This window comes from Dryas octopetala, chromosome 8, assembly GCF_963921425.1.
Source record: "Dryas octopetala chromosome 8, drDryOcto1.1, whole genome shotgun sequence".
NCBI lineage: Eukaryota > Viridiplantae > Streptophyta > Magnoliopsida > Rosales > Rosaceae > Dryas > Dryas octopetala.
The window spans coordinates 3,293,422-3,406,045 of NC_141373.1; the positions used below are offsets into that span (position 1 = coordinate 3,293,422).

Consider the following 112,624-nt stretch of genomic DNA (forward strand, 5'->3'; position numbering starts at 1 on the left):
GCGGGGGTGGGGGAATTGGGGAACTGGAAATGCTACCTATATATTTCAGTCCATTAGAAGCTCCGAGGTCCGCTAGATCTATGGACAAATAGCAATATAATTGATTTAGAACTTTCCTATCTCATTATCTCTTGAAAATCTCCACATCACAAGTATCTGGTTGGATTCAGCCTCTATTTAGCAAAAAGGGGTTCTGGTGTGAAAGAGATTACTAGATAAGCTAGCTACCAGTACATTTTTCCTGTACATTTTGGTGAAAAAGATGTATGTTTCGAATGAAATGAAGTTGTTGCCTTGGTCACCAACTCACCAAGTTGTTAGTGATGCTTTTTTGCCTGTGCATTTGTGCTACAATTCATGGGCGGTCATCGCGACTGTTTATTGAATATATTATAGTTTTAGAAAGAAAGTGAGTGGAATATGATAAATTTCTCTGAATATATCTACTCAATGGTTTGCCTCACCATATTCTATATATGTCATAAAATATTAAGTCTAAACTGGCTTGTGGTTTATCACTTAAATGTTCATGAAGAAATGGTGGGAACATGAATGTGAGAAAATGACTGGCACATAATGACATTACTTTTCAGAAGATCACAAAAGCAAAAGTTTATTTCAGAAGATAATCTTTGTGCCCTACCATCTTTACACCGTAATCTTTTTTTGGTTAAGAAACTTCTTATTAGACGCTAATCAATTCATTGTGTCCACACCTTTTTATAAAGCAAGGTTTCCCACTTTGAGCCTTTTACCTTTTAACTCGCCTAATTATGAGGAGGAACATTATTGAGAAAACTTAGGTAATCATGGCCAAATTAGGGCCTCTGTGCACTAATTTGGAACAACTCAATCCCTTAGTGACAGCCATGCAATTGTTGGCTTGAGTTCTAGATCTCTAGCAAATTGGGGTATGTAGAGGCTTTTCATTTGAATTCAAGAGACCATATGGCTTCAAGAACTGTGTATCCCTCCTTTTGAGAAAAACCGATAAAACTTGTGTACGTACACCCAGTCAACTATGTTGGGCTCTCACACATGAAGTGTGAGATCCAATACCATCTCTTGTGAAAACACAACATAGTATGCAAAAAAACGTACACAAGTTTTTCCCCTCTTTTCCCCATTTTGTTTCTCTTGCTCATAAAATTGCAGTGTCTTATGGGTTTCTCTAGGTGTATCATATGACTGTTCCAATTCACTCAAAATTATGCAGCACAAGCACACATGTTATATATCTAATCTGCCCACCAATGCTAGATAGCATTATTGATTGGGAAGCCCAAGTTGAACAAGATAGCCAGAGAATGCAACAAAGGAGGAGAAAAAGGCATTGATTAAAGGGTCGAGGAAGCATCACTATCCAAGCAAAACAGTAAGAAATTAAAAAACCTTATTATTATTATTTTTTCTTTTATGTTAATGAACGGATAGATATCACTTAACCATACAATAGGGCAAAAAACCTTTTATTAGCTATGATTGGACAATTATAAAGAAAAGGTTGGATATATATTATTGTATTATCTGTGGACCACACTGGTTTTTGGCTACTTTCTTACCTTTAATGCGTGGTTGCCTGGTGAAAAGAACCATACATGAGACCAGTCGGGCAATATGGAACTGTATCGATTTGATGTTGATTATGAATCTTGATATGCAAGTTTGATCTGATTAAAAGAAGAGGAGGAAAAATTCTCAATAATTATGTTCATTTTCTACTGCCATTTATCATGATCATATATATTAGCATTATTCTGAAATATAGGGTAATTGTAATAATTCTATTAGCAATAGCATTCATCATTTAGCTTATTGTATTCTAAATTGAATATTTTAGTCTTTGTATACTCACTTTATGAGTGTCGGAATTTAAAATGAAGTGTCAATAATGATGCTCTAAAACATTATTTATACTCATTTATAGGAGCACCAAATAACACTGTCCTTACTTATTTGCGCTCTTACATAAAAATATGAAAGTGCAAGAGGAGAGCGGGAATATCACTCCCCTAATTTTAGCCATCTGATTTTTGACATAATAAAATACCCAAGAAGTAGAATTAAAGTATGATTTAATACTATAGCTCACTTTTTCATTGTTATTTATTTAATTGTTTGTTTACTTGATAAATTACTTCCCCACTATAAGTTGGAATTTTCCAAGAAAAAGAGGGATTTTTCAAATACCTTTCAGCCTTTTGAATTAAAAATAAAGATTACCCATCAACAAAATAAATATGTATTATATACTGTATGTTTAAGGCTTAGTTTGGGATTGCTGTGAGAAAAAACGGTTGTGAAGTAAAGCAGCTGTGAAGTAAAGTCAGTTGTGAAGTATAACAGTTGAGTGTTTGGTAAATTATATTTTCAAAAGTGTTGTGAGTATAAAAAACAGTATGAAGGTGTTTGGTAAATTGTAATGTAAAACTGCTGTGGCTATTTATAATTACTAAATTGAGGATATTATGGGTAAAACAAAATTTTCATTGTTGTTGTGATTCACTGCAGCTTTCAAAAGCAGCTACAAACTTGCTTTCTATTTTTGCTGTGGGGAGTTGAGAATTGTAGGACAAAGCACTTTTTTATTTTTTTTTATCAAACACCAAAACTGTTGTAGGTAATTGAGAATTGTCATCCACAGCAGCTTTTGAGTCGTCCACAACAATCCCAAACGGGACCTAAACTATATGCATGGGATGGAGACGTCCATTAATTGCAAGGACTGCCCATACAAGTAATGGCCATCATATCATATGTCCTTGTTCTCCTCCCATATTTGACCAATCTTGCTTATAAAACAATACCCAAAGAGATTTGACTATAATTGTTTGACTGTGTGATCCAAAAGTTAAAGGCATTATATATGTAATACGGCTGGAAGGAAGGTGAAGCAAAAGGTAGCAATAGCCACTCAGCAAAGAAAAATACAAAGTAATATATATTTTTATTTATAATCTAATACCCAATATATTATTGATAACTTTTTTTTTTGGCCAAGATATTATTGATAAAATTAAAGATAGAATAAGGGTAGCCCCATACCTAGAGTTGTCCACCGCATCTATTAATTCTGTGAAGGGAAATGTTTGGGAAGCAGGAAGTGTTAATTATTAGTTTCTGCCTTTAAAGATGAATTGACCAAACACTGTTTGGTTTTGAGTAACATATATAGCTGATGGCACCAAATTTAAAATACTTGAAAAATCACCAAACACTAACATGCCAAAATAGCACATTTTTGGCATTTATGCAAGTCATGGACCATTCACCATTAATGGATTAAGCTAAGCTTCTCAAATGTGTTATTCAAATGAACAGTTCATACTATAGACTATTTAAGAGAATTATACTACACACTTAATTTGTCAACTTGGATACACCCGGTCAAGTGGCCCAAACGTACTGAACAAACAAAAAACTGATCAAAAGCTTGAAACATATATGGTGGGTAGGGTTCTGTTCTGACATTAGACACGACCCATTACTAATTAATCTGACTGAATAGATGACCTTACAACTGGTTTTGTATAGTGGGGTACAGCTGATTAAATAAAGTAACAGGCTAGGCTAAATGTACTTATCCATGCTCTGATTAATTATAAGTTTATGATCGACCATAATTACCTACTGCTAGAAATAATGTGACAAGATAGCTTGGACAACAGATATAAGAAACTTAGATATAATTATATATAACTGATGCAGATATATGAGTATATGATTGTAAAATAACAACAAAGAAAGGAAAAATGGGGAACAAAAATTGCATTTTCCTTTGATCCCCTTCATTATTTGAATTTAATATATTTAATAACTAGATAATATTCTCTTAGTGCAATACTTTAACCACCTGTGTTTTTTTTTTTATCTGATTCTACATAATGGAGGGCCTAATTATTATTTATTTTTTGGTATGTTCTCTTTTTTATTGTAAAAGTTGAATTTTGTAACTCTTCCATTAGACTAATAGATTCTTGGAATGCAATTGCATGATTTCAACGATAAGAGGTACTCTTATTCAATGATCGATCAGTTGCCTCTTTAACTGGTTTGTTTGTTGGAGAACCTTCAAGCTCCTATATATAAGTGTTGAGTCAGTGAGTAATATTTTCACATTGTCCACATTATATATAAGTGGGAAAAGAATAAGAAGAAATATAAGATGGTGGAAACCAATTATATATATGCTTTTACAAGTGATTCCTTACGCCAAGGAGCTAGTGGTTACTTTGGACATTCCCTTCCCACCTGAAAATGGGAATTTATTTGACTATTTAGTAGAGGCAAAGAAAAGAGGAACTTAATTAAAGTATCAGATACATATATAAAGGTTGAGCAAGTACTAGAATCATTCAGATTACTGACTACATACATATTCTTGCTTTAGCATGTGATTTCTTGGGTCACATCCATGAAATGTATCACCCCTACTACCTCTATTTAGATGCCATGCATTAGCCTCTCTCTCTATCTCTCTCTCTCTCTCTCTCTCTCTCTCTCTCTCTCTCTCTCTCTCTCTCTCTCTCTCTCTCTCTAACGCAATATGAATCTTAATTAATTTGTAACTCAATGTAGGGCTTGGAGAGAACTTTTTTCTCTAAACGTGAAGGGTCTTTTTAGGGGAAACAACAGTATCGATCTTTAGATAAAACCTATATTAAAGAGTAAAGACAACCCACAAGATGATATTAGATTAAGGTTGAGAGCTTACCTCAGTTTGTTGACATTTTGATTTTTGAGCAAAGACAAGCAGTGTGGTACGGGTTTTGGGTTTGCTGCTAGCTTACAGTTAATGACCTAACCCAAAGAACAGATACATTAATATATATGGAGGCTGTCTTGTCTCTGTCCCTCTTTGAGATATTGAAAATTTATAATGAAATCTTGATTTATGCATGTTTGTTGTTAACTTACATCAGCTAATGTGCTAAAATAAAGTTTCCAAGGTCCACCCTATTGACTTTTGGGTTTTGGCCCCAGATGTCATGGAAGCATATCACATGGCCGGGCTATACGTTTCTTGGGGAGGCAGAGATTGAGTTCATAGGAGAAGGGGGGTTTGATGCTTTCTTCTTGAATATTTGTTTGTTGTAGCCTACTTGTAGGTAGACTTTGGCTCAAGCATGATATATACCAGAAGTGTTTTCATGGTAATGAAGCTATATGTGTGTGTTATCCTTTTCTTACCAAACAAAGAAAGGACTAATTACTTTCTCAAAGTGAAGCAATTATATGATCTGCTTTGCTTAAGAAACAGAAGTCAGAAACTTGACCTTATATCGATAAGGTGGGTGGGAAGTTGGTATGGATCACAGTGTTGATCAATCAGTCTATAGTGGTGCCACATTATGGTTTGAAAGTTGCTTTTGTCATTTCTATATTTAGATGGACATCTTTACCCCCTTGTGTTTTCCCATTCCTCTAATTAATTGTCCTACTCTAATGTGTATACATGTAGATATATAGGTAATGTTATTTAATTGTTAGAATGTTACAGTATGAGACTTGTGAATATGAATTATGCATTCAATTAAGAATCAATTTTATGAAATAATTTAAATTAATAACAGCATATATACTACTTTGTCTGACAACATATATATATATGTATATATATACTATGCACTCCACACATGTTAATTAATATTTTTACTATATTTTTTTAGTTTGTTCTTATTGTTTTATAACTTTTCACCACTCTTTTCACGTTTTAAGGTATTGGAGTGTCTTTTTTTATTTTTTAAATTTTATTTTAATACTTATATTTTACAACTATATATATGTACTTTCATTTATTAGGTTGTTTTAATGTGACTATTTTGTTGAATAAAAGGTATTTTAGATAAATTTATTTTTGGTGAAGTCTATAAACACCAAATTTTTTTTCTTCTGACTTTATAATAGTAAAGATATTAGCCACTTCTATAGCAAGTTCATAGTTGACTCAATTTGTGTTTTCGTTTAAAATTTAGCATTTATAATTTAACTCTTAGATTTTGGGCCAACCCTTATCATAATAAAGTCATTGACAACTCGTTGTTGGAAAAATAAAAACTTATAACAAGTATATTTATAATATTACGGTAAGACGGCCACACACAAAAAATTTAATATGCGTGTGTCAAAAAGTTCAAAAAAGAGCTAGGAAGGACCCCATCAATGCTCATCTGATTTTTTTTAAAGAGGAGATGAGCAATATTATATTAATGGATTGTGGCATGGTTAACGTGGTTGCTTCTGTCATGGAGCAGTTAACGGCTATGGAAGCAATCAAAATAATTTGTTATTATTACAGAGATTAATTAACTTAATTTATTTCTTGTAAAAGTCATAGACTCATAGCCCATATATATATATGAACATGATATCTGAAGGGGAGGTTAGGGGTAGATAGGTACCCCTCTGGTGGGACTTGGTAAGGACATAAACGATAAACATTGATTATATGCAGTAAATTACGAAGATAACCTTAACGTACCATCCCTCTCTTGACCATGTTACCGAGGTAGTGGGGACCCATGCACACCCATCATGGGAGACATACATGTCTCTCCCCATACATGTCTCTCGTTGGCCTCTTTCTTTCACTAGCGCTCTCTCTCTCTCTCTCTCATATAATATAATTTAAAAAAATTTAGAATTTAGTCTATTTTATGAGTTTTTTTTATACTAAAATCGATAGAGATTTAGGGTTTTTAATTAAGTCATTTTATTTTTCTTTAATGGATTTATGTTAGGTTTTAACTTCGAGATTTTGAGCGGATACAAAGTCCACTCTACACCCTAAAAAGGAAAATACCCTTCAAATCGGGAAAGAACTTTATTATAAATTAAAAAGACTTTATTATGAATTAAAATTTTTTTTTTATAAATTATTATAAATTAAAAAAAATTTCTTATAAATTTTAAAACACCTCAATCTCTATTTAAAAACTATTTTTTAAAAATATCTAAGCCTAATTCTCTCTAATAATTTATATATATACACACCAGATGATATATGACTCATGAGACAAGCAGTAATTGATAGAGAATACGATGCTTTGCTTTCCGTGTGCTTTTTCCAAATTTGTTTCCAAAACCCAAAATTTTTATACACACCAACACACCCACCCACAGATAAAGCGCTTGCTGGCGCTTCTTAATGTTGTAAAAATGTTCTTTCATTAGACAATTTGACATAAAACAAAATAAGATACTATGTGGTCTGATTGAATTTGATTATTGACTAAGTTGATTTTTGTATATATGAAAGTAATACTATATGGTAAGATAAGATTACCCCTTAAATATTACGTGACATGTGAGGTCTACTTGCTATATCAATTATTATGATTAGTTGATAATTAACATTATCATATAATGTGGTTTACTAATATTAATTAGTTTGAAAATATTATCCTTTAGTATTATATTGAGATATATTTTATATTGCCAATTGTGGTGGCTTTGTAGTCCATGCCAAAATTTGAGTGTGCAAGTCACGCAAGAAGGAAGGGAGTGAATCAATTTCTCTCCATGAAAAGAAAATTATGCAAAGAACAAAATCAGTATATTTTTCCTTTCTTAGGGTTCTCCAAGTCAAAGAAAGATTTCTTGAGGAACCGGCCAAACAGGAAAAAGCCACCACCTCCCTCTTTCTCTGTGATGCCATTGCCTTTTTTTCCTTTCAAGATTCTTTAATATTTGATTTGTACAAGACTAATTTGTCCATGTCAAATAAGATTTAACAGAGGACAGTTTGGTAAATTCCTTGACCCATTCCAAGCACCTCATTTCATATATACTTCCATGTTAAGCTTGGCTCTTTCACTTTGGCTACCTCTCCTCATACAAATGTGTATCGAATTTCAAAACCTACTTTCCATTCACTTTTGCTGAAGCTTCTCTTCCTCTCTCTCTCTCTCTCTCTCTCTCTCTCTCTCTCTCTCTCTCTCTCTCTCTCTCTCTCTCTCTCTCTCTCTCTCTCTCTCTCTCTCACTCTCTCTCTCTCTCTCTCTCTCTCTCTCTCTCTCACTTTCTCTTTGTCTCTCCCTTCTTAGTAGCTTTGGTGCTGGTTCATGGATATTGAACCCTTGTGGGCTCTTGGGGGGTGGTTTCTTGTTCCAAATTGCATGGCAACACCTAAAACATCATCATCCATTTCTGAAATCCACACCAAATTGCACCCTTTGATTTTCTTTCTTGCCCTTGTTTTCATTTTCCTTCTTCTTGTTTCTCCAATATCAAACCCCACAAGCACAAACCCATCATCAATGGCACTAATCACTGGCAAAAGGCTTCTCTTGGAGCCCTCAGAATCAACCATGTCTACAACAAATTTGAACCCAAAGAAAGCCCAAGACTCTCACAGTACTTCTTCTTCTTCTTCAGCTTCCACCAGAAGAGAGTTTGGAGCTGAGGCTCATGAAGTTCCCAGTGGTCCAAACCCCATATCAAACTAGCTAGCAAGGTTGGAAAGGCAAAGATGATAGAGGCTAGGACTTGTAACGGCAAGAGTTATTATGGTTTGTCATCTTTGTGGTTATTGTTAGTCCGCCATTAAAACTGCTTTGTCCTCAGTGAGAGGTTTGTTACCTTCGTTGTTATCGTCATCATATTATTAATTAGCATCACTTTTTTTCCCTTCCCCTTTTAATTTTTTTTTTTTTCTGGCTAGACATGTATAGCAAGAGACACCTTAAATATTATTATGAATATTCCATATTTATGTAATATCCATCTATTTGTTTCATATATAGATGGTGGTGGTGGTATATATGTGATAATTTGGGTGGTATTTGTTTCTTTGTTATATGAGAGAGAGTTCAAAGATATATTATATATACATGTGATCATTGTTTGGTTCTAATAATCATATTTATCTTAATGAAATGCTTAATCTGTGTGTTGATGGTGAAATCACATTACATAGGTGATTAATTGGTTAATTAATTTTGTTCATACATATATGTCATATTGCTAGTGATAATGGTCCAAATTTGGATTTTTGTAAACTTTTGGATGGGTTTGTACATAGTACTACATCAAATTGAAGAAAGAAAAGCATAATCTGAAAAGGAAAGAAAAGAAAAGAAAAAGGAAAGAAAAGAAAAGAAAAAGGAATGGAGGAGGAAGATAGAGTACTGAGAAATCCAGCATGTGGGTTGTTGCATGGCATGGGGGTAGCTTCTTTAAATTGTACTATTGGGTTTGATCAAAGTGTTCATGATGAAAAAGAAGGGCAGCATAAGAACCAAAATCTGGGCTGATCGAGAGGCTGCTCAATGGAAGCAGTGGTGTCAGATCTGTGTGTGACACAGTGAAGGCCAGGGAGGACCTTTTGTTTTGCCTGGGAAATTATTTGCATTTTGCTTTTTGGACTTTGGCTTTTGTCTTCTCAACACACATAATCCGAGAAAGCTGATTATACAATTACCAACCAAGCAATTGCAAAGTCATCATCATGATGGTGATCAGAACCCATGATTTTATTACATAACAGTGTGGTTTCCTGTTGTTGAATAAGCTGCTTTCCAATCATATGCTTTATGATTGTGCTTTTGAAATAGAAAAATATTCCAATACATATACATAATATCAGTTCTGTTTTTGTTCAGCAAAATCTAAAGTGCAAACTATATATACACTTACTGTTTTGTATGTGAGAGGTCATAACCCACAATGCAATTGCTTCTCCAATTAAGTTGTTACACTTATTTCTGCATTGTCATCTCATTTTTATCAGACTTTTTTTTGAGACATATATATGTTATATATATACCAAAAATATGTTACCCTAAAGGGCACATCACATAAACAAAAGCCCAAAAGTCAAATTATGTGAGGAACTTTAATTTTCATCATAATATTCCATTTTCTAAAATGAAAAACCTAAATGCACGCTTAGTAATTGGGTGAAGTATTAGAAGCAGTCTGTTCATGTCACTGCACTAAAGCATAATGGGGATGAAGCCTAAGGAGGGGCATTAAGATGTATGGGTGAGGAAGGGGCTTCAGCCAAGCTAGGCAAACCAGAAAAGGATGATTGGAAACAAAATAAGTCTTTCTCTAAATCAAGGAATTAAAACAAACACCTTGGTTGGACTTGAAGAAGCACATTTTGTTAATTTCATCATGTTGTGTGAGAAACTAGTGCATTTTATCTGTAGTACTTGTCCAATCAAAAAAGCAGAAGCCAATTCTAGATTGAAAAGAAAGGAAAAGAAAATCAATAAAGTAACTGCAGTACGTTCTTCTAAACTGACACAAAAATCATTTAATAATGATGGTCATTGTTTCATGGAAGACCTAGAGTTTATAAATACCAAGGATGCTTATGTTCCAGTGTCAATGGAACAAGCAATGGCTCATCATAACTTCTTGAAAATAACCATCAAGTTTATGATTAAGCCGTTTGAACTTTAAAAATTTAAAGTTTTAATTTCAGCTATTTTATTGCTTTGAAAATGTGTATATTTGGTTTTCAACTTTAAAGAGGTAAATAACTAGTAACTTTAATTCACTTTAATGTCAGTCAAAGATAAAAGAAAAGTCTGTCACAGATTCACAGTTTAACAGTTGCATGCTTACCGTTTCATGATAAAAGGTTGGGAGGTGGTGGTAAGTGGAAATGCTTTCAATTTATTGAAAGATGTCTTCAGCCATTTCAATCTTTGAAATCTTACATTTACTTTCTTTTCCTTTTTCAATAGTTTATATCAGAAGTACTTCATTCTTGTAGAGATGCAAAAGAAGAGGAAGAAGATTTCATTAATGGATGTATTTGGGCCTGGACCAGTTGGGAGCCTTGAAGGTGTATACTGGTCAAAGTCTGGGGGATTTCTAAATGTGACCACCAATATCTTTTCCCACCCCATTTGAAATTTTCTCCTCTTAACATTCCATATTTGCCCCCAGTTAAAGAAAAAAAAAACAGAACCAAAAAACACCACCCCACTAGCCTCCCTCCCTCCCTCCGACTCCAAGTTTCAAGGGGCAACTCCAATCAAGAGAGAGGAGAGAGAATGGGGAAGAGAGGGAGGGAGGGGGCCGCTGGTGGTGGGACCGGCGGAGGGGCTCCGGTGGTGTTGATGTTTAATGGTTGTTTTTTTTAATAACTGGGGGCAAAGGTGGAATAGTAAGAGAAAAAATTTTGGGTGGGGTGGGAAAAGAAATTAGTGGGGTATATTTAGAAGCCCGCAGTCTCGAACTAATCCCAGAATATGGCCCAAAAGAAAAGAGGCATAACCGGCCTAATCCAATGCCTAAACCCTATAAGCCTAAACCCTAAAGCCCAATAACGAAACCCCTCCGTTGGCCGTTGACGTTCAACGAAATCGAACTCCGAGAGTGAGAGAATCACAAGTTTTTGTAAAAAAAAAATGGCTCTGAGATATCGGCGTTTGAGAGAAATCTCACGAATTTTGCCGCGAATTCACTCCTGTAAGCTCACTCTCTATCTCAACTGAACTTGAAGTCGTTTGGTCTGTGAGCTAGTAACACACACACAGATCATAATCTCAAAATGTATTCAATTCCATTTTGGTAGTGTACCTAGCTTTGCAAATTTGCAATAGAAGTAGAATATGCCCATTTGAGATTTGAAAAATTGTATCTTTGATGATGTCTATGTTTAGGTGATCATTATTTACAATGTAGACCAGCTACCAAATTGTCAGCTTTGTCCACGATTCCTCAATCACATGCTTGGGAAAGAACTGGTACAAGGACTTCACAGAGTGGGTGTCATGCTCAGCTGTAATTTTTGAATTCTTATTTCAATGTGTATGCATTTTAGTGATCGAGTTATGGATATTCTCTTTTTCTTAATACCCATGAAAATGCAAATTTTTTTCCTAGAGTTTCACCTGTGGTTTTTCTGCTTGGTTGAGTTCAAAATTTTGTTTCGAATTCTGGGTTCTTTTTGTTTTTGTAATTGGAGCTTTGTCTTCTGATTGACAGTCTCTTTCAGGCTATCAACCACATCAGAAGTATCATACGAGTCTACCCATGAACTTGATCTCTTAACCTTCATTAAATCCACCTTAGATGAGCTTGAAGGTACACAAATTACTTCCTCGGATATTCCTTCCTATTCTAGGGTGATGGTTTTTAAGAAAGTTAGTTGTTTTATTAATTGACACATTTTGTATTCCTATTGTGCTTTGTCCCTTATTTACCTTCTGTATTAATGTACAGGCCCTTTCCATTGTTGGTTGAATAGGTCCAAGGAAGGCAAAGATTTCTTTAAAAAAGATGGGACTTTCTTGGTTCTTGCTGGACAGTTTCTTGAAACTTCTTTAACAACTAGTTGCGAACCTGTTATCATGTTAGAAAAACTGAAGTCACTTCAACAGAGGTAAAAGAAACAAAATGTCGTATGTTTGTGTCTTTCCACTTAGAACTGGATGCATTATACAGAATATGTTGTTATTGTGTCATTTATTTGTTTTCTCTGCTTAGAATTGGGTGATTTGGGTTAGGTGGGTAGTCATTCTAAAGCTCTCTCTCTTCTTTGTGTGTGCTCTTTGTAGGTTTCCTCAGCTCCATGTTATGGGTTTTCTGTCAGGCAGTTCGATTTGCTCAGCTGCTGATCGAAGTCACCTAATCCAATATATAGTGAATGCATTCATCACATTTCCCATTATATTATCTGACAAGAACTTCACTGAGGTGAGGTAAAAATCCTTGGTTTAGCTTGTGAAAAGACTTTTGCATACAGAAACTATTATATCCATAATTATGTAAAAAGTCATTGGCCTGTTAGCAGACAGAAGTAATTGGATCATCTTTTCTTTCTCACAATTATCATGTGGATTTGTTGTAATCAGATGGAAAATGGGGCATGCTACATTTTGTTTAAAGATTTTAAAAGTCCAGTGGTTTACCATGAGAAGGACCTGGATCTCAGAGTTCTTAACAAAGGTACTTATGTTATCCCTGAATGACATTGTTAAAATTTTGTTTGGGGCAATATGTTTCTTTTTCTTATAACTGTTTTGACTATATTATCATGACATCTTTTACAGTGCACTTCTTGCTTTCAACAAGATCTTTATTTTGGGGGTTAATTTCTGCCAGAAAATCGAATCAAGAATGTGAAACAACATCTTAGGAGATATGGTGTGTTATAGATAGTCTATAAAATTTGTCAACAGAGGGTAAACCATACTATATTGTTGCAAGAAGAAATAAGTCAGATACCTACACACACACACCCGTCCCCACCCCCCCCTCCCCACTTTTCAAAGAAAAAGAAAAGAAAAGAGGAAACAAAAGATTGAAGGAACAAGCAAAATTGCAATATGTATCATAGAAACTGTAACTGTGAGACAAAGGGATCTGCATAGAAAGAATTTTTGTTACAGTTTGTTAAAGTGTCTATCTAGTGCCTGGTGGATGTATTTGTTTGGTGGTAGATATTCTAAAGTTTAATTTAGTAGGAAAATTTAGGATTCCATATCTATTTTATAATAAAGCAGCATAATTTGGTTGGGAGATCACTTTTATTTGTCTGATAAAGTGAGATTAGGATTCTGCTTGAGCTTAATTTTATAAGCTGTGGTACTTGTCTTATATCTCATTGAAATTGCCTCTCCTCCCATTTTCTACATCTTGATTAGACTTTGTTAGGGAAAGATCATCTTTATTAACCTTTTCCACGACGTATTAATGCTCCTATGCAGCTGTTGATGAGTTGTACATGCAAGATGATGGGAGTTCCAGGTCGCACAATAAGTTGAAAAGCACTTGGGTGAAGCAATATGAGATAATCAAGGAGCCATCTGCCTACTCTTTGAGGAATTTACTCTTCTATTTCCCAGGTATAGGCTCCTTATGCATCAATGGCTTGCGGCATTGCGTCTGCTTTGTAATAGGAGTTGTGTGCTGTGAAGGACTATCAAAATCTCTCAACTCCTTTTAACATTTGGCTATAATTTACTTTGACTAATAAATGGTTTCATGGCTTCTGAAGTTCTGAAGACATTGTAAAATCCTTTCTAAAATGTACGAAATAAAGAAATTGTTTCTAAACTTACTAAAGAATCTAATCTTTAGTAAACTTACAATAGTCTTGTATCTGTTGTTTGTCATGTACATGTACTCATGCATATTTCTGGTATAATTTTCAAGTTAGTTCACGTGGTGTGATTAGATTGGTAAATTAATTTTCTAAAATCTATCAATTACAGGTTGCATCTCTGCCGATGAAAGTGGGAACCGTCTCTTCCTTTCTGACAGCAATCATCATCGGATTATTGTACTTGATGGAAAAGGAAAGATTCTGGACTGTGTATGTATGCTTTTCAGAAAACACTGATTATCACTTTAGTTCTTAACCATAATTTATGCTCATTATTTACTGAAGTGCTTGGGTCAGGCATAACTATAAGTTTATGATCTCTCAAAGAAAAGTAGTGTTCCTTGTCCCTATTGAAATGACTTCTTTGGGAATCATCTTTTGATTTTTACAGAATTGGCCTTACTAAATTCTTCTTAGACAGTTAGTTTGTTTCCATGTAGAATTTAAATTGAATCTTATTACTATGTCTTCTTATTGTATATTTGCTTGAATTTGTAAAAGATAAATTGAAGAAATACGTTCAAGCTCAAGTTTGGACTTACATTGTTTGTGTGTCAGATTGGTTCCTCCCCAGGCTTCGAGGATGGAAAATTTGAATCTGCCAAGTTGGTGCGCCCTGCAGGTTCATTTTATGTTGCGGCCGAGGATTGCCTATATTTTGCTGATTCAGAGGTATGCATTGACTTGCAAGTTATAATCCGTGGTTTCTAATACCGGCAATATATTGCATAGTTCTGTAACTTACCATTCTATGTGTGGGTCTCTATCCACTTAGAACCATGCCATCAGGAAAGCTGATATGGGGAGGCGGGTTGTAGAAACCCTCTATCCAATGTGTGACACTAATAAGAAGAGTAATCAATTTTGGACCTGGATCATGATCAAGTTGGGTTTGAGAAACAATGTTGATACAAGGTCTGAAGAATTGGATTTACAATCACTAATGTTTCCTTGGCATCTGATGAAATCCGTTGATGACAGTTTCTTCGTTATAAACCGGAGGTAAAACAAACACGCTAAATTGTTATTATTCTTAACCAAAAATTCATAGTTGCTTGTCGTTAATTGTTTTAACTGGTGGTCCACTTAGTGTTTCCCTTGTTTTTTCATGGTGTTATTAGGGATTCACTTTTAGTGCTTTATGGGTAGTACCTTGAATATGGATTCTTTTGAAATTAATTTACATTGCAAAGCCTCATACACAAATGCATATGTTCTTAAGTATATGCCATGCAAAACCTCATTTCAACTTTATGTAAGCATGGATGTGATTAATTGATTTGATCTGCAGCTTTGAAACTCTATGGCTCCTAAATTTGGCTTCAGGAGAGATAAAGGAAGTAGTCAAAGGTTTGTTATCTCTCTCTCTCTCTCTCCGGTAAACTATGTCTTTTGCTACTTTGTTTATACTACATGAAATCAAGTCAAAGATCATGATTTAAAAGGGTTCGCGAAGATTTTGGAGGCCTGTGGACCGCACGTCATGGAGAAAGTATCCTTGTTGAAACAGATGCCTCATGATTGGTTGCAACAGCAGACTACTGCTGTCTGCTCACCAGAGAGGCTCCCATGTGCTGGTCTTATATCTTCATTCGCCACGTTGCAGAATCACGTAATCCTTTGTGACATGGGTACCATTTTTTCTGGAGTTATTTATTTTTGCCTTTCAAGTGAGTTTGTTGTGCACTTTGTCTATAATACTAATTACTCATTTGAATGCTTGTAATTTTGAAGTGGGACAAAGTATTTTGAAACTAAGTGAAGAATCTGGAGTATGTTCCACCTTCCAGATTTCAAATTTTGGAATCCTTGGATTGCCTTATTGGTTGCCTTCCTGTTTGGAGAGAGTTTTTGCTGTGTATGTTTAAATCCCTATCATTTTATTATTTCCCATTTTCTGTCTAATGACAGTGGTTTCCTGATTTGTTTTCTTATGAACTCCAATTTTTTTTTCTTCATATTTTTGCTGATTTGACAGTGCTGGTGGACAGCTGGGAGAGATTGATCATCTTGAATGTTTCAGTTTGTTGCCAGGTATTTTTCTTACTGTTAAATATCCTTCATTTGTGTATTTATTGACATTATCTTCATTACTCAGTGTGACATTTGAAATGATTCTGCCTCTATTTTCTTGATATTTCAAACTGGAATTTGGGTGTATGACCTTGCCATGATATGCTTCATTTCAAAGTTAAGCAAAAGAGCAACGTTTGCTGAAGATGTTAAAGAACATTTAAATCTAGTGGAATGCTGCGCTCATTCCTTGTCTTAGCTTCCTGGCATCTTATTATTGGCATCAAGTCAAAATGCTGAGACTCATAGAGAAAAGATTGATTTAGCTAAATATGCAGATAAACAATTGTTTTCCAGTCATTGCTAACCTTTTTCCCTTCCCAATTTTAGGTCTCATGTAGAGTATGCTGCTTCTACTATGCAACTTAATATGTTAATGAGCTTATTTGATCCTTGAGTTTTGCTGTATATGTGACAGGTAGAGTTGGCATACAGTTAAAAGTAGAAATCCCTGTGGACACTGAGCTTGTAGAACAGTTACAAGAAGGTTCTGTATGGCGCTGGGCAAGAGGAGCTGCTACTGAAGTGTCGGGGCTAGAGGATGTAGGAGGATCTGTGGAGAAGGTTCGCTGAACTACTTTATTCCTTATTATTTTTTCAGATTAATTTTCATTATCCTGTGCTACAAAGATTCTACATCTATGCTTTTAGTAGCTTGGATTTCAGCTAGTCAGGGTTTGCAGGTTGGTGCTGCCCAACAATGGTACGATGACTTGGACAATCTTGCCTTTTCAATAGCAACACCTGACTCAGAGTTGACTGTTGAAGATGATAGTACGACTTTGGACATACGATTTCAAGATGCGAAAGTTCGCATTGATTGTGTTGTCAATACAAGTCCTGGAACAAGTGAGGTGTGCAAATTCATTTATATCTTTTTTTTTTTTTGGGTAGTTTGAAAGCAACGGAATCTCTGGTTGCACTTGGGAAATTCCAACATTTTTCTTGTCAATTGTTCCTTACATGCTTAAATTGCAACAAGGCCTTATAACATCAATAATTCTGTAATTTCCTCTCCTTGCTTTCACCTAATTTCAGGGAATTATCCTCACAGGTCAATTTTGCGCTAACGTTTGCAACCTTGTCATCATGCAGGTTATTGTTTATGCAGTGTTGTATTTAAAACTTGGAAGAAAGCAAGAATTATTAGAGGATAACCAGGAGAAATATGCAGCAATGATAGCAGATATTTTGAACTCAGAGAGAAGTGGAAAGATGGGAAGAGATTCATGCATTCAGTTCTTGTTGAAATCAAACAGAGATTTGAGAGATCTCATCTTTATGAAACCTCTACATGTGAGGATAAAATTGGATTGTCTTGATCACCCAAAGGCTCCTAATTCAAAAGACATTATCCTAACAGACTCCAACATTGAGGTCAATGTATCGCTTAACTCATAATACTCAGAGTTGATAACTTCATATTTTTGTATACTCTTATAAATTGATTGTGTTATAATGCTGTATCCATCATATTGGTTATGAGTAATTAATTATTTTATTTCCAATGGCTTGTTATTTGTTTTGGCATTTATTGTTGGAAACAATAGTACCACGCAAGAATGGTAAGATTCACAAGTTCATAACTATTAAGAAGATGCTTTATGACTTGAACTTTAGCAAATGGAAGCATGTTTGCTCTGTTAAGTACTCTTCTGTCGTGACTATCATGTATTTCTTCATACAACGTCACATGTTATTCTTTTGTTGACATTCCAACGCAGGCCAACAATAAGAACATTAAATTGGAGTCTTAAAAATACTTCTGTCTCTATCGGCTTATTGAAGCTAGGAAATGCATGCACCTAGTCATGTATTTCTTAGCAATTATACAAATTGTGCTTTTAAGGCTATGGAATCTCCTAATTTTGGGTTGTACATGTGTTCATTGGCTTCGTACGAGACCCGTGAAGGAATGAGTAAGAAGTGAGAAGGTGGGTTGATGATTATGATGATATGAACTACATACTAGGGCATCATGTGGTTCACAAGCAAATCCTTGTTTTTTCTTAATCTTGTTTCAATTCATCCAAACAGCCCAATTTATTTCTCAATTTCAGATTCCCTACTAGTATTTTTTTGTGGTAATATTGCATTAGTGTATTTATGATCGAAATTAAGTTGTACTTCCATTTAAAAAACTTTCTAATGTAAATTCCAAATCCTAAGCAACCAGTATTCTAAATCTTAAGCAACCCATTAATAAACTCGGGCAAACTTTCTGTCCTTTTTTTATCTTTTATGTTTTAAGCAACCACCAGTAGGCCTTCCTTTGTTTTCTTTCGTTTTTTTTCCCCTTTTTATTGGCCTGAAGAGAACAGTATGACTACCAAGTACAAACAAAAAAAAGGAAACCCAGCGAAACAGAGAAGTGAATAAACAAAATGAGCAGCAACTTCTCAATGTTGAGAATGTGAGTCACTGAACCTTAGTTTAATCAATATTTCTTGGCAGAAACTATCACCTTCTGTAATTCATTATATTTTTTCAATAAGAACATCCTCTATATAAGCAACTTAAAATGTTTCCGATATTCACTTCCATTCCCAATTGCCAATTCCCACCTTTTTATCATATAACAACAAGAATGTCTCACCAGGGAAGATGCAGTGCAATTCAAACAGCAATAGTCACTATTCTACTCCTCCATCTCTTCCTTTCTATTGCGTCTGCTCAAAAAACTACGTACACGGTCGGTGATGACTCTGGATGGACTTTCAATGTCGAAAACTGGACAGATGGGAAGAAGTTCAGAGCCGGCGATGTTCTTTGTAAAACTAGAACACCCATCATTCACTATTCTTTACTATAAGCATTGCTTCAGTTGATATTACATGACCAATTTATTGATTGTCTACAGTCTTCAACTATGATCCATCCTTCCACAATGTGGTAGTTGTTGATGTGAATGAGTATAGTAGTTGCAGTGCTTCTTCTTCAAGCTCTGAGACACTCACCACTGGCAAAGATCGAGTCAAATTGGTGAAGGGACTCAACTATTTCATTTGCAGTGTCTCTGGCCACTATAATGGGGGTGTGAAGATTGCAGTTGATGCTTCCTAAACAGGAAAAAAAAAAAGGGAGGGTGGTGGCTGAAATGTTTGTCTTTCAGTGAATGTTGGACTCGATCCATGAATAAAGAATGTGATGTTTTGTCACATACAACTGAATCAATTGCTATGTATTTTTGACTTTTTTTTTTGGCCAATCTATGTTTTGTTGACTTTAACTAACAAGAAGAAAACCATATAAGGCAACTATCTATAATGTGAGACTATATCAAGTAAAAGTGTAACACTAAGAGTCTAAGACAAGTCAAGCCCGGGCTCAATTAATTCTTACCATCACTAATGTTAAAAGATATCACACCACATTATGTGATAGTTGATGTATCTAGCTATTAACAACTCGCCATAAGAATTTGATGAAAAAGAGTAGATTTCAATATAGTTTGTCTAGCATTACTTTTGATGTATTTATGAATAACTCGTCATAATAATTTGATGTAAGAAGTGGATTCCAATATGGTTACTTCATTCCTACTTGTGAAGAAATTATTTTGTATAACTGATATATTGACACGTGGTATAACTAGTTTATGTGTAATAATATAGGTGGATATTATTAATATTATACTCTACTAATATAAACACATTGTCTAATAATATCCTTAGACATTGATTACCAACAAAATTAGGCTGTCCCATTTGAAAATATGAACGTCGTTGCCACCACCACCATGCATAGATCTTGGCCACGATGACATCTCATCTCTCTCTCTCTCAACATTGATCTTACACCTATTTTTATCTCACATTTAACTGTAGTTGATTTGGTTCCCACGTTTTTCTCTTCAATTAAAGACACATTCGCAAATCCCAACCTCCTTCGCTGTTTTGTCTCCATGCTCTGCGGAAACGCCAAAGATATTAACCCATATTTTGGTGTCTTGCTGACCTTCACTTTCCCCTTTTCTGGGGAGAGACATAACAACGTGATTTGGTGCATGCCTGGACGGTCCCTTTACTTTCTTGCCGGTCTTAGTTTTCAGGTGGTGGAGCTTCTAGAAATTAACTCAATAATCTTGTCCTTCTCTGTTCCTGTTTAAAAACCGGCATTGTCTTTCTTCCTCGGCATGCATCCCATGATGTGCAAGTAGTTTTTGTGAGGTTTTGTGATCAACTTTGTGTCTGAGTCGATCTGCAGTTCATAAACTGAGATATATTATTATACATAATTGGAAAGATTTTAAGATTTTTGTAGGGGGGTTGAATACAACTAGTACTCAAAATGAGTTGCTTTTCGTGCTTTTCTTCCCATGAAAAGAAAGCAGCTCATAAAAGATCAAATAGCGTGAAGAGGCGCGAATTGCCTACCAGTCTTCCTCATAGCGAACCCAGCCATATTGCAGCACATGCACAACAGCCAAAGCCTGCTGGTAAGTTGCATTTTCCACCTAATTCCTTGTGTGTTTTTAAGTGTTAAGAGCATATATCCCACGTCCCAAATGTAAAGTTTTGCATTATAATATATGATGACATAGGCTTTTTCATTCATTGTCAATTGGTTTTGGGTTTGATGCTCTAACTTTTTCATGGTAATCATAGTAGACAATTCACGTTTGTGTGGGGAAGAATTGTGTGTTATGTTTCTTAGAGAGTTTGGACAATAGGATAAGTTCCATGCTGATTTGTGTTGCTGCATTGATGCTTAATGATTGACTGTATAAACAGATGTTCATAAACCAAATCCCCCACCACCCGCTGCTGCTGCTGCACCTGCACCTGCACCTGCACCTGCTGATCAAACCACGAACAACAAAGAACCAAACAATGCTAATATTGCTGCACAAACTTTCAGCTTCCGCGAATTGGCGACAGCAACAAGGAACTTCCGGCAGGAATGCCTGATTGGTGAGGGTGGATTTGGAAGAGTTTACAAGGGGAAAATTGAAAAAACAGAACAGGTAATGTGGCTCTTGGGTTTGCTTAGCTCCTTCAATAACGCAATTTTTATCTTGCTTGAAGGATTGAGTAGTGACCCAATTGGCTTGGTTCAGATTGCGGCTGTGAAGCAACTTGACAGGAATGGCTTGCAAGGAAACAGAGAGTTCCTTGTTGAGGTGTTGATGTTGAGCCTCTTACACCATGACAATTTAGTGAATCTTATTGGGTATTGCGCTGATGGTGATCAGAGACTTCTGGTGTATGACTACATGCCCTTGGGATCTCTGGAAGATCATTTATTAGGTACGATATATACTATGTGTTTGTAATTTCTTTTTGCCCCCTATAAGATTAATAACAAACTTGAGAAAACTAATGGAAATAGAATAATCTAGTTATTGATTTGATAGTATTTTGGGGTGTAATTTAGGGACAAAACAAATTTGATGTCATCTGCTGAAATTCTAACTTGGCCTTATAGTGCCAATGAAAAGCACACATAAGGCACATAAAGATCCCAAATAATGTAAAAGTTCTTGGTCATGTGGGTATTTCTGTGCTATATATAAGCATAAAATGTGCAGCTACTACCAACTGTATCCAAAAACTATACTGCTGTCTGACGTCTTCATGCATTGTATCTTGATTTTCAGAACTTTCAGAGAGCCAGAAGCCATTAGATTGGTACAAAAGAATGAAAATAGCTCTTGGAGCTGCCAAGGGTCTAGAATATTTGCATGACAAGGCCAATCCCCCTGTAATCTACCGCGATTTGAAATCTTCCAACATCTTGCTGGACAGTGATTTCAATGCAAAACTCTCCGATTTCGGGCTAGCAAAGCTTGGACCTGTTGGAGACAAGTCGCACGTATCTTCAAGAGTAATGGGTACATATGGGTATTGTGCCCCAGAGTACCAAAGAACAGGCCAACTCACTGTGAAGTCAGATGTGTACAGTTTTGGAGTTGTTTTGTTGGAATTGATCACTGGAAGGAGAGCTGTTGACACCACATTACCAACCAAGGAGCAAAATCTAGTTTCTTGGGTAAATTTCCCCACACATTGTTTCTTTTTTCTTCTTCAATTCATGACATTCATTCATTCTACAAATTGTCTTAAAACAATTAAATCCTAGACCAATCTGGCATTTCCTGCAAGACAATCATAGAGTGTAACATGTGCTTTTACTTGAATTTTGGTCTTTGACAGGCAGGACCAGTATTCAAGGACCCCAGTAGGTACCCAGAACTGGCTGATCCACTTCTTCAAGGAGATTTCCCAGTTAGAGCATTGAATCAAGCAGTTGCAGTTGCTGCAATGTGCCTCCATGAGGAAGCATCCGCCCGGCCTTTGATGAGGGATGTGGTCAGTGCTCTCAGTGTCCTTGGGACAGAACCAGACATTGCTGCCTCACCTATTCCCTCTCCACCACCTGAACAAAATAGTGTAGACGGCGAGGAGGATTCTCAGGAAGAAGAAGAAGAAAGTGCAAGGGAACGCCAACGCGCTGTAGCAGAAGCCATAGAATGGGGTTCAACTTCCAGGCACAATGCAGCATCAAGAGGTGGAAGTGCTTCTTCATTGTAAAACTGAGTTGCAAAATACAACATTGCTTCTACAGAACAGCTAATTTCTATTGTAAAATACATGTCTATGATTCTCTTACTCGGATATTTTCCCGGAATGGATATGAGCCATGTCAAATTGGAAGAAGGTATTGAGATCTAAACGAGGATACACTCATGATATATGGAACAAAGAATATATGTGATGAGATTATTTCAAATATGAGGCATATGTTTCTCACTTTATGGTTTGTATATATATGTCACTGCTTCCGGGATGTATGATGTATCACATCTAAAATAAAATGTAATATCGCAAAATATTCCAGTTGCTTTTTAAGTGACAATAAAACTATTTGTATCACATTTACTGACAAGATTAAAAGAATCTCTAATAAAAGTGGAACTCACTTGAGTAGATAGATCTCGCATTTAGAGACGTTGTTTACTATAATATTAGAATTACTCAAGTTCTTAGGCACTGAAGAATGTTATGTTGCATACATAGCAGAGCGAAAGCTATGTGTATGTTCACCAGAAAGTTCTCACTATGGGTATAGTTTTTCATCTATGGAGCACATAAACATATTACTGTCAAGTGCCAGTGCAGTTTGTTATGTAGACAGGATAGTTAAACATCCTATGAAGAATCAAAATCAAGAAATGGAAACGTCTTTATGTCACTGATGGTTTGATCATTCAATAGGATGAAACTAAAATGTAGCATGAGCTGGAAAAAGTTAATTTTACATAACATGGAGCCATTAATTATTGATTGGGGCGCAACATAGAAGGGACTAAGCTGTTGAATAGAAATAAAAATTAATTGATATAGGTCATATATAGAATACCAATGTGTTAAGCATATAAATCATTATAAAGCTTCATAAAATTGAAGTTCTTAATAAATTAAATCAAATACCAACTAACTCAAACATCACAATATCATTTGGTGCTTGATATTGCTTGTTTGATGTATGCCTTTTAAATTTCCTTCACTTTGTTAAATAAAACGCCACCGAAATAAACCTAGAGCCACAATGTGTGTTTCTTGAAGCTCATCGTGCCCCATATTGTGTGATATTACATGGTTGTGTGATTAATTTACTTAATTTATAACACATGTATAATTTTAAAGATATTATTAAAGGTTTAGTGTCTTAAATATTCAGAATTGTACACGCATTATCATTAGAATGGATTGATCACATCGGGATGTTACGGTCACATTCACATGAGTGCATAATAACTATAAGGAGCTTTTCTTCTTTCTTTATTGGCCAAAGTTCACTTTTGGTCCTTATAGTTTGAGTTAAGTTTCACTTTGATCCATGTAGTTTCAATTGTTATGATTTTAGTTCTACAATTTACAAATCGTTACAATTTAAAGATATATTAGCATTTTTATTCATCAAATCATCAAATTTGTTGTGTTTTTAGTCATGTACTTTACAAATTATTTCGATTTTGGTCATGTACTTTGCATACTGTTAGTGATTTAATAACTAATTTAACGAATTAATGGACAAAATTCTTAATGTGTCATTAAATTGCAACAATTTATAAATTACAGGACCAAAATTAGAATAATTGAAACTATAGGGGAAGAAAGTGAAACATAACTCAAACAATTGAACAATTAATGGGTTTGGGTGTAGGCTTGACAGGACTTCGTAGAAGGTTAGAAACCAGTAGATAAATTTTCATATGGGCCTAACTAACTGGGCTGATGTGTACTCGCCACCAATTTCCCTGTCCAACGTTTTACGTGTCCCGCGTGGACTTGACGACCGGTAAGATTGTAAGAATATCCAAAATCCCAAAAAAAGAACACAAATCCGAAACCTGTTTCTCTCTCTCCGCGTAATCATCCAACCTCTGAATCCATGGTGTTTCTCACGGCAGGTACATTTGACATCCCCTACGATACGATAGATGTTTGTTTCAGTCTATAAACTTCTTCAACGCAATGCAATCTTTTTTTGTTTTTTGTATTTTTGTTTTTGGTTCAAATACTCGTTGAACTTAATGTGATTAAATTATTGATTAATATATCGGTATGGGTTTGCATGCATAAGATGGGGTTTATTGGGTGTGAAATGAATAAAATTGATATCGTATTGGCATCTTTTTGATGGTGTCTTGCTACGATTTAGTTTTATGGGGTTAACTCTACTCAACAATTGTTTGCTGCAATTTTTGTTTGTTGATTTTCGTTAATTTTGGTGGGTTTTTGTTATTTTCAGGTAAAATTTGGGTTTAATAGTGACATGGGCATTGGTTTTAATTCTCTGTGACTACAGAGAGTTTGCTTTGTAATTCTTCTGAAATTGAAGAACTAATTGTTAGGCAAGATTTTGGAGCTATTTTGATTTGGCATTGAGTGGAAAGATATGAAAAGTGAAGTTTGGAGGTGGGTTTTAGGTTTGGTATATATATTTTTTGTTGCATCCATCTGGATAGCTGCCAGTTTTGTAGTACAGTCTGTTGTAGATGCCGGGGTGTCCCCATTCCTCATCACATACATATGCAATTCATTGTTTGTGATCTACATTCCCTTAGTTGAAATTGGGCGCTATTTGGAGGATTCTTTTGGAGGTTTGTGGTTTTGGAAAGGTAAGAAGAGTAGCCCTTTGCAAGGATTAGGAGAGTCAGAGGAAACCACTCTTCTTGGGGGGAGTCTTGCAGTTGTGAAGACTGATGCATCTGCGCATGTAGAAGAAGGGGGAGTCAGTCAGCATGGAAAAGTTATTGAAACAGAACCAACGCTTGTATCGTACAAGCTTGTTAGGACTTCACCGAATCAAGACAATGTCAACGAAGCTGCCGATAAGCAAGTGGATGCAAAAGGGCGTTGGACACGCACTCGAGTGGCAAAAGTTAGCCTATTGATTTCCCCATTTTGGTTTTTTGCGCAGCTCACTTTCAATTTGTCATTGAAGTATACTACAGTTACGGTAAGAATTTTTAAATATTATATTGCATGCTTTGCTTCATATGTTAGTTAATGTGTTTCATCATTTTGGTGTGATTGTTTATTCTTCTTGTTGCATGCAGTCGAATACCATCTTGAGCAGTGCATCCAGCCTTTTCACTTTTTTGGTCTCTCTGGCATTCTTAGGTGAGAAGTTTACTTTGGTGAAGCTTATTAGTGTGCTTCTTTGCATGGGAGGAACAATAATTGTCAGCCTTGGTGACTCACGAACTACTTTAAGTACAATTGCTTCAAACCCTCTCCTCGGAGACATACTTGCTCTTGTCTCGGCAGCCTTGTATTCTGTGTATATTACCCTGATTCGCAAAAAGTTACCAGATGAGGATGATGAGAAAAGTGGTCGTGCCAGTATGGCTCAGTTTCTGGGCTTTCTAGGGCTTTCCAATCTTCTTATATTTCTTCCAGTTGCCCTTATACTTCATTTCTCAAAGCTGGAGCCCTTTTATATGCTTACCTGGGAGCAGATTGGTCTCATTGTTGGTAAAGGTTCGTACTTAACCTTTATAGTATATGCTTTGTCACTTGGAGATACCTGTATTGATGTTGCCTTTGTATTTTCTATTTGTCTATGCATGTATTCTTAGAGGAGTACTCCAGGCACTGAAATAAATCTTAAAATTTTGGTTGCCAACAAATACAGCTAGCAGTGATTCATTTGTTCATACTTGGTCTCATTCTAAACCTCATATATCTTTAACATCTAAGCTGCTGCCTTGCATCTTCCCATGTCATTTGGTGAATGAAATTTGGGAAAACTTTGGTGCTTCTTATAATATTGATTCTTACACACCAACATGCATATGTTTGCCCAGTTCTAAATGCAAAGAAATAATGTGATTTCTTTTTGGGAGGGGATGAATATATCATTTTCTTTACTTCCACCCTATTATTTGACCATTAGTAATAATTCCAATTTCTGTTCATATTTATATATATATGAGTTCATAGCTTCTAGCATTGTTTCACGGACAATACTTTTATATCATCAGTTACTTTGTTCAGAAGTAGAAGCACAAATTAGATGTAGGGTGATTTGTATGGAAAGGAAGTGCAAGACCGTATTGCACCTATCTCTTGGCTACTGTTATATCTATAGTCTACAGAAAAGCATTATGTGATTTCCCTAAGTTGGTTTGTCATTTATATGTCAATACAGCTCGTTTGAAATTAAACTTTAGTTACCAGTTTGTATTGTCTCTTGTAAAATGTTAATCTACTATCCTTTTTTTTTTTGGCCACTGAATCTACTATCGTATAACCTATCGATAATAGGCCAATTTCAAATGCCGATTTTTACCATTTGCATGCTTCTTGGTCTCGTTTCTAGGTAGGATATGAGTGTAGTAGGCATGAGATACGCAGGCTATAGATCCATAATATGGATTTTCATGTTGTGTTTCATATTTCATATAAAACCATATGGATTTTCAGGATGCTAAATCATATGGATTTTTATGTTGTGTTTAGGTTTGCTGGATAATGTTCTGAGCGATTATTTATGGGCCAAGGCTGTTCTTCTAACAACCACCACAGTAGCAACGGCTGGTCTAACAATTCAGGTTCCATTGGCGGCAATCGTGGACACACTGACTGGCCATGCTCCTCATTTTGCTGATTATCTTGGAGCTGTGTCTGTCATGATTGGATTCGCTGGCATAAACATTCCTTCTGATGCTTTTAACAGATCAAAAGAAGCTATACCTGAATTAGAGAATGAAAATGTTAGTCCACCAAGTGAAGCTCGCAATTCATCAGGCAGTACAGATTTAGCTGCCATTTCATAGCATGCTGAGGTGACCTTGCAAGTGCAAATATGTGTAATCAGAAGTTTGTAAATGAAACTTCCATTTAAAGAACAAATTTGAACACTAATAATTCTCCAATTACAGGGAATTGATTAACTGGGTTTTAAGTTTTAATTTTAAGAGAGGAATTTGTGATTACGATCTGGGTTTTTGTATAAACTGCATGTGGGTTTAGGTGTTTGGGTTCTCAGATAATAGTTAAGAAATTTTATTACCAATAAACATCTGACGGCAAAATATAAAATTAAAAAAAAAAAAAAAAAAAAAAGAAGCAAACGGGAAACCTTGTGATCCAAGTAAATAAACCAAGAATGGAATTCCTAATACTAGTTGGAGTAGGATAATTGGACCAACTTGTTTTATATAATAATTAATGTAAAGCATCCTTGTATTGAATATTGAACATCGCCGCCCGCTAGTTAGTTTCTTTTTGATCGATCATCAAGTGTAATATTGTGGCTTGATTTTCAGTTGCATATATAATCTAACATGAAGGTTCAGGTCCTAATAGTCCCATGCATCGGTTGCCTTGCGATTGTTACTCTATACCGTTACTTCAATCCATTCCAATCCAAGAGAGGGAGCAAGAAAAAGCAAAACATAGACAGAAACAATGGGCGCAGCAACTGGCAGACACTACCTCACGATGTCATGGAGATAATTTTACAGCGCCTGAATTTAGGTGATCGAATACGCTTAAGCGTTGTCTGCAAGTCTTGGCAGTCAGCAGAGCCGTCCCTGAGCAAGGGCTGGAGGGGCGACCGCCCAGGGCCCACTTTCAAGGGGGGCCCAATTTTATATATATATATTATAATATTAAAAAAATTAAATTTAAAGTTATGGTATGTAGAGGCCTAGTAAGTAGTAACTAAGGTGTTCAAGGCTTATATCTAAAAGGCCAAAGTTTGTAAGAGGCCCAAATTAAATTTATAATAACTAAAGTAATAATTAAATTTAGTTTTTAAACTTTTATTTCTTTATTGAAAAGCTTAAACGTCAAAAGTTTTTTTATATTAAACGATAAGGGTTTTGTTTTTTATTTTTCTCTCTCTCCCTCCCTCCCTCACTGTCTCAGACTCTCTCAACTCTCAATCATTTAATTTCTCTTCCTCAGTTGAAGTTCCTCCATAATCCATTTGATCAGATTTTTGATTCTCAAGGCTTCAGCTCGATGCTCTTCTTCGATTAACTATCGATTTCTCTTGATCCCTTCTTTAGTCCTCATATCCTCTCCATTGTCTCCAAAGAAATTAGGGTTTTGTTCAAAGTTTAAATTACTTTTTTTTCAAAGCTTGTATGTCCAAAGGCCCTATAACTTTGATTATTTATTGTCCCAAATTTTTTGTTGAAATTTGTACAAACTATAATATTATCTCATGTTTAATGAAAGTATCATTTTATTTTTTATTTTCAAGCAAAAGTAAATGGAAAATATGCCTACATAATTTTATAATTTTTTTCTTTATATACAAAAGGGCCATTTTTAGATTTTCGCCCTGGGGCCTCTAAAAAGTCTGGAACGGCACTGGCAGTCAGTTGTTATGCGAAGAGACATCTGTGGTGCTCCTCAACTCCCATGGTTAGTAGTCTCTCATCATGATCAACTCTCAAATTGCAATGACTACTTAAGCTTTTCCAGCCTCTCCGAGGGCAAAGTTGGCAAGTTGAAGCTGCCAAAGGCAGTTCGAGGAGGGTGGTTTTTTGGGTCTTCTAAAGGTTGGTTGATTATGGTTCAGGAAGAAGGACTCAACTCTAAATTTTTTTTATTCAATCCGATTTCAGGAGTCCAACACCAACTTCCATCCTTGGGAACAATTCCAACTTTCCAAGAGTTCGTAAAAACCACAGATTGGGAATGCCATGGTGCCTTGAAATTCTGTAATCAAGTTGTGTTATCTACCTCAGATATTAATTCAGAATATTGTATGGTAGGAGCAATTTTTAATGGTGTATTGGGTTTGTGTAGCCCTGGAGACAAAACCTGGAGTGTATTCCAGTTATTAGATGATCATGATGAGGAGGAATTTATTTCTGATATTTTGTTTTCTTCTTCTGGTATGCTATACGCCTTGGTTGACCTTTCTTGCGTTTCTGATGATCAGAACGGCCTTGTTGCATCTGCTCGCACCTTAAACTTTGGAGATGATCATGCATTGGAATTGAAGTTGATCTATAGCAAAATAGAAGAAGACTGGGCCGATGTTAATGAGAGATTTGAACATCAGGATCTCTATGAAGTCCGGTTGAATACGACATACTCACATTATTTGTTAGAATCAAAAACCAGCAATGAAGTCTTGGTAGTCCAGCAAGTGTTTGATCTTTTTTTAAAGAGAGGAGAATATATTGAAGAAAACCACCATGATGAAGATGATAACCACCACAACGAAGAAGACGATATTGATGAAGATGGAGGAGGAGAAGCTGGTAATGGTGATGGTCCTGATGGATATATTCATTTTCTTGACTTGGAAGACATGCAATCTGGCACTTCATATGCGAGGACAAGTCTTTTTAGAGTATTCAAGGTTGACCCGGAGACTGGCAGCTTTCTAATTAGGGTACCAGCTATTGGTGACCAGCTATTGTTTTTGGCACATTGTGGTTCCTTCTCCCTCCCAACAAGTGATTTCAGAGAGTTACAAGGAAATTGCATTTTCTTTGCAAAAAATAGATCCTTAGGTTTTCGTTCGTTAGAGCCATTTAACTGTCGTGAGGTTGGTGTATTCTACCTTGATACCGGAAGAATTGAGCGTTCCTTTCCAAGTTCTATCTTGTCTCTAAGGTCTAAACTCACTTGGTTCTCTCCAACTTTATAGTAAACAAATATATAGAGATCAAGAATTTATATATTTAAATTTGCTTAAGAATTCTTGTTTTTTTATTTTCAAAGAAAAAACGTTCCAGTGTAATAAAATTTAAATTGGAGTATTTGATCAAGAATCATGGTCTAGCACTCTAGCTTTACTAACCTCGTCATTGGTGGGATTGTACTCCCAGCAGCTTTGGTTTGAAGGCCTATGCATTGCTCATGAATATCAGTCTTGTTGTGAACTACAACTTCTTGTCTTCTTGATCAGATTCCTGCAGTTCGTGCTTCATTAGCTCTTCTAATTTAATTTAATTAGCTAGCTAAGCTCGTCAAACCACTCTTGGTCTTACCTATTTTGAACACGAAAGAAACAGAGGAAATATGCAAAAGCAAAATTGAGAGTTACCTTGAGGGAACCCAAGGCCTACGCTTACACACAAATACACAATGGTGTTGAGTTACAGAAATAGGAAAATCTCAGCAAACTACCCAAACCCCAAACCATAAGAAAAAGTAGAACACCATGGTGTTGAGAATCTATGCCTAATGGTTACCCCTTTCTGATTTCCTATTGATCGAAGACAAGCTGTATAGGAAAATAATAGTCCCTGTCATGCATGAGCACTCAGTTAACTTTGCCATTTCTTTTTGGATTTAGGCATTGTGGGATAAGGTTTGAAATACACGTACACTTTTAATCAATGTGTTCCTTTGAGTTTTGCTTGGTTTCCTTTCTTCATCGAACCCCCCAGCAAAGACAAAAAAGGAGATGCAAATACCACCTAGCTAGTTAGCCCATCATGGCCAATATGATGTAGCTGGCAACTATCAAACGAGCCTACAATAGAAATATTATTGACCAGAAAATAAAAACTAAAAACCCTCAGCAGCATCATTTATCAGACAAGCCTTGCTCAGTTTGGTACAAGTGCCACTGTTGATCACTTCTACACATAACTTATTTGTAATTGTAACAATATGTCACAATAAAATACAAATTGCATTAAAAAGGTGGTATGGAGATGTACCCCAATTCCCACATTTAGCAAATTGCATAACAGCTTCCTATAAATAATTGCCCAATTCAAACTCAATCAACCCAACTCTGAAATAAATATTGTAAACTCTCAAATGCTCTGTGGCACCGTCGAACTTGTATGACCATATCTCTGCATCACTCTTCTGGTTGCAAGTGCTGCAGCCTCACTTGCATGAAATGTTCCACTCGCCATGATTGCGGCAAATTCAGCAGCTATCTCCTCTTGTACCTTACTCCGAGCATCCCCAAGAGGATCTACAACCCCATTGGCAGGTTTAACAACAGATGGCGCAATACTCGATGTTCCCCGCTCCTCTGACTTGGTGGGCTGCCCTCCAGATTTCGATTTGTCAGTCTCTTTGTTGGAACCATTAGTCAAGGGTTTCACAACATTCGTTGTTGGCTGAACCATGGAAGGTGGCCTGAATTGTGGAACTTGAGGAGCAGCACCAGCTTTCAATGTTGCTTCTAGATTCTGTAGCATGGGCACTGCAAAACAAAGTAAGAAAACAATGGGTCATGCTGAGCAAACTCAAATGCATTATTGAGTGTTTAAGCACATGGATTCCCTATTAATAATCCACATAATCCTCTAAATTGCCAAAACCAAAAACACCAAGCATGGAAGATTCTGAGTATACTACTCTGTATACTACTCTGGATCAATTAGAAACAAACAAAGAAAATTCATATAAAAGACAGCACTGTTCGTATGACTAATCATCTCGGCATAACGACAAGTCACACAAGGCCCAACACCATGCTGTTTGGGCCTAGACCCAAAAGACTAAGCCCTTCCTGGGCTCCTAGCCCATGATCCACTAGGCTCCGGCCCCCTGGGCCCCGGCCCCTTAGGCTCCGGCCTCCCAAGCTCAAGCCTCCCGGGCCCCCGGCCCGTGTCAACTAACTCGGATCCTCGAGACCGGTGCCACGTGGCGCCCCTACAGTGCAAGTCACCACAAAGGACACGTGTCGTCACCGGATTGGTTGACACTCTTCCAAAGGTACTATAAAAGAGGTACCTTCTTGTCACAAAAGGACAACTGAAATCATTATTATACTATTCACTCACTCTGCTCTCAGATCTCTCTGAACACTGACTTGAGCGTCGGAGGACCTTTGGCCGGCACCACACCGGTGTCCTACCCGCTCACTTTTGTGTATCTGTGCAGGGTGCTCCGAATACCATTCTATCTCGTTACTCACCAGTCGGACCCAGCTACCCGTTCCTGCCCCACTTCGACGTGTCCTCCGCTCAGTGGTGGGTCAACGGGCCTACGTGGTTCGACTCGACGTTGACTGCTCTACCATTTTTGGGCATCAACAGTTTGGCGCCGTCTGTGGGAAAGTTACAACTTTTCCCCATTGAATCCTCTACCCTCAGTTGAGGTGCAAAAACCTTCCGAGCTTCCGAGCTCCCGAGCTTCCGAGCTCCCTAGCTTCCGAGCTACCGACCCTCACAATGTCTGACGGAGGTCCTATCCTCGACCAAGTCGACAACACCCCGCTGGTTGACAAGCGAGGTAAGAAGACTGCCGAATCTGATCAGGAGGAGTACATCCAGCGATTGGAGGCTCAGCTCCAACGAACCCAGGAACAGCTCGACCTCCAAAAAGGTGCAACACAGCTTTATGAGCGACTCCTCCGCGACAGGGAAGGACATACCACTCCCCGGAGTGGTGAGAGGAGGAACCCCCATGACAGGGACGAGCACACCACTCTCCGGAGTGGTGAGATGAGGGATCCCCCCCGAAGGGACCAAAATGTTCCCCGCCAGTTGGATGTAGGGCAAGGTAGCCATCCACCCCCAGGTTTCCAAAAGAGACTTATCCACCCGGTCAGCCGGGCTCGATCTGGCGAGCATCCTACCCGCTCTGAAGAGTTCCACATTTATCGGGACTGTCGTCATCTGCTCGACGACAACCGCTCTCGGCGAGAAGAGCAGCGGACGAACCGGGGCGAATCCAACCCGCGTCCCCAAGACTTGGAGGAGGAGCAGGGGCGAGCCAACCCACGCCCCCGAGACTTGGAGGAGGAACAGGCTCCCCGTCCCAAGCGACGACGGGGAGAAGAGCAGGTCCTCTCGGCTGGGCGCCGCGCAGAAAGTAACACTTACATAAGTGAACAAGTCGCTGACTCCGGTAACAGCGGCTCTCTTCCACCAGACCAGCTCCAGCAACTTCTCATGGACATCAGTGAGCGCCTGAAAAGGGTGGAAGGAGGAAGTCGGGGTGGGCACCCATCTTTAGAAACAAGGGAGCTACCTGGACCTTTCACAGCTCGCATCCTGTCCACTCCTCCGGTTGGCGACGTCCGACCTCCCAAGATCACTCCATACACAGGGAAGGAAGACCCATATGACCACCTCATGAGTTTCAGATCCGCTCTGGAATCTAAAGGTGCTGATGATATTACGAAGTGTCGAATCTTCCCTTCCACCCTCACTGGCAGTGCAAGGGACTGGTTCTACCAACTTCCTCCGGGCTCGGTTGATTGTTTCAACGAGCTCCGAGAGCTCTTCCTAGGCCAGTATATCATCCAGACCGATAGAATCTACACCACGGATGACCTGACTCGAGTCCGACAGGGCAGCAGGGAATCCCTCCGGGAGTACATCACTCGATTTCAGCTAGAACGATCACGGTGTCGCGACTGTGATGAGAAGGTAGCCTTCGCTGCTTTCAAGGGTGGTCTCCTAGAGGGGGACTTTTTGTTTGAACTCAACCGCCGCAATCCGCGCACCTACAAAGAACTTATGCAAGAGGCCATTGCCTATGCTACTGCGGAATTCAAAACATATGGGAAGAAGCCGCCCACCATGGATCGCCCAAGTACCGACCAGGCCATCATAGTGCCACCCCAGCCCAAGCCCTACTCAGGTAGCCAGCATGGGGGGTCCGGGAAAAAGTTCAGTAAATTCACCAAGAAGCAATTTGGTGATGGTAGAGGTGGAGGACAACGAAGGGAGGAAACCTATCAGACATCCTACGCCTCCAGGTTCAAAGTCTATACAATTCTCAATGTTACCTATACAGAATTGTATCCTCAGATCAAGGACATCCTTCCCAAGCTCCCACCCCGCCCACCACAAACACGGTACCGGGCCAACAAGAACTTCTTTTGCCTTTATCATAATGACCATGGCCATGACACCGAGGCATGCAGAGCCTTTAAAGAGGCAATAGAAACTTTGGTACAGGAAGGAAAATTGGATGGCTTTATAGACAAGGAGGCCACCGAGAAGGCCAAGGCCGAAGGACAACGACGGGGGCGGGTCAATACCATCTGTGGGGGCCCGACCCTCGCTGGCAACTCCAACAGGGCTAGGAAGGAATACGCCCGAAGTGCTCAGCAATGCTCCGGCGTTATGGCTGTAGACCTCCACCGTGGAAAAAAGACTCCTAAGCTCGGGTGGTCGCCCATTTCCTTTGCTGAGGAAGAAGAACGTGATTTGATCTTCCCACACGATGACCCCCTGGTCATTGAAGCCACCATAGCTAATTTTGATGTGGCTCGGATCCTTGTCGATTGTGGTAGCTCCGTCAACATCCTCTTCGCCTCCGACCCGAGCAGCTGCCCCCGAGCTGCACTCCTTCGCGCAGCAGCCCACCTGCGTCCGCCCCGAGCAGCTCACCTGCACTACGTCCGGCCCGCGCACTCGATCCGAGTCCACCCAATCCGAGCCGCGACAGAGCACCCGAGCCCAGCAGCTGCACGCCTCCGCCCCGAGCTCGGCAGATCCGGCCACACACCACAGCGCCGACCCGACGAGCAGACCACCTCGCCTCTTCTGAAGCCGACCCGCGCAGGAATCCTCCGACCCGAGCTCCTCCTTCGCCGACCCGTCCCTAGCTCTTCCGACCCGCGCAGGAATCCCCGACCCGAGCACTCCCTCGCGCCCCGAGTAGCTCCGATCCGGCCACTCCGCAAGCCCCGACCCGAGCACCTCTGCTCCGCCACCCACAACGGCTCCTACCCGAGCAGGCCCCAGCCACTCCCACTTTCCGGCCCGAGCACTTCCCCTCACAAGATCCTACCCGAGCAGCCTTTTTTGCTCTATTTCAAAAACCCAGCCGCCCCTTGCAGTTCACGTGCCTCCAACACTATCTCACAACACTCTCTCTCTCCAAATGCCAATTTATTTCACCTTTCTCTCTCTTTCCCAAATAAATCTACAGTACCCAATGTGAGATTTGGGGGTGGGTCTTTTATATCTGAGCTATACTGATCAGTTCCAAAATCCTGTTTACAGAAGGCAACATTCCACCATTAGAATTGGGCGAGGTCTACTGGGATTACATCCAGTGTCTACTGCTCGGACTACAGGGCGATCAAAAAAAAAAAAAAAAAAAAAAAAATGATACAGGGTCTACTGCTCGGAATACAGGGTGATCAGAAATTCAAAAAAAAAAAAAAAAAAAAAAAAAGAAGAAAAAAGAAATAAAGTGTCATCTGAACCCCCAAGCTTTCCTGCAGTACAGCTTTTCTTGCTAAGGAACTTGGGGGACTTCTAAACAGTAGCTTAAGCAGGAACAAGTGTGTGGTTACTTGTCGTTCTGCTCGGACTCTTTTGTGTACAAAGTTCCCAACCAAGAAGTATCTTTTGCTCGGAAACTTGGGGGACTTCTGTTCGTATGACTAATCATCTCGGCATAACGACAAGTCACACAAGGCCCAACACCATGCTGTTTGGGCCTAGACCCAAAAGACTAAGCCCTTCCTGGGCTCCTAGCCCATGATCCACTAGGCTCCGGCCTCATGGGCCCCGGCCCCCTGGGCCCCGGCCCCTTAGGCTCCGGCCTCCCAAGCTCAAGCCTCCCGGGCCCCCGGCCCGTGTCAACTAACTCGGATCCTCGAGACCGGTGCCACGTGGCGCCCCTACAGTGCAAGTCACCACAAAGGACACGTGTCGTCACCGGATTGGTTGACACTCTTCCAAAGGTACTATAAAAGAGGTACCTTCTTGTCACAAAAGGACAACTGAAATCATTATTATACTATTCACTCACTCTGCTCTCAGATCTCTCTGAACACTGACTTGAGCGTCGGAGGACCTTTGGCCGGCACCACACCGGTGTCCTACCCGCTCACTTTTGTGTATCTGTGCAGGGTGCTCCGAATACCATTCTATCTCGTTACTCACCAGTCGGACCCAGCTACCCGTTCCTGCCCCACTTCGACGTGTCCTCCGCTCAGTGGTGGGTCAACGGGCCTACGTGGTTCGACTCGACGTTGACTGCTCTACCATTTTTGGGCATCAACAAGCACAAAATATAAATTAGCTTTCAGAATCAAATAAAATTGAGTATTAACTAATAATAGGACAGGAGAGAGAAATTAGAAAAATAACTTACAAATAAGGGCACCCATTGGACTGTTCATAACCTCATTGGGAAGCTGTGGAATATAATCGGGAATGGTTGCTCCCACCAAAAATTGAACAACCTCATTGCTAAAATTATTGCAATTGTGGTTGAGCAGACTATAAGTTTCAGCAGTATACTGGGGACTAATAAGTTAGGTGAAGGTGAACAAGAACATGTTATCCTATCAATTAATTGACTTTTTATTTTATAAAAACAAAAAAGCAAAAAATACTTATTGCATTTAACCTTTGAATTTAAAGCAATAAATCAATAGGCTATTAATGCCCAAAACACATTGTAAACACCATCTACTTATGGCCCATGGGCTCATGGACTTTTTAATTTGCCTTTATCCCAGCCCATTACAAATAACGAAGTTGACGAAGTTGACCGGGTTGAGCCTCACTAATCACTATAGTGAATGAAGAAGAAGTTTACAGCCCCCACCCGACACCACCCACACCGCCGCTGGCCACGTGGCCAGACCACCCTCTCTCTGCGGTCCGGTGCAAGGGGAGGCCGGCCTCCAGAAAGATAAAGCTGACAGCCTCAAGGTTCAGATCGCTTGTTCACTCTTTTTTTCTGATTCACCGCTCTTCTCCTGATTTTTGTGCTGCTTCTGAAAGCTTATTTCTTTTCTAATATATCTTAATATTCTCTTTAATTACTTTTTGTTTCTTAATTGTCCAATTAAAGGGAATTGATTAACTGGGTTTTAAGTTTTAATTTCAAGAGAGGAATTTGTGATTACGATCTGGGTTTTTGTATAAACTTTGCATGTGGGTTTAGGTGTTTGGGTTCTCAGATAATAGTTAAGAAATTTTATTACCAATAAACGTCTGACGGCAAAATAAAAACATTAAAAAAAAAAAAAAGGAAAAGGAAGCAAACGGGAAACCTTGTAATCGAAGTAAATAAACCAAGAATGGAATTCCTAATACTAGTTGGAGTAGGATAATTGGACCAACTTGTTTTATATAATAATGAATGTAAAGCATCCTCGTATTGAATATTGAACATCGTCAGCCGCCCGCTAGTTAGTTTCTTTTTGATCGATCATCAAGTGTAATATTAGTGCCCTATTCTGTAAGCAAATTAGAGCTTTTACTGACAGCGCAATAACATAAACAATTTCTAACACCTATTATGCTCTTATTTCCTAACATGGACTCTTTAACATATGCTCTTATTCATTTGAGCAGATTTGTTCTTCTTGCTTCTAACATCTTGGCCACCATTATACATCTCCTTCCTTCTAACATATTAATTATGCTCAGTCCTTCTGCAGTGGCTGCGATCGCATCCTTCACCCCAAAGACAGTCCATGCCTCTACTGAGGAACCAGCAGAGGGGTTGTGGTTGGGAAGAACCATGAATGTGGCTGTCATTGCATTCTGCACCGAAGGGGCACTCAATTCCTTTAGAGAAGGATTCACAGGTTGTTGGAGAAGTATGAGGGGGTCGTAACTCCTGAGAGTCATGGGCAAACATACAGCGTCCTCCATATCCGCATGTACGTACCCTCCTTCATCCAGTTTATGGAAAGCTTTGTCTTATATTTTTTCTCAACAGTAGCATGAGCATGATAACTCTGCACCTGCATCAGCATTATTGTGAATAAATGCTAAAAAGAATTGTAAAGACTTCAAACTCTCAAAAATTTTATAAATCTTTTATAAACCTGGTTCTGGAGTGGGCGTGGCTGAAATGCATCTTGGTGGATGGCTGATGGTTCCTTCTTAGTCTGCTTAGCCTGAATTACATTATTACTGTTAATATTGCAGTAGCTAGAGTCTAGAGAGAATTTCAGAGAAGAAATATTGGCACCTTGTTCAGTGCTCTGAGAATAGAGCATTCCATCTCTAGTTCAAAACGGAGTGCAAGAGCCTCATTATTTTCATTGAGCAGTGCCTCGATAGATTCCAGCTGCTTTTTGAACTCTTTTGTCAATATCTGCAAATGAAAGCAGTTAGTTTAAGAAGAAAAAAAAAACTAAAAGAAAAAATATACAATGTAATTACCTCATAAATGTTGGAACCAGTTAGTTCGTTGGAGTCCATCTTGTAGGAAACAGAGTGTTGAGTCTAAGATTCTATTATATTGATCAAAAAATACAAAAGAAACAACAATAAAAACCTAATTCGCAAATGGTCACCAAATTTCAGAATTTAGAGATTCACGAAACTAAAGAGTTATTACAGAGAGCAAGTGAAAAATAAAATAGATGAATTAGATTACAGATATGCTCAAATTAAAATTCAGGAGATAAAGTGCGATCAAAAGCAAGAAGAACAAATCAAAAGGATAAAGATACAGTCATTCAAACTCTCAGAGATTGAACATGCAAAAGATTAGATTAAAAGCACAGAAATTCAAAGATTGAACTCACTTGATCAAAGATTCTTTGCAACCTGCAGTGTTGTGCTTTCTAGTTAGACGTTCAAGGGCATATGAGATAGCTACCTTGGGGGTTTAAATAGCTAAGTTGATGTGCATTTGGAGTGAGACAAAGTGTGCTTTGCTACCTGAATTAGACGTTCTAAGGCAATGACGCCTCAATCAAGATAAAAAAGACAGAGACAGAGCAATCGACAATTTCTGCAGCAGTAAAAATGGTGTGAGTCCTTTTGGGAATACTTTATTAGTTTCAAAATCTCAAATGGTGTGAGAAATTTCTAGAAATTATACGGTTATACCTATAAACACTATCAAATATGAATTATGATATAGAGGTTGGTGGCCGTACAGCCCAACACAAAATGTCTGTCGGACAGAAATTAAGAGAATATTTGTTGAGATGGCATTTTGATTGCAAGAGCAACTTCTTGTGTCCAGGCCAAAAGGCATATTCAATTAAATTTAGACAACTCCAAACACAAATTCTATTAAAAATCAATAAACAAACACATAAATCTTAGAAGGAAAAGTTTTCACTTTACTGTATATTGGAGGGTCTCCGATGTCCCTTAGGTTCACGTTCATGGTCAAAAGCTGATCAATTCAATTGAGTTTTTCTTCAGTTACAGACGGGCGAATGGCCCAAAAGTGAGTCTCTTTTTTTTTTTTGAGGGCCCGTTTGTAATAAAAAAAAAACTCACTTTTGGGTCATTCGCCCCGTCTGTAACTGAAAAAAAACTCACTTGAATTGATCAGCTTTTGACCATGAACGTGAACCTAAGGGACATCGGAGACCCTCCAATATACTGTAAAGTGAACACTTTTCCTTCTAAGATTTATATGTTTATTTATTGATTTTGAATAGAATTTGTGTGTGGAGTTGTCTAAATTTAATTGAATATGCCTTTTGGCTTGGACACAATAAGTGCTCTTGCAGTCAAAATGCCATCTCAGCAAATATTCTCTTAATTTATGTCCGGCAGACATTTTGTGTTGGGTCGTACAGCCACCAGCCTCTATCTCTTAATTCATATTTAATTGTGTTCATAAGTATAACCGTATAATTTCTAGAAATTTCTCACACCATTTGAGATTTTGAAACTAATAAAGTACTCACACCATTTTTACTGCTGCAGAAATTGTCGACTGCTCTGTCTCTGTCTTTTTTATCTTAGACTAAAGCGTCATTGCCTTAGAACGTCTAATTCAAGTAGCAAAGCACACTATGTCTCACTCCAAATGCACAGAAACTTAGCTATTTAAACCCCCCAAAGCTTGCTATCTCATATGCCCTTGAACATCTAGCTAGAAAGCACAACACTGCAGGTTGCAAAGAATCTTTGATCGAGTGAGTTCAATCTTTGAATTTTTGTGCTTTTAATCTAATCTCTGAGAGTTTGAATGGCTGTATCTTTATCCTTTTGATCGCACTTTATTTCCTGAATTGTAATTTGAGCGTATAATCTAATTCATCTATTTTATTTTTCGCTCGCTCTCTGTAATAACTCTTTAATTTTGTGAATCTCTGAATTTGGTGACCGTTTGCGAATTAGGTTTTGATTGTAGTTTCTTTTCTGTTTTTTGATCAATATAATAGAATTATAGACTCAACACTTTGTTTCCTACAAGATGGACTCCAACGAACTAACTGGTTCTGACATTTATGAGGTAGTTACATTGTATATTTTTCCTCTAGTTTTTTTTTTTCTTTCTTCTTAAACTAACTGCTTTCATTTGCAGATGTTGGCAAAAGAGTTCAAAAAGCAGCTGGAATCTATCGAGACACTAAATAATGAGGCTCTTGCACTTCGTTTTGAACTAGAGATGGAACGATCTGTTCTCGGAGCACTAAACAAGGTGCCAACATTTCTTCTCTGAAATTCTCTCTAGACTCTAGCTACTGCAATATTAACAATAATAATGTAATTTAGGCTAAGGAGGAGCCATCCACCAAGATGCATTTCAGCCACGCCCACTCCAGAACCAGATTTATAAAAAATTTAGCAGTTTGAAGTCTTTACAATTCTTTTTAGCATTTATTCTCAATAATGCAGGTGCAGAGTTATCATGCTCATGCTACTGTTGAGAAAAAAAACAAGACAAAGCTTTGCATAAACTTGGTGAAGGGCTGAAACAAAAAATCTATCCTATCGTAGGGGATGTCAGATGTGAAAATCACCATGGATTCAGAGGTTGGTTGATTTCGCGGAGAGAGAGGTTTCAGATTTCTTTTCTTTTCTGGTTCTACAGTTGGATTTTGGATTTTTTAACCGGTCGTGAAGTCCACACGTAAAACGTTAGGCAAGGAAATTGGTGGCGGGTACACATCAGCCCAGTTGGTTAGGCCCATATGAACATTTATCTACTGGTTTCTAACCTTCTACGAAGTCCTGTCAAGCCCAAATCCAAACCCAACCAGTTTCAACATAAATAAAAATAAATAAGAAAAGCTCCTTATAAATAAATTGATCACACAATCATGTGATGTTATAATCACACCAAAATTTTCCATGTGGTAAGGAGTGAGAAATAATAGGCCATGAGTTCGATTTTGAGCCCATCCAAGTATCCAACATGCCAAAGAAAAAACAATGAGGATTATTTTGAGGAAGTGGTGTAGAGTAATTTTTTGGGTGCCAAAAAATCTCAATATGAAATCGTATATGGGATATATGTTAGAAATATAGGGAAGGTTCATGCAATGTTAGAAAATGAATATATCCATCAGGACCATCACAAGCTGGTCATGGTGATGAAGATGGAAGAGCAGAAGCTGGTAATGGTGATGGTCCTGATGGATATATTCATTTTCTTGACTTGGAAGACATGCAATCTGGCACTTCATATGCGAGGACAAGTCTTTTTAGAGTATTCAAGGTTGACCTGGAGACTGGCAGCTATTGTTAATTAGGGTACCAGCTATTGGTGACTAGCTATTGTTTTTGGCACATTGTGGTTCCTTCTCCCTTCCAACAAGTGATTTCAAAGAGTTACAAAGAAATTGCATTTTCTTTGCAAAAAATAGATCTTTGGGTTTCCGTTCGTTAGAGTCATTTAACTCTCGTGAGGTTGGTGTATTCTATCTTGATACCGGAAGAATTGAGCATTCCTTTCCAAGTTCTATTTTGTCACTAAGGTCTAAACTCACTTGGTTCTCTCCAACTTTATAGTAAACAAATAGATAGAGATCAAGAATTTATATATTTAAGTTTGCTTAAGAATTCTTGTTTTTTTATTTTCAAAGAAAAAAAAGTTCCAGTGTAAATTGGAGTATTTGATCAAGAATCATGGTTAGCACTCTAGCTTTACTAACCTCCTCTTTGGTGGGATTGTACTCCCAGCAGCTTTGATTTGAAGGTCTATGCATTGCTCATGAATATCAGTCTTGTTGTGAACTACAACTTCTTGTCATCTTCTTGATCAGATTCCTGCAGTACATGCTTCATTAGCTCTTTTAATTTAATTTTTATATATAATTTAATTTAATTAGCTAGCTAAGCTCGCCAAACCACTCTTGGTCTTACCTATTTTGAACACGAAAGAAACAGAGGAAATATGCAAAAGCAAAATTGAGAGTTACATTGAGGGAACCCAAGGCCTACGCTTACACACAATGGTGTTGAGTTACAGAAATAGAAAAATCTCAGCAAACTACCCAAACCCCAAACCATAAGAAAACAGTTGACTTATATATCCTTAATTACCAACAAATACGAATTCAACAAAGACTTATATATAAGAGGGAGAACTAAGAACTCCATCATTTTCTTCAACACTTCTCCCCTTAGTTTTTTGGCCCTTTGCCCCTTTCCCTTGCACACCTAAACAAAAGGTTGTGATGTTTTTTATTTGGTTTGTTTAATTAGTAGTTTATGACTCCAATGGAGTCTTTAATTACCAAATAGTTTTATTTGTTTTTTAGGGTTTAATTTAGTTGTATTTTTCTTTATTTAGTTGGAAAATATCCGATCGATATTCGTATCTTCTTATCTAGGTAAGAAAAAAAAAAAAAAAAAAGGTTACGAGCATTGGTCTATTCCTCTATCTTACACGATAATAATGTTTGATGTTCTTTATTACTATTGATTTACAATAGGATCAACAAGATCTATGGTTATTACAACGTTATTCAATTGAGAATCTATGCCTAATGGTTTACCCTTTCTGATTTCCTATTGATCGAAGACAAGCTGTATAGGAAAATAACAGTCAACTGTCATGCATGAGCACTCGGTTAACTTTGCCATTTCTTTTTGGATTTAGGCATTGTGGGATAAGGTTAAAAAAACAGAGAAGTGATTCTTAATAAAATTGTTGTATTAAACCATTTATAAAATGAACAGTGAAAAAAATCTATTTCATTTGTGAGAAAATGAACTAAACAATATCTGAATGCATGAAAATATATTTGTATATATGCTATAAGCGTGTAAATGTGTAATCTAGTCATGGCCAAAAAAAAAGCGTGTAATCTAGAACTTTCCCTACTGCATACGTGTACTAGTTGTGTGCTACTGTATGAATTTGGGGGAGGGGGGAAAAGGACAAAAGACAAAAGAAAGGGAATTTGGTATCACGCATATAGAAGAAGATCACGTGAGAATGGTAATGTGGGAAATGGCATGAATGAATGCATGATCATCTAGTCATGCATAAAAATATAGACATACATACATGACATGCATTCTGTTTCTGTTTAATATAGCAACATACATTATACATGGCATGCCATATATGATGACATAGATGGAGTGATGGACATCATAGAAAGCGAAAGAGAGAGAGAGCAAGTCAGTCCAAAAAATCAAAAAGAGAGAGAGAGAGAGGTAAGGCAAATCAGTAACCGAACCGTTTTGTGATACCTTGGCAGAGTAGGCAATGGTGCGCCGACCTGATTCCGCTACGCCTCGAAATCTCATTCCACCACTCCACCATTATATAAGTAAGAGAATGAAACCCCCTAATACATTGTTCACTATTTTCATACATTCTATATTCTGAGCAAGAGTATTCTCTCAACTCTGAAGCAGGGAGAATTTCAGTGTTTTTCAAGGTAAACACTGACTCTATTTTCATACGCTCATCTAATAACCTCTGTATCTTCTACTTAATTCATCTTTGACTCTCTCTCTCTCTATGTGATTCTCCATCTCTTTCTCTCTTCTCTTAGATCAAAAATGGGTGGGAAGAGCTATAAGGGTGGTCAAAAGTTTAAGGGCAACGGAAACGAGGGTGTGCGTATATGGACTCCTATCATCACTCATCTCCCGCTCCACTGGACTGTGTTAAAAAAACAAAGAGAAATGGGAGAAGAAGAAGCAAAGTGGACGCTGAGAGTGAGAGTCTACCAGTTTTCTAGAAAAAATTGAGTTTGTGATATTCTAGAAAAACTGGTACTCTCACTCTCAGCGTCCACTTTGCTTCTTCTTCTCCCATTTCTCTTTGTTTTTTAACACAGTCCAGTGGAGCGGGAGATGAGTGACGGAAGGAGTCCATATACGCACACCCTGTTTCCCTTGTCGTTAAACTTTTGACCACCCTTATAGCTCTTCTCACCCATTTTTGATCTAAGAGAGAGAGAAAGAGATCGAGAATCACATAGAGAGAGAGAGTCAAAAGATGAATTAAGTAAGTAGAAGATACATAGGTTATTAGATGAGCGTATGAAAATAGAGTCAGTGTTTACCTTGAAAAACACTGAAATTCTCCCTGCTTCAGAGTTGAGAGAATACTCTTGCTCAGACTAACTAGAATGTACAATCGGATATTTTCCTGATTCACCGCTCTTCAGATCGGATATTTTCCTGGTTCAGATCGCTTGTTCACTCTTTTTTTTTTTTTTTGATTCACCGCTCTTCTCCTAATTTTTGTGCTGCTTCTGAAAGCTTATTTCTTTTCTAATATATGTTAATATTCTCTTTAATTACTTTTTGTTTCTTAATTGTCCAATTAAAGGGAATTTGATTAACTGGGTTTTAAGTTTTAATTTTAAGAGAGGAATTTGTGATTACGATCTGATTAACTTAGTTGGGAAATATCCGATCGATATTTGTATCTTCCTATCTAGGTAATTTAAAAAAAAGGGTTTTGAGCATTGGTCTATTCCTCTTAGAGGATAATAATGTTTGATGCTCTTTATTACCATTGATTTACATTAAGATCAACAAGATCTACAGTTATTACAACGTTATTCAATTGAGAATCTATGCCTAATGGTTAACCCTTTCTGATTTCCTATTGATCGAAGACAAGCTGTATAGGAAAATAATAGTCCCTGTCATGCATGAGCACTCAGTTAACTTTGCCATTTCTTTTTGGATTTAGGCATTGTGGGATAAGGTTTGAAATACACGTACACTTCTAATCAATGTGTTCCTTTGAGTTTTGCTTGGTTTCCTTTCTTCATCGAACCCCCCAGCAAAGACAAAAAAGGAGATGCAAATACCACCTAGCTAGTTAGCCCATCATGGCCAATATGATGTAGCTGGCAACTATCAAACGAGCCTACAATAGAAATATTATTGACCAGAAAATAAAAACTAAAAACCCTCAGCAGCATCATTTATCAGACAAGCCTTGCTCAGTTTGGTACAAGTGCCACTGTTGATCACTTCTACACATAACTTATTTGTAATTGTAACAATATGTCACAATAAAATACAAATTGCATTAAAAAGGTGGTATGGAGATGTACCCCAATTCCCACATTTAGCAAATTGCATAACAGCTTCCTATAAATAATTGCCCAATTCAAACTCAATCAACCCAACTCTGAAATAAATATTGTAAACTCTCAAATGCTCTGTGGCACCGTCGAACTTGTATGACCATATCTCTGCATCACTCTTCTGGTTGCAAGTGCTGCAGCCTCACTTGCATGAAATGTTCCACTCGCCATGATTGCGGCAAATTCAGCAGCTATCTCCTCTTGTACCTTACTCCGAGCATCCCCAAGAGGATCTACAACCCCATTGGCAGGTTTAACAACAGATGGCGCAATACTCGATGTTCCCCGCTCCTCTGACTTGGTGGGCTGCCCTCCAGATTTCGATTTGTCAGTCTCTTTGTTGGAACCATTAGTCAAGGGTTTCACAACATTCGTTGTTGGCTGAACCATGGAAGGTGGCCTGAATTGTGGAACTTGAGGAGCAGCACCAGCTTTCAATGTTGCTTCTAGATTCTGTAGCATGGGCACTGCAAAACAAAGTAAGAAAACAATGGGTCATGCTGAGCAAACTCAAATGCATTATTGAGTGTTTAAGCACATGGATTCCCTATTAATAATCCACATAATCCTCTAAATTGCCAAAACCAAAAACACCAAGCATGGAAGATTCTGAGTATACTACTCTGTATACTACTCTGGATCAATTAGAAACAAACAAAGAAAATTCATATAAAAGACAGCACAAAATATAAATTAGCTTTCAGAATCAAATAAAATTGAGTATTAACTAATAATAGGACAGGAGAGAGAAATTAGAAAAATAACTTACAAATAAGGGCACCCATTGGACTGTTCATAACCTCATTGGGAAGCTGTAGAATATAATCGGGAATGGTTGCTCCCACCAAAAATTGAGCAACCTCATTGCTAAAATTATTGCAATTGTGGTTGAGCAGACTATAAGTTTCCGCAGTATACCGGGGACTGATTTCCTGTAAATACACTTCAAATACATCCTTGGGCACATGTGTGACACCCAATTCTACTACTCGTATTGGTGTTCCATATGGTGTCAGTCCAGCAGAAGCATGTTGTATGCCTCCCCCAAAATAGTACTCATTACCATAAACCACAACTCCTGTGTGCCTGTCATTCAAATTACAAATACAGGATTTGAAACCTTATGCCTTTATGTCTTGCTAAGAAGAAAAAAATGATAATAAAGGGTACTTCTTTCAGACATTAGCATACTCCACACTTGTGCATTCTATCAAACAGAAACACTTACCATATGCCCTCAATGGCTTTCCCCAAGAATGCCATGGACATCTGCCTGGCTAGTCCCTGGCTTAGGTCATATACATTCAATGTGACCTTGTGACCCTCCTGCAACCAAGTTTTTAACACATCAATTCAAAAAATGCATTGCAAACCCAACAAAAAAGAAACATGAGGAAAATAGCATACAAACTACATTAAAATACAATAGAAACATAGTGAGAATAATGCACACCTCTGCCATCTCCAACAATTCAATATTAGAATGCTCGGTAGAATAGAATGTGAGGTATTGAACTGATCAATATAACCTATTCAAATCACAATCAAAACTGATAAGGATTTCCAATAAAAAAATAATCCATAAGGAAAATCTAAGGGGAAAAGGCAATGCATAGAATTCCAAGTAAATGAAAGAGTTCAATGTACAAAGACAAAAGAAATTACTAAATATGCCAACGCCGTTCTAAACAGCTAGCGCAAACAACAAGGACATTTTCTGCTTGGTTCTCAAATCAGGCAATTTCATGCCTAGCATGCAAATAAAAAATTGACCCCAATCCTAAAATTGATATATAAAGCTGCAACCTACATTTAAATTATCTGCCTATCACAACTATAAATAAATCCTAAATTATGCACATAAATCACCAAGTATATTCAGAAAACTTTTTTCTTTATTTAAATATCATACAAATAGGTTCCATACAGCATGGGATATGAAATTTTCAATACACAACCCGTAATTGCAACTACATTGTCAGAATTAGTCCAATTACTATATAAATCAACATCTAGATCCTGAATTTACATCCAAAGAAGACCTTCTCAATACTCAAGTTTCAGAATACCAAATAACAATGATCAACAACATCAGATCCAGAAAACCAAACACAAAAACCCAAAGCCCAAGCAAAAATATCCAAACTTGGTAAAATTATGAAGTTGTATTAAAAAATTTTCTATAAATCTCAGAAATTTGAGCAATTAATCAATAATAATGCATTGCAAAACGAAAAAACAAATGAAATTGAATTACAGATAGCCCAACCAATTAGGTCTTGAATTGTGCTTTGACCATAAAATGTGAGAGAGAAAGAGACGCGCCTGAGCTCGAAGACAAGATGAAAGCTCCGTTGCTCTGCGATTGTACACCAAAGAAGAGGGAACTTTCTTTGGGAGTTGGGACCCCCCCGTCTTATATACTCCCAAACTAATTGACGAGCGCTTGGATTCCATTGGTTTCTATGACCTTCTAGAACTTACCAACCACTTATATTCGAACACGTGTATTGTCATTCAATGCCCACGGTCCCTCTACAAATTTTATTTTATTTTCTGGCGCGACCTCGCGTTTACCTGTTCCCTTCCCGCTGGGATTCCCCTCGAAAATTCACACATTTATTTTTTATCTAAATTCACATAATAGTCACACATTTTTCTTAAACTCCATTTTTATTTTAAAACAATAAAGTAAAAAGTTTCCGTTGTATTGTATCTAATTATCTATGTCTATTTATCTATGTAGGACGAGTTATTTACACTTATATTTTTTGAAATTTATTATTTTTTCATATGCACTTTTGAAGTTTTAAAAATTACACATACATTCTTGAAATTTCAAAACAATTGCATATAACTCATGTAAGAGAAAACAATAAATAAATAAAAAAGAAGATATTTGTATTGAGGTTAGACCTTATACCTTGAGCAATCTTATTAGGCTATTTCAATCCTTAACATGTTTTTTTGCATATTTTTTCATCATTTTTTCGTCTCACTGTAGATGATTATATGTAACAGTTTTAAAACCTCAGAAAGTGTATATATAATTTTTAAAACTCCAAAAGGTGTATGTAAAAAAATAATAAACCTCAAAAGTATAAATGTAAATAATTTTATGTAGGACAGTAGGAGGAATGTTTGGCGAAATTTTCAAAAATACCTAAAGATATCTTTAATTTTTTTCAACTTTTATATAAATGATTCTTTTTTATTAGTAAATTATTTTTGTTACATGGATCGAATTCTAAATCTAATCTAGTAATAATTTTTACCGTACCAACTTTTACCACTTATCCTAACTTAAATTGCAGCAATTCTAATATTTAAATTGCAGATACAACGAGCTTTTTACTGTGTAACCTTTCACAAGCTGATCATGAGAGGTTCATATATGTACAACATTGTACTAAAGTTTTATTCATAAACGTTAAGTCATTTAGATGTTAGAGAAAAGGGCCACAACTTAAGGAAATTGACCAAATAGCCACATTTTTTAACATTAGACAATTTCGCTCAACATTTGCTAGTACATGTTGTTAAGAGTCGCGTGTGTGGACAAATTAAAGTTGCACCTCTTTGCTCCAAAACGATTTATTTCAATTTCAACTATAAAATTGTAATATGACTAGCAAGTAGCAACTAAAAAAATGATTTTCAACTAAAGCATACACCACGGTATATAATGAACAAAATTAAAGTTAAAAATAAGAGGTTTAGTTAGCAACTTAGCATACCTACCATGTACACAAATAACAATTTTAAATTTTTATTACTAAATGTAAATGACTTACCTTAAGTGGTAAAATACATCGTATGTACATATTATTGTAACGATTATTAAGGTCTATTCAAGTGAGATCTCACTTATCACACTTTTGACAAAGATACATTTATGTTAAACATACACCACGTAAGTAATGAACAAAATTAAAACTGAAAAAAAGACTTTTGGTTAAGCATATATCATATAAGTATATAACTAAATAACGGAATTTCATAAATTTTATTATGAAAAACATATGACTTTTCTTAACGTTCATTGAAGTGAGATCTCACCCATCACACTTTTAGTTAAATATACCACCATCGTAAAAAGATCAGATACCATCACTTTTTTTTTATAGGTAAGTAATGATAAATATGCTACAAATAGTCTGTTTTTTCTTGGTTTTTTAATGTATTTTGGAAAACTTGTTCGAGTCATTACGCCATTACCCAATCATTGGCGCCCACACAACTAATCCAAAGGCTGATGTCGAAACCCGGCCACAACGTGAAGCGTCTATATACGGACAGACAACTTAACAATTTAAGTTATTAAGTTAAAGTACTTGACAATGTTTAAAAATAATAACATTTAATAGATTAAATAAAGAACAATAAAATAAAATTATTTGAAGCTAAAGATATTAAAGTACTTAAAGAACTTCTCTACAAAAGTGCCAAAAAAACAAAATAATAACATTACTTGGTATGGTTTTTAGTGTTGGTGGGAAATTTGAGATTAAAAAGTTATTTTTTCTGGAAAAAATGTGGGAGGAAAATAAGAACATGCAAACATAGGTTTATATAGATTAGACTGATTAGATGAATTAAACAAGTATAATATGATTGATACAATTAATACATGCGTGCTGTGGTTGTTGTGGATGTTGGTTCTTAGTACATGCTGAATGGTAGGGGTTGAATCCTCTCGATGATATATTGATACAACTAATACGGTATTTTTGCAGATTTTCAACATTGAACTGAGGTGTATCTTGGTGATAGATTGGCGATAATTTCGAGCATTTCAGCAATATTACGAAATATTTCGACGATAAATTGACGGTTTCATTGTATAACATAACAGATATATCTCACCGTTAATTGAGCCTAAAAAGGTTGACAATTAAGTCCAAAATATCCTTTAGGCGATAATTTTGAATTTAAAGACTATGATAAATTTATGAAATTGAAATTTAGAACATTGTTATCTTATCCCTATGTACATATAGGCTTCTTTTAGGCTCATAATTATCATCAAATTTTGAAATTTAAATTGGATATCTGTTGATTGAACTTTTTAAAACCTGATCGATTTACTAATTTGTATGCTTGATTTTGTACCCCTTTTTTTATATATAATTCTGTGCAAACCATTATGTTCTAGCTCTTGTTGTATTTCATTCAATAACATTGTGTTCATGGAGAATCAAAGTTGGGAAGTGGTGGATGAGTTCACAGACTGCTATACATGGGTGGTAGGTGTAATTGAACCCGAACCGAGTTGGTATGCACCAAGTTATTGGTGAATATCAAGGCCAACATTTCAGTGGTGCCGTCCAGGAAAGATTTGGAGGATGAGGAAGCTAGATGAGTACGCGCGACTACGTATTGTCAGAATATCTAAAATGCCCTGTGCATTGTTACGAGGATCAACTCCAAGTTGACCTATTAGTCATGGATAATATTGACAATGTCATATCATCAATGACTGCCCCAATATCTCACAAGCTTTCTAGCCTGAATGTACCCTCTGAAACTCATCCATTTATATATAGCACATACAATATTGTGTGATGCCTATACCACCGCGACAGATCCTATACGTAATATCGGCCGCAAGATTTTGCATATGCAAGCTAGTAATTGTTTATGTTTGTGTTATATATTGACGCGTATATACCGGATTTTGATGACCCTCGTACGAGTGTTGCCGGAGGTGTAAGTGATCCACTGCCATAAGTTTATAATTGGTCCAGTACTACTGCCAAAACCTAATTAAGTTTGTTGGTCCAGTACTACTGCCAAAGTAATATGAAGAACAGATGAGAAGAACATAGCCTATATATATGTCTGCAATGTGAACATGCATGTCGTTGTATGCATGTAGTTGTACGTAGGTCCAAAACATCATTGTTGACTTTGTATTCGAATGCTGCGAATTGTCTGCTTTTTTATTTTATATCTATTTATTGGAATTGTCTACATAATTATGAGAAACCCATGATCAATATAGAGGACTGGTATACATTACTAGAGCAATGCTATGCTAGCTTATGTGGACATACAACCCCATGGTCAATAGACGTTTGGCATATTTGACAGGCTCTCTCTTACTTTGAAATCCCAATATTATCATTTTATGATATTTTGAAAAAGCGTTTGACAACAATTTGCTAGGGCAAAAATTCTCAAAGAAAACGATGTTAACGAGGTTGGGAATTGGGATTAAGTTATAATCTGAATAAAAAAAAATTCTCATTTTACATCTTTGCATAGATGAAAAAGTATTATAGAACAGTCACATTTAAAAAAAATTCACAAAAATTCGAAAAATGAATGAAAGATTTCTTCATGAATAATCTGATTGATTAATCAAATCTTCCTCTAACTAGAGTCAACATTGCTAGTGCGTGTTTATCAAATCTTCCTCTATATCTTGATATATATGATCGATTAGCAATGCTACTATTTCCACCCTCATATAATCGTGTCCTATTTTTCTACCCACTATTTTATAAAAATATTAATTACTTGTTTATTTTTTGTACAATAACCTCTAAAGGAAAATCACTTTGGGTTCATAATCTATAATTTCTTCTCTTTTTTTTTTCTATAGAGATTTATTCACAATCTTACTCTAAGATATTGAAAGTTTCGAATCATTTCTAATTTCCCAAAGTTTTCACATTTTTAAAATTTTTCATTTGTTCTCTTATTCACATTCTCATCTTAACATCAAAGTTTTTGGACACATAACATAAAAGTGTCTTGGACACATAACATAAAAGTGGCTTGACACATTACCAAAGTTTGAATATATGGGTTGATTTAACCTTGTCCCCGGGTTCATGGAAGAAAGGTAACTGGTGAACAAAATTAAATTGAAAAGAAGATTTTTTGTTAAGTATATGTCATGCAACTGAATAACGAAATTTCAAATCCTTAACCGGTTAAATCTATCATATTTATTATTGTAACTTTTATTGAAATGAGATATCACATATCACATATCGTACTTATGTAAAATATGTAATTAAGCATGCGTAATGTAACTGAATAACAAAATTTCAAATTTTATTACTATATATGAATGACTTTCTTTAAGAGGTTAAATACATCGTATAATCATCGTAATATTAATGGAGTGATTACTATATATATGAATGACTTTTATTAAGTGGTTAAGTACATTGTATGCATAATCGCAACATTAATTGGAGTGGGTTCACGCCTATCACACTTCTGTAAACGATTCTCGACCATCAAAAAAAAAGTACCAACGATCACTTGATAGACAAGTAATCGAGAAATGTGCTACAAATAGTTTTTTAATTTTGAACAATTCCTTTTTTTTTATTAAAATATTTTTAAGGAAACTCGTTCGAGGCATTACGCCATTAACCAATCATCGGCGCCCACACAACCGATCCAAAGGACGATGTCGAAACACAGAAGGCGAACATTTATCACTTTACCTACGGACCAGACAACACAACCATTACTCCGAACCTCCGCTTCGGCTCCATACCTATCAAGCACCCTGTTAAATTGTTAATATCTCTGTCCCCGATTCCTACTCCACTTTTCCTCTTTCACTGTTAAAAGCTCAGGTCCTGTACTTCAGTTACACTCAAGAGTCAGGAGGACTCGATTGTTTTCTCGGCAGAGAAAGCGTTACAGAAACTCTTCCACACTCTCTTTGAAGTGACTTGCTAAGCATGTAAGGTTTCAGATCACTCTCACTGTACGGAAATTTCAATTTTATTTCGAGGATAGATAATTTTCGTTCTTCAATACCGAGCTTTGCTGAATTTTGTTTGGTTTTGGTTGTTTTCTTGGTTTATGTAGCTCGTGTTAGGGTTTACGAGGTGGAGTTCTCACGGGATGGTACTGTAGGCTTTGATCCGTTGTTTCACTGGTATGGTTTTAGCTGAATTCCGATGACAAGTGTTAGAATTATGTGTGTTGTTTTTGAGTTTCACTCTGTTTGGTTGCTCAGAAACTTACCTTGATGGATGGAGGGAAAAATTCATGGAGTTGTGCATTATCTGATTTTTAGTTACTTGAAAATGTTAAGTCTAATTCATACAGCTAATTTGAAGTTCGAGTCATAATTGAGCTAATAATTGTAAAACAACATAAAGTACATGGTTGAATTCCGTTTTCTTTTCTTTTCTTCAGGTTTTATGGGAACCAAACAGAGCTTCCTTCTTTCTTCTTTTTTTTTTTAATTTTTCTTTTTTGATAAAAAATAATTTCTTAGTTATTTTAGTTGAATTTATTTTGATTTGAGGATCTAAAGCTGCAGGTGATATATAATTGCAGAGAAAACCAGTGATTTCGATTCTCTTTGCACTTGTTTAATAAAGGCACACTATGGCACAGAGTAATTGGGAAGCCGATAAGATGTAAGTATTGCATTAATCAAATTGTTTTTATTTTCTATCTGCATGTGTAATTTTCCATGTCGGTAGTTTGTTTTCCATGTCGGTAGTTTGTTGTTGGGTGTTGTTCTTTTCCGTTTACTGCTTTGAATTGATCATCAGTTTGGCATTGGCATTCACCCAATTCTTGACTTGCTTCTCTGCTACAGGCTTGATGTTTATATTCATGATTATTTGTTGAAAAGAAAATTAATTGCTTCTGCAAATGCGTTTATGACTGAAGGGAAAGTGGCTACAGATCCAGTAGGTAATGTTGTCAGCTTTTGATTCTTTCTTAATTAACTTATTGATTATTTATGTTCTTATGTATCATAAGTTGTTCGCTTGTTACTTGCTAGATTTACTTAGTGTGCATTAATTGAAATATCTTAAAAGTAATTATGGTAGAGAGTAACCTGTTTTAGATTTGAATATCCAGCAATTGATGCACCAGGAGGATTTCTCTTTGAATGGTGGTCTGTTTTCTGGGACATATTCATTGCAAGGACAAATGAGAAGCATTCAGAGGCTGCTGCTGCTTACATTGAGGTACTTTCATGTGCTCTATATAGATTTTGTTATGTTCGCAATAAATTTTTTTTTTTTTTCAGGAAAAAATGACTGTGGGGATTTTTTTTTTGTTTCTGAATATGTTAAGACACAGCAAATTAAGGCAAGGGAGCAACAACAGCTACAACTGCAGCAGCTGCAGCTATTGCAGCAGCGTAATGGTCAGTTACAGCGCAGGGATCCTAATCCTGCCCTTGGTGGTTCTATAAATGCTATAAACTCTGAGGGAGTAATGGGGCAACCGTCAGCCAGCGTGCTAGCCATGAAAATGTATGAAGAGCGTATGAAACACCCTCACTCGATGGATCCAGAGACATCCCCAGTCCTTATTGATGCCAATAGAATGGCCCTTCTCAAATCAGCTACAAATCCACAAGGGTATGTTCTCCTTAGTTTTCATATTTACTTTTGGTTTTTATCCCTTCATTTCTTTTTCCTGGCTGGAATGGATCATTCATCTGTTTGGTTCTTGTTGATTCAGCCAGTTGGTACAAAGCAATTCTGGGAACATGCCTACTGCTTTGCAGCAAATGCATGCACGAACTCCTTTGACCACTGTAACTACTCAGCCTACAACCTTTACTCTTCATCCATTTTTCTTTTTTAAAATGTATTATATTTTGGTTTCTTTGCCTTTTCTTTTCTAGCATGCTGAGCAATTTAATATGTGCACTTGTGGAGATTGTAGGAAATCAAAAGCGAAGCTAACTTGGGTGCCACTCAGAAAAGTTTGCCGATGGATCCTTCATCAATTTATGGACAAGCAATTTTACACTCAAAATCTGGACTGGGTGGTGCAGGTAACATTACTTGACCCTATCTTTTTTAGATACTGTCCACCCATGGTTGTTGGGAAGAATGGTCACTGTGCTTAGAAATTTTACATATGAATGCGTCCGTTCTTCCTTCAGGATTGAGTCAAGGTGTTACGGGACTTCCTTTGAAGGGTTGGCCTCTAACTGTAAGTTATATCTGGCTCTTTCTTCCTGGATGTTTCTTCTATCCATTGTGAACTTATACAACTCTTTGTTGCAAAAACTGCTCCATCATACAGGGAATCGACCAATTACGACCGAACATGGGTGTACAAGTACAGAAACCTAATCTGCAGGCCCAAAATCAGCTCCTTTTGGCATCTCAACAACAGCAAGTCTTGGCGCAGGCCCAAGCTCAAAATAACCTTGGAAATTCAACAAACTATGGAGATATGGATCCTCGTAGGTTTTGTGGATTGCCTAGGGGTAGTTTGAATGCAAAAGATGGTCAATCTCCTGTGCAATCAAGTTCACCAAAGGTAACCTTTCCAACGTCAGAGACTCATTTCATGTAAATTAGGATACGTGGTAGGCATGTTCATGCATGGATAGAGAGTTGAAACTTTGTTATTTTACCTTTTTTACATAATTATGCTAGCCTTCTTACCTTTAAGGTTTTGCTATGTGACATATTTTTCTTATAATGATTAAGAGTCTTATTTATTTTACATGGCATGTGGTACTTGCCCCAGAATAATGAAACTTCATGGGCTTAAAATTAGGTGCTTGTATAATAATCACTTTTTTTTTTTTTTTTTTTGTAAAATCCCCAAAGAGCATATATGACCTATTTTTGAATAGTTTAGGATGCTTTTAAATCTATTATCTTTAATGCTCCTGCTCCATTTTCTGCAAATCATGTCTTTTAGGCCTTTAATGAATTTTCACTGGTTCTTTCTTTTGAGTCAGTGTGTTGATATTTATTGTTTTCAAAAACATTATTCCTTTGAGAGGTTCAAAATGTCTTACTTTTGAGCCTTGGTTGGTGTTCAACAGATAAAAATGGCTCAGGTGCAACACTCTTCTTCCCAACAACATGACCAATTGCAACAGCTGCAAATGCAACAGGTTGTGCATAGTTATGCAGAATTAGACCTTGTACTTTTTGTGTAAGCCCTTCATCAGGGATTCAAGATTGGGCAAAGAGCTTTATTTTATTATACGAGTTAATTACTGATGGGAGCTGTTTCACAGAACTAAATATATAGAAAATGATGATATGATTCCTGCTACCATCTTATGATTTTTCAGATAGGACCTGATATTTTTCATTTTAAGATTAAGCTGATCAGCTTCTATCGCTGTTTTCCCCTGCAGAATAACAGAAAAAGGAAACAACACTCTTCGTCTGGACCTGCCAACAGCACTGGCACAGGAAACACGGTTGGTCCTTCACCTAGTTCTCCACCATCAACTCACACACCTGGTGATGGAATTAACACAGCCAGTAGTCTGCAGCATGTTAACAGCATGCCAAAAAGCTTGATGATGTATGGTCAAGAAGGAACAGGAGGTCTTCCTTCATCTTCCAATTTACTGGTATGCCAACATTAAAAATAGACGTGAACTTCTTAGTTTTTTCCCTTCTTCTGGCATACAGTTACTTGGAGGATATGTGAAGTACACATATTTGAGTTGGTTCGAAAATGTGTCCAATATGCCGAATTATATATTGATTTTTCCGAATATGTTTTGAGTATCAATATTTGTTGACATCTTATGGATGCTGAAAAGAAGAAGTTAGATAAAGTGGGATGACTCTTCTTCTAAGAGCATCTTTTCCTGGTGCAGGAAGACATTGAACGATTTGGAGATGTTGGTGCTTTAGAAGATAATGTGGAATCATTTTTGTCACATGATGGGGGAGACGGGAGGGATCTGTATGGAACAATTAAGCAGAGTCCGACTGAGCACCGTAAAGAGCCTTCTAAAGGTAACTTCAACTTATATACATTTTATATGAAGAGTGAGATTTTCTTCATTCTACTTAAGCCGTGGCCACACTCTCCAATTCAGGTTTTACGTTTGGTGAAGTTGGTTGCATACGGACTAGAAACAGCAAGGTTACCTGCTGTCACTTTTCTTCTGATGGGAAGTTGCTGGCTAGCGCTGGACATGACAAAAAGGTATTTACATGGTATAATAAGACATATCAAAGATCATAGATGTTGTGATTTACTGATAAGATAGATACCTTTTTTGTTGGTATGAAGCATCAGTGTTTTGTGCAGTGTTAGTATGATCTCTTTGTTCAACACTAAATAGGAATGAATGGCTTGAACTTTTAACCCCAATCTTCGGGAAAAATTTCTTCATGCCATTAAATCAATAGATCCTTGGCCTAATGCATACCTGTACATTTCTTGTGATGTGGTATTTTTTAATCATTTTTATATGTTAAACGACATGACCTACTGGATTTTACAGTTCTCACTAGCTTCCATCAAGGTCAGGAACTCTGTTCCAAACAAGCAGGGTGCGCATGCACATTGTTGAAGGAATGGAGAGGCCAAAAGTTAAAAGAAATAATAATTACTACTGGTTCAGTAGATAATATAGTTATTTATATGCATGTAAGGAAAGGTATTATTAATTCTGGAGCTTAAAGGAATAAGAATAGTTATTTTGTTTGTTATATGTATCAGGTTGTCATCTGGAACATGGATACCCTGCAGACAGAGAGTACTCCTGAAGAACACAAGCTAATTATCACAGATGTTCGTTTTAGACCAAATTCATCTCAGCTGGCAACAGCTTCACTTGACAAAACTGTACGATTATGGGATGCAGCCAATGTAATTGTCTTTGCTCTCTTTGATGTATTATCAGCTTCAAATTGGGGTGTACCTTGATACATTAATAATTTCACCTTGGAGGGATTTTTATTTTATTATCTTTTATTTTTGTAATTCTAGCCTTTAGAAACCTTGTTTTAGAGGCTATGTTATGCGAGATATGGAGTTTGTGTAATTTGTATGCATTTTCATTATACAGGTGTTGACTTATTTATCCTTTTTTGGCAGCCAAACTATTGTTTGCAAGCATTTACAGGGCACAATTCATCTGTTATGTCCCTTGACTTCCACCCAAAGAAGACTGATTTATTTTGTTCCTGTGATCATGACAATGAAATTCGCTACTGGAGTATCAATCCATTCTCCTGTACTCGTATTTCCAAGGTTTGTAATCTTTTGTTCTTTCTTCCAAGTCTAGTGTTTTTTATTTATATAAAGCTGTATTGATCACCCCAAAAATTGTCCCTATCATTTGGAGCAGGGAGGTACTGCACAAGTGAGATTTCAACCAAGAATTGGACAACTACTGGCGGCTGCATCGGATAAAGTTGTTTCCATCTTTGATGTCGAAACTGACAGGCAGACACGCTCATTCCAGGTACCATGCCTGTAAATTTAGTATTTTGTGGCTGACTAACTAGTCTACCTGATTGGAAACGTTAGTCTGTTGCTTTAGGAACAAGTAAATAGATCTTATTCGCTATACAATTTGATCATCAATTTAAATTTCAGGGGCACTCTGATATGGTAAACTACATTTGTTGGGATGCAAATGGAGATTATCTGGCATCTGTCAGTCAGAACTTGGTGAAGATTTGGTCGATAGCTTCAGGAGAGTGTATTCAGGAGCTCAGCTCTAACGGGAACCAGTTCCATTCTTGTGTCTTTCACCCAAGTTATCCAACTCTCTTGGTGATTGGAGGAATCTCGGTAATTTCTTACATTCTTCTAGCAATAATTTCATAAACAAATATGCAAGAAGCATGTGATCCTATATGTAGTAACTGGAATTGTTAATGGATTACAATGTATGTGAAATACATTGTTTTGTAAAAATCTGATTTACTGCTAATAGTTGCTTTCATGCTTGTTATCTAGTCTTTGGAGCTGTGGAACATGGCTGAGAATAAGAGCATGACAATTTCAGCACACGAGAATATAATCTCAGCTCTGGCCCAGTCACCTGGCACCGGAAGGGTTGCATCCGCAAGTCATGACAGCTCCGTCAAGTTATGGAATTAAATTCTACTATTTTGGTGGTAACATCTTATATTCTTGGAGAGGCTTTGGTGCAGCAATCTGGAGGGGGAAGCAGTGGCAGACATGTAGAGTTCGGTTTCAAGTATAATATTATAGTAAATAGATTTCATATGCAGTATTTTAAAATATAAATAGTTTATGAGTAAATTAATCTAAGCGAGTGGCTCTTCTAGGCGGGCAGCTGTGTGACAACACAACAGTGAAAGCCGCGCATTCGTGTAACATGCTATGGTCTCAACGCCCTTAATTTCTGGTCAAACATTTTTCTGATTAAAAGTAGAATGACTTTACTTTTTCTTTTGGGTTGGTTTCTTTTTCTAATCTAATTTGTTATATAAATTCCTGATCTAATGATGATTTGTTTGTCTATTTCTTCTTAGGAAAGTACTAGTAATGGCCACACCCTTGTAATTGTCAAACTATTAATTTGTGCTTGAAAGTCGAAAAACAAAGTCACATATAATCCTTCGATGGTGGGTTGCTATTGAAACCCTCAAACCAAGAGTTTGGAAACTTGAGATATGAAATGTGGTAGAGTTGGAAAGCAAGCATGACTACAAGACAAAACATAGAACGAGTGGTTAAAGTGAAACCACAGTCAATCCTTTTCTCTAACATAATTGTAGCTATTAATCATTGTTCAAGTCATATCAACGAGTCACTTTCCCATCTTACTTTTTTCACTATGTATTCTTTCCCAATAAGAAAAAGACGAATAATTTTTAATACTTTGCACCGTTTGAGAGTAGTGATTTAATATCTAATTATTTATCATAATTTTATAATTATTAGTCTCAACATGCGTTTCGCATGCTATCGTACTATCCTTTTGTAGCAGAAATGTTTTCTTATTTTCATTTTGTTTTCACAAGGTGAAAGAGTATGTACTCCAATCTTAATGTTCCTTTTGCTTTTGGCTTGTTTTGTGCAGCATTTGTTTTTTTTTTTTCCTAGATATATTAAATTTGTTTAACAAATAATGTATTAGTATACAACTATAAGTATTAATATTTTACTAGTTAAAAAAGAACACATATTTAAATAAAATAAAACACTACTACATTATTTGACCAATAGATTTTTGTAATTAAATTCTTAACCTTAACACTCTTAACTAAGGTCAAAGCATAGGAATGAATTTTTTTGAAAACTAGCCCTTTTTTGCTTGCTTCGAGAACTTTTAAACATTTTTTATAGTTTTAGAATAATAATTCTCGAGTGGTGTTCGAGTTTTTATCGAGTAGTGCTAAAAGTAGTCAACAAGATTCGAGCACCACTCAAGATGAGCTCAAAAACTATTTGAAGGTTATAATTCTAAAACTTGAAAAATAGGTTAAATAAATGTCTTAAATTTCTCCTAATTTTTCAATGGAGTATTGTAGTTTACAGAAGCATCCAAAACTAATAGATAGAGGGGAGTTGGACGTAATGTACGTATGTATATAACCCCTAGAATAAAAGTTAAAACTGTTACTAAAAAGTCTAAGGGGGGGGCTATTCAGACCACCCAAATATGCTGAGTTCATCACCCCATTAATTTTTTATTCCTTTTTGCCCATTTTGCCCTTGCATAAAAAAAAAAAACTCACCCCTCCAATTTTGGCCGATCACCCTTCCCAGCCCTCCCCACCGCCGGCGCGACCCACCCAGCCCTCCCTCTGGCCCGATCTCCCTTCTCTCTCTCTTCCCTCTCTCTGCCATCTTCTCTATCTCCCCTCTGTCTGCCTCCCTCCCTCACCGGACCACCATGGGTGGCCGGCGCGACCCCATAGACCTCCAGATCGGGGGTCGCGCCAGCCACCCATGGTGGTCCGGTGAGGGAGGGAGGCAGACAGAGGGGAGAGAGAGAAGATGGCAGAGAGAGGGAAGAGAGAGAGAGAAGGGAGATCGGGCGGCAGGGAGGGCTGAGTGGGTCGCGCCGGCGGCGAAGAGGGCTGGGTGGGTCGCGCCGGCGGCGAGGAGGGCTGGGAGGGGTGGCCGGCCAAAATTGGAGGGTTGAGTTTTTTTTTTTATGCAGGGGCAAAATGGGTAAAAAGGGATAAAAAATCAATGGAGTGGTGAACTCAACATTTTTGGGTATTCAGGGTGATCTTAAAACACCCCCCCCCCCCCCCCGCCGAAAGTCTAAAAGTTAAAACTGGTGGGGACAAATAGCAGCCTAAATGAATCGCATGCATTGTCAGGGATGCCCCGGCATGCCCCCATGATGAAGATGTGACGTTTTAGGAGAAGAGAATGATAGAAGAGAAGAGAAAGCTAATAAACCTTTGTCTCTCCAAGCTTCGCTTCACACCCTCTCTCACCCTTTTAATCTCTCTCTGCAACTCTAGGGTTTCGCAAGATTTCTGTCAAATTCTTCAATGGACGACGATCATCTAATCTCGGACGGCGTCGAATCGGAGGAAATCTCCGACTCCTTCCTCTGCTGCGTTTGTTTGTAAGTTTCCCTAATCCACCATAGCCTTCTGTTTTTTCTATGGATTCTAAGCAATTTGTCTCCCAATGTGCAAATTAGAAACTTGTAGTTTATTGCATGCCTATTTGCATCAATATATGAATCGAACATGTAGCTTATGCTGTGCATTTTCTTTTTGATGGTGCAGGGATCTTCTGTACAAGCCTATAGTGCTCTGTAAGTCACATTTCGTAAGCACTTTGTTACATGAATATTGCAAAATTTGTTCGAATCCTTTGATTATTGATATATTTGATTCTAATTTCCTCTCTGGGTTGCAGCTTGTGGTCATATTTCTTGTTTCTGGTGTGTGCATAAATCAATGAGCGGTCGACGTGAATCCCATTGTCCGCTTTGTAGGCATCCGTATTATTACTTTCCGACTGTCTGTCAATTGCTTCATATTGTGCTACTCAAGCTGTATCCTGTTGCCTATAAGAGAAGGGAATTGCAGATTCTGGGTATGCTATGCCTCATCTTCTCATCTTTTTAATGCTGTGCTTGTTGTTTTATGTTTGTTCTATTTATGGATTAGTACTTTAATGTTGATCAGTTTTACAATGATAAGTATTTATGCCCAAAACTTTCAATTATTCTAGTTAATAATCATATTTGTGTCTCTGGGGTTAGAATAACTCATTCTATCAAATAACTTATTGGTAATTGTGTGCTGCTTTACCAAAAAGATTGTTTGAATCTTCTAGCTTTACTTACTCTGATAGTTAGCAACTTAGAATTCACAGTTATCTTGACAGATGTTCTTCTGTTATTGTATATCTTTTTTAACTCTGGTCAGTTTGCATAACACTAATTACCTTTATTGTTACCTTACCATGTTGCAGAAGAAGAGAAGATTAATGGATGCTTCTCGCCACAGTTCGATGCTCATGCATGCAGCTCACAAGCTAATCAAGACTTGAATATTCTGGGCAACTCTGCTTGCGAAGAATCTTGTGCAAATATGAACAAAATTGAGTCCATTTCACATATTCAGAATGGTGACACAACTATTTCGAAGCAAACCCATGGTGGAGATTATGAGGGAATTGAGAATGTTCCTAAGGAATTAAAGAATTCCCTGTTAAATCAGAATAGGCAGATTTCAGTTGCAGATGTGCTATGTGCCGCATGCAAGCAACTGCTGCTTTGTCCTGTCGTTCTTAACTGTGGCCATGGTACATTGATTACTTAAAATTATTCAACTATATGTTATCAGGTTTCAGTCCTCTGTTCTGGAAAGTACTATATTGTTTCACACTTATTCTAATACTCCTTTTTTTTCTTACTGTACAGTATTCTGTGAAATTTGTATCATCAACCCGGATGAACAGATGCTTAGATGTCAAGTTTGTTCATGTTCTCATCCAGCAGGATTTCCAAAAGTTTGTTTGGAGCTTGGCCACTTCTTGGACAAACAGTTTCCTAAAGAATATGCACTGAGAAGAGATGCTGTACAGCTTAAACAAGCTGATATCAAGCATGTGAACCCAACTGCCTGTATGTTAACCAAATGCTCAGTTCCATTTTATTCTATTGTTCAAGTGTATCTTGATGTTCAGAATTTATGACATTGAGTACACATGGTTAGTAGTACTTGTTCTATTTACTTTAGTTTCATTTAGTATGGCATAGGAAAATAGATGAAGGAGAGATTATATGCTTTTCCCCCAGTATTCCTAGGAATCCTAGGCTGAAAGTTGCATCAGCAATACTGAAAGGATATAGTTGTTTGTTTGATAACCTCTCTAAATCATTTTTGCTACCCGGTTGGAAGTATTACATCAATTTACATGGGTTTCTAATTTTCTTGAATGGTTTGAACCAATTATTTCACTAATAAAGCCAAATTTCAGACTACTAAATATGATTAGTGAAAGCTTTTTGCCTGTTGAGTTGGCCTTTCACTGTACCAACAAGCAATACTACATAAAAGGTATCAAACTTGTTTAATCAAGGCTTGCAATAATTAAACACCTCGGTTTTGCCTTTCTTTATTTTGCCTTAATATCAACCAAAGAGTGATTATCCATTCTACACAAATCGTACTTGGTATAAAGTCAATCATATATATCTTAAGATTTAGTTTATTTGCTATTCTGCTGTATTTCTATGATGCAAGTCTGTCATATTTTAGATTGTGCCAGTTAATAATGTTAGCGTATACTCACAGGTGAAACACAAGCTAGTAAAAAAGGAGAGAAGTTACCGTGGTTGTCTGACCCTCACTCACAATTTCACACGGGAGTTGGTTGTGATTATTGTGGGGTAATTTTCTTTCTCCCTTTCCCTGCAAATTGATGCTGTGATTTTAGTGGCATGGCATATAGCATGGATATTGCAAAATATTTTCTACTCTGTCTTTGTCTTTGATGTTTTGTGACAATGCAATGTGGATACCTAAGTAATACACAAGTCTTTGGACTTGAAGTTGATACATGGTACAAGTACAACATGTTTCAACTGGAATGTGTTTTCAACTTCTCTATCTGCTATGTGAAGCGTGCAAAGTGTTGACATTATGATATAAGATCTAATGATCAGGACCATGAAAAGTTATAAGGATGACCAAAAACAGTATATGCTACTTCCTTTTTGGTAGCCCTGGATTACAGGCAAAGTGTAAATGCATTTTTGTGTTTAAGTGTTTGCAAATTGTGCATGTTTGTTGGATTCTTAATGGCTTAAATAGTTTCTGTGTGCCTGCGCCAGACTTTGTGTAGATGATACTACTTGAATGCGGCAATGCCTGTTCAAGTTTGCATCCTTCAATTAACCTCTATATGTTGGATTCATGATTATGCAGCAAAGTAACATCTTAGTTTTTGTCAGCAGATGTATCCAATAATTGGGGATAGATACAGATGCATGGATTGTGTTGAGAAAATTGGGTTTGACCTTTGCAGTGATTGTTATAATACAAGCTCCAAGCTTCCAGGTCGATTTAATCAGCAACATACCCCGGAACACAGGTTTCAGCTTGTACGATTCAACGTGCTTCATAATAAGTTAAAGGTAGTGACCGGACGCTTAGATGATGGTTCTGTTGCTCTTTTCATCACTAATATTACTGCAGAAACTTCAGAAGAAGGAATCCTTTCTCCTGCTTTATCTATTGTTGCTCAGGAGGTTGCCGACAATCTATCGGCTGCTGCCCATGCTACCTCCACTAATAGTGGAGATGAACAAGATGACTCTCAACCCAGCATTGCTGAAATTTAGAGCCACTAAAACCGCATCTCTTGTGTGGCTTTTTGTAATTATCCTCTGAAATCTAGGTTTTTATTAGCAGATTGAAGCTTTTGGCGGCTTTTGCCCCCATGAAATATATTATCTTTCCCCAGGATTATATTCAGGCTCAGGCAGGGTCCATGTAAAGGAGTATATTATTGTACAGTTTTAGAACTTTGGTTGATCCGACCATGTTCAGTCTAATGGTGTATAAATTATTTATAAATGGATATAGTGCACTCCCATAATACAATCTACCAAAGTTTCTATTTGCACACACATTTTTGCTCATCACACCCAGCTCGTAAGAAAACTTCTAGCACCTTTCAATTTGCTAAGATTTGTTGAATGTAAATGATACACAAATTTGAATGCAAGAATTTCTCATATAATTAAGAGCTCTGCCACTCTGGACAAAGCATAAAGGAACATAATGAAATCATTTAGGTGTCAGTGATACGGCCCAATAAATTAAACTGGGACAAGGCCCATAGCTTTAATCACTGATTATTATACGCCGGGCCAAATGTTGAGCCCATTGAAATTACTGTGTCAGCCAAAAAACAAAGACCCGTGAGAAGAAAACGCCACGCGCTCCGTGATTGGCTGGGACGGTACTGAACCCCCTTCCTACCCGCCTGTGATGAGCTTCCTCGTAAACCGTAACACGCAAGGCGCGTGATATCACGCGTTATGCACACCCGTGATTGTGCGAATGGAATCGTTGTTGTTGGGGAGCAGTGGCACCTGAGAGTTAGAGAAGCGGGAGGACGTGAAAAAAGGATTGAAAATAGTTGAGAGAGGAATTTTAGAGGAGTGAGTGAGAGAGGGCAGTGAGTGATGATTGGGTGGAGCAGCGACACACGTTGGCCACTTGTACGGCGCTTCCAGTCTTTCACGTCCTCCCTAGGGAATGAATGAATGAAGTAAGTCAGTGAATATTAAGTTATTAACAAAGTAAAGTAAAAGTTAAAAAATTCAAGGGAGGGAGAGGGGGAGCTGTGAAATTTGTGTCCATGGGGGTTTGGGTTTTTAGGAGATTCCCTTGAAAGTTTAAACTAAAGTTTTAAGGGTTTCAGGGAAAAACCAAGGATTATTTTTATTGTGAGACTTGTGGCATACCTTTTGTGGCATCTGCTTACTTATATTATTCATCACAAGTTCTTATGTAAGAGATATTCTCACAATGATATGAGACTTATGTTGGTGAATTTCACCTTATTATGCAAAAAAATTTCATGACATGATCTATATAAGAATTAGTGATTCATGTGAGTATAAGATATTTTGACACATTAATGACTAATCATCGATCATAAGTATGCGCATGGATGGACTTTTAATCTCATTTCATTTCAATAGGGGTGAAACTTATCTGTAGATTCATTCAAAAAGTTTACATATATCAATTGAGCTTTTTTGTTTAAGCAAATCATATAAATTATTATCGAGTCATTTAAATGGTATAGAGGTCATTTTTGAGAGTTAATTATATTTACACCCTCTGAGGTTTATCGTCTTTTCACATACACCCCTTGGAGTTTCAAAAATTACACATACACCCTATGAAGTTCCAAAACTATTGCATATAACCCCTACAAGAGAAAAAAATAAATAAACAAAAAAGAAAATATTTGTATTGAGGTTGGACCTTACACCTTGAGTAATCTTATTAGGCCATTTAACCCCTTAGTATGCTTTTTTGCATAATTTCTCATTATTTTTCGTCTCAATATAGGGAGTTATATGCAACAGTTTTGAAACCTTAAGGAGTGTATGTGTAATTGTTGAAACCCAATGAAATGTATTTGAAAAGACAATAAACCTCAGTGGGTGTAAGTGTAATTAACTCTCATTTTCTATCATGTAGTTTCTCTTTAATACAATAATCATATCATATAATTACATTTAATAATGAAAAATTTATAACTGTAAAAAAAACAAATTGAAATGTGATTTCTTACTATGAAACAAAGGTCTTGAAACCAAAGCCCTCATGGATTTGAGGTGACGAGCCGAGAGCAGATTTGGTACCCTGTTTTTGGTACCAGGTTGGTACCAGGCTTTGATCAAAGCCTTTGATCTTAGCTTTCTCTCTCTACTCTCTCTCTCTCTCCTCCAAGATCAATGGCTTTGATCAAAGCCTGGTACCAGCCTGGTACCAAAAACTGGTACCAAATCTGCTCTCGTGAGGAGCGTGGTAGAAGATTTTCATATGGAAGTGTGGTGACTGGTGGGTGGGGCTCACTTTTGCAATTTGCAATAGAAGGGTAGTTGCCTTGTGATTGGACCATTGAGGTGACTGTGTTTTAGCGGGAAATTTTGTGAGAACAAAGAAAAAGATTCCATTACGATGGTACTACTATTCCCTAGTGTTATTATGGAATTAATTGAGGTTGATGTAACTCATGTAAGTAAGTTAATGGCATTGATGTTTGTGCTTAAGCCTTAAACACTCAATTTTGTACTAAAAAGCCGTAAATTCGGGAAAAGCTGGGATTATAATAGTAATGCCAAATCAACGTCATGATGTTAAAGAGATTTTTATCATTTCAAGGAACTAATGAGAAGTGAAAGTTGGTAATGATTTTGGTTTGGAGTTGGGGAAACAATCTCTTTCAATTCATCAAGCTGCCTTATCTCATTAACAAAAGAAACCCCACATAACATTAAATTTTCTTGAATAATATTGAAAACACAAAAACAACCTTTATCAAATTATTGATGTAATATTATTTAATAATATAATTTGATTTAAGCATAATAGTAATATTTTCAATTTTGTTGAAACAAATCTCAATTTCCAATCTCTCTTTCAAATAAAAAATTGTCATATCATTTATTAGTGCATTTGGCCATCATATCACAATAAGATGATGATAAGGCTTGTTATTAAATAATAGTGATCCACCATACTTTTATGAAAAAAGAAGATTTCATGCATAAATAATTAGCACAGCATCAACCTTTGGTCCTTTACCTACCCTTTCTTATAAAAATACTGTTTTGAAATTAGATATTGGATGAACCAAAAAGGTTGAATTTCGGTCTATTACTTTATTTTTCGATTTTTTTTGGTCTATTATTTAAATTGGATATTATGTGAACCCCTTTCGAATTACTTAAAATTATAGTTCATAAGATATCCATGTCAGCTCAAACAAGAAACAATTAAGAACATATCTAGTTAATGTCAAATCACAACATCATTAACTAAACACTTTGCAATAGGATTGACTAACACTTAGTCAAAATACATTTGCATTAAACTTAAAAGGATTCAATAGGTCACATCATGCTTGTAGGTTGGAAAAATAAAGTTACAATGTGTCTCATTGTTCTGTTCACATTAAACTTAAAAGGATTCAAATTGACATAAAATTGAAATTTTCATAAATGACATATTAAGATCAATTTCAAACATGGGTCAAAGTATACTTTTTTCAATAAATAAATTAAGGGAAATGCTATTCACCTTTTCCAATTTAGCTTCTTCATCGATATTCTTCTTTATTATTCTGATTTCACAATGTATTTTTAATATCGAAACCATTCATTTTTTATATAATTATTTAAAAATCACCTTCGCAAAAAGTCAACTAAATTATAAATCGTTATCAAATAAACTAACGATGAATTAAATTGTTATTAAAATCGTTTGTTTATTTGATCACAATCACATAACAAAATAATTTTCAATTTAATTGATTTTCATAATTAAATTTAGAATATGAATAATTCTGATCATAAATTTACAATACAAAATAAAAATAATAAAAAAAGAGATCGATAAAGAAAATAAATTAAAGAAAATAAATAACATTCCTCGTAAATAAATACTCTTAAGTCTTAACTATTGTGATCTCAAATTTTCAAGTAATTGCTGTTTAATTGATTAAATGCATTGGATGAGTCATTAGTATTAAATGCCCAGAATATGAAATATAATTTTCACCGCCATCTGTTTGACTTTTTGATGTCTTGGATTTAGTGTATAATTTTCAATATTGCTGTAGCAAAATGAAGCAGTCCCTGCATTTTCAGTCGTATTAATGATTTTCTCATTAAGTAGTCAAAGCCAAATTAGACCATTGCTTCTTTACCCCAATCAAGAAATCAAAGTTTTCGTTTGCCTAAACGCACAAAAACCATGTGATTTGTAAAATGGGTTGTCACAATATGTTACTCCATAGTCCATTGTCTTAAGCTGGAGAAAATTTACCCCACGACCCCTAGGCTCTCGTTGAAGTTAAAGACTGAAAGACTGAAATAGTTAGTCCAACTTTGACTCAGAACAATTTTCGTTTGACTAAGTTGTCTTCTTAATTTATCGGTGACATTTATTTTTTCTTAGATAAATTATCTTTTATTATTTTTCAAACAAAAAAAGTCTTTTCAATTAGATTAAAAATTATGATTTTTTTGTTTTGAAAACTCAAATGGAGGCCAACATCCATATGGATATACCTAATATAAACCAGTCCACTTTTTAATAAGCCGAAGGCTTGACTCTTTTTAATGAAACTGTTGAACAATTTTAATACAGTGAAATTGTTTTCAATTATAATCTTAAAATTGTATAAAATAATATTTATACAAATCCAAAAATTAAGTGTTGCACAGTTTTAGTAAATGTAAAATTGAACTCAAAATTCAAAACCCCTTACCAAAAAAACAAAAAAAATAAAAGGAAAGCCAAAGTTTCACCACTTACTAAGTTACTAGTAAATTAGTAATTACTTCCTTATTTGGTTGGATTGATGAATATGCATTCTATAATTTGTTTTTTAAATACCAAATTGACTTATTTAAATATTTTGAGTACAATAAAGCATGATTCCCAAATTTTTATAAATGATTTAAAATCCATCACAACTTTAATATTGAAAAAAAAGAAGATGAAAGCTAAAAAATTAAAATAAGAAATATAATTTTTATTTAACTAAAAAAAAAGAAAGAAAATAAGACGGGTCCACAGAAATAAGTTAAAGAGACTAAAGAGAGAGAGAAGGGCAAATAATGAAAATAGGACGAGAATGTGGAGATATAAAGTACTACTACTGTTCCCTAAACCCCAACCCTAACTTTTCTCTTCCTCTTCACCCCCAAACCCCTTTTTCACACTCACACTCACTCACAGTCACAGATAGCTAAGCTAAGTCAGATTACAAAACAATTGGTCCCTCCCTCTCTCTCTCTCTCTCTCTCTCTCTCTCTCTCTCTCACTTTGAGCTTCTGTTTCGTCACCACCTTCACAATCGCACTCACACTGCGCACAACCTGAGAACCCAAAACAGAAAACCAAAAAATCCAAGAGGCCGAGACTCAGAGGGTCACAAAAGATGGGGAAGTACATGGAGAAATCCAAAATCACTGGTGGGGTGGCAGTGATGGAGGTCTCTGTTTCGCCACAGTCGTCTCTCGGCGTTCGAACCAGAGCCAAAACCCTAGCCCTCCAGAAACTCCAACAGCAACAGCAACAAAACCAACAATCACCCACTGTAGAACCCGACCCAGATACCTCCTCCTTGTACTATCTCCAGCTCAGAAGCCGCCGTCTCGAGAAACCCCCATTGAAGAAGCAGAGCCAGAATCAGTGCTGCGCAGAGAGCCGTGGAAGGCCCGTCGATTCCGGGTCCAATTCGAGGGTGAGTTTGGGCTCGTCGGTGGACTCGGGCTGGGCTGGGTCAGGTGAGAGGAAGGAGGAGGGGAAAGGGTGTTTTGGTAATTTCGGGAGTGAAGCAGAGTATTGTAACGATGGGGGAGTTGAGGCTTCCTTTGGGGAAAACAACTTGGAGTTTGAAGGCAGAGAAAGGTATATTTTTGCTTTCTTCGTGTGTTTATTCGAAATGGGTTTTCTATTTTCTTTTTTGTTTTGGTCTTAATTATTATTTTTTGGTGTTTTTGGCTCTGTTTTTCAGTGTCTATTTTGTTTTTGCCTCATGTTTAAGAAATATGGTTTCTGTTAATATGTGGGATTAATGGTGTCAGAACGTCCTTTCAAAAGTCAGACAAAAAAAAAGGTACTTCCTATCAGAAGAAAAAGATAAGAGAAAAACAGTTTTGTGTTAATAACTTTATATTATATTTGGGGTCTCTTTTTGTGTTTACTAGAAATTTTCAAATATGGAGTTTTTATGGTTCATTTAATGAGTTCTTTTGGCTGACCAGCTGTGTGTGCGGGCTTTGATTTGCTAGCTTCTGGTTGATTCTCCTCTTCTTCATAAATAAATAATAATACTCAAAAGGAAAAATTTTGGGTTTTTTCATACTTGGAAAAAGTTCATGATTTCTTCCCTCGCAAGAAAAAGGGGTTGTGTTTAAAAAACTTTAAGCTGTTCTGGTTTGCTTTCACATTTTCACCCTCGAAAGTTTTTTGCTTTGGCTTTTGGGTGTGTCACAGTCTCACAGACTCACATTTATTGTCTTTTCATGTTTTTTTTTATTTTTTTTATTTTTTATTGTCTTTGAAGGATGTCTTCATTTATATTTCATACACATACATATATTGAAGTCTCCCATTGGGGCATAGCTTCTCTGTGTTTGGTTTCCGTGTTTTCACTTTCATCTAATGCATTAATGCTATATTGTGTATGTAAATGTCATCATGAAAGGTTAGTGACGTTTGTGACTTGTGAGAGGTCCTTTAATGAATAATTCGAAGTTTACATATATGAGACATGTGTAACTCTCAGCTGAGTTATCAAAAATCCAACTTTTCCATATGGAGGAATCTGATTTATTTCTTTCAAAGTGAGAAAAAAAAAAAGTTTAATTGAGCAGACATCATCCATATTACATATTAATAGTTGTGCATTATCTATGCAGAGATAGTTGTAAAATCAAGTTTTGGTTATCTTTACCCACCATTGTTAATTTAGCTTAGGCCCTCAAGGTTTCTTGCATAGATTTGTCGCATCAACCTGGTGAATAACTTAAAACATTGTTTCTATCTGTTAGTACATAGTGGGAGAAGAGAGACAAAATTGTTGGTATTATGGGTGTGAATTCATTTCTTCAACTTGGTTATATATTTCGTTTTCCCTTTTATTTTTAAAAATAGCGTTGATGAAATCAAGAAATAATAAGAGGTTTGCAGTACTGACAGCAATAGCTCTTGTGCTTCGTCTGTGTTTGCAATAATATGTATCATTTTCATGGGGCCTAGTTGCCACTGAAACACTTATCACTTATGTTGGATACTCTGTTTGGGGTTAGGCAGTAGGTGACAAAGAGTTGCAGATCTCGTGCTTTTTGTGGTTTGGCATACACTGCCAAATCGGAGCTTGTTTTATTCAAAACAGTTTCTTTTTCTAGGATTTTTTTTTTTTGTTTATGGTGGTTTAATTGACATGCTTATAAGTGTACTGACCTACTGATTGTGTCATTAATTTTATCTTGAAGAAACAAAAAAGAAAAAACTTGGGGGTTCTTTTTTGGGTGATGGAGGGCCCCAGAAATAATATTTTGGGGTGAGGGTAGTCTGATGCTGGCATAGTAATGTTTATATGCAAATCTACCGAGTTAGTATTATTAATTTTCCATGTTTATGCAGGAGCACCAGGGAAAGCACGCCATGCAGCTTGATAAGGGGGTCGGACACTGTTGGAACCCCCGGTTCCACCACAAGGCGGACTAGTTCTATTTCTAGTCACCGGAGAGTTAGAAATGATATGCAAAGAAATATCCCAACAACCCATGAGATGGAGGAGTTCTTCTCCCGAGCTGAGCAGCAGCAGCAGAAAATCTTCATTGAGAAGTATGCTACTTTCATTCCATCACTAACTTTTATGATTTATGTTTTAATCCGCAGTGTAGGTTAGCTCAAATAGATTATTAGCATTGGTGCCTGATGGGCCACAATGCACCTGTGAATACTCGACGAAATCCTCTTATTTGTTTGTTCGGTTTTCGCAGGTACAACTTCGACATTATTAATGATTTACCCCTTCCTGGAAGGTATGAATGGGTGCAAGTGTTGCCCTAAGGGAAGCACATGCTTAGCATTTGAAGGAAGTGCCAGGAATTAGTGGGTGCAGCATCTGAAATAAATCTTTTAAGCCCAAGTAAAAAAAATGAAATAATCGTCCATTTGACGATTCATAACAGAGCTATGAAGTAGTCTCCAGTCACTAGAGCGTAAAACCAGATTCTTTGATGAAGAGTGAAGGGATCATTTGAGAAGAGATTAGGTGGTTTTTTGCACTGATTTTCTGTCATTGTCAATTTTAAGGGGTATATCTAATTACTAGATTTTCATTTTGTCTTCTGTGAAATTAACCTTTGTCAATATTTAGGTAGGGATGACTGGATTGAGACTGCGTGCACTTTGGAAATAAATGTAACTCATTTCCTTTCCCGTAGGCGATATCTTTGCCTTTTCATCTGTTTTATGGACCCCTCATTCTACTGATAACTAATTAAATTGATCATAACCTGCGCTGATTTATGGTACAAGTCTTGATGTTGATGTTTCCAAGTATGTGAATCTTATGTAAGATTGCTTTCTGATTTTGTTATTTCCTTTTTAAATGTGAGAGAGTTTTCTGCTGAGTGATCATGGTTAGAGACTTGCAAAGTTGCAATCATGGACCAGTTGGACTAGCTGGTTAAATTGATCTAGCATATATGTAATTGGAAAATATTGATTTCACTTAATTATTTAAGAGAGATGATATTGGCGCTCCAAAATGACTTCACACTTCACTCTCACAAGAATAGTGCAGAAAATTCTTTTTGGACTCAAAATACCATTTCCCTTATGACACTACAAGAAGTGAAAATGACTTGCACTCCTCTACACTCTCACACATGAGGAGTGCATAAGGTTGATTTTGAAGTGCCAAAATCATCTCCCTATCGAAATGCTACATGATTGTTTCTGCACATTTTACATAGCCCTTTGTGTGTATGCATGCTGTTGCAATTTTTATTCAATTTGTTAGATCAGGGTCTGAAAATTGAGCGGGGAAGTTGTCCTTTTCCTGCAATTTATAATCAGAAAAGAACGAATGTGGTATGGTGGGGTTGCGCAACCAGTTGTGGATTGTTGGCTAGTGTCAAACTTGAGAGCTCCAGGTCTGACTGACATGATGATGTTTTTGTTGATTTTTTCTTATCCCATTAACGATTTCTGCTTCTAATTTGTGGTGGCAAAGCAGACCCAGTTACAGTGTGCCAAGTGGGGATTTACTGAGCCTGCATGAAGCCATGAATCATGTATGTATAGACCTTTGTAGGGATTGAGTCTTTTTTAAATTCACATGTGGACATGGTACGGTTCTGGCTTCTGCTTTGATTACATTCAAGTCGCAAGTAGCGACATGATGTTCTACTTAGATTCTCTCTGCGAAAGCTTTGTTTCTTGTGGAAGACTGGAAGTTGTAGGGTAAGCTGTTGCTGTTCAGTCCAACTGGATATATGTTTTTGCGGTTTGCACCACTTTGTTTTGCATTTTGATGCTAAAGAACGGAATATGGTAGGAGAGCAAGAGTGGGTTACCAATGGACTGACATAACAGTAATAATTGAAATACAACCCTCTCACCAGTGGTTCAATAGTAAAATGATGATGAGTATGAAACCAATGGTAAACTTAGATATCCAAGATTCGAACTCTCATGTGTACAAAAGTACTTTAGTTTATTGGATACGTATAGTTTGCAATGAGGAATGGGCCGTTAGGAACTCCTCATTACCTAAAAGGAAAAAAAAGAAATTCAAAATTCCAAACTCATAGCCCTTTAAAACTGTAAAAAATATGGGTGTTTTGAAAGTTGATAATTACTTTAGTTGGATACTTAGCATCATAAATGAGTCAGTTGCATGGCATTTGGAAACAGGCTTACCATTAAGTACAAACAGTTACATGCAGATATGTCATACAATACACCAAAAATGCCTTTCAGAATAACTCATTTTCAAAGGGTTGCAATTTAAAGTACCAGGGCCACAGGCCCACAGCCTCAATGTCTTACTTTGATGTAGCCTCAAATACCATTGCAGGTATTCACTTAAGCATAAGTTGAGGAGGCCCATTTGACCCATAATGGGGTTTTAACTTGAGCATTCGAGATTGATCTGAGAGACAATCCAAATATGCATATAAGACTATAAAAGCTACACACATGTACAGCTCTTCAAGGTAAAAAAAAAAACATTGCATTTCTGATTAATAATATTCAAAGTTTACATGAAATACATGAAGAAATTAACCTTAACAAATTATTATTTCATCAGCACAAACTGAATGGATAGGATTCTGTATTTTTTTTGTCCAGTGGAACAGTCGACTAGTCAATACATCCCTAGTCCTAAAAACAAATGCACAATGCAGTGTTATGTGATGCTATGGAGTTGGAGGCGCTAAGCTTGCTCTAGGCTTTGCCTCTGCCATTTCAACTTCATATGCATTGGCATTTGTAGACTTTAGTTCATTTTCCATTGCCATTTCTTTGAGTCTTGCTAGTTGTATGGCACGCAGCTCGCATCTGATAATCAAATCAAGAAATCACATTTAATGAAAATAGTCAAACACCGTTGAATGAGTAAGTGACTTTCATCATTTCGTTTCAAAGAGTTTGCTTATCACGCTAATTCCTGAATGCAGTTTTTGTTAAGGAACAAATAAAAATGAACAAAAATTGATGTCATGAATATAGGTTAGCTGGAGTTATTCTTTAGCTAAGCATCATCCCTTTGTCAAGAAAAGTTTTCAGGGATCATCTAAAAATCAAGTTTTTGAACTAGTCAGGTGTGACAACATGGTGTCATTATAGACAGTAACATCTATTATAAGCCTTACCATGTCAGACTAAATCATTAGCTTGGTGCTATCTGATTCACAACAAAACAAATTTCGTTCCTTCAACTCAATTGCTTGTTTGTTAGACGATTCAAATGGTGTAGGTGCACATGTACAGAGTTCACAAAACAAGAAAATATTAATGTGCAAAAATTGGTCTCATGCACAATCCAAACCTATGACTAAACCAATGCTAACTGCATCCAAGTGTAGAGCATGCAATTTTGCTGAGATTAGAGGATCATTTTGCTTGATTAATTCTTTAACAACTCTTCTCTGTCCTATGATAGGAATGAGGACAAGAGTCTAGAGCTCTGTCATATGCACTCTGTATGCTATAAGCACTCATGTGATCAGCTGGAAATCTATCACCTAGTCTGCTACCCTTGCATTCTTAGAGAAGAATAACCAAAAGTAAACCTCTTAGATAAGTACTCCTTAAATCCTGTCAACAACTAATCCATCATTCAAACTGTGCTCTTTAATAACATGGCGTGCAACATAATTGAAAATTTGAAACTTCTAAATACTTACTCAGCCACATGTGGCTTGACAAGCGTAAAGTATATTCTCCAAAATTGACGTTCCTTCAAGTTGCGTGGGCATAGCATGTATCTTAGATGGGAAATCTCCTGAAAAACAAGAAGGATCCATGATTATGCTCTTAAAGGATAGTATGATGCAACTCCAAGTTATATCTTATAAAAAATCTAGCTGTGGTTCCTAGAATATCCTCTTTTTGCTATTTAATTCAATTTCCTGAGCTGGTGTGATAAAAACCAGCTCTCAGTGAAATACAAACTCAACATTTTAAGGGGACCAACCAATTAAAAAAAACTTGCAAATTGTTAGAGAACAATGCAACATTCTTATAAGGCCAAAGAAAAAGAAAGAAAGAAAAAAAAGGCAACATTCTATAATCTCTTCTATAAAAAGAACTATTATATATTGAACCAACTTCAAAATTGTGAATTTGACATCAATTGCAAAAAGCATTAAAGATATAGGTCGAGCTAGAATTCAACCTTCACTTTTGACAGCACAAGGGTGGCATGTCTTTCCTGCCATTCCGAGAGATCATTTTGAGTGTTGCTCGAAGTTGTCGGAGAATTGTCACCACCAGTAGCTCCCTCATCATCTACACCACAATCAATTCAATGTGCATTTAATTCAATTAAAAAAGAAAAAGAAAGAACCCATTACAGTTCTTATTGTCCTTATTGTACTGATGCATAGATTCAAATGTATGATAACAAACCCAGCTTAAGATTTTGATATTTACCCACATGAACCCAACAAACTCATTATCAAACTTAATCAAAAAAACCTTTCATTTCACTTCTAGAACACCAAAACAACATAAAGCACTTGTCTTTTACTTTCTTTTGTTTTCTCAGTTACCAAACAGATTTGGCATAAGGTGATAATAAGAGAGCTACCCGGGAGAGAGAAATTCTTGAAGGTGTCTAAAGTGAAAGACTTGACGTGATCGATCAATTGCTGTGTGACTCCGAGTAGCTCTTCTTCTTGTTCGTTTTGGTGATGGGGCTGCTTTGGGGGATCTGGGTTTTTGGTCTCTTCGCTATTCTTTAAAAGAGTGCGTCGGAACCACGAAGATAGGTCCATTCGCGAAATGGTTGCGAGTCACAGACTCCTCAGTGAAAGAAAGAGAGCGATGGTCATAAAAAAAAAAGTGATTATGGGCTTAATTGGGCCGCTCTATTAACTGGCCCCTTAAACTAGAGAGCAAGCGTGATGGGCTTGTTTGCATTTTAGGCACTTGTTGAGTTGTTGCAAAGTCCTTTTCAAGATGTGGTCAAAAAAAAAAAATCCTTTTCAAGATAGGGTTGTAACTCGAATGAGTTGGAGTGTTGGACGGCTCGGGTATGGAATCTAGGATGGAAATTGGGTTTATCGTCTAACTTGACTTTAGGGTTTAGAATTTGACTTCAGCTTACCCAAGATGTACTACTAGTTTCAAAATGTTGTTTGTGATGGGAGCATTGGAAATGGAGAGAGAGAGAGAGAGAGAGAGAGAGAGAGAGAGAGAGAGAGAGAGAGAGAGAGAGAGTTTCAAAATGTTGTTTGTGATGGGAGCATTGGAAATGGGGAGAGAGAGAGAGTTAGTAACCATTTGTATAAGTATCATGACTCTTTAGAAATTATTTGAGTTGTTGCAAAGTTCTTTTCAAAAGGGAAAAATTTACAAATAGTATACATATTTTGATGATTGTTTCATTTTAGAACATTAATTTTGCTTTGTGTTAATGAAGAATCTATACTTTCATTTTGTGTCAATTAAGGACCATGTTTTTTTTTTTCAGCTTTCATCTCAACTTTGGTTGAACCCATCAAAACTCTACCAAATTCAAAAAATACTAGGGTTAAAGATATGCATCTCCTATTTACAACCATATACAAATTACCCAAATCGGATCTCTACAACTCCAGATAATCGGCCCCAAAGTAGGATACCCGAAACTGTCTGATTGTCTAAATTTTTTCTCAGAAATCCGATTGGACAGTTTCAGGTACCTTACTTTTGAGCCAATTATCTGAAGTTGTAGATATTCAATTTGAGTGATCTTTGTATGGTTGTAAAGAGGAGATGCATAGCTTTAACTCAAGTATAAGTTTGCTAAATTTGGTGGAGTTTTGATGGGTCCAATGTCGGGCCAAAGTTGAGATAAAACAGGATTCTTAATTGACACAAAATAAAAGTATGTGTCATCCATTAACAATAATCAAAATTAATGTCTTAAATGAAATAACTATCAAAGTATGTGTCATGTTTGTAAATTTTTTCCAAATTAGGATTGTAACTTGACTGCGATAGATGACTCAATTGGGTTTAGACTTCAGATTAGAATTGTCTAACTCGAGTTTATGATTTAGGGTTTAAAATTTGACTTCAGTTGTCCAAGATACACTTCTAATTCAAAAACGTGTGGTTGGTTATGGGGGATTGGAAATGGACATAGAGCTAGTAACATAATATATCTTCATGAACTTGTATGATCGAATATTTGTAACCTTTTCAATTATTGTTTATGTGATAAAAACAAAAATCCATAATTCAGCGGGCTCCAGAGTCCAGACCTTTGGTTTGTGTCACGTGACCACCTCCCAGCTGTGGTGTCCTCTGAAAGGTTGCGACCATGCATAGTCCTTTAATTAGAACACGTAAAACTCTAACAAACATTAGATTTAGTGGCAAAAAAAAAAAAACTCTAACAAACATTAGTGGCCCAAAAAAAAAAACACTCTTAACAAACATTGGATGCCTTTACATATATTATGTGTCATCCTCATCATCAATTACTTTGATCAAACACTTGGCGTGCAGAATTACTAATGATGGGAGTATGGGACTGACTTTTGCTCACCACCACAACAATGCACGCCTACTTCGATTAATATTCCTCTTCATCAATTTAATCAGCAGTACTGTCACAAACATTAGTGGCCAAAAAAAAAAAATCAGCAGTACTGTCACAATGATTTACCTCTAAAAGCTGAAATTTTACCATGTCACAATGATTCATATTGTAGCATTTATAGCTATTTGGATATATATATATATATACCAATTTTTAGAAGATATAGAAATATATATCCCACAATGTATGACACACAAGATGTTTAGTATCGTGGATTTATAACATTTTCTGGGTGTATTAAGTTGAATAAAAATATTAGACATAAAACAATTTGCGTATGAATATTTGAAGTCAAAAGTTCGGTTTTTGCCCTCTCCTTTTAGAAAAATACTTATATGCATGCTATAAGCCTATAAGTACGCCAATTTGCCTTTTTCAAAAAAATTAAGAAATCACCAAGTTGTCATGCTATGTCACAATAGGATTGTTGTTTTTATAAGGAAACTAATTTTGACTTCAAAAAGCATATTCAAACCTTCGAATGCACTCCTATGTAAGATCAACCACCAATCCTTAACTTTAGGATCCTGCTCTCCATGCATATATATACATGGTTATGCTTGTGACAATACATGCTGCATTGTCATCTATGTTTTAGTGACTTTGACTTGAACCAAAAGTCTTTTTGTTTGCATCTAGGGCAAAGGAATGGTGGTGGTGGTGGTGGTGGTGGAAGACATCATATCAAACCAAATTATCATATCATACCAATGTAAATAATGATATGTGGTCGGACCCATTCGGCCCTAATACATTAATAACATTAAGATGACCCACTAGAGGTAGTGGGTAATCATAAATCACAAAATTATCAAAAGTGGCCATAACCTCTCCCTATCCAAATTGTGATTAATTATTCTCTTTCTTTTTGACCCTTTCTTTGTTTTTTCTTCCTCACGTGCATAGTGCAAATTTTCCCAAAAGGCAAAGCTATTTTTCTATCTTCTACCCTTAAACATAAGGGGTAATTAGAGATCTTCATCTTTTGACCATTGGATTTGGAGCTGCTACCCCATAAATAGACCTTTCTCTTATGGCTTTGTTGTTTCAAGTGGCTAATGGTTGATGCTAATTCTTTATTTATACTTTTAGTAGCAAGTCATAATTAGCTGTAAGGGTAAACAAAGATTCAAGTAGTATATATGTAGAAGCGTCCTCAAAACACACCTCTCCAATAACCAAAATTTTTTTTACACAATTCACTATCTCATCGAGATCTTTAATAAATATCAAATATGTGTAATTATTCGTAAATTGCATGATAAAGCCTGATTATGGAATGAGTCAAGATATTTTTAGCTGAAGGAATTTTATTTTGTTACAAACTGAAGGAATATTTTCTGACAAAAACAAAAGACTCAGGGAATATTTCACTTTTTTTATCGTTACAACTTACAACTTACAGGGGACAAAAAAGTAAAATATGTCAAAGTTGTCAAACTAATAAAACTACTTTTTATTTTTCCCGCGTTTTTTTGCCTGGTGCTGGTGAGAGGTTTTGACTTTGTTTGTGAACAGTGAACAAAGTTACAAGCCCCTCCTTTCTGTGCTCCTCTTTCTTCAGTATAATACTATTAATATTATGCGAAAGGAAAACAGCACCCCCTCCTTTAATTTAAAAACACATTTAATCCAAGAGAGAGCAACAAAAACAGGAAGAGATTATGCAAGATTTTGAGTGTGACTGTGTGACTGAGTGTGATACTAAAACCCAAAAAAAAGGCAGAAAGCATGACCCACCAAAGAGGCCCATTTGCTTTGGACAATTGCAATCTATGTTTGAACACCACCTGTTTGACGAAAATGGCCAAAGAGGTTCACCTACAGCAACATCTCCCACTGGGTCTCTGTCTCTCTTCCCAAATTACTCTCTCAACCCCACCATCCTTTTTTCTTTGCCCTGACATTCCAATTTTCTCTTCTGGGTTACCACCTTTCTCTCCATGGACCGCGGTGACAAGCATCAACAGCAGCAGCAGCAGCAGCACTCTTTGGCTAAGAGTTCGCGGCAGCAGCGATACAATGAATGGTTTGTTGGTTGTTTTTTTCTGTGTGGTTTTGATGTTGTAATTCACTTGAGTATTTCCCATCTTCTTCTTTGAGTATTACCTGAATGATACTGTCAGTGGTATGTTTGATATCTCTTTGTGCTTTGATCTTGTAATTTATTCCTGTTCTACTATTACTTTTATGGCTGTCACAGGCAGTGCATAGCTTTTCATTTATTTGTTTGCCATTTATTTTTTCTGTGGTTTTGTTGCTCTTTCTCTGTTCTGATGACTTATGTCATAGTATTAGTGGACTTGAGGTTACTGCGTTCATTGCCAAACTTCATAGTTGTCTTTTTCAATTGTTTCTTGACTACTCTGGAAAGTTTTATATCAATGTAAAGTGTTAATAAAATTACTTGTTTTCAATAATAATTCTAACTGCTTACTGTCTGATTTTTTGTGATTTTTTTCTCTTCATATGTATTTTAGAAAGAGAGCTTTAAATTCTATTAATTAGTGTAATTTCAGATAGCTGCAATTGTCTCTTGTATTAGTGTGTGGTTGTTATATTCTGTAGGATTTTCCGCGATGTTCCTAGCGATATTACAATAGAAGTGAGTGGAGGGGCTTTCTCACTACATAAGGTAACTATTTACGTTATTTTTGCGTTGTTTTGTTTACTTTTCAATTCATCATTATTTTCTGCTTGGAAACAGATTCATCAAAATGACTCTTGCAACAAATCTCTCTCTCTCTCTCTCTCTCTCTCTCTCTCTCTCTCTGTGTGTAAATTTTAATGCAATAATCAGAGGATGCTGTAACATGACTTGCAATTTCACTGTCTTGATGGACTTCTGATAATGTGTTATTTTTTAATGCAGTTCCCTCTTGTCTCTCGAAGTGGGCGAATCCGAAAGTTAGTTGCTGAACATAGGGATTCTGATATCTCAAGGGTGGAGCTAGTTAATCTACCAGGAGGTGCTGAATCATTTGAATTGGCAGCAAAATTCTGTTATGGTATCAACTTTGAAATCACATCTGCAAATGTTGCTCAGCTGTGTTGTGTTTCTGATTACCTTGAAATGACCGAAGAGTTCTCAAAAGATAATCTTGGTTCACGTGCCGAAGAATATCTTGAAAGCGTCGTTTGCAAGAGTCTTGAAATGTGTGTTGAAGTTTTGCAACAATGTGAAATGTTACTCCCCCTAGCTGATGAGCTGAGAATAGTTTGCCGGTGCATAGATGCAATAGCCTCAAAGGCTTGTGTAGAGCAAATCGCTTCAAGCTTCTCACGCTTGGAGTATAGCAGCTCAGGGAGGCTTCACATGAACAGGCAAACCAAATGTGATGGGGACTGGTGGATAGAAGATCTTTCTGTTCTTCGGGTTGACTTGTACCAAAGAGTCATAACAGCCATGAAATGTCGTGGAGTCCGCCCTGAGAGTATTGGTGCATCTCTTGTGAACTATGCCCAGAAGGAGTTGACAAAGAAGTCCAGCTTATGGAACCCCTCTAGCCAGACAAAAGTTGATGTAATTTCAGTTTCATATGGGCATGAAAAACTTGTGGTTGAGACAATTGTCAGCCTTCTGCCTGTTGAGAAACTTGCTGTTCCAATCAATTTCCTTTTCGGGCTTCTGCGAAGTGCTGTAATGCTTGATTGCACAATTGCTTGCAGACTTGATCTGGAGAGGAGGATTGGGTCCCAGTTGGATATTGCTACTCTTGATGACCTTCTGATCCCATCTTTCAAGCATGCAGGCGATACTTTATTTGATGTGGATACAGTGCATAGGATTTTAGTTAACTTTTCTCAGCAAGATGATAGTGAAGAAGATATGGAAGATGCCTCCGTTTTTGAATCTGATAGTCCTGACTCGCCTTCCCAAACTGCTTTGTTTAAAGTTGCAAAGTTGGTGGACAATTACCTTGCTGAAATAGCCCCTGATGCAAACCTGAAGCTTGCTAAATTTTTAGTCATTGCTGATGCTTTACCTGCACATGCACGAACTGTTCATGATGGGTTATATCGAGCCATTGATATTTATTTAAAAGTATGTTTTTCTTCTTCGTCTCAATTAAGATGTTTTTCTATTTACAGAAAGCTAGTTGGAAGGGGGGGAGGGGGGGAATATAAGTTAAATGTTATCATACTAAGTTTCCCACTCAACTAAGTTTCATTATGCAGTATGCTTTAGTAATGCACAATGTCCATGTTTTCTAGTTATCACTCAGATAAGAAGACAATATAAGTTTTCTTGCGATAATAAAAGGCCCAGGGTAGAAAGGCACCATTCATTCATTAGTTTACATTTAATTATATATGTTCTTTCTCCGACAGGCCCATCAAGGTTTATCAGATACAGACAAGAAGAAGCTCTGCAAACTGATTGATTTCCAAAAGCTCTCACAAGAAGCTGGTGCACACGCTGCACAGAATGAGCGCCTCCCCCTCCAGTCAATAGTACAAGTGCTTTATTTTGAGCAAATAAGGCTCAGAAATTCCCTAGGCTGCTCCAATGGTGATGATGAACCCAAACCACTGCACCAGTCATGGCGGATCAGCAGTGGTGCACTCAGTGCAGCGATGTCTCCACGAGACAACTATGCATCATTGAGGAGAGAAAACCGTGAACTAAAACTCGAGCTTGCTCGGCTACGGATGAGACTAAATGATCTTGAAAGAGAACATGTCTGTATGAAGAGGGATATGGAAAAGTCTAACTCTCGTAAATTTATGAGCTCTTTCTCTAAGAAAATTGGCAAGCTGAGCTTCTTTGGACATAGTTCTTCAAGGGGATCCACTTCTCCATCCAGGCATTCATATAGAACTGATTCTAAGGTGATTGAGAGAACGTGTGCAAGCACAGATTAGGCAATTCACATTACCAGGAATTTTTTCACGTTTTGTTAAGTAAGTGCACGCCATGTTCATTGTGCCTTTTTACTATATTATGCTTTTTTGGCCACCCTGTAAATAAGATTGGGTGCTTTGAGTCAGGAATAGCGGGTAAAGCTTCTTGATTGCAAGTGATGCTTTTGAGTGAGTACAGTTTTGACATTTGTTTAAACTTTAAATCATTTAGTAACTTTTAAATTAGCATGCAGGATTCTCATTTACAGTCATTCTGATTGGCTTGATGTTTATATAGAAAAATTCTACTTTGATTGTAAATGTAGCAAGTGCATGGCAGCTGGAGAAGTAGCTTCATGTTAATTAGTATATAGACACTATGCTGGTCCTCTGGATATATAGAAAAAAAACAAATGGAAGTATAAATCTATATGACTGCTCTAGCAAGGTAACAAGCATTGGTGCATAATCAACATACAAAACATGGTTTAAAGAATGACTGTTGGAATCATCAATTTAAGCAGAGCCTGGAAACTGCACCCGTTGATCAGTGACCTTGCTTTCCCGCTCCTCATCCTTGTCTGACAAGACAAAAGCTACCTTAAAATGAAGCAACTTACGAGCACTGTCAGGTTTTCTTAAACAAGATTTCAACATGGTGACCTGTTTACTTTTTGCAAACTTAAGATCACCATCTACTTTTCTAGGAGCATTGGCAGTCATGCCATTGATGCTATAATCATTTTCTTTAGCATATCGAGTCTCAATTTTTGAATATATCTTTGATTGTCGTTTGTCAAACAAGTCTGTCCAGAACCCAACTTGGAGATCGGTTTGGGGTCCTCTGTCAGGTTCTTGGTCAGTAGGGCTTACAGTGGCACAAGAAGAAAGGTTCATAAACTGATTCTTAAGCCTTCTTCTGTGCTCTCGGTTCTTTGGTGTCATCCCAGCATATGCCTTTGGTGGGGAGGTTTCTTTAGACACCAGCTGTTGCTGACCACGATCCTTATGACATGTTCTTTGCTTCGAAGAAGACGAAGGTTGATCATCACAGTGCTCTCTGGCTTTCAGCAACTGATAGATTGTGCGGTTGGGAACTATGAAGAACACTCTTCCAGGGGTCAAAACTGCTTCAGGCTTAACCACAATCCATGGGAATTCGAAGATGTCAGGCCTAGTGATGCAGTGCCTGGGGTACCTTGTCAACACCTCAGCAGCAGTTACTGGTTCCTTGTGAACCTCCACACGCCTTCCCGGACGCACCAATTTCAGTACACCCTTCTCCCCTGCTATGGTTCCCATTGCCAGTTTATATTTCTTGGCAAATATAGGACAAAAGAAAACTGAGGGAAGAGGGAAAAAGAGACTGCATAAGTATTCTACTTATAATTCCTCACCTCACTAGATGATAAAATACAGGCGGCAAATCTTATGATGATTCCTCGGTGAACAAGAAATTTGGCCGGAAGAATTTGATTCAATAGGATGATCTATTTTGTAGTTTGTACAGATGGATCCGCAGTCATTTTTCTATTAATTAAACACAACCATATGATTTCATATTTTAAGTCACAAAACTACATGGCCATATCCGTAGGCTGGTGTTCAAAATATCCAAGAGGCAGTGGTGAAGTCAAAGCAGCCTCAAGAGCATTGGATTGTTCGAATTTAAGAGTGAGTGACATTGTGACAACATTATGAACAGAACCTGAGTACATAATGCACAATAAATTAACAAGAATATAGCTGCAATGATCCAATGAGCGACCTTGAAATCACCCCTCACGTTGACATTGAGAGGTTAATGTGATTCACGCGCATATTAATTCATTGATCACTATTATGCTCCTCTTCCACAGTTTTCACTTGATCGAACTTCGAAGTTGTTTTTCTCTTTTTATTTTGCCTTCTGGCTTTTGCTACTTATTTTATTAATCAAATTATCAAAGAAAACATGGGTTTGATTCGATGGATCACTAATAAAGTTAAAAGGGTTGCTATGTACATATCCAAAAATTGGATCACTACACTCATTAGTCATTACACAATGTTCTAAAATTTTCAAGTTATCCACACATTTTTTTAGAAATACTTAAAAAAAAAAAAAAAAAGTGGTGGGAGGCCATGCTAGCAATTAAGATGGAGGGTGGCCTCCATTTCCATAGAACCCGACTTCATCTCCATAGAGGATATCGGGCTTCGATGGAGGGTGGCCTCCATTTCCATAGAACCCGACTTCATCTCCATAGAGGATATCGGGCTTCGATCTTGGAGATGGAGGTCATGACCAGCCATGTGGCTGGCATGGCTTTGTTTTGTTTTTTGTTTAAACTTTGATTTCTTAATTAAAGGAAAATGGGTGAAGGCAAGATTGGAAAGTTAAAAAGAAAAATGTTAGGTGTAGACTGTAGTGATAAAGTTCTTGGGTGTAAATTGCAACTATAGCTAAACCTTCCCGAGCACCTGAATCAGGTCCAATAAAGAATCACAATTTCTGTGCAATGGGCCTTGATCAGGGGCCCGATTCGTCCTAATTGGATCACGTCGAAAATGCACCATACTTGGCATCAAAACAAATCCGTTATCCTATCAGTTCAACGACATGTCGTATTCATGAAGAAGCATCGAACAAGACCAAAGCAGCTCACGAAGTCCAAGTTTGTAATGACAAAAAAAAATAAAAAAGTCCAAGTTTGTGAGACCACCAAAAGATATGTATACTAACTGCAAAGCAGAAAGAAGCAGGCACAAACTCATTATCAGAAAGAAGTCAAATATCCTAACATCCCTTGATCAGGAACAGTTCCAAAACACAAAAACTGACAAAGGGTCTTCCAACCCTGACAAAAACTTATTGGAAAGATTTTTCAATTCTCTTTTGGGTTCAACATTTACGCTGTTCTTTCTTTGGTATAGAAACGGACGCCAAACGCCATACCCAAAATTATCAGGGGCACAAGGAACTGGAGGAGTCTGATGATGAAGTCCGGTGTCTTGTCCTGATTATAGTGAGGTTGCTTCGGAGGAGTGTACTTTGTAGTCGTGGGAATGGACGATGTATCGATGTCTCCAACATAAAATTCGTCCATCATTGCTCTAGCAGTGGTACTGTGGCCAACATCCTCAAAATCATCACTTGCATCCTTCCCTGCAAACCATAGATCACATTAAGGCCGCAAATCAAATTGAGGGCATCAACAAGTTTCTGCAGTAGTTGTCAAACCTGTGGCTGACAGTAAGACCTCATCACCACCAGGATGGTCCTCCAAGAATTTTGTCACATCATATACCTGTTCCAACACATTGTCACATTGTAATTAGTCTGCCCTCCCTTAACAATAAACTTCTTCTATATTGCTTCTAGTCCAAACATATGAGATCAAGAATCAAAATTTAATCGTCTATTTACAGATTCTACAAACTGCTTGATTTACAGATTCTACATTCTTTACAAACATAACCTAAAAAGTATCATCTATTTTTTAATAGAGATCAATCTGTATTGTAAGCACAAACTACCACATTTTCAGCCAAGAAATTCAATAAAAACGAACAAACAACCGCACATTCACCACCAGAGTAGATGAAGCTTCCATAAGTTCAATGACATTTATCATCGTGACAACACTGATGTTTATTAATTATCAATCTGATTCATGTCAATCTAAATCAGCCATCTGGACCTTTTTTTTTTTTTTTTTTGAGGCAATCTTAGAAATGCATTGTAAGGTCCCATATCATCCTGATTTAATTACTACTATAATTTGACAGAGCAATTCACAACTTGCTGACTATATACAAGGATAAAATAAGTATTATTTCACATACAAACATAACCCTCCAAATATAAACTAGTATTCAACTATAGCAGTCAAAAGACTCAAAACTCACAAGCAAATAATTTACAAAATCTATAAAAAAACCCCAGATCCAATCAGAGTAAACCCAATGAAACTCAACCATAAACGATGCAACAAGAACAGGTTCAATCACAAACACAAAGACTTTAACACAACCCATGAATATTAACCAAAAAAACACAACCCATGAAGGAATATGACCATTTTTGACAGAGAATACACTATACCTTGCCATCAATGACGAGCCAGCAGTCTTTGCGGTCGTTGTGCTCAGAGACCTCAGCCAAACTGTAGACCTTGCTGTCTCCGCCCATTGCCTGAGGAGAGTCTGTTTAACTTTTAAGACTTTGAAACCGATCAAAACTTTGTGCAGCCTCGCACTCGCTCACAGAGACTGCGTGGATTTGAAAGCGAAAAGTAAAGAGAGAGGTGGTTTGGTGAGGCCGAGAACAAATTTGATTGGGAATGGGCCAATGGGGGTAAGTAAAGGTGGGATGGCTTAGTCTCCACCAACCACCAAATCACCATTCACCTATGTGTCTTTTTAGCTAATTTTATAATTTTGGCCTATTGCTTTATGGAATTTCCTATTTCACCTCATTCTTTATTTTGTTTTTTATCTTTTACCTAATAACTTTTTTGTTCCTTTTTTTACCCTCTCTCTCTCTCTCTCACTCTTTTTTTATTTATGGAGAATCAATGTTTTAGCAGAAAACATGTTGTGGAGGCTTATAACTCTAATGGTAAAGCTCTTATGATCAAGTCATGAAATCATCCCCAAATACACCATGGATGTGATGATCATGATTCATCGATGAGATAAGGGTAATTTCGAGATAAGTTAGTTCCTAAGTTTATAAAAGGTGACATTCCAATATAATTGTTGACAGTTAATTATATTTGATCAAATTATATAAAAGTGAATATTATCTGTAATCATATTCTAAGAAGTGGTCTACATAGGATTTAAATAGTTTTTTTTATTCATGAAATGTTAAGAAATCTCAGCACATGTCATATGTCTGATGACACACCAAGGATATATGGTAGCTAGCTGTCTAGCTCTCGATAGTTGAGTACTATCATACATGCCCTGTGATCAAATAAACTAAACCATGCATGTAACGTCGTAAAGATCAACAACTAAATCCCACCAAAAAACAAAAGATCAACAACTAAAGAATATTTTTTAAAAAATATAGAGATATATATATATATTTGGTATTAATTTATAAGCAAACACTCGTTTTCATATCCAAATTACTCTAAATGGATTGTTCCCCTCAATACTACTTAAAAAATGATACATCCTTGGTGCCTTGTAGGTGGTGAATCACACAACATATATGACATGTTTACTAATTTATAATTGGGTTATGAAAAATTGAATTGAGGAGAAATTAGAATCCAGATTTCCATTGAATCTGTTTACTAAACTATATAAAATAAAAATAGGAATGAAAAATGAAAAAAAAAATGGACTCATGATAGATTGTTTCTCCAGCAATCAGAATACCACTTTCTACCTAAGAATCCAATTTCTCCAAAATAAAGAGTTGAATTCTTGATATCATGTGGGCCTCACTTATATTTTTATTCATATATGGTTAGTAAATACATGAGTAATTCATAATCGGAATCCAACGAATTAGTAAACATGCCAATAAAGTGGACGATGAGCAAATTGGGCCGGCATTGAAAAAATTTTAACTCGTAAGATACAAGGCCCAATTCCCAGCCCAACAAGGCAGCTTCTAATTCTATAGAAGATTCGGTATAAAATTGCCGGACCCGAGCCCAAACCCGGATGCAGGGTCCTCCGGTCCGCCCAAAAACCCTAGCTCCGAGTCCTCTTATAGCCTCGTATCACAGTCACAGTCACTGAGAGAGTGAGAGACAAACACAGAGAGAGCATCGAGAGGGAGAGCGACAATGGTTTCCGGGTCGGGTATTTGCGCGAAGCGGGTGGTGGTGGACGCGAGGCACCACATGATGGGGCGCTTGGCGGCGATCGTGGCGAAGGAGCTTCTGAACGGGCAGAGGGTGGATGTGGTCCGCTGTGAGGAGATCGCCATCTCCGGCGGCCTCGTCCGGCAGAAGATGAAGTACATGCGTTTCCTCCGCAAGCGCATGAACACCAAACCCTCTCACGGCCCCATTCACTTCCGCGCCCCCGCCAAGATCTTCTGGCGCACCGTCCGAGGGTAATATAGTAATTTCACAACTCTCTTTCTCTCTCTCTCTCTCTCTCTCTGTATCTGTCTCTCGCTTACTGTTTTAATGGTGATTGCTTTGGGTTTTTGCAGGATGATTCCGCACAAGACCAAGCGTGGAGCTGCGGCGCTTGCTAGGCTGAAAGCGTACGAGGGGATTCCTCCACCGTACGATAAGATGAAGAGGATGGTGATTCCTGATGCTCTTAAGTGAGTATGGTTGGGAGTGGGAGTGGGAACTGTTTTGTTTTTTTGTTTTTGGGTTCTGTAGCTGTTTGTTGAATTGTTTATCTGAAATGGGTTTTGGATGGAAATTTGAAAACAGGGTGTTGAGGCTGCAGAAGGGCCACAAGTACTGCTTGTTGGGTCGGCTCTCGTCTGAGGTTGGATGGAACCATTATGACACCATCAGGGTAAGATGAAGCTCAACTTAAATGCATTGTGTTTTGTGCTTGTAATTTGATAACTTTCTTTCCTATAATTCTCGTTCAATGTAGTCATAATTTGATAGTCGTTGTCTTTTATTTGCTTGCACATCTTCATAAAGTAGCTTTTGCTAGTTAAATTGAGTTGGTGTTATTCCCATTCAGTGTTATTGAGAGTTATCTCTATCCTTGCATTCTTCAGTGCACTTTACTTGGTGGTTTTATGCCCTTCATGTATTCATTCATTCATATTTATATATGGTTTACATGGTTTTCATGCTCATACATGTCTCTTTAGGAACTACTTCAAGCTTGACAATTAGCTTGCTTTGTAAAGATCTTTATTCCTTGTTTGCCTGATCATTGATGAAAGGTTCTTTTGATGCAGAAATGTAGTGCTAGTTGTATATATATTTTGGGTTTGTCTTCTTTTATGATTACATGTTCATATGGCCAACATCTTGATGTTCTCGGATTAACAAACCTTGAATGTGAAGTTACATTTGTTCCCTGCTGAGTATTTCAAACTTGTTTTTATTTGTTGCTCACAGGAGCTAGAAAAGAAGAGAAAAGAGAGGGCTCAGTTGGCATATGAGAGGAAGAAGCAGCTAACTAAACTTAGGGTAAAGGCTGAAAAATCTGCAGAGGAGAAGCTTGGTGCCCAGCTTGAAATCCTTGCCCCGGTTAAGTACTAAATTCTAGGGACTGAGTAGTGTTTTGAGTAGTGTCATACAGTTTTGTGGAGGATTACATCTTAATGAGTTTCTTGTCATGTTTCTTGTTTGTTCCATCATCGATCCTTAAATCCCATAATTTTTCAATGGCCAAGTTGTTTACTTGTGTCATACAGTTTTGTGGAGGATTACATCTTAATGAGTTTATTGTCATGTTTCTTGTTTGTTCCATCATCGATCCTTAAATCCCATAATTTTTCAATGGCCAAGTTGTTTACTTGTGTCAAATGTAGAATGCTTCTTATATGATTTTGGTCTACTTGTATGGGTTGATTTCTTGGTTTCTTTGTTGCAGTATCATGTGTTTTAACATGACCATATTAATGTGGTGTTGTGGAACTTGAATGGGGGTGTTTTGTGTTAATTTATTTAGGGCAATGAAATGTGCGTTTCTAAAATGTAATTGCAACCAAGCTCATTTCAACTGCAAAATTGCAGTCATGATGGTCAAGTAGTTTAGTTATCCAAGAACCAAATTTTGTTCTACAAAATTCAAACTCTCTCTAGATCTCTTTAATGCTTTGCAAATTAAAACCAATAATAATAATTCATGCACTGCATTTGAGTTTGGCTGAATGTCCGGAATGACCTCCATCCCACCTAGCACGTTTTCTCCGGGTTAGCATAAAGTGGTACCTTTGGATAACCACACGTTATTCACGACGGTTAAAGGTATCACCATTAGCAGGAGGGGCAGTACCCAAGCCGCATGGCTTGTTTCCAGCTTCAAACCCTGTTTATTAATTATTTATTTTAGAAAAAATAAAGAAAAATTAATTGAGAGAGAGAGAAAGAGTCACTCTCACTGTAGTGAAGGACAGTAACATCACTGTAGCGAAGGACATGAATTCACTGTAGTGGTCACCGCAGGCGACAGTAACATCAGGGTGGTCTTTCGTCAACCCCTCAAGGAAACTTAAGGTGGTCATGGTGAGTGGCTGCAGATGCAATACTATTCATTGGCTTTCTTCAGTTCCCTTCATCATAAGCAGTGACAGCAGCAGTAATACAACCAAATGGGAGTAGTCCTGGGGCTACCACTTTTACTGCACCAAAGCCAATGACCCCCTAAAATTAACCCACATATATACAGTAATTACTAATTATAACTCAAATAACCATACATATAGTAAGGGTGCGGCTCTATTGCGGATTAAAAATATTAAGCATGAATGCGGACTCTATTTGTGGTCCATTGGATGCAATAGATGGCTAGGATTGAAAAATAGAACAACAAACCATCTTCTTGAAACAACCCATGTGCAACCCATATGGATCAGAAAAAGAACCCAAGCGACAATGACGAACGATGAACAATGAACAATGAACGATGAACGACGAACTAGAGAAGAACGCATGATTCGAGGGAGGAGCTGCACGATTTAGAGAGGATCGAGTTCAACGATTTAAGAATCAACCAGGTTATCTTTCTCTCTCTCCCTCTCCCTCTTCGTCTCTCTTTGTCTCTGTATAGGATTTGTGAAAAAACCCACTTACTGATTTAACTTTTTCTATAGCTTTCTTAATTCCAAGCAAATGATTTAGGGTTAATATTATGTTCACACTCTTTCTTGCTTTTGAGATTGAATATGATTAGTGAATTTGACTTTCATACATATAAATTTTTTCTTCATGGTGGGTTCTTCATAGAAATTTTTTTTTTCCTCTGTAAATGAATGATAGAAACCCAAAATTATATAATTTTTTTTTTTGTAAAATAACATGAATAGATTCTGAGAAGTGGAGAAGCTTCTGAGAATTTAACTTGCACATGTGTAGAAGCCTCTGAAAATTTGACTAGTAGTTCTCAGCTAAAACGATTAAATGACCCACTTCAAGTAAAAGCAAAAGGGTCTGGAAAGAGATTAAAGGGAGGGAAAGAGAAGGCAATGGAAAAGGGTAGACGACATTGTCATGGGTGTGGACAAATCGGTCATGATAAACGAATTTGTTCAACTTTCACTACTGTGTAAGTACTCTATTTATCTTATTAAGTCTTTCAATTAATTTGAAGATGAAATATCTGTATTCACTAACTTTCATGCAGGTCTTCCATGTGCAACAAGGATGGAGAATGTATCTCACCAAATATGAATGATGCCTAGTTGTGGTTCAAGGTATCATTCTTATATATATATTTGATGTGAATTTACTATTTATTAGAATGGTTGTTTTTTTCTTTCTTTTTAAAATTTATGTTGAGGTGTTTAAACATGTATCATGCTTATAATTTTTGTTTACAAGTCATGTATACAGCTATGGCGAGAGTGGTGCTGCAAATTTTGAAGAGGGAGGTACCATCATATTTTTGTTGAGAGGCATCATGTTAAGTTGCAGCCTGACATTGGATACTTTGTACAAGTTGTGCATATGGATATTGAAGCCTTCACAAGCTGAGCAAAATGGGTCTCATATGTGTATTTTGTTTGAATGTGTAATCTGCTATGGATCAAATATGTTTATCAAGAATGTACATGGATTTTTAGATGTTAATACAAATTTCTGGATTTGTGCACATAGAGATGTTATTATACTTAGATTTTTGGTATGGTCATTCTTGTTTATCCTCCATCATTTGTAGAACATAATATATATATATATATATATATAACTTTAAACTTCAAGGATTTAAAAGAAAAGATTATTTGTTCAGGGAGATCATTAATTTTTCCAATGATATTTGTTGGAAAACAACCATTTGTTCATCATATATTTTATTTTTTTTCCTTAGAGAATATGGATGTCTTTCGAGAATATGAAAAGTGAAACCTTTAGTCTGTAACTTCCCCTCCTTCAAGTCTTTCTTCTAGTGGTTTTTATCCCAATGAGAACAAGCTAGCTATTTCTTTTTTGGGTAGAAGTCAGGTAGGAGGTTTTTTTCCCTTTCTCTTCTAGCATTAATAAGACTTCGACTTCTTTGCTTAAGGAAGCTCATCATTGGTAGATCATGCTTTTTGTTAGGCATATGATAAGCATAATAAGCTTGAAACAAAGTCTCTGTTTAACAACACATCTAGAAAATATGACCAGATCTTAGCTATAAAATGTTTTGTTGTATAATATAACTTATATTCATGAAATACTCTCATATTAAAGTTACTCAAATGTGGGAAAGAGACAATTTGAAAGCAGAGGAGAAAAAAAAATAGTCATTCTTGTTTATCATTAATCTTTGTAGAGACTTAAGATAGAACCATTAAATTATCAAAGCTCCAAGTTGCAAATAATACACACTTGATCATGATTTTAAGTGTTTTACAATTGCATTGACAATTAAAACAAATAAAATCCCTAGCAGCACTTGTACAATCCTTTTACCCTCATCAAGCAACTTGTACATAGAAGTCCATTTGTTCTAATATATCATAATCTCTGCATCATTACCTGTATATATTTGGACATAAAAACCGAAATGAATAAAATGAATAAAGAGAAGAATTATGTGACTCTAGATTAAAAGCAGGGAAAAATCAAGAACAACAAAAGGAAAATAAAACTCAATCTCACATTATATAAAGGAACACAAATCACAAAATTCATACTCTTAAACAAATTCAGCTTAAGCTGGCCTAAAATAATCTCAGCTTAAACAATTCACATGCATTATTTTACAAAAAAAAAAAAAAAAAAATATATATATATATATATAGGATTGGATTTCTGTCATTCATTTACACATGAAAGAAAAAGATAATCCTATGCACAACAACTAAGTGAAGGAACCCACGCACACAGCTATATGAAAGAATCTATTCATATTATTTTACAAAAAAAAAAAAAAATTCTATGAAGAACCCACCATGAAGAAAAAATTTATATGTATGAAAGTCAAATTCACTAATTCATATTCAATCTCAAAAACAAAAAAGAGTGTGAACATAATATTAACCCTAAATCATTTGCTTGGAATCAAGAAATATATAGAAAAACTTATATCAGTAAGTGGGTTTTTTCACAAATCCTATACAGAGACAAAGAGAGACGAAGAGGGAGAGGGAGAGAGAGAGATAACCTGGTTGATTCTTAAATCGTTCAACTAGATCCTCTCTAAAATCGTTTAGCTCCTCCCTCGAATCATGCGTTCTTCTCTAGTTCGTCGTTCATTGTTCATCGTTTGTCGTTGTCGCTTGGGTTCTTTTTCTGATCCATATGGGTTACACATGGGTTGTTTCAAGAAGATGAGTTGCTGTTTTATTTTTTAATCCTAGCCATCTATTGCATCCAACGGACCACAAATAGAGTCCGCATCCATGCTTAATATTTTTAATCCGCAATAGAGCCGCACCCCATATAGTAATAGTAAAGCATGTAATTTTCACAGAGCCAGTGGGCCTCTCTATTAATAGTAATGCATTTGGTACTATGCTTTATATCCAAAATGACATCGTTTTCAGGTTAGAGCAAAAAAACAAAGTTGTGCTTCAATGAGTGTCTTGTTGTTGTGGGCTGTTTTTCCTCCTAAGTCCCATCAATGGTCTCAATTTGCCCGACTTATTGGAAACTATATAAAGTATAAACCACATAATAAACTATGTTGGTTTTGAGAAGAATTGGAAAATGGTTTTCGTTATTAAAGTTTTACATCCTGGTGTAATCCTCTAATCTTAAATTATTTTTACAAGAGTAGTTTCATCACAAATATCACATGGTAAATTTAATCTATGACGCTTATGTCAGTCCAAATAATTAAGACTTAAGACAAGCAAGATTAGCAACCCATTCGTGTTCGTGCATTGTTTATGTTATGCTTTAAAAGGTCTTTTTGGAGTTGAGAAAACTTAACAATGAGCCGTGCCTAGCTACTTTGGACTCATTTCGTATATGTGCTCATATTGTACTTGACCCGTGTTGTGCTCGTGATATCCCATGCCTAATGTACTTAAAACTTCAACCCGGTGAGGCCCACTTATTTTTATTGTGCTTGTGTCGATGTGCTCTCATTTGCCCACATGAAAGAATATTCTAAAAATAAAATTTGTAGCTAATGGTATCTAGAACCACTGTTTTGATCCATTGAGGTCCAGTATTAAGGCTTCATTGATTGTTTTTTTCCTTACAAAATTGGTTTTCTAGTGTTGTTAAAATTGCTTAGTTGGCATAGATCATAATATTTTAGTTGGCATTCTCAATTTAGTTGGCATTCTCAATTTAGTATGGCAATTTTTGATCATTTGGTCCGTGTAGGATGTTCAATACTACACAACACGGGGTTCTCCTTACTCATTGATCTGGATAAGATTATATAAGTTGCAAGTGATTTGCTTATGATTGCATTGTTCAGAATGCAAGTTCATATTTTGTACATCCATTCAGGACGTAGTATGCATATGATATGGGCTGTCTCTTAGAGCAAGTTTCTCCTCAAACTGGAGCTCTTTGTGATTCTTATGACTTGTGAACAAGTTTAAAGGACAACATTAGCTTGATCATCAAACTTGGGAACAAAAAGGTTGTCGAATCAATACACCCAAAAGTAGATAAAAGAACAAAATGAAATATTAAATAATATAAGAATAAATTAATAAATACATATCATGCATATATTATTAATGCATATATGGGAGCTATAAGGTAATTAATGGACCATTGGTTCATCTTTATGTCCCACAATGAAAATCAAATTAGAAGCAAAGCTACACGAAAAGAGAGCTCCAAAAAGATCACTTGCTTTGATGCGGGTGCATTAAGCATCCTATGCATCATGTTCCACTAATCCACATTAAGAGTACCAAAACTTGCATGTCAAGCATTTGACTTATGTAATGCAATGTTTCTTGTTTCTATTTTCTAAGAAAAGGAAGACCTTTTCTGCCCAGATATGAAAACTAAAACAAAACAAACAAAAAAACACCAAAATTTTATAGTATGATTTTATACCAATGCATGCATGCCAAAACCACATTGCCCATTGATAAGAGAAAGCGAAACGCGAAAAGAAAGTAATTTGTTTGCTTCATGTGTATTTGCGAATAATATTTAAGATTTTCTTTTTTATTATGTTGTCAATAAATATGATTCTTTTAATATTATTTAATATCAACATAAAAAAGAGCATTATAGTAGTAGCGGTCTAAATTAACACAGTTACATGTATTCTTTATTACCATATTTTATATTGGTATTGTGCTTATATCCAAACTTAAAAAGAAGATCGTATTTGGTATATATGGGACCATCTGGGTGGTGTTCTTAATAACTTTATCTTCAACTGAAAGTTGGCTAACTTGTTCAAGAGCTACTTTTCCAATTTCAACACCAACTACAATATTAGTATTAGCACTATGCATGGCACATGATGATCGATTATTTGCCACCCTCGCCACGCCTTCATCATCACATTGGTGCCTTGTATATTCTCAATCACAGCATTCTTTTTCCCATTTTTACATCTTCAAAGTAAACAATATATATATATATATATAGTACCGTTTTTATTCATTACTAGCTCATCAATTTGTCACCCCACCAAGGAAGCAATCATTTTCTTGAATCCCAACATCTTTTTCTCTTCCTTCTTTTGAAATCTTCACCCTCCTTTTCCACTAGCTATTTGCTCTTTCTCCCCCTTCTTATAATGAAGTACCAGTTGGGTTCACAAAGTTAAGTCTTCTTTTGGTTTCTCTGGTTTCCGAAGATAGTAACTCCCTGGTTCTGAATTATGGACCTCCATTGTTTCTGGGTTGGCTTCTTCCTCTTCTGTGTCTTTTGGGTAGTTGCTTTCTGCGATCAAACTGGTACACCTTTTTTTTTGGTTTTTCGATCACACTCTTATGAGTAAATTTAACTTTGAAGTTTGAAATTTTTGGTTATATGTCCCATTCCTACATTTTGCTTATATGTTACTTATTCATGCATGTGGGACAGGTTTTTTGAGCTTAACTTGTGGTGGAGCTACCAATTACACTGATTCATCTAATATTTCATGGATTCCAGACAGTGCATACATAAGCATAGGCAACACCACTACCATTAATTACATTGAAGGTACCTCCTCATCTAGTGTCCCGGTTCGGTTTTTCCCAATTTCCCAAGGTCGAAAATGTTATAGGCTACCAGCAAAGAATGTGTCATCCTTGTTCCTTGTTAGAGCTCAATTTGTATACAAAAACTATGACGGACTTGGGAAACCCCCATCATTCTCTGTATCTCTCGGGACGGCCATTGTTAGTACTGTAAACCTCAGAAAAAATGATCCTTGGACAGAAGAGTTTGTATGGCCAGTTGGTAAGGACACCGTCTCGTTCTGTTTGCATTCTATTCCAGATAGAGGGAGTCCTGTGATTTCTACAATTGAAGTTAGGCCACTTCCTCAAGAAGCTTACACAAGTGGCATGGAAGATTTCCCAAACAAGTCACTTAGGAAAAGCTATCGAATCGATTGTGGTTACACAAATGGTTCCTTGAGGTATGAACTCTTGACCTCCTTATATGTATGTTGCTTTGATGGTTTGTGGTAGTTTTTGTCATTGGTTTGTGTAAAAACAGGTACCCTTTGGATCCATATGATCGTATATGGGATGCTGATCAAAGCTTTGCACCATTTCATGTATCAACTGGGTTTGAGACTCAACTTGGCTTCAATTTTCCTGGTTTAAAGGAGGACCTCCCAGCTGCTGTTCTTCAAACCGCAAGAGTTTTGGCACGAAGGGATGTGTTAGCGTATAACTTTCCTCTTTATACCTTGGCAGACTACTACATTGTCCTCTATTTTGCTGGGATTCTTCCTGTGTTTCCTTCATTTGACATCTTGATTAATGGGGATGTTGCGCAATCAAACTATACTGTGAGAAGCTTAGAAGTTAGCGCTCTATATTTTACACAGAGAGGAATAAAGAGCTTGAACATCACACTTAAGAGCATCAGCTACTATCCTCAAGTCAATGCAATTGAGGTGTATGAAATTCTTGATATTCCAGCAGAAGCTTCCTCCACCACAGGTACCACTTTTGATTTGCATACTTGATAATTAAGGTCACTCTACTTTCTGGAACTGACCTTACTTTACTTGTGGTCCTGCTAAATTGTATTGCAGTTTCAGCTCTTCAGGTTATTCAACAGTCTACTGGTTTAGATCTGGGATGGCAAGATGACCCTTGCTCTCCTGTATCATGGGACCAAATTGGATGTGAAGGAAACATAGTAATTTCATTGTATGTTCATAAAGAATATATGACTGTTCATTTTTGTCTCTTATGGGGAAATTGGTGCCTTGCATTTTCCCTAGAGATTGTTCCAACATCTCTGATGTGGACTTACTGTATGTGTTTTTTTAGGGAGCTCCAAGACATCAATTTGAGGTCAATTAGTCCAGCCATCGGTGACTTACTGGATCTTAAAACACTGTAAACTCTTGAGACTGCTTAACACTGGTTTGATGATAATAGTAATAATAATAATGGTGTTAAATTTTCATAGATCTGTGCCTTATTTAAATAGTTGGTGGTTTTATGCACCAGGGATTTGCATAACACATCACTTGCTGGTGAAATACAGAACTTGGGTAGCTTGACACGCCTTGAGAAATTGTAATTCCTCTTCATTCATGACCTCAATTTCTGTTTCTTTAGACACCATGACAAATTATTGCTTGACTGAAACTTTCAGGAATCTTAGTTTCAATCAGTTAAGATCCTTTGGTACTGATTTGGAAAACTTGGTTAGCCTTCAAATTCTGTAAGTTGAATTTTCTACATTGCTACACTCTCGAATGTAAGATTCTGTCTATGGACCCAAAAGCTGATACTAACATTGCATTGTCCTTTTTCTTTTTCTTATTCTACATGCAGGGACTTGCAAAATAATACTTTACAGGGAATTGTTCCAGACAACTTGGGAGAGTTAGAAGACCTTCACCTATTGTAAGTGAAACATTGTAATAATAACATAAAATAACCTATAGTTTATAACTTTTGATCCTTATTTGGATAAGATCATTCGTTTCACTCAAGTATATATCCTCTACATTCATCAGGAATCTGGAAAATAACAAACTGCAAGGTACACTTCCGCAGTCTTTGAATAGAGAAAGTTTGGAAATCAGGTATGGAATTCCGAATTCGTATTGTCATTGTCTGTGCGTCGTGTTTCCGCTTGCTGATGCACTAGTTTTGTGCAGAGCATCTGGAAATTTGTGCCTCTCCTTCTCTACAATGACATGCAATGTTGTAACATCCAACCTTTCAATTGAGACACCACAAGTTACTATCTTCACCAAAAAGAAACACAATGGACACCGTCATATAGCACTTGTACTTGGTGCATCTGGAGGAGCCTTACTTGCTGTGCTGACATTTGTCTCCCTTTTAGTATTCTTGTACATGAGGAATAAGAGAACAGAAACCACATCTGTGGAATGTACGTAAACATCCGGATTATGTACATGGGGTCCCATTACTTCAGTCTTATATGAACATAATTTTTTTGCTGTATAGGGGCGGTGTCAGATATGAGGAACTGGAATGCAGCAAAAGTTTTTACTCACAAAGAAATCAAAGCAGCAACCAACAATTTTAAAGAGGTCATAGGCCGTGGAAGTTTTGGTTCTGTTTACCTTGGAAAGCTTCCAGATGGAAAAATGGTGGCTGTGAAAGTGAGGTTTGATAAAAGCCAACTTGGGGCTGATTCTTTTATCAATGAGGTTCACCATCTCAACTCCTTTATCAATGACAAGTATGATTCTCTTGCAGAATTACCTTACTTATCCTTACCTTGGATTGTTATAGGTGCATCTCTTGTCACGGATTCACCATCAAAACCTTGTATGCTTGGAAGGATTCTGTCATGAATCAAAGCAGCAAATACTTGTTTATGAGTATCTTCCTGGTGGATCATTGGCTGACCACCTTTATGGTATGTGTTAAACATTATGCATTTTCAATTCCTTGTTTTTCAAGTTACATTCTTTAATCCAATTTAGCATTCCAGAGGTGTTCCCTTTCCATAACTGATGTTACTTTCAGGTCCAAACAGTAAAAAAGTTTCACTGAGCTGGGTTCGCCGACTGAAAATTGCTGTTGATGCTGCAAAAGGTATGCTTGGTTTTTCTGCTTCTGATCCATTTTTTTTTTCTCTCTCTCTCTCTCTGTGGTAACAATTCTATCTGAATTATGAGTCTCATTTCTTTTGAAGGATTGGACTATCTACACAATGGAAATGAACCACGAATCATACACCGTGATGTGAAATGCAGTAACATCCTTTTGGACATGGAGATGAATGCTAAAGTTTGTGATTTTGGCCTCTGTAAGCAAGTAATGCAGGCAGACGCAACTCATGTGACCACTGTTGTCAAGGGCACTGCCGGCTATCTTGATCCTGAGTACGTCTTTGAAACATTATATAATATTGTTGATTCTTGATGGATTCTTTTCTTCATCTGTTGATGGAATATTTATGCTAAACTCTTTGCGCAGATATTACTCAACCCAACAGCTTACTGAGAAAAGTGATGTATATAGCTTTGGAGTTGTTCTTCTGGAGCTCATTTGTGGGAGAGAACCATTGAGTCACTCTGGAACTCCTGACTCTTTTAATTTGGTGTTATGGGTAAACCAAATATCTGTCTTTTGTTCTACCTTATAATTCACTGTCCATAATGTTTTATGTACCACATTTTCCGATCGCCCTGCTAACCACATCTCTCACAGAGAAACCCACTTACATAGATGGGTTCACGTGAGTCTCATATCCGAGAGATGTGGTTAGTAGATATGATACAAATAGTCTTATTGTGGGTTCTGTCAATATTATTCTTCATTTAGGCAAAATATCATTATTCTTTGTTTGGGTTGACAACTGCAGGCCAAACCTTACTTCCAGGCAGGTGCATATGAGATAGTGGATGAGAGCCTACAGGGAACATTTGATGTCCAAAGTATGAGAAAGGCAGCCTTAGTTGCTGTAAGGTCTGTAGAGAGAGATGCATCACAGAGGCCAACCATAGCAGAGGTGTTGGCCGAGCTGAAAGAAGCCTTCAATATTCAACTATCATACCTAGCATCTCGTGACATGTGAACTCAAATTCTGGTCGATACCATTTGGGTTGGTGTAGTTCTATAGTTATATTTATCTCACAACTTTTGGAGGTCTCTTCTATGGAGCATGTAAGGGGAGATATGAGGTTAAATTATATTTCATAAAGAGCACTTCTCTATTTTGTAGGAAAAAATAGTAATTATTATTGTATTATCATACCCCATAATGAATTTGTGTTTATAATGCAATTGTATTTCTTATGTTAATTGAAGCAATTGAATTTTATATTTGGTTCCATTTCAAACACAAACAGTAGGGACAAAAATAAAGTGAAACACTAATGTGAATGGCTTGCAAGATGTGGGAATCTTCAGGTGGGAATACTTTTTCATGGTAAAGTGAAAACCTGGATTCTGAATAATGTCTAATAGGATGATTATATCTATCATTGTGTCAAATATCAACATTTTGTATTGGATCTTTCTCCAAAAATAAATCACAGTAATTTCTCTGTATGTACAAATATGATAGCTTCTGTCCTCTATTTCTAGGAACCCATTCTGACTAGGTAGAGTAACGGCGTCGCAGATAAAGGAATAATGCTGTTGATGCAGCCACAGCATAAGGGAAAACGGTCCAAATTCCCTGGATAATTTCAAGTCAGAATCATGTACTTGCAAAAGTGAAAACTTCATATATACAGAGTTTTGCATACATACCACAACTGTTGCAACAGTAGCAAGGGCAAAGACAGGGCGCTCCCTCAAGAAGAATCCTATTGCTAACTGAGGTCAGAAAACAAATGTAACTAGTTGGTTATCAATTTCTTCTCTCTGTACAACCAACTTTAGCCATTGCCATGAAAATGAAAATCCAGATTAAAGAATAAAATAGCCCCAAATACAGAATCTCAAAACTATGTCGATCTTGCAAGTCTTTCCAACATCTTTTCACTCGTTTCCGTAAGTATTGCAAGTTGAGTAATTAAATGCATCCTAGCTGGTGCAAATGGTATGTCTTCTCCCTAGTTAAGTACAAATTTAAGTGCATACATAATCTCTAACAGAGCAGACTGACCTGGAGGGGAAGGGTGATCAAGCCACCACAACAAACTCCCGCAAAGAAACACTCTGGAGATATACCCTGCACTCGTAGAAAACCATGTAATTCCTAAGACGGTCAATCAATCAACAGATACGAAGAATTATATTTGAATAAAATGTGTGCATATCACTATAATCAATATAATGCTTGCCAAGTTACAGGATGGATATTTATTATCGCTTTTGAACTTTTCTCTGTACGTAATTATAATTATTCAGAATGAACTTTGTACTCCAGGTACAATCTGGGCCAAACATAATGTAATAGTTTGACATCAAACGATATTATTGTTCATAGGCAGTAAACACTAATCGCATCAATGATTCCCAAAATTTAATCTCTCCCCATTTATAACCATCAAGCGATTGATCAAGAAAACTTTATTTAAATGCCCTCTTATTTGAGCATGTCATCAGGAAGTATTATTTAAATGCAGAAACTCAAGCAAATGAATAAACAGCCTTTCAGGAACATACTGTATAGCAACTAAAGAAAACTAAATAGAAGTTTTAAAACTCAAACACCCACCACCCAATGCTTACATATCACAATTATTAGACTAGATGGCATGCATACATGTATGCTCAAAAACAAGATTTCATAATAGCTATAATGGAGGTTTAACATAACAACACAGGATGTTTATGTATGCATGTATGCATGATAACTAACCAAGGTCCCTGCCAGAAAAGCTGTTGGATTTCTCACTCCAAGGGAAAATCGTTCTACTGCAAATCAAAATGCATGGAAACGTTACTACATAGTAGCATAATTCAAGCAAGAATGGATTACTCAATAATGCTACATAGGTAAACAGAAAATAGAATAACATGAAAATAAAATAACGAAGCTTGTAGACATCACCAAAACCAATGAGATTGCCATATTTTTGCACTGCAAGGGTTATGCTTAAAGCTTTCTCTTTGCCAATCCCAAACTGCACCCATCAACAGGACAAAACTCATTAAAACAACAGACAAAGTGGTGCATAACAATTGCAGGAAACAGGAATGTACAGCATGAGAATGAACACTCAAAATATATGTATTATTCATGTATGGGTTTTGTCGTAAATATGTATAAGAACACAAAAGCTAGAGGTAGGAATAACCTTTGAAAAAACATCATCAGATGCCCTCGATTGTCTAAAAAGCTTCCCAAAATAAAATGGTATTAGATCACTAATGCATACTCCCCTGAAATAAAAAAAAAACATCATGTAATATTTACATTCCAATATTACAAGGTGTAGCAATAGACAGACTGCGTATAAGCCAGTAATTGCTAAAGAGGTCTGCTCAACCTTATATAGAAGCTCCATTAACCCTAATTAATTTTCTTTTCAAAAATAAGGGAAATCATGGCATGTACAGCACTAGAGATTAAAATGGTGTGCCAATTACCAATACACCCACAGAGTTGTGGATATAATGTATGGAGCATTTCTCGAGAAAGATTCAGCAAGCGACTGCCATGTCCCATCCAAAGACAGTGTCCGAGCCAAAGATATGCCAACCTGAATTGTTTGCTAATGATTACTCACAAGTTCAAACTAACAATGAAATCATGAAAATCAAAACAGTACTAAATTCAACAAGGTTTATATTTGAGCTTGTGAAACAGAAATACCAGAACAGAGGACAGACCCAAATGTTTAGAGCCTCTTCACTAATGAAAAGTCCACACCCTGCAGCCATAAGCAACCAAAAGTAGATCCATCTGCAACGCAGTATATCCATACATGATTCAAAACTTATATAATCTGTTAAAAAAACACATAAAGAGTTTTAATACTCGGGGAGGGAAAGCAAACTTGACTTGGTAGTCCTATCTTTTAATCTCTAAGTTCATCTTTCTATTTTGCCCCAACACATCAAGAATCACAACATGCACTGTGAAGCAGAGGGAACTGGCAAGGTAATATTCTATCTGCCACTGCTCTTTAAATTAGAATAGAAACAAAATAGCAATCTATTTCAATTAATTATAACAAAAAATGTTAAACATTTTCCATCAGGAAAGTATAAAACAAAACCGCTATTTTCTATTAAGCAAAGCAAAACTAGGCATTACCCTGGTGCATATTCTGGAAGAACAATTCTGTACCCAAAAGCTTTGAAAGTGAAACTAACAGGGGCTGCAGCCATTGCTGAAGAGGAAGAACTCTCTGCCAAAAACTGAAATCCACTCGACGACCCAATAGTGGGAGCCTTGATGACCACAGATATTAGTGTGATTGTTGCAGCTATGCCCAGTGCAATTGCTATTTTAGCCAGAAATGAACTTTCTGTACCAGTTTGTGTAACTTTACCACTTGCAAGCAGCTCATCAGCAATTCCTTGCCCATCCAGATTGTCTTTAGACATTGCAGTCTCGTAATTTTCTTCATCCTCCTGCGGGAAGCTTCGAATCCTGTTAGTACAGTAATCAAATTAACACTGAAGAAGCCGAGGAAAGATTGAAACTTCAATCAACGAATACCATCAAATTTGAATATCTTGAACTTCATAGATTATATGACTTATGAGCATGCAATGCAGAGCTATCTTGAACTTCATAAGTTAAATTATGAGGACACAATGTACAGTGATCAGTGAACAGCTTGTAAATATGGGCTTATTCATGAATTGGGTTTTCAGTTTCAACACCATTTGGTCCATTTCAGCATGTTTTATGACATTCACAGTTTCCCACTTCTTTCCCTCACTGTTTCTCAGCAACCAAGCATCAAAATAAACAGAGAATCACCAAATAAACTCACCTGAACGTTTGGGGTCTGATTTGGAAAACTAGCATACATTCACTCCCGTTGGTCAGCAATCTGTGTTGCCTGACTCTGAAACAGCTCGAACGCCTAACAAGTTGTGGATTTGATGATTTGGGTGCCCGTGTGGGTGGGTGTAGCGGGGACCCGTGTACTAAAACGGCCATTGGAGACATTTGCGTTGTGGACTTGGAGCTCTGGGACCAATGTCAGAGCCAGTGAAGGGGCTCAGCTGGTGATGACACTAAGTGGGCAAGGATGTAGTTGTGCACCAGAGAGATTGGCGGCTTCCGGTTCCATGTGCTTGGATGTGAGTGGTTTGTGAGGGACTAGAGATGGTCCAGAGGGATATGCTACATAGGAAGAGTGAGATACTCGAGGAGTTTTGACCAAAGAAAAAGATACTCGAGGAGAAAAGGACCCCTTTTTTTTCTTAATCAGATTTTTTGGTCGTGGGGTTTTATTTTTATTTTTATTAATCATATTGAAAAGATTATATTCAAACTTCGAAATTTTCATGGCCAAAAAAAAACACTTCCAAATTTAGATATCAACTAACTATTAGATCTAATGGTATTGTCCAAATATTAAATAGATTTTCACTAACCATTGTGTTAAGCTCTAATCTCATTCTTCCAGATTAAAAAAAAAAAAAATCTAAAACAAAATATAAAAAAAAAATTTTATTATATTTTACTCACTTGAACTTTGAGCTTATCTCACTTTACCGTCTTAAAAATATATTATGCCAATTTATCACATGAATTAAATATTTATTGCAATATACCACATCGAACTCATTTTATCTAAACTTCTATTAAAAATAAATGTATTTTGATTTTTTCAAATCAATTTTCTCTTATTAGAAAACAGTTAAAGTGTTAAAAAGCTGTTTTTTTAAATAATTTTTTTTTACAATAGAAATCTGACAAGACCAATAACATCCTAAGTTTAGACGAAATAAACTAAATGTGATATATTGTAACAAATTTTTAATTCAAATTGTAAATTAACACAATTTTATTTTTTAGATAATGAAGTAAGATCGATATTAAAGTTCAAGTTGATAAAACATAAAAAAACCTAAAAATAATTACTCTTTAAAAAACCTCTGAAGGTTTACGCACTTGAGTCTTAACCACTAAAAAAGACTTTAAACCTTTACTTCTGACGGTGAAGTATGGACTAGGGCAATATATTTTATATTTATTTTCTAAAAGGTTGTTTGTACTTTGTAGAAAGCCCTTTTTTTATTACCATGTAAAGCCTCTTTTTTTTTTTTTTTTTTTTTACCAATATAAAGCCCTTCATTGTTTGAATTTTGTGTACATACTCATTGTCATGGCCAACACCAATACATCATATTCCAATTATAAGATTATCACTATAATTTAATAGTTGGGATCATTCATGATATCCATGTGATTCTAGATGGTTGGCTGACGTTCAATTTATGGTTGATCTAAATCATCTAATTAATTGTTATATGTATTATTTATATTAGTGGGTGTCTCATACATAAATTTATGTCAAATAATAAACAACCTAAACCCGTTCATTCTGCATCATATTAAAGTAGTGTGATGTAAGTGATACATAGTAGATACAAACAAGAGCTACTACAGGCGACAACAAAAAAGAAGTCGTAGTAGTTTTTTCAGGATACGACGTAGCATGTGGCTAGTACGGCGTGCCACCTAAGCGAGACATTTGGCTGGCAGCACGTGTTATACAGTTGCGAACGCACGTGCGATTATTGACGCATAGCAAAAATTAGTTGTCTTTCACTTAAGAGATGACGCCGTCGTATAAAAGCCAGAGTCAGCTTCTTTCTTTCCCAATTCAAAGCCGTCTCTTTCCGACCACGAAGTTGCTCCGACCTTGCAGTAGACCCCCCATTGCGGCTGATCCACTACGATCTTTCCAAAACTCCTTGATGGGTTTTCCATTCCAGCTCTCGAAGTCACTGTAATTCTCTCTTCTTCTTTTTTCCCCATGTATTCCTCTGTAAAAGTTAATGCTTTTACTTATGTTTCACTCAACTTCCTTAATGACTAAGCCTTGTTGTATGCTTCATTGACTTGTTTCTAGTTGGAGTCATTAAGTACTTGAATAAGGACATGATTATCAGCTCACGATTGCTAGAGAATCTTGGATTATTTTTTTCCCTCAAAGGTTGTGTAATCATATCATGCACTGTTTTCAATTAGAAGCATAGTTTATAGCTTTCCCTTTTCATATTCTCCAACTGGGTTGCTTTTGTTTGGCTCCACCTTTGCATCCAAATCATCAAAAGTGCTTATGGCTCTCAGTTGCTTCCACAATTCTGTAGAGTCCTAGGATTTTGATCTCTTTAAGGAAGGATGGCTTGCCATGAAGTTCAACCATGGACCTTAGGTGGTCTTCTAGGAGCATTTCTCGACCTTGGCCTGGCTTATCTCCTGCTATGTGTTTCTGCTTTTGTGTTTTTTGCATCGAAGTTTTTGAAGATTTTTTGGTTGTATTTGCCTTGTCCTTGTAATGGGTTATTGGGTTATAGAAATCGTGATCTTTGCTTGCATAAGTTGCTTATTTGGCCTGTTACGAAGATCCACGCTGTTCAGAAGTTGGTGAAGAGCAGGTTCCCTTTTGGCTGGTTTGAGGATCAAAGATGCAACTTGAATACGAAATTGATTAGAGGTTTGATTTGTGAGAATAGAGCTATTGAATTGGAAGGTGAAGCATCTTCTAGTCCGTTTTCAAGTCCAAGATTGCAAAATCTGGTTGATAGGGAAAGTGGGTATGATGCTAAGGGGAAGAGGGTTATGATTCTAAAGAAAAGGTCTGGAATCCGGCGCTCTAGGAGGGCTGCTCCTGAATATGGAAAGCTTCCTTCTTTCTTGCCAAATGATAGTTCAAGGTCAGTTGCTCGTATATTCCCCTTTCCTTGTGATGACAGAGATATGAGAGATACATCTGGTGAAAGCTCATTTCCCATAAATGGAAGAGAAGATGGCCTTCAGGGTGAGTGAGGAGGATCTAAACTTTTTTAGTTGTTTGCATTAATTCATGTTTTTTGACAGAGACTAACCTTTATTTTAAGTGTGGATTCATACTATCTATTATGATGTAATAAAAAATTTATTGCAATTCTGGTAATTCTCTTTTATCAAAGAAGAAAATTGGGAAATATTTTAAAACTGGAATTGGTTGCATATGAAATTCTGTGTGTACTATTTTGGAATGGTGCTTGCTCACTTGTTTGGTCCTTTCATTTTAGATGATGTGAAAGCACCAACTGGAGATGATATGGGTGAAAGAATATGTCAAAGTTCTAAGTTGAGTGGATTAGTTGGTGAGAGCAATGGTGTGGACATGAGTTGGGCTCAAGAAAAGGCTCCCATTGTTGGAAATGAAACTGATACACTCAGAATGTTGCAGGAAGAGCTCGAAAAAGAGAAAGTTTCTTGTGCTGCTCTTTATCTAGAGCTGGAGAAAGAGCGAGCTGCTTCTGCAACTGCTGCTGATGAAGCGATGGCCATGATATGTCGTCTACAAAAGGATAAAGCATCAATAGAAATGGAAGTGAGACAGTACCAAAGGATGATGGAAGAAAAATTTGTTTATGATGAAGAGGAGATGGATATTCTGAAAGAAATCCTTCTTAGGAGGGAGATGGAGAACCATTTTTTGGAGAAGGAAGTTGAAGCATATAGGCAGATGAGCTATTCAGGAAATGAACGGTCAGATGGTGATTTAAGTGATATGTTGTGTGAATTGGGACAAAGGCCTTCACCTTCGCGTTCAAATGCAGATCCACTACTGATGCTGCAGCAGACTGATGATACTAGATCTAACAGTACGAGAATGGGAAATATTGCAGATAGTACTTCTCAGAGTGAGGCTTCGTTTGTTGAAAAGCAAATCCATTCTAATGAACATGATTTGCTTGATAAGTGTGTCCTTTCAACAGGGGAAGAAAAACTACGCACAGGTAGTAATGCTATGTGCCAAGGAATGACTACTGAAGCATCCCAAACTAATATTGGTATTGAGAAAAGCTTTTATTGTGATGGAGAAGAGGAGCTGCAGCAAGATTGGGATCCTAAGAGCAATTTGCATAATTCAATGCTTGATGCAGAGCCAGCTGTTCATGATGTTCATGTCATTGAAGGTAAAACTGAACTTTGGAAAGAAGAAAGTAGATCATCCACTTATGGTGCTTTGGATGAATCCCAAGATTTTTCTCCTACATTTGGAGCTTCTGGGGTTTGGAGGAGTGAGTTATTACGAGATTGTCCAAGCACAAGCCGGGTAGATACTGAACCTAAAATCACTGCAAGTTCATTGGACACATGTTGTGAGTTACCAAACTTTGATAATTCACGATGCAAACCCTTGATTATTGACTCAACAAAGAATTCTTTGTCTGTAGTAAATAGTGAAAGGTTGAAGATTGACACTGAGGTTGAATTGCTAATAGAAAGGCTAAAAATGCTAGAAGAGAGAAAAGAGAAGTTAACTTCCTCTTCGGAGCATTGGGAAAGGCAAAAGGTCCCATTAAAACTTTGGGAGGAGACCAGGAATCAGCTTTGCAATATTCAACAGCTCAGAGATCCTGTGCGACAGGCTTCCTTACCCCCTTTATCTTCTAAGGTGAGTCATAGCGTTCCCAAATTGTATCTTTTACATTTCCATGAGTTCTCTATCACATGTTTTTGTCAATTCCTCCATGCCTTCTGCCTTTAAAATGGTGATATAACAGTTATTTGTAGTATGTGGCAAGCAGTAAAAGACTAATTGATGATACTTTTGTTCTATATGTGATTAGTTTTGTACTGTGGTCATATTATATTACATGTTCATTCACTTCAAGCCCTTATGCTTAGGATCAGGTTTGATATACGTTACACACACACACACGCACACACAAATGGGCTATGTTGTTGAAGTATGACGAATATTTTTGGGATCTTCTTGGTTAGTGCACATGTAGATCTGAACAGAAGTGTTATTTGTTTCGATATCATCTCTATTCTCTATCAGTTGGGGTCAGGGTTCTAATTTACTGGTAAGCTTCAAAAATAAGAAGCAATGTATCATATATGAGACATCAAGCACATGATCATTTGCTTGGTACTATGTCATAAGAATTGAACTGAATGAAAAGCAGTGAATGATGAACATCATAACGGAATTATGAAAAAGAAACTACTACTTGTATTGCTCGAATCACAAAGCTTTGTGCAGTCTGTCATCCACATTGACATTCATGTTATATATCTCCCCTTAATCTTTTCAATGGTCATTGTTATGTTCCCCAAATGGCACTGCTGATTATAATGCCCTTATTTTCAGGTGAATTTGAAGAAAAGACGCTGCCAAAGTATGTCCTTGGAGGCACATGAATCCACAAGTTCCTAAACCGTGTACAGTAATTCCCAGATTTGTGAATGGTCTGAGAGCTGGTGCTTCAAGTCTATTTATATCTGATTAATGGTTGAAAGGATATCTGTAAATGAATTGTATATGCCCCCTAGACAGATATGTAGTTAGAGTTTAGTTGTCGGTTGGCTGCTGTAGATAACTTTTTTGTATTAAATTTTGAATTTAGTGAAAATGGCCTCACAGCCATGTCCTGATCAAGTGACCTGTCCCACCTTGGCAAGGGGTGGAAAAGAAAATGTCCCCCCGAATCATAGCCACCATAACTCTCATGGGTCCGAGGGCTCATGGCCAAAGGCTGCAGATGGATGTAATTATTGTCCTTTTAGCTTCCTTTAAAATAGGAATACTCCTCTTTGCTATTTTCACCTCTTCCCTTCCATTTTTATCTTGTTGGAAAAGGTTTGGCTAAAGTTTCCGACCAGGGGTAGATCATGTGAGTTTCCCTTGTTTATTCTAAAATGAATTTTCAACCCTAATGGGGTTTTACAACTCCAGTAGTAGAGAACACTTGTCCTCATACCTGCGGTCAGAGGTCGACTCCGTCTTCCTCCTTTGAGTAAAAATACAGTTTTCAGAATAAACTAAAATTTGTAGTAGATTTCTTTTTCTTTTTGAAGACGAAGTCTGCGATAGTTGGACCCAAGATAAACGGAAGGATTTATAGAAAAACTTCCAAAACAAAGTTTGACAATCCACAAGGACAAC

At 36.8% G+C, this 112,624-nt stretch overlaps 17 protein-coding genes, 1 long non-coding RNA gene and 1 pseudogene across 25 annotated transcripts; 14 read left to right on the plus strand and 5 right to left on the minus strand.

The window, feature by feature from the left end:
- Positions 1-7,984: 7,984 nt before the first annotated feature.
- Positions 7,985-8,884, plus strand: CLE41 (CLAVATA3/ESR-RELATED 41). Its single transcript, XM_086254964.1, has one exon. The coding sequence runs from the start codon at positions 8,064-8,066 to the stop codon at positions 8,445-8,447; it is 384 nt and encodes a 127-aa protein (XP_086111090.1). The 5' UTR covers positions 7,985-8,063; the 3' UTR covers positions 8,448-8,884.
- Positions 8,885-11,355: 2,471 nt separating this feature from the next.
- EMB1974 (NHL domain-containing protein) lies at positions 11,356-17,614 on the plus strand. Of its 3 annotated transcripts, none has more exons than XM_086254628.1 (17): positions 11,356-11,427; positions 11,622-11,723; positions 11,947-12,045; positions 12,184-12,343; positions 12,519-12,657; positions 12,816-12,909; positions 13,671-13,808; positions 14,178-14,278; positions 14,627-14,740; positions 14,844-15,070; positions 15,360-15,418; positions 15,514-15,699; positions 15,803-15,926; positions 16,047-16,102; positions 16,560-16,705; positions 16,825-16,995; positions 17,237-17,614. In XM_086254628.1, the coding sequence occupies exons 1-17, from the start codon at positions 11,367-11,369 to the stop codon at positions 17,540-17,542; spliced, it is 2,283 nt and encodes a 760-aa protein (XP_086110754.1). In that variant the 5' UTR covers positions 11,356-11,366; the 3' UTR covers positions 17,543-17,614. The 3 variants fall into 3 exon arrangements, with proteins under 3 accessions (XP_086110754.1, XP_086110755.1, XP_086110756.1); XM_086254629.1 differs by having other exon boundaries at positions 11,622-11,705; XM_086254630.1 differs by having other exon boundaries at positions 11,380-11,427; positions 11,622-11,742.
- A 1,114-nt stretch (positions 17,615-18,728) lies between these two features.
- LOC147276057 (basic blue protein pseudogene) lies at positions 18,729-19,204 on the plus strand (annotated as a pseudogene).
- Positions 19,205-20,431: 1,227 nt separating this feature from the next.
- LOC147276058 (Protein kinase superfamily protein) lies at positions 20,432-22,674 on the plus strand. 2 transcript variants are annotated; one of them, XM_086255495.1, is made up of 5 exons: positions 20,432-20,579; positions 20,875-21,107; positions 21,201-21,390; positions 21,741-22,132; positions 22,297-22,674. In XM_086255495.1, exons 1-5 carry the CDS (start codon positions 20,432-20,434, stop codon positions 22,672-22,674), a joined length of 1,341 nt encoding a protein of 446 aa, XP_086111621.1. The 2 variants fall into 2 exon arrangements, with proteins under 2 accessions (XP_086111621.1, XP_086111622.1); XM_086255496.1 differs by having other exon boundaries at positions 20,432-20,519.
- A 1,745-nt stretch (positions 22,675-24,419) lies between these two features.
- On the plus strand, positions 24,420-27,590 carry LOC147276059 (EamA-like transporter family). The gene is made up of 4 exons (XM_086254283.1): positions 24,420-24,557; positions 24,899-25,609; positions 25,710-26,133; positions 27,115-27,590. Exons 2-4 carry the CDS (start codon positions 25,046-25,048, stop codon positions 27,429-27,431), a joined length of 1,305 nt encoding a protein of 434 aa, XP_086110409.1. The 5' UTR covers positions 24,420-24,557; positions 24,899-25,045; the 3' UTR covers positions 27,432-27,590.
- Positions 27,591-27,941: 351 nt separating this feature from the next.
- Positions 27,942-30,271, plus strand: LOC147276060 (uncharacterized). Its single transcript, XM_086254081.1, has 3 exons — positions 27,942-28,174; positions 28,966-29,891; positions 29,928-30,271. The coding sequence occupies exons 1-3, from the start codon at positions 27,942-27,944 to the stop codon at positions 30,269-30,271; spliced, it is 1,503 nt and encodes a 500-aa protein (XP_086110207.1).
- A 1,120-nt stretch (positions 30,272-31,391) lies between these two features.
- On the minus strand, positions 31,392-31,787 carry LOC147276061 (uncharacterized). Its single transcript, XM_086254088.1, has one exon. It carries the CDS (start codon positions 31,785-31,787, stop codon positions 31,392-31,394), a length of 396 nt encoding a protein of 131 aa, XP_086110214.1.
- A 5,311-nt stretch (positions 31,788-37,098) lies between these two features.
- Positions 37,099-41,097, plus strand: LOC147276062 (uncharacterized). Its single transcript, XR_015123975.1, has 3 exons — positions 37,099-37,223; positions 37,947-38,182; positions 40,807-41,097. It is a non-coding gene; the product is annotated as an uncharacterized LOC147276062 (long non-coding RNA).
- A 4,473-nt stretch (positions 41,098-45,570) lies between these two features.
- LOC147276063 (uncharacterized) lies at positions 45,571-48,193 on the minus strand. Of its 2 annotated transcripts, none has more exons than XM_086254410.1 (5): positions 48,119-48,193; positions 47,247-47,322; positions 47,022-47,119; positions 46,563-46,879; positions 45,571-46,260 (listed from the first exon to the last, which is right to left on the minus strand). In XM_086254410.1, the coding sequence occupies exons 2-5, from the start codon at positions 47,253-47,255 to the stop codon at positions 45,860-45,862; spliced, it is 825 nt and encodes a 274-aa protein (XP_086110536.1). In that variant the 5' UTR covers positions 47,256-47,322; positions 48,119-48,193; the 3' UTR covers positions 45,571-45,859. The 2 variants fall into 2 exon arrangements, with proteins under 2 accessions (XP_086110536.1, XP_086110537.1); XM_086254411.1 differs by having other exon boundaries at positions 48,063-48,127.
- A 5,159-nt stretch (positions 48,194-53,352) lies between these two features.
- LOC147276064 (transcriptional corepressor LEUNIG_HOMOLOG-like) lies at positions 53,353-59,947 on the plus strand. Its single transcript, XM_086253850.1, has 19 exons — positions 53,353-53,504; positions 53,633-53,702; positions 54,110-54,192; positions 54,378-54,475; positions 54,647-54,756; positions 54,866-55,155; positions 55,259-55,334; positions 55,466-55,577; positions 55,689-55,738; positions 55,832-56,071; positions 56,589-56,660; positions 56,910-57,131; positions 57,384-57,525; positions 57,609-57,718; positions 58,238-58,387; positions 58,616-58,771; positions 58,869-58,985; positions 59,120-59,317; positions 59,486-59,947. Exons 3-19 carry the CDS (start codon positions 54,161-54,163, stop codon positions 59,627-59,629), a joined length of 2,319 nt encoding a protein of 772 aa, XP_086109976.1. The 5' UTR covers positions 53,353-53,504; positions 53,633-53,702; positions 54,110-54,160; the 3' UTR covers positions 59,630-59,947.
- A 1,887-nt stretch (positions 59,948-61,834) lies between these two features.
- On the plus strand, positions 61,835-65,562 carry PRT1 (proteolysis 1). The gene is made up of 7 exons (XM_086254176.1): positions 61,835-62,084; positions 62,251-62,279; positions 62,384-62,563; positions 62,945-63,277; positions 63,396-63,599; positions 64,273-64,367; positions 64,935-65,562. The coding sequence occupies exons 1-7, from the start codon at positions 62,008-62,010 to the stop codon at positions 65,319-65,321; spliced, it is 1,305 nt and encodes a 434-aa protein (XP_086110302.1). The 5' UTR covers positions 61,835-62,007; the 3' UTR covers positions 65,322-65,562.
- Positions 65,563-70,427: 4,865 nt separating this feature from the next.
- ICK3 (Cyclin-dependent kinase inhibitor family protein) lies at positions 70,428-73,765 on the plus strand. The gene is made up of 3 exons (XM_086254610.1): positions 70,428-71,145; positions 72,886-73,089; positions 73,248-73,765. The coding sequence occupies exons 1-3, from the start codon at positions 70,673-70,675 to the stop codon at positions 73,315-73,317; spliced, it is 747 nt and encodes a 248-aa protein (XP_086110736.1). The 5' UTR covers positions 70,428-70,672; the 3' UTR covers positions 73,318-73,765.
- A 1,712-nt stretch (positions 73,766-75,477) lies between these two features.
- On the minus strand, positions 75,478-77,775 carry LOC147276067 (BSD domain-containing protein). The gene is made up of 4 exons (XM_086255208.1): positions 77,573-77,775; positions 77,159-77,271; positions 76,668-76,765; positions 75,478-75,819 (listed from the first exon to the last, which is right to left on the minus strand). Exons 1-4 carry the CDS (start codon positions 77,757-77,759, stop codon positions 75,678-75,680), a joined length of 540 nt encoding a protein of 179 aa, XP_086111334.1. The 5' UTR covers positions 77,760-77,775; the 3' UTR covers positions 75,478-75,677.
- Positions 77,776-81,194: 3,419 nt separating this feature from the next.
- Positions 81,195-84,684, plus strand: LOC147276068 (Phototropic-responsive NPH3 family protein). Its single transcript, XM_086254406.1, has 4 exons — positions 81,195-81,602; positions 82,142-82,208; positions 82,446-83,618; positions 83,906-84,684. Exons 1-4 carry the CDS (start codon positions 81,517-81,519, stop codon positions 84,437-84,439), a joined length of 1,860 nt encoding a protein of 619 aa, XP_086110532.1. The 5' UTR covers positions 81,195-81,516; the 3' UTR covers positions 84,440-84,684.
- Positions 84,685-87,072: 2,388 nt separating this feature from the next.
- LOC147276069 (cytochrome b5) lies at positions 87,073-88,734 on the minus strand. Its single transcript, XM_086253615.1, has 3 exons — positions 88,506-88,734; positions 87,642-87,708; positions 87,073-87,566 (listed from the first exon to the last, which is right to left on the minus strand). Exons 1-3 carry the CDS (start codon positions 88,590-88,592, stop codon positions 87,310-87,312), a joined length of 411 nt encoding a protein of 136 aa, XP_086109741.1. The 5' UTR covers positions 88,593-88,734; the 3' UTR covers positions 87,073-87,309.
- Positions 88,735-90,158: 1,424 nt separating this feature from the next.
- LOC147276070 (large ribosomal subunit protein uL13w-like) lies at positions 90,159-91,927 on the plus strand. Its single transcript, XM_086253416.1, has 4 exons — positions 90,159-90,482; positions 90,585-90,701; positions 90,817-90,904; positions 91,468-91,927. The coding sequence occupies exons 1-4, from the start codon at positions 90,211-90,213 to the stop codon at positions 91,609-91,611; spliced, it is 621 nt and encodes a 206-aa protein (XP_086109542.1). The 5' UTR covers positions 90,159-90,210; the 3' UTR covers positions 91,612-91,927.
- Positions 91,928-98,273: 6,346 nt separating this feature from the next.
- LOC147276071 (Leucine-rich repeat protein kinase family protein) lies at positions 98,274-102,812 on the plus strand. The gene is made up of 16 exons (XM_086254708.1): positions 98,274-98,384; positions 98,515-99,055; positions 99,136-99,587; positions 99,683-99,800; positions 99,924-99,992; positions 100,107-100,175; positions 100,255-100,323; positions 100,437-100,508; positions 100,622-100,690; positions 100,766-101,004; positions 101,082-101,287; positions 101,373-101,499; positions 101,610-101,678; positions 101,779-101,968; positions 102,063-102,195; positions 102,451-102,812. The coding sequence occupies exons 1-16, from the start codon at positions 98,309-98,311 to the stop codon at positions 102,661-102,663; spliced, it is 2,712 nt and encodes a 903-aa protein (XP_086110834.1). The 5' UTR covers positions 98,274-98,308; the 3' UTR covers positions 102,664-102,812.
- A 186-nt stretch (positions 102,813-102,998) lies between these two features.
- LOC147276072 (uncharacterized) lies at positions 102,999-106,855 on the minus strand. Of its 2 annotated transcripts, none has more exons than XM_086254272.1 (10): positions 106,490-106,855; positions 105,802-106,140; positions 105,375-105,447; positions 105,132-105,244; positions 104,840-104,924; positions 104,593-104,665; positions 104,401-104,456; positions 103,702-103,767; positions 103,344-103,409; positions 102,999-103,269 (listed from the first exon to the last, which is right to left on the minus strand). In XM_086254272.1, exons 1-10 carry the CDS (start codon positions 106,666-106,668, stop codon positions 103,189-103,191), a joined length of 1,131 nt encoding a protein of 376 aa, XP_086110398.1. In that variant the 5' UTR covers positions 106,669-106,855; the 3' UTR covers positions 102,999-103,188. The 2 variants fall into 2 exon arrangements, with proteins under 2 accessions (XP_086110398.1, XP_086110399.1); XM_086254273.1 differs by having other exon boundaries at positions 105,802-106,121; positions 106,490-106,660.
- A 1,498-nt stretch (positions 106,856-108,353) lies between these two features.
- LOC147276073 (uncharacterized) lies at positions 108,354-112,278 on the plus strand. 3 transcript variants are annotated; one of them, XM_086254122.1, is made up of 4 exons: positions 108,354-109,495; positions 109,752-110,831; positions 110,907-111,127; positions 111,830-112,278. In XM_086254122.1, the coding sequence occupies exons 1-4, from the start codon at positions 108,856-108,858 to the stop codon at positions 111,893-111,895; spliced, it is 2,007 nt and encodes a 668-aa protein (XP_086110248.1). In that variant the 5' UTR covers positions 108,354-108,855; the 3' UTR covers positions 111,896-112,278. The 3 variants fall into 3 exon arrangements, with proteins under 3 accessions (XP_086110248.1, XP_086110247.1, XP_086110249.1); XM_086254121.1 differs by having other exon boundaries at positions 109,752-111,127; XM_086254123.1 differs by lacking the exon at positions 111,830-112,278 and having other exon boundaries at positions 109,752-110,785; positions 110,907-111,035.
- Positions 112,279-112,624: the final 346 nt, after the last annotated feature.

Bases quoted from the DNA above. Each gene is read 5' to 3' on its own strand.
- CLE41 (XM_086254964.1), top strand. From the start codon at position 8,064: ATGGATATTGAACCCTTGTGGGCTCTTGGGGGGTGGTTTCTTGTTCCA.
- LOC147276058 (XM_086255495.1), top strand. From the start codon at position 20,432: ATGAGTTGCTTTTCGTGCTTTTCTTCCCATGAAAAGAAAGCAGCTCAT. The intron at 20,580-20,874 runs GTAAGTTGCATT...CTGTATAAACAG, and splicing joins ACAACAGCCAAAGCCTGCTG to ATGTTCATAAACCAAATCCC. The intron at 21,108-21,200 runs GTAATGTGGCTC...GGCTTGGTTCAG, and splicing joins AAATTGAAAAAACAGAACAG to ATTGCGGCTGTGAAGCAACT.
- LOC147276064 (XM_086253850.1), top strand. From the start codon at position 54,161: ATGGCACAGAGTAATTGGGAAGCCGATAAGAT. The intron at 54,476-54,646 runs GTAATGTTGTCA...TTGAATATCCAG, and splicing joins AGTGGCTACAGATCCAGTAG to CAATTGATGCACCAGGAGGA. The intron at 57,719-58,237 runs GTATTTACATGG...TATATGTATCAG, and splicing joins GCGCTGGACATGACAAAAAG to GTTGTCATCTGGAACATGGA.
- LOC147276068 (XM_086254406.1), top strand. From the start codon at position 81,517: ATGGACCGCGGTGACAAGCATCAACAGCAGCAGCAGCAGCAGCACTCT. The intron at 81,603-82,141 runs GTTTGTTGGTTG...TATATTCTGTAG, and splicing joins CAGCAGCGATACAATGAATG to GATTTTCCGCGATGTTCCTA. The intron at 82,209-82,445 runs GTAACTATTTAC...TTTTTAATGCAG, and splicing joins GGGCTTTCTCACTACATAAG to TTCCCTCTTGTCTCTCGAAG.
- LOC147276070 (XM_086253416.1), top strand. From the start codon at position 90,211: ATGGTTTCCGGGTCGGGTATTTGCGCGAAGCGGGTGGTGGTGGACGCG. The intron at 90,702-90,816 runs GTGAGTATGGTT...ATTTGAAAACAG, and splicing joins GTGATTCCTGATGCTCTTAA to GGTGTTGAGGCTGCAGAAGG. The intron at 90,905-91,467 runs GTAAGATGAAGC...TGTTGCTCACAG, and splicing joins ACCATTATGACACCATCAGG to GAGCTAGAAAAGAAGAGAAA.
- LOC147276061 (XM_086254088.1), bottom strand. From the start codon at position 31,787: ATGCTACAGAATCTAGAAGCAACATTGAAAGCTGGTGCTGCTCCTCAA.
- EMB1974 (XM_086254628.1), top strand. From the start codon at position 11,367: ATGGCTCTGAGATATCGGCGTTTGAGAGAAATCTCACGAATTTTGCCG. The intron at 15,071-15,359 runs GTAAAACAAACA...TTTGATCTGCAG, and splicing joins TTCTTCGTTATAAACCGGAG to CTTTGAAACTCTATGGCTCC. The intron at 15,927-16,046 runs GTATGTTTAAAT...CTGATTTGACAG, and splicing joins TTGGAGAGAGTTTTTGCTGT to TGCTGGTGGACAGCTGGGAG.
- LOC147276069 (XM_086253615.1), bottom strand. From the start codon at position 88,592: ATGGGCGGAGACAGCAAGGTCTACAGTTTGGCTGAGGTCTCTGAGCAC. The intron at 87,709-88,505 runs GTATAGTGTATT...GTGTTGGAACAG, and splicing joins GGCTCGTCATTGATGGCAAG to GTATATGATGTGACAAAATT. The intron at 87,567-87,641 runs GTTTGACAACTA...TATGGTTTGCAG, and splicing joins GGTCTTACTGTCAGCCACAG to GGAAGGATGCAAGTGATGAT.
- LOC147276071 (XM_086254708.1), top strand. From the start codon at position 98,309: ATGGACCTCCATTGTTTCTGGGTTGGCTTCTTCCTCTTCTGTGTCTTT. The intron at 98,385-98,514 runs GTACACCTTTTT...CATGTGGGACAG, and splicing joins TGCTTTCTGCGATCAAACTG to GTTTTTTGAGCTTAACTTGT. The intron at 100,691-100,765 runs GTATGGAATTCC...AGTTTTGTGCAG, and splicing joins AGAGAAAGTTTGGAAATCAG to AGCATCTGGAAATTTGTGCC.
- LOC147276073 (XM_086254121.1), top strand. From the start codon at position 108,856: ATGGCTTGCCATGAAGTTCAACCATGGACCTTAGGTGGTCTTCTAGGA. The intron at 109,496-109,751 runs GTGAGTGAGGAG...CTTTCATTTTAG, and splicing joins AAGAGAAGATGGCCTTCAGG to ATGATGTGAAAGCACCAACT. The intron at 111,128-111,829 runs GTGAGTCATAGC...CCTTATTTTCAG, and splicing joins TACCCCCTTTATCTTCTAAG to GTGAATTTGAAGAAAAGACG.
- LOC147276063 (XM_086254410.1), bottom strand. The intron at 46,880-47,021 runs GTAAGTGTTTCT...TTTGAATGACAG, and splicing joins AAAGCCATTGAGGGCATATG to GCACACAGGAGTTGTGGTTT. The intron at 46,261-46,562 runs GTAAGTTATTTT...TTTGTTTTGCAG, and splicing joins TCCAATGGGTGCCCTTATTT to TGCCCATGCTACAGAATCTA.
- LOC147276060 (XM_086254081.1), top strand. From the start codon at position 27,942: ATGAAGGTTCAGGTCCTAATAGTCCCATGCATCGGTTGCCTTGCGATT. The intron at 28,175-28,965 runs GTCAGCAGAGCC...GCCTCTAAAAAG, and splicing joins GTTGTCTGCAAGTCTTGGCA to TCTGGAACGGCACTGGCAGT. The intron at 29,892-29,927 runs GTCCTGATGGAT...TTGACTTGGAAG, and splicing joins AGAAGCTGGTAATGGTGATG to ACATGCAATCTGGCACTTCA.
- LOC147276067 (XM_086255208.1), bottom strand. From the start codon at position 77,759: ATGGACCTATCTTCGTGGTTCCGACGCACTCTTTTAAAGAATAGCGAA. The intron at 77,272-77,572 runs GTAGCTCTCTTA...ATTGTGGTGTAG, and splicing joins CAAGAATTTCTCTCTCCCGG to ATGATGAGGGAGCTACTGGT. The intron at 76,766-77,158 runs GTTGAATTCTAG...CTTGTTTTTCAG, and splicing joins TTGTGCTGTCAAAAGTGAAG to GAGATTTCCCATCTAAGATA.
- LOC147276072 (XM_086254272.1), bottom strand. From the start codon at position 106,668: ATGTCTCCAATGGCCGTTTTAGTACACGGGTCCCCGCTACACCCACCC. The intron at 105,245-105,374 runs GTCTGTCCTCTG...CAAACAATTCAG, and splicing joins AAGAGGCTCTAAACATTTGG to GTTGGCATATCTTTGGCTCG. The intron at 103,768-104,400 runs GTTAGTTATCAT...CTACGAGTGCAG, and splicing joins CTTTTCTGGCAGGGACCTTG to GGTATATCTCCAGAGTGTTT.
- ICK3 (XM_086254610.1), top strand. From the start codon at position 70,673: ATGGGGAAGTACATGGAGAAATCCAAAATCACTGGTGGGGTGGCAGTG. The intron at 71,146-72,885 runs GTATATTTTTGC...ATGTTTATGCAG, and splicing joins GAGTTTGAAGGCAGAGAAAG to GAGCACCAGGGAAAGCACGC. The intron at 73,090-73,247 runs GTATGCTACTTT...CGGTTTTCGCAG, and splicing joins CAGAAAATCTTCATTGAGAA to GTACAACTTCGACATTATTA.
- PRT1 (XM_086254176.1), top strand. From the start codon at position 62,008: ATGGACGACGATCATCTAATCTCGGACGGCGTCGAATCGGAGGAAATC. The intron at 62,564-62,944 runs GTATGCTATGCC...ACCATGTTGCAG, and splicing joins AAGGGAATTGCAGATTCTGG to AAGAAGAGAAGATTAATGGA. The intron at 64,368-64,934 runs GTAATTTTCTTT...TTTTGTCAGCAG, and splicing joins TTGGTTGTGATTATTGTGGG to ATGTATCCAATAATTGGGGA.
- LOC147276059 (XM_086254283.1), top strand. From the start codon at position 25,046: ATGAAAAGTGAAGTTTGGAGGTGGGTTTTAGGTTTGGTATATATATTT. The intron at 25,610-25,709 runs GTAAGAATTTTT...TGTTGCATGCAG, and splicing joins TGAAGTATACTACAGTTACG to TCGAATACCATCTTGAGCAG. The intron at 26,134-27,114 runs GTTCGTACTTAA...TGTTGTGTTTAG, and splicing joins TGGTCTCATTGTTGGTAAAG to GTTTGCTGGATAATGTTCTG.